The sequence below is a fragment of the Denticeps clupeoides genome, chromosome 4, assembly GCF_900700375.1.
Source record: "Denticeps clupeoides chromosome 4, fDenClu1.1, whole genome shotgun sequence".
Lineage (NCBI taxonomy): Eukaryota > Metazoa > Chordata > Actinopteri > Clupeiformes > Denticipitidae > Denticeps > Denticeps clupeoides.
In genome coordinates this window covers 21,621,501-21,765,679 of record NC_041710.1, presented here as the reverse complement: position 1 = coordinate 21,765,679, position 144,179 = coordinate 21,621,501, and the positions used below count along the sequence as shown (strand labels likewise).

The following is a 144,179-nucleotide window of genomic DNA, read 5'->3' as shown; positions in this document are numbered from 1 at the left end:
CCACCTGCACCCCGGAAGATGCTGTGTGTTTTGGAGAGGTCAGAGGTCAACAGGGCCTCACCAGTCAAGGGCACACGCTCATAAGATTTTTCCAGGCCTGCCACCGCCTCGTCTCCTTCGCCTGGATCTGACTTGTCATCATCAATAACAACTATGTTCTTGGGCATCTCTTTAAACTGGTACACCAGACGCTGGCCCTCCACTTTGGCTAAAATGCCTCTCTGGTAGTAATACCTGCCAGAGAAGAAAGTGGGGGGGGGGGAAACAAAACATTTTTAATAAGCCCATTGAAATTAAAAAATAATAATAACTTAAAAATCCGAACTTAAATTGTATATTAATATAATAGTTTCAAATGTAAAAAAAAATTTCAAAACACACAAAGTAAATACTGAATACAGCATAACTATTTATTCTTAATAGAGACATGTGTAGTTTACCTGAGAGCTCGTCCCATGGTCTCGTAGTTCATGTCAGGTTTGTTTTTGTGCTTGCCCCACAGTTTAGACACAGCCTTAGAATCCACCAGCTTAAAGATGCCCTTTTCTCGCTGTGTCCATTTGATGTACCTGGGGCAAGTGTTCTTATCCTGGAGCAGGTCCAGCAAGAACTCCCACAGGTAGGTGGTGCTTCCTGGAAGGCCATCATGAGAAGAAAACAATCAATAACCACCCAATGGCTTTGAATGGCTTCAAAAAAAGGTCCTTCAGTTGTTCGACAAACACACATTGACTGGGACACACTAGTTACTTTTACTGGTGTAAATATACTGGTGAACAGGTCAATTTCAGGAAGTAAAAATCATTACTTGATTTCCTCATTAAAATTTGCATGAGGCATGTGTACTTTCTACCATTTAGATTTTGACTTAAGTCACTATGCACATTGACTAGTTCTAAAATTGTACAATTTCAAACAAGGAGTATAATTGAACGGTTTGAAGTGCTACCAGTGACTTGTTTACAAGTCAGAACCCACCTTTTCCCTCTCTGGGTTTCTTTTTGATGCCGAAATCTGGCGAACCATTTGAAACTGATGTCTGGTGCATCTTAGGTTTCCGACCAGCTATGGAAGAATAAAACATCAGGTGTCAAGAAACTAAATATGAAACATGAATAAATAGGTGAATTTAACTCAAATAGGGCTATGATTTGACCCAAATCATGAAGGAAAATATCAAAACGCTCAGCCGTTTCAATACCTCAAGCACACAAATGAATAAATCCACACTGCGGTACCCACTTAAAAAAACCTGCGGACATTTGGGTCCCATTGTCCATACTTTTTAAACCCATAGCTGAGAATTCCTTTTCATCCCCTGAGAGAAGAAGAATCTCTCAGGTGAGGGATTTGCTCACCCTTCCTCTTTTTAGCTGGTTCAGTCTCCATCTCCGGCTCCTCTAGCAAAGCCTCCACCTCCATGGGCTCGGATTCCTCAGTGCTCACCTCCACCACAGTCTCAGACAGCACATCTGGACGCATGGCTGCATGCAGGAACTCTGGTGTGCTCACGCAAGGTGGGACAAACACATCTGCGCAGCCAGGAAACGCTGGTCAATCATAAATAATACTACACATATTATTTATTTCATTACTATAGAATTATCATTTAAATAATTGCAAAAAATACAAATTATGAGAATGAGCATCTCTTAGTACTGAATTAATCTTGAATAGACATTAAACAAACTAGATGAAATAAAAACTAAATATTCAGTCTACTGGATGTTTATTTAGCTGTGGCCATAACTGTGCTGCCTGGAGGCCTGCCTGCTCCATTAGCTTTAAAAAAATAGAAAAGATAAAAACAGTTTGTTGGGAGTATGGGTACCATATGGGACCTGGAAGACCAGAAGCAGGCAGCAGGCGGTTTACCTGGGCTGCGGTCTCCTCGTAGGCTGGCAGGAGACTCCATGTGGAGCAGGGCTTCTGCTGCCTCAATGGTCTTATCTGAGCAGTGTACATTAGTGCTGTGGACCGATGCTTCCACTGCAAAGGAGAGAGACAAATGGCACTAATGAGAACTAAGCTGCAAAAAATACATACAAGTAAGTAAACAGTAATCAGGAAACATACCGCCATATTGGTCAGTACCCCAAATGCTACAATGCTCTTTACTTGTGTTGGCCACAAGATGGTGCAATCATGCCAAGATGGTTCTCAAGAAAATATATGAGAATGTTTTTTTATAACATGTACGTTAATGCATTTAATACGTGTAATAATTTTTAATCTAAAATATTGTTGCGTAAAGTGTACATTCAATATTATATATTTTATTTTTTTTTTGCTGACAGGCAGGCCTGTTTTCAAATTTGACGAACTCGTATGCTATGTAAAAAAAAAAAATTCCATACAGTTGCTTCCTTTCCATACAATTGCTTCAAAAGCACTTCCACAGAGCTCCAAAGTAAGACAATTCTCAACTTTTGTACACTTACATTTTTGTCTAACAAACCTCATGAGTGTATATGTGTCAGTTTGCTTTTAATGAAGTGAAACCTAAATATAAACAGATAAAGTGATTCTATTAAATAAAATGTATTCTAGTACGTTCTACTAATATGGAATATACATATAAATTGTCCACATTGGAATTATAAACCTATAGGCCCATAACGTAGGGCATAACTTGGTCCTTATTGTGGACACAGTTGTGGTCAGTGTAGAGATGCAGCACCTGCTCCCATCAATCCCAGCATCCATGGTTCATATTTCCCCTCTACTGGCTTGCCCATGTTAGGCCATGTGAAGCAGTTGTCTGCTATCTTTAGTCACTCCACCTCTTTTCTCACACACAGTCAAAGTGCTATGGGCTCATAACAGACCCAGAATACTACAGCTCAATTTACAACATAGGCCATTGGGTCTATTTATATCATTTGAAACACTAAAAAGAAAAATCATAATGGCCACTAGAAGAAATAAAAATAAGGTATAAGCATTTATGGGAATCAAGGCTAGTATATTTCACTAAATATCAACAAGCAACGCAATAAAAGCTGGAATTCTAATGCATTCTAATAGTGAACAAGGCTTTCGGAATAATAAAAAAAAAAAAAAAAAAAAAAAAAAAAAAAAAGACATATACCAATAAATAATAAGATGGAAGCTGAAGATTTAAAGAAGCGCTCGTGGAACTATTTTATCGAGAGCATCCAACAGAAAGTAGCGCTGTCCCTCTTGACTTCCGTGTTTACACTTACGAGTCTTTCCCTCCAGTTCTTTCCGAAGACACTCTCGGAGCTTCAACGTCAATCAAGCCCAGCGAGGAAGCGCATTGGCCATCGCGTTAGTCCCCGCCTGCAAGAGGCCGCCCCTTATTGGCCCAAATACAATTTTCGAACGCAAGCACCGTACAATTGGTCAGGCGGTACCCTCACTAAAAACTACACCCGCCCACTTGAATAACAATGCTTCCGCCATCAAAATGCCAAGTAGCGCGCGACTCCGCTTTTACAAATGCGGCTGAAGATGTATTGTAGAGCTCGTGTCCGCGCTAATTTGCGCACAGCTAGCAGCTAACGCTCAGAAAGGCCTTTAATTCGACTGTAACGCGTCACAGCCGAGCGTGGGCCTGAGAAGTGTGGTCCTGCTCGCACAGCCGTGGGTCGGAATCCTTCCCACGCTTAGATAACGGGACCACTCCAGTCCTCACAATTTCACCATCGCACAAAAATACAACGCACTGCACACGTAAGGACACGAAACGTGGCCGACGTCAAGAACACGACCATTGGGAACACGCTAGCAACGTGGATAAAATAGTCCGCGACACCACGTTTAATTTAGGGGAAAGGAAACTACAGATTACGGACATTCGAGAAGTCCGATCGCATTCGCAACAGATTGCCGGCATTTTACATATAAAACACGTGCAAGAAGTCACTGCTTTTCGGGCAAAAATAAAATAATAAAAGTGTGTCCTTCCGAGTGAGACAGCGTGGCAAAGACGTAGGAAAGACAACACATCGCACACTTCCTGGTTTTCCAAGCGGCGAACTACTTCGGAGCCAAACCCGTTATTTAAAATTCGCTCGGGAAATAAGGGCGCTAAAAGACTATGCAATCGAAACAGTCTGCAAATCGTATTAAAATGTTGCAACATGCACCCACACATGAGACTTTTTGGCTCTTTAAGATGCAGGAAAAAAAATAAGCAGCAGCGCCATGCAGGTTGCCAACCAAGGTGATCACTTCCTGATTTGCCCTCCATTACTTCACTGAACAACTTCACCGATCTCAGCGCCGCAGCCGGCACACAGCATAAACACTATCAAAACAAGCACCCACAACGCCGCGGGGAAACGATCCGAATACATTACCTGCCCTAATGAGCAGATCGAGCTGGTTAGCGGGTCCCTCATGCAGCGACGTCGCCATGTTCGTCCAGAGGTGCAGATTCACATTGACTTACATTGAAACGCAGCGAGAGCCACAGTTTAGAGATCACTCCGCGGCGACAGGAAATCTCTTCAAATTCAGCCAAGCGCGCAACACGCCCCCGGGCCGAGCGTGATCCTTCCGCGCTAAATACAGGAAATCCTCCGCACTCAGACTATTACGTCGGCGCGACGTCAGCAAAACGGAAGCGTTTCATGACACCAAGTCGTGAGATATACTAAGCGCGGGGGTAATCATTCATACACATTTATTTTTAAGTAAATATTACACGTGCACATTAAAAGTGTTTGCATCGTTCACCGCAGCATTGTCGTTTAAAGTTTAATACCACTCGGAGAGGTATAGAGGCCTAACCACGTTCTAGAAATAAGCTGCCCAAATAAATACATGTGATGTTGCAATGGTAAAATATTAATTTCATAAAAATTTAGCATTTAATAAAAATTGAGTCAAGCCTGAATCATGAGTGACTCAGTGTCTCGAGTAATACTTGGATCCGTAAGCCAAAAAAAATTTGTAACATTCCATTCAACAATGGAAAAAATTAAAACCACAACGTTTTGAATGGCTTTGACCTAACGTGCTATAATTAATTAAAAAAAGTTTAATTAATCGCGCTGGTAACAAATCCACACAGAATGGAAGCAGTTCTGCGTGGACGCTACTAGATGTCTCCCTTGAGCTGTGCCTCTCACCCCAAAGCTACTTTCAGTCAGATTCTACTAAAAACTACAGAACAACAGATCCGTTGAAAAATTTGCCCCACAGAACAAAAGGAAATGATTATTTAATTATTATTAAATAAGCCTAACTGTCAAATAATTAGTAAATAAATATATGCTAGATTTACCCCCTCCATATACAGCAAAGAGCCACAAGAGGGCATTGGTTTTGGATGATACACTTTGGAGTGGTTTGCACTGACGCATGTGCTTTTGTTGCATTTTATGCATGCCTAGTTATGCTTAGGGTGTAAACTCATGAGTGAGGTGTAATCAAAGAGTGTCCTATGTTTTAAATATTTAAAGGGCCATAAACACAAAGCATTTATTATGATGGGTAACTGTTCCAGAATTTTCTTTTGCTACCCTTTTGTCAGCTACAACAGCTGAGACAACTAAATGTTTCTTGAAAACCATGCATCTAAATAAATACAATATTAATACAAATTAATAAATTAGTAAAGCAAGCGTGTAGTCTTAGGGACAAACAGATTTAACCAAATTCTATAAACTGTGAAACATTACATTATATTAAGTATTAAGTCACAATATGAAAATCATCACCAATCAAAAGGTGTTAAATAATAATCCAGCAAGTTCTCATACGATGACAACAGCTTCACACAAAATTAATAGTGCTGAGTTGGATTTGTTTCTGAACGCTGATTCTTGTTTGCTTATGTGCCACTAAATCCTACTATCCTACTTTTTTGGTTACATGAACAGCAGTCAGACCTGAAAGAGGTAGATCAGTGTCAGTGTGTGTGCTGAGAATGACCGTCCTCACCTGACTCAACCACTTCAGTCTCCACTTCCTGTTCCTGTGCCACACCTTGCATCAGGTAGGTCTGATCATCATAGACAAGCACTTGTGCAGCGAAGCACTGCTCCAGATGCCCTGCACTGGGCACTGGCTCCACGACCACTGCTGGGTACTCCACTTCAACCTCCCCCTCCACTTCTGCCTCCACTTCCCCCTCAACCTCGCCCTCCAGCTCCGCCTCCAGCTCTGCTTCACACTGGGCCTCCTCCTGCAGAATTAAACAGATCAAACAAACAAAAGCACACAGATATTGCAATTATTCACAGCAACATCTGCAGCGGGTCAAAGATATTCAGCAAAAAGTTGTTTTAAGATGCAATTTTAAAAATACAATCATCACATTGTGCCGACCAAAACACACTAAGTGTGCACTTACCTCTATGTTTTTACCAAATCACAAGTAAAATGAATGACAGAATCATAATGGCATCTTGACAGAAAATACACTGCTCAAAAAAAATAAATAAAAGGAACACAAACAACACAATGTAACTCCAAGTCAATCACACTTCTGTGAAATCAAATTGTCCATCTAGGAAGCAACACTTATTGACATTCAATTTCACATGCTGTTGTGCAAATGGAATAGACAACAGGTGGAAATTATAGTCAATTAGCAAGACATCCCCAATAAAGGCGTGGTCCTGCAGGTGGAGACCACAGACCACTTCTCAGTTCCTATGCTTTCAGGCTGATGTTTTGGTCATTTTTGAATGCTGGTGGGGCTTTTACTCGAGTTGTAGACTGAGACGGAGTCTACAACCCACACAAGTAGCCTAGGGGTAACACACTCGAATATGAACCAGAAGACCCGGGTTCAAGTTCAAGTGTGCCTGAGTAAGACACTTAACCCTAAGTTGTTCCAGGGGGGGACTGTCCCTGAAGCTACTGATTGGAAGTTGCTCTGGATAAGGGCGTCTGATAAATGCTCTAAATGTAAATACAAGCTGTGGCAAGGAGGTTCGCTGTGTCTGTTAGCGTAGAGTCCAGAATATGGAGGCACTACCAGGAGATGTGGCGGAGGCCGTAGGAGGGCAACAGCAGGACCGCTACCTCCACCTTTGTACAAGAAGGAACAGGAGGAGCTCTGCTGAACCCTGCAAAATGACCTCCAGCAGGCTATAAATGTGCGCGTGTCTGCTCAAATGGTCAGAAACAGGCTCCATGAGGGTGGTGTGAGGGCCCGACATCCACAGGTGCAGCAGGTTTGGCATTTGCCAGAGAACCCCAAGATTGCCAAATTTGCCAATGACAGCAGGTTCACACTAAACATATGTGACAAACATGACAGAGTCTGGAGAATGTTCTGCTGCCTCACTCCATCCACCAACATTGCACCAGACTGTCCAGGAGTTGGCCAAAACCATCCGCCACCTCATCAGGAGCTTGTCCAGGCGTTTTAGGGAGGACATACAGGCACGGAGGCCACACACACTACTGAGTCTCATTTAGACTTGTTTTAAGGACATTACAGCAAAGTTGGATCAGCCTGTAGTTTTTCCACTTTCATTTTAAGGGTGACTCTTAATCCAGACCTCCATGAGTTCATAAATTTGATTTGATTCATTCAGATCTATGATGTCTTATTTTTGTGTTTCCTTTTTTTTTTCAGTGTATATTTGGTAAACACAGGTAAACATAACCTTTTCTGAAATCTAAATTGTAATTTTTCCCCAATCACATCATACATCTTCAGGATTTATTTAAATAAACAGATAAAAATGAATGACTGATCTTAGAGACAAGCCTTTTTTTGTCAATATGTAATTCTATAAACAGTTGGGAGCACGGGAAAGATGGGACAGCTTTCACACACCCTACTTCCTTGTTCTGAATAATTTTAACTGTCCCTGTCAAACCGGCACACGTGCAGTACATGGTAGCATTTTCGTCAGGAAAATATATGATAAAATAATGCAGAAACAATGCCAGAATTGTAGCATTATAATGAATTGACATCATCTGTGCAACTGAAGTGACAATCACTTCACTATCTTTATGAATGGGAGATAGAGGAAACAGAAACCACTAAATTATAAAGCAATTAAATGAGAGTAAATAATGTCTTAGTCAATGAAAATGAAGAGTATATTTTAGTATAGTTTTTTATCTTGTAAACTATATTCAGTCCCATTTTTATTAGCTAATAATTAGTGGTGGGCCGTTATCGGCGTTAACGTGCTGCGTTAACATGAGACACTTATAGCGCGATTAAAACGTGCTGCGTTAACATGAGACTCTTATCGGGCGATAAAAAAAAAATATCACCGTTAATCTATTCACAAAGTTGGGTTGGGAGCTGGGTCTATACTACACAAGCTATTGTGCCGGAGTTAAATGGTTACACTAGATTTATAAGTATATTTCTTCTTTCTCGTGTCTTATGTTCTTATTTCCTAAAGACTTTTTTTTTTTTTTTTTTTTTAAGACCCGGTTCAGGTCTCTTGGACACATGGCGTGAGCTGTGAGAGGTGCGTGGGGTTTGTGTGCAAAAAGTTATTTCTTTCATTTTAATTTATGTACATATTAGGAATATTTTGCTAATTTTTTTATGTTCTTTTAATACTGTATATTGTAGAGAGAGGTGCAGAAAGACGCGATATGTGACGCGATGTTCTGACACGACGTTGCTTTTTGTACAGAATACACTTTGCACAGAAAATCTTTTGGGTGTCAGCTCATCATTTGTGGTTCAAGAAACGAAATCAAAAGTTACACAACGCAGAAGAAGAACCGCTACACTATGATGACTTTCACCTTGATATTTTAGCGCGGATGTATACCTAGCCGAATTGCACTGTAGGGGGCGAAAACGAGTCTTCGAACTGTGAAATTACCACATCAAACGTGACGTGGTAACATGGATGCAGCTATTTAACTGAATAAACAGTTGGTAAACACAAGTACATCTTATTGAACATAATTTATTTTCATCACCAATTATTATAGTAGAACAGCTTTCTCAAGCAGTTTGTGATGCATTTTGGAAACAGGAGATGAGCCCCTGGTCTAATGCGCCACCTGGCTTGAGAAACCCGTTCTCAAAGATTTACTTTTAGTCATTATTTGGGTAGCACAGATATTCTGAATGCCTTCGGCAGAATTCAAATGAGCCATTTTAATCTAGATTAATGTAGATTAATCTAGAATCAAGATTAATTTTGTTTACTCTAGATTAATTCCAAGATTACAGTGAGATTAATCTAGATTAAGAAAATTAATCTACGCCTACCTCTACTAAAAATATTATATATTTACTGGTCACATTTAAGTTGTGTCTCAATCTTAATATTTCGACATACATTTTTCGATATTTCGACATAAATTTTGTTGATAAAAACACTAGTGCATGGTTCTTTATAGTCCCTTCTTCCTCGATTTCACTCTTTCTATCTTTGCTCATGGTATACCTTCAAGCCTTTTTATGATGAAATGATGAGTCTGGCATTCGCAAAACACTCCCAAATGTAGAATGCAGACACCTCCCATGATCTTAAATTCAAGTTTACTCAATAATATCATTCAAAGGCAAAACAATGAGAATTGTTAATCCTACACATTCTTCAGAAATCAAGCATTTCACACAGCAGCGTTTCCAGTCCAGCCTGCAGGAGTGTTTCTCTAGCCTGCGGGTATTGCATTGAGGAAGCTCAAAGCGGTGATCCAGTTGAACTAAAAATGTTTCAATTCAGGAGATTAAAATGCTTTCCTGACTTGAATGAATGATTTTGAACTGTGATAACCCAGGGCCGGTTAAACGTGCACATGCTGCACATTGACATTGACTGCGTATGAAGTAGGGCTGTTGAATTCAATGCATCGCGATGCAGATTTGGTTAATTATGAAGCTAAATATCTTTAATTGGAAGACACCAATTCCTTAAGCTCACATGGTACAAAATAGAATCATAAAGGTCAAATGATTAAAAAAAATTAAAAAACATTATTTACACATATACATTGACTGGTCTGAAAACATTATTTGTTGGCATTTGCTGGTGAACTTCAGTTACAAGATTTATTTCTGCTTCCACTTTCAGTCAAGACATGAAACTGAAAGTGAAGTGATCGTTATTGTGAAAGTGCACACAACAAAATGTTTCCCCTATATTTAACCAAATCACCCTCAGTGACCTCTTTTGACATTAAGCCCACTGGAGCAAAAATGATACCAACGCATTTCCAAGTAATGTCCCATTCTGGGATGCTTTTAACATGGCCAGGGTTCCCCAAAGACTTTCATTAAGATAACCATCTGCTGCCTCACTGCAACAGACCGGGGAGACTTTACTGTCCATTAAAAACACATAAGGACTGTCTTCCACAGCTAATAAAAAAAAAATAACGTCTATGGCTTAGGGCTGGGTGATATGGCAAAACAATATATGTCCCATATCAAATGATGGGATATTTCGATTGATCTGATATTGCCAGACTATAAAGTTTATAAACGTATAAACAAAAATAAATACCCCCCTCGGCTGATTTCAGCTATTTTGCTCTTTGCTAGCTTTACACAATTCACCATGTAATGTGGTAACGTGTGCTTTTCTTCCGTATTCCAGTACCTCAGCAGCCCAGACATCCCAGCCTGCAAAAACCTGCTAAACCTGTAGTCTCAGGTGAAATTAGTTTTATATCTTTGTTTTTTGGGCACTCTGTCTCTGTTCTGATGCTGATAACAGTTGTCAAAGTTTTTATAACTTTGATCCTTGAGAAGTTAAATAAAATTTGGTTTACTTAACAAAATAGGCCAATCAGGATGCTCTTTGTCCAGCACAGGCTACATGAACAGGCAACAGACACAGACTCTCTCATTCAGTCTTGTCTCAAGGGCGCGATGCACATGCTACTGGCTCACGTGCATGCTCTTGTTTGCTTGCTCTAGTTTCTGAGGTATTTCACTTTATTTGCTGGCATCAGGGAGACGATATAAACATGCTGAAATTTCTGCTGTTTTTCAAAATCATGATCATTGAAAAAATCTGAGCACCGAAATAAATGAATTCTATCGCAATTTCCACACTTTTGTGGAGCTTGACAGTTTGTAAAAAAAAAAAAAAAAAAAAAGAAAAAAAAAAAAAAAAAAAAAAAAGCAGGCTTGTCCTACAGTATCCTCAATTTCTGGATAATAACCCCAACGTGTACTGTTATTAGGCTTACAATGAGTTAACTATAGTTTAAAGCTAACCTGCAATTAAATATGAGAGGTTGAACATGGTTATTAGACTCACAGACAGACAATTTGTGGCCAAGCCTCACCTGTGGGGGGTCTTCCACCACTGTGACATATTCCACCACTGATCCTCCACTGTCGACCAACACTACTGAAGTCATGGCTCATACCCCGGAGCAGCACGCTGCTCTCACGCTGGTATCTTGGTCTGAGACCCTCTGGTAATGCAGCTGGTAGACCACTCAGTGCTGGAAAGAGAATCAAATATTTGGGTCCGGCAACAGAAAACAGGCACATGCATATCAACCTAAAATATAAATGCATGCTATTGTTCTGAAGTGCTCTAAAGTGCCACGTATATCTATCCATTTTCAGGTAATACTTTTCAGGTGAGGCTGGGGTTCTGGTCATGGTCCTTTCCACAATCCTCCACTTTCTACAAAATCATGGCTGCAGGAAACTGTCTCCACCATGCCAAAGAGGAACTCGATGCCAAAACAGGAAGAGCTTCAATTACCCCCTCCCACCCTGTCTCCCCATCTACAGGACATAGAACCTAGACGCCATGGCAACAGTGTCCAGGGTCACAGTGTTTGGGCTTCCGATACCACCTACCATCTTTCGGGATGTGCCAGACTTGGCCTAGAGGCATAAGGGAGACTAAACTCACCTTTTCCACACACTGTTCCAGCACCAAAGGCAGACTGCTGCGCCACTGACACCATCCTACAGACCTACATCATTTCACTAACGTATTTATGAGGCCAGACGTCACCACTGGCAGAGTCTGTGCACTTTTAATGGGTTTTGTTTGCAGAGTGGCGCTTCAGTAACAGGCTGGGGTAGGAAAAGAATGTATATTTACAGCGCTGAATCATGTCTGGTGATGTTCACCTATAATATAAATGTTATTTTGTAGATAATTCAAGCCACCTCATTTTAACTAAACCTCGGCTAACGTGCAGGACGTCAGTAGACATTTCTCACGGGAAACACCGTATCAGTGTTTACAGCAGTGAAAGATTTTATTTATTTATTTATTTTTACAGCCAGTAGCAAACAGTATGTCTTTGTGCTGAACGGACAGATGTACTCCCCCGTCCAGCACTCATTACAGTAGCAAAAGAGCAGAAAGATAGGTCTACATTAGGACGGAGGGGTGTGGCTCGTTCGTGTGACTCAGCAGAAGTCCTGTGTGCTGTGAGTCCACACAAACGCAAGCGAGTTTCTCTCAGATCCCACAGTCAAAGTCAACCATCACGGCTTTGTTCACGAAACGGCTTAAAGGTTTGGCATTCATGACGTATTCATGAGAGTTATTGTTGCTGCCCTGTTTGTAGGATGAAGAAATTTAGTGGAAAAAAAAAAACTTGATAGTGTTCAATCACAGATCACCACAGAAATATCAGAAAGTACATGCATAATTCACCACCAAACAAAAGGTTTGGGGAAAAAAAAATGATGGAAGTTTCAGAAAAGTTCCATCGACACAGAGCATGAAACAACTTACTGACAAATTCGGCAGACTTTATTCTGAGGATGAAGCAGTTTGCCAAGCCGGCCATTCCCAAAAACATCCATATGCCGTGTCCAGGTAACTCATTCCCAGACAACAGCGCCAGGCGGGCCACAAAGTTCCACCAGAGATCCACCCATCTGAATCGGGAGAGATCCCAACATCCAAAAGAGCTTTCGTCCCCCTGGCAGGCAGCTTTAGAGACTGAGAGAGCGCCTGCAGCTTCGTATGGCCCGCTCTCATTTTTTTTTGTCTCTTCCTCTTTATTTCCTCCCTCGGTTCCTTTCTTCTCCCTTCCCCTCTCCTTCTCTCCTCCCATCATGCGTTTCCTTTCCTGGTTTTACTCTCTCGCTCGCTCTCCCTCATATTGTCTCCCTCTTCTCGTCTTCTTCTGGTCTCTGGGCAGAGGTGTGGGTGAGGTGGCGCGTCAGGAAGCGAATCAGCACCTTTGGTCACATGGACAGGGAGGAGAATGTTTCGAGGCGGCGTCACATGCTCCCACACAACTGGGCTTTTGTGTCTGACTGACTCCAGTGATGCAACAACGGGCCATTTCACACAGTCACACCCCTAACGTACAGGCTTCCATCCTGAATTTGTGCGTGTGTGAGAGACACACAAGCGTTCCACACACACAACGCCAAGATGCTGCAATTTAAATTCTACGCTTGCCCTCAAACATGTCGTCCACAAAACACACGTCTACTTAAACAAATTTGCACCTCATCAGATTTTACGATGTGGGTGGCTGCATCCAGATCCATTCCTGGAGTTAAAATAAAATTCCATACAACCACCCAAATTTACATTGCTAAAAGAACACCTGGAAACGGAAACATTTTCATGGAGGGGATCACGGCAAAAGCAACCTTTAATCTCAGTGCAGTATATGTTATCGACATGCACTTTGCTCAACTCTTACGGATCTTAACAGCATCTTTGTGTAAAGACTCCATGTTGGATTAGATTCCTGGTACTCCCCAGCCAACAGGGTTGAAATACCTAACAGATAATTTCATGAGAAATTCACGAGCACAAACTCATACTACAGAGACATTTCCATTCACCCAGTGTGTCCATAAATGCAGGTGTGGCTCTGTCTGTCTCAAGTGACAAAGAACAAGCCCCAAAGAAGCTGAATCGCTTGTCTCTCCTTCGTAACCACGACAACCAGCCCAAACAGAGATCATGGGACAAGTTCACCAGGCACTGCCCCAAAGGCCAGATACGCACGCCAGTGGACAGATCCATTTACTCTGCAACAGCAATCGTTCTGCCCTGCGACCATCTCCCGAGGGCCATTCTTCTGCTCTTCCCACATCGACGCGCGGAAACAAATTCTTCATCTACAAGAGCAACACAAAGGGAGAAACAATGGCTGCGCCAGTCTGACGCTCCTGTTAGGAATGGAGAGAGGGGGGCAGGCAGGAGCAAAGTCCTGTGGCGTTCAGGAGTTCACGTTTACCTGCCACAGTCTGCAGGTGCATTCATGGCTCGATAAAGACAAATGGACTCGTAACTGGTCCAGGGTGCAAGGCACACCAACGTCATCGAAATGAGGAAAACAAGTTATAATAAGCGAAACGAGTTATAATAAAATAGTAGATGACCAAATCCGCCTGGAATATTTATGGTAGCGACGTAACTCTACCCGGGTATGGTTAAGGAGTAGGTCGCGTACACACACACACACACAGACGCACATATATGATCGAAGTATAACTCTGCTCCCCACCGACACGCAGGTTCCCTTCCCGCGCCACGACGCAAGCCCAAGGCACCGACGCGCACATGAAAGTTTATCCCCGCACGGCGCAACCAGTGCGGTTTACCGGTCCGCTGCCTACCGGTGCTCGGTGGCGCACAGTCGGCCGAGTTTCTCACGAAGCGAGATGCCCATAAAAAAAAGTCTCACACACACACACACACACGCTTGGATAAAGATTTAAATAAATAAATAAAAAGTATGCTGTTCATGAAAGGGACACAAACAGGGCTGGCTATCCGAAACTGGAACATTAAACACGGCTAGCTATTGCGTTAGCCTAGCATCTAATTGCACCGCGCAGAGTTAAGACGCGTGGAGGCGGCCAGAAACACGCGGTGGTAAACAAGCCCTTCGCGGCGGAGGGCCGCGCACTTTCCCGTCGGACGGTGAGGTGCGTGCGCGTTGAAAGCGCCGAGTAGCGCTGGCCGTCTCCGTTAGCCGCTTAGCGCTAGCGAGCTAACGACTAGCCAGCGGGCTAGCTACGCTGTCTGCCCGAGTTCAGTTCGGCCCGTCAGAGCCCCTAAAATGCAAAGATGGGACACAGACGAGACAAAAGTGTGCCACAACCACGAGAGGAGTGGCGGACCTACCTCGCAGCGGCGTGCAGGGGACGTCCGCTCGTTTGCCTGCAGGAGAAGGGGCCTGGCTGCAGCGGCTCTGCTGCGGCGGGGCGCCTGTGACAACCCGTAACCTCTCCTCCGCCCGGGCGGCCGGGGCTAGCTGCGCTACTTGATATTTATCTGCTGCCTAGCTGGGTGTTCAGTGGTGGGTTCAACAGACAGGTCCTCTGGACTCGGCGCGTACGGCGAGCGTCCGGATGCCCGCACGGCCCGGGATGTGCTCAAGTTTTCTGCCGTGTTTTGGAAAGGGTTTGTTTCAGAGCTCCGTGCAGAATCGGGTCAAAAGCTCACAGCCAGCCGGAGAGTGACACACAAGCTGCGACGTCACACAGAATAGAAACACCCCCCCACCGACGACAACACACACACACACACTCACTTCCCAGAAATTACACTGCCGAAATGACTCTTTGTGCGCGGGTCCTGCTCATTAATCCGGTTATTTACTACCGATTTGCTCTATTTTGCGGAATTTCGCTCCTGCTCTGTTTGACCGAGACATCGCGTTATTTACGCAGAGCGCGCTGTTCCATATGAAGAAAGCAGCTGGTGTGATCATCCAAGCCTACTTTCGTTTGTAAGGAGTGCGTAATGTGCGTACTGAGCGTAGTGAGAGTGCGTACTGGGCGCACTGGGATTGCGTAATGTGCGTACTGAGCGCATTGTGGGTGCGTAATGTGCGTACTGTGCGTAATGTGAGCGCGTTGAAGATCTTAAGTACGCTTGAGCGCCATCTGTTGATGCGCGGTCAGCAAATGAGGTGTCCTTGCGTTCACAGAACAATAAACTTCACAACCAATTCCACGCCTTTATTTAAACAAAATATGAACCATCAGAGGAACTACACATTTAAGCCAACTCAAAACACATTAAAGTAATTAATGAGTGTGTATATGTATATATATTAAGGTTAAGAGCATTTTAAGGAGCTTTAAACACACAAGCAAACACTTCATGACTAAGAAATTGCAGAAAGGATTATTTCACACCTAACATATATAATATAGTTTAATACCTCTATGAAATAAATTACTGTTGAATAGATAAATAGATACATGCACTATATATAGTTATTTGCATATGTGCATTTTTCCCTTTAACATCCTTCTGTGTATGCTGGGTTAGACATAAGCAACTAGCAGCATATTACACATGACTATATGAAAATTATGAGAATATGCTCGGAAGGGCATCCATGAGCCTAATTTTACAGTAAAACAGATGTGATGTTTTGATTTATATTGTAATGAAGACTGAAGAGAGAGTTGGAAAAATCCTTTAAATCCATGGGAAATCCTTTATGACTGCAGTGAAGGTATTTTCTGAAAGGCACATCCTCCTCACAGCTGTACTGTTGCCATCACTGAGACGCCACCTCTTAATGCTGCAGCCAAAAAGGTCAGAGGGAGAAAAATCTTTAAATTATTGAACAATCATTAAAGCAGCACAGGGGAATTTCTAAGGGTGAACCCTAACCTTAATTTATAGGGCCAATGAGAAACATTTGCTCCTATTACCTGGACTATTTACATCAGACTGCAGCCAGTTTTTATGCCCCTGGCTGTCTCCTTTGTTTCTGTGGAGCAAAAATGAGAAAATGACCAATAAGCTTTCATTGGCCATTCGAGAAACCTCTCATGATTCATTGGCTCTCTGATGTTCCTAATTTTCACCCAATGATGAAAAGATCTTATGCTTAAAGTTTTTGCATTTCAAGAACAAGGATAATGTTCAAGGGGGTTTATAAAAGTAATTGAGTTTGTTCCAGAATTTGCATTACTTGCAATTACCTTCTGCTGGAGTGTCAACCATGGCCTCCATGTGCTTGATCTTAGCCACAGTCAGGTTCTTGTGATCTGCCTCTAATGTATCTGTTCTGGCTGTAATTTCTTCAACCATCGACACCTCTAAGTGTGTGGGTTCTTGTTCGGAATCTTCAGTGGCAGGGTCTGCCCCATGGCAGGAGTGGCAGTGCATCTTGTGATCTTCTGCTGTTGCCTCAGAAGTGTTATCTGTGGAAGAGGCAAAATGCTCCACACTTTCTGTCTGTTCTGCCTCAAAGGCAGCTCCTGTATGTGCAGTTTCCACAAGCTTCACTTCTTCAACATCCATCCCTGACTCGTCTTCTGAGCTTGCTTCCCTGACTGCAAGATATGCTTCCTCTGTGTTATAGTACTGTGCTGCCATTTCCACAGTGGCTGGGAACTCTTGTTCCTTGGGCTCATCCTGTTTGTCTGAAGGGACTGCTTCATCCTGCATTTTGTGTACGTCATCAACATCAGGGAGCTCCACTGCAAGTGAAGGCTTCTCCTCCAGCATCCGAACAGCTGAAACCATCCGCCTGTCTCCAACAGATGCGGCAGCTATCTCCACTGTGGAGCCGACCATGATCTTCATGGTGCTCAGCAGATCAGACACTGGCAGCACTGTAAAAAAATTGATTATGGTCACTGTCAATAAAGTCTCAGGAGGAATTGAGGTTTACGACCAATGGAGCAGCCACTTCTGCCATGTAATTCCTCATGTGTGTTAAACTGAGACCCATGGGAAAGCACTGCTTATTTTAACAATACTTTTTTTTAATCTGAAATTACAATGCACTGGACACAGCCTACTGGATATAAAAAAATATATGTATTTAATGAATTTGTCAGTTCCAGTCATTGTTTACATAAATATTCGGAAATTTATCTGATGGCCTCCACTATTAGTTGTGCAGGTGGATTGTGGGGTGAAATGCAATGCATGTCCTTAGCTTTGGTCTCTTTACAGATCCAGCTTTTTCTGAAAATATAGCTGAAGAAATATTGTTCTGCGGTAGCTGAACACTGGCTGGTCTTTTCAAACACGGGCAAGTCTGTATGCAGCTTTGTCACTTCTGGGGTTGAAAAAGGTCATTCCAATAACCTGAATACACGCAATAAACCTTTGCACAAGATCAGACACCTCACCTATTTCATGAAAAGATGTGTTTCATGTAAAATACCCGTAACTGTATTAGTCAACATTATTATAAATCTGAATGCAAATTACAGCTGAAACTGGGCCTCAGCCTTGCTGTAAATGCAGCTTCCAGTGGGTGATGCACTAATACGCTGGTTAATCATTAGTTTAGCTTGGTCAGTGCACAGCAAGCATAAAGTGTGTGTGTGTGTGTGTGTGTGTGCGTCTCTCTGCTAATCCTGCTGAAAAAAGGGTGATGTTGTTGACTCCATTGAATACGATAATGACTCAGTTGTTATTTGTAATAAAGCTAAATAAGAAAAGGCAACATAATTAAAATTTTGATCCATGTAAAATTATACCGATGTACCATATGTCACCCATCTTTAAAAGCATATACAGCATACCAAATCAACAAGAGGGAAGAAATAATGTGTGCTAAACTATCGGAGCTATCACAGGATACATCACTGGATAGACACTACAGTGAGCAACAAGGGATCCAGAGATAATAAAAAAAATCGCTAAATAACTCTAAACTCCTGGGCAGTGTTGGCTTAGTGGGTAAGGAATGGCTGCCCACTGTTCACTAAGGGTGATGGGTTAAATGCAGAGGACATATATCATTGTGTGCACCATGTGCTGTGCTTCAGCTGTGATTCACCATGACAATCACTTCACTTTCACTTAACACACTTGCAGACTGCATACAGGGTGCTGTTTACACATGCACTCTGTACAGAAGAAGAAAACAATTGAATTTTCTTGGTTGTTCCAGAAAAAAAAGTAAATAAATACTCTGTTACTTCTGAGTGACACAGGGTCTTTGTTGAATGATTTATTATCCCATCCGTTTTCACATTGCTATCAAAAATGACAAGTTAGGAAGAAAAAAATAAAACATGTACTAACAGTAACAGGAACAACATTGTCTACTTAAATGTAAAAAAAAATGTGAGGCTTATAAAAGACATGCCAAAACTGTACTTTAGGCACATAGAGCTGCCACTTGTTCAACAGTGGACAGTTTTTCATCTCAGGCATGTACTAAGGCATGTACAAAAATGTATGAACAATTTAACTATAAGTTGCACATGTTTCTAGCATAGGTACCAGGAAAGAGTGCTCTACAAGGAAAGGGTGGAGAAAGGAGGGTGGGGAGGAGACCAAGGCACACTGTATTTACAATAAGGCTGAGCAGAGATGAGCCATAATGCTCCCCACCGTTATTACAACCTTTCACCACTAGCAGCAGAACACACGTGATCTTCAAAAGTGACTTGGTGTCACGAAGAATCGTAATTAAGGATAGACAGTAGAATCGATGGTCAGAAGATGTTGAAGTCAGTACATTCCATATTAAGCCTTCAGAAGCACTCGTCTTGTGCTAACTCCACAGACGTGAGGACCTGCACTCCTCAAACACTTCAAAATAACTTTTCAGATCATTTATTTTGTTATAACTTAGAGCACTATTACTTGAAAGATTGCAAAAAGGCATTTTGCACATTACACTGCACATATACCTACCTATTACTCTATATAATCTTGACCTTTTTCAACCATCGTTAACCTTTCCTCATATGCTGCTGATGTTTTAGTTTTTCTGGTAGGATAAAGCTATGAGAAAGGCGTTTTGTGGCATTCCCTGAATTGTAACAGATGTCCACCTCTGCAGCTTATTGTAAAATGCTGGTACTGGGCTGGGGGTGAAGGGGAAAGGACAGTCCAGTTCTGGCCACCTTCCCATCAGGCAGTGGGGTCCTCAGCTCTAGGAGCCTCACCAGAGCTCTCGGTTGCGTTGGAGGTTTCAGCCTCTGCTGTAGGCTCCTCAGAAACAGCAACCATTTCGGCAGCAATCTCTACAACCTCCGCTTCACAAGGGGCCTCCTCGGTGCCAGGCAGTGGCTCGGCCATCGCCTCCACAGCAACGACAGGCTCAGCAGCGGGCTCTTCTGTTGCTGTTTTGCCAGCAGACTCTTTAGGAACTGCACTCTCCAGAGGTGCAGATGAAGTCAGAGCTGTCTCTGTGTCTGCGGCAGCTGCACCTACTTCTACTAAAAACACACAAACATGGGGGAAGGGAGTAGAAGACGTTTCTGAACTAGCTCATCCAAATTGCACCTTTTTTTCTGTAGAAGAGATTGAATGAAAATAAACACTAAGAGTGATAAATTCAGCACAAAGAGTAGTCATGTTCACATTACAGGTCTCTTGTATATAGAAGCGACCTCATATGCAACTATACAGCACCATGTCATTTAGAATTGTTTTCAGTTGAATTTTGCAAATTATGCATTAGTCAAGTGAACTGAAATGCAATAAAAAGTTTAAATCTTTTTCAATAAATATGGGAGTTGATTTCCAGCCTATTTTCCGCTGGCAAAATCAATGCGTGTGATCTGAAGGTTAATGGAAACACGACTAGCAAGCTGTAGCATAAGATAGATTGGAAGAGCATCTGACCACCAGGAACCTTCATCACAGCACAATTCTACACATACTGAGAGCAGAGAATGAGAGAATGAGGCAGCGGATGGTCTAGCGGTCAAGAAAACAGACCCGTAATCGGAAGGTGCCACTGACCAAAGTACACACTGCTGTGCTTGACAATGACAATCTCTGGTATCTAGCCTTTCTTATGCATGTAAAGCTGGCTTGGAGTAAGGGAGGGGTGGGTGGGGTGGGTGCTATAGGGTTTATATGGGGGTTATAAAATTTACAGTATATTGAAACATTACATGTTTACCCTGTTATAGCCCTGTTTAAAATCAATAAAAATATTGTTGAATCAAAAAATATAACCCCTGCTATGCCATACCTGAAAGGCCAGACAGATTTGCCAAAACAAGTTACGTTCAACAGAGTGCACTCCTGAATGTAATGAGCATGGGGTTCTGGCTTCAACAGAACACACTCCAAATGGTGAGAAATCACAGCATCTGAAAAGAATACTGCTGTGCACGTGTCATTGTCCCAGTCACATGCTTACAGCTAAAAGTATCTTTAAATGAAAAGGAGCAGCAGGCAGTGAAACTCAATTGACACCTAGTGTGGTTTGGCATCTGGTTTGGCTGGTTAAGTCAACAGGATGAACTTTACAGAGGCAAGGGAGGACAGAGAAATGAAGAATAGGAGTTAAAGTAAAATGAGCCACATATGTTAGTCTTGTGCTGGGATTATGCTGAGACCATGAAACCATCTCTGATACTCACCCGATTCCTCACCTGGAATAAGAACAAGAAAAATGCACTGTTAAAAAAATGAGATTCAACTGAGAACTGGTGCAAAACCAGACTTCATCCACTGGAATGTACCAGATAATCAGAGCAGTCACCCAAATCCTCGGCACACAGCCATCGGTTTAGAAAGTCTCCCGTCAGTTCAGTTAATCAGAGACAGAAATGAACCCTGACAGGGTGGATAAATCGCATTCAGGCTGATCATTCCACACTGCTGGCTCCCCAGTCACTACACCAAACGGCTGTGACCCCCAGCATAATGTCAACAGCGCAGATTGAAAGAGAAGCACGCCCTACATGCTTCTGCCTTGGAATGTGTTTTCAGAGCATATTCCCATCACCTCCTGATACAGTGCAATAATTACCTTGGTGATTTAAAGAAAAAAATAATTTTTTTTTTCTGTGCACGTTGGAGATCCCATTCAGAAAAGCAAATTCAATCAGACCCTATTTGTATGGAGCATAATCATAAGCATGCTGATAAATAGAGGCCATTACATTTACATTTACAGCATTTAGCAGACGCCCTTATCCAGAGCGACTTACAATCAGCAGTTACAGGGACAGTCCCCCCTGGAGCAACGTAGGGTTAAGCATCTTGCTCAGGGACACAATGGGATTTGAACCTGGGTCTTCTGGTTCATAAGCGAGTGTGTTACCCACTAGGCTACTACCACCCTTTACTTAATTAGTCTGAGGAGCCAATATTGCAACTCATTTTTCATTTTATTAAAAGGCCAACAACTTTTGAAACAGACAATTTTTTGGTCCCAGATGTTTTATCAGAAACTGATAAAACATGTATCTGGCTTTGAAATGTCCTGATTGCAGTTTGGACCTCATGAGCATTCAACACGTTCTGCACCAACACTTTTCGTGTAATTGTTCTCTCTTCGTTCCTTAGTAAAAGACATTGTTGCGTTTATCATAGGGGTCAGAACTTACTCTTTGATCTGGCTTCAATTGCAGCAATTCTATCAGTGTACCTCACACTGTCAGAGTTGACTGTCTTGTATGCCTGTAGGGGGGAAATTCAAAGAGAGAGAAAACAAGAGCAAAGCAGCTTTAGATAATTAGAACCAACCCTGACTGGCAAGACACTTCCAAAAGCCGCCATTTTGTTCCTGGCAACAGCTTCAAAACTAACCACCATAACTGTGAATACGGGGCGTGTCTTTAACAGGATGCATAATACTAAACCAATCACATGCATGGACAGTGAACAAAGAAAACAAATGAGCACAACGTCACTTACGTAAACCAGAGCGGCTACAAGTGAGCCTCCACCAATGGCAACGTACGTCACGTTCATGGCTGAGCCTCCAGGAAGCCCCGCCATGTGCCGCAAGGGGACTACTGTGAAACAGGAAGGACAAAGAGTCATTAGGACAGGCAATTAAAACACAGAGAACATAAACAGGAGCAAAGAGGACCGATGCGCCTCAGATACTAACACCGTTAATCGTGATTTTATGTACAATTACCCGCTATTACTTTTTCAGTCCTCCACATGCAAAATCTTCTGAACACCTAAAAGAGCAGGTACTGACTGGTCACCTTGTCTCAAGCTGTAACTTTTAAAAGAAGTCACGGCCAGTGCACGTTCCAGTCTGCAATCCACCCCTAATTCTGGTGTTTGATGAAGGAGCACTGCATTCTGATAAAAACTTGACATGATTACTATGTTGTTCAGATCTTTCCAAGTCATGTACCACATTGTTAAGGTTTTGGTGTCAGCCTAATTAAGCTGTTTTTTTCAGGAGGCACAAAAGGTCTTAGCTGCCCTACACCATTTTGCACCACCACAGATCGTCTGTAAGTTGAAATGCGGCTAAATGACAAAAAAAACATGATACAACTCTGTCACCTGAAGTAAACTCCACCAAGTGTGCACCAAGTATGTTGTGTGACGAGTTCGGTCGATAAGCTTGTGGCACTTTATAGGATTTGGAAGTGGTCCATTTAAGCAGCCAAAAATAAGTGTGTCTTCATCTTTTAATTGCCTTCCAGACACCTCCTCCTGGGCGCTTTGCACTGACAATTGCTTCAGACATAGATGTACTTTAGAAGAAGAAAAAAAAAAAAACAGCTAAATGCCTGTTAGAACATATATGGTCACACTGCAGGGGAAATATTAAAGAATTAGGATCTCATTTCAATCATGTCTCTCACAATGAGATCCCAACAAGCTTGAGAAGTTCTTAGGAAGAACCCACGGAGAAGACCTGCATGCGTCTGCTGTTACTCAGCAGAGGGCCCTTGTCTCACAGTAACGTGGTTATGGACAAACTGGCTTGTCAGTATTTATACACCTAATCTGTTTAAGAGTGGCATCAGGGGTCAGCGGATGGACATGTGTGTGCCTCCTCCGAGACATGTCCACTCCCAGTCTCGCAGGGATCCCCATCTTCATACTTGTTCTATTTGTCTAAGCACACATACTGTTAACATTTCAGCAGAATGCGACGGATTTGAAGTACCGAGCAGTCGGGGAGTCTTCACAGGACACGGGAGGAGGAATCTCGGCTCTTCGGCCGCTGCCCAGCTACCCAAACACAGGAAATTGGTTCCAAAACAAGGCTGAAGTCAAATATGCTCTGCTTAAGGGGATAAACTGTGACAGCATTTGGGTCGGCTGCTTGTCATGGAAATTGGGTTTCCAAAAACAAACAGAAAATCCAGATTAAAACACAGAGGTTGCATAAGAGTTCAAAGTGCCGTGGCTTTATTGAACATCAGCTCAAACTTCCTTATCGTTACACTTGGCCGATCCTTTACATGCAAAATGTCTTCTTGATCATTTCAATTTTCAGGTTGGGAGAACATTACAGGATTATTGTACAGGTGTGCGCGCAGATAATATCAGATGTTTACTGCACTAGACATTTACAGCATGGGACCCAGACTTGAAAGATTTTTGACTTCCTGAAATCCAGCTGGTGCTGCTAGACCTTTTCCATGCAATCAGTCACGGTCTGGGAATATTCCACAAAGCAGGAAACACAACGTTCAATACTTCTTTCTGTGCTCGGGACCTCCCTGTAATTATTACTGATCATAACCCAGCTAAACCATTGTTTTGTGGCATAATTGCTGAATAGGTCTAAAAAAACAGGAGAAGGACTGTACTGTACACGAAAGAAGAACGCGAAACATATAATGTCCTCGTTTGTCTATCCACAGACGTCAGCGAGTAACTTCGGAACATAAACTATCAGAAAACATAGGAACTAGACGTTAATTTCCATTAAGTGTTTATTTATGCATGGTAGACTAAAATAAAAAAGCCTGCTTCTTTAACTTACCAGTTCTGGACAGCGGAGCCGCTGCCCTGCGCGCCATGGAGCCGAGTCTGTGCCAGGCGGCTCTGAACGCCATCCCTGCTCAGTCCGACGCGACGGGAGAGGAGAGGACAGGACAGGAGAGGAGAGGACAGGAGAAGACAGGACAGGAGAGGAGATGAGAGGAGGTAGCAGCAGGTCGCGCCTCTCTGCGCTGTGCGGGCTGACGCGCGCCGCCGTCTTTTAAAGCGTCGGTCCTGCGCGTGGCCGGGAGATCAAATCCAGACACGAGAGAGAGAGAGAGAGAGAGAGAGAGAGAGAGAGAGAGAGAGAGAGAGAGAGAGAGAGAGAGAGAAACCAGTTTATTACAAACCAGTCGTGTTACAATTTTTTATTATTATTAAATTAAATAACATCGATTAAAAAAAAAAGAAAAAGCCACAAAAGGGAAAGCAGGTAATACAACCATACAACTCACAATCCAGGAAAGCGGCCAGTTTCAAAAGCACAAAGTGAGCTCATCGTTATCGTTAGCAAAACACCGTCCCCGCACGCTGTTCCCCAAGGGTGATGGTTAAAAGCAGAGGACACGTTTAACTGTGCGCACCGTGTGCTGTGCTGCAGTGCTTCACAGTGACAATCACTTTACTTTTGGTTCTCTCGGTTGTGCCCTGGCTAAGCGAGATATAGATATATCTATAAATAGAGGGAGATATATAGATAGAGATGGCCATCTATGGGTCATTTTGACTAAAATGATTAAAATTGCACTTGCAATTATAATTGCAGTTCACATTTTAAAAGGTCCAAGGGTCAGTAGAACCTAGATTAATTACTCAAAAAGAATGCTGAATGCTTGCAAACCAATCTAGTTTAATAATAGAGCAAATATCAAAAACAGTATGTCAAGAGTGGAACAGACAAGTCGAGGAATCAGTGGTTTGATATTATGTTGTGATTAGGTCTTTCTTTAAGATGAATTTAAACCTACGCTGCGTCTTTAAATTTCCAGTGTGAGTCAGTTCAGCTGTATGTGAAAATGAAGTAAAATCTCTTCTTCTAAATGTCTCTCCTGCACTACTACAGATTTATATGCAAATTGTCGTCCAAGCTACCAGCATCGAGGAAAACCGGTTTCAAATCTGCACAATCCTACTACGTGAAAACTAGAGGGCAGCAGATGTTCTGATGTTTCACTATGGAACAGGGTTGGGTCCTTGGCCTGGGCTCTTTGTGTTTATGTAGGTTTCTGATCTCTACATGCAGTCTATGTGTCACAATACTGTGTGTGTGTGGGGGTGTGTGTGTGGGTAGGGGAGAGAGCGTGTGTGTTTGCATCATCTAATTGGACTGGCTGTTCCTCAGCTTCCCCATGACCTTCACTTGAATAAACAGATTAAGTGGATTGGCAGTTTTATGAAAAGTGTATCACAAATGTGTTTTCTTTATTTTCATGACCGTTTACGTTGGTAGATTCTCACTGAAGGCATCAAAACTATGAATGAACACATGTGGAGTTATGTACTTAACAAAAAGTGGAGACCTGAACTCCACAGTCACCGGACCTGAACCCAGTCCAGATGGTTTGGGGTGAGCTGGACCAACAAGTGCTAAACACCTCTGGGAAGTCCTTCAAGACTGTTGGAAAACCATTTCAGGTGACGACCTCTTGAATCTCATGGAGAGAATGCCAAGAGTGTGCAAAGCAGTAATCAGAGCAAAGAAACTAGAATATAAAACATGTTTGCAGTTATTTCACCTTTTTTGTTAAGTACGTAACTCCACATGTGTTCATTCATAGTTTTGATGCCTTCAGTGAGAATCTACCAACGTAAATGGTCATGAAAATAAAGAAAACACATTAAATGAGGTGTGTCCAAACTTTTGGCCTGTACTGCTTCCTGCCCATTTGCATTAGTAACAAGGAGCTGTAACATTCAGCACCTCAGTGATACGGGTTCAAGGGGCCAGGGCTGGACTCAGACATCAAATATCTAAATATATATATTTGATCTCTGAGTCCAGCCCTGGCCCCTGTGGTGCACTACAGACTTAGGGGGTCATCAGATTTAGGGGGTAATTTCCGAAGATGCTTCTTGGTTGTGGAGAAGGAGAGGTTAACTGGACTCCCGCTCCTTTTTCAGATCTTGTGTTGCATTATGGGATTGGCTAAACTGTCTTTTTGGACAGTCTATTTTAACATCTTTCCCATCGTAGCCCGTGTACGGGTTAAAAAAAACCCCACAATGGTATGAGCCTCCTCATCGTCAACATTAGAACCTCACCGAATGATGTGAGCATTTTTATGAAAGACTTCAAACGCAAGACAGGAATTCTGCGGCATAATTTAAACCCTGAAGATTTTAATGACACATAAGCACACAACCAGAGATGGGAGTGACATTATGAACCCAGCAGTGTGTTCACAGTGACAATGTTCCACTATTCCCACATGGAACCAGGTGAAATTGTAATGAATGCACAATAAACACGCACATTTCTGCAAATAAAGCTCACCACTGCACCCGACTTATTAAACTGGGCAGGGAAGCCACGTAGAACGGAATAGAAATACTGAATTGGGAGGTTCTGTTAAAACCCAATTCCCTCAGCATAAAAGCCTGGTCCTGGACGGAGAAATGGACCTCTTCTGAGAGAGGGGTACATCTTGAGTTTGTCGTTTAACGCCTGTGTTCCTGCCTGGAGGTCTGACGTCTCCTTCTTCAACAGTGGTCCTTCAGCTTCCCAGGGTGCTAGCAGTTACAGGTCCATTTCTCCTTCTCCGCTCGGCTCTTCGCCTTCAGCTTAAAACTCCCGAAGGACGCGCAACAAGGCGCATTATTGTTCAGCAGTGGCTGCTGTTTCTTCAGCCTGTGGGCCAGCATGCACATAATGGCCTCCACGGTGTCACTGTGGGCTCCGAGACCCTTGGCTGAGGTCTGGTAGAAGGGCATGCCGTGGGCCTCGGCGAACTTCTGCGCCTGCTCGCTGCTCACCTTGCCGGCGGCCACCAGATCGGACTTGTTCCCCACCAGGACGCGTGGCACGTCTTGGCCCGGCACGTTCCGCCGGCACTCCTCCAGCCAGAGGGGCAGGCTGCGGAAGCTGGAGGGGTTGGAGACGTCGTAGACCAGGACGACGGCGTGGACGCTCCGGTAGTACTGCTGGACCATGCTCTTCCGGAAACGTTCTTGGCCCGCCGTGTCCCACAGCTGCACCTGAAAAGTACCCATTTGTGAGAGAGAGGGAGAGAGAGGGAGAGAGAGAGCAGTGTTTGGTAACTGTGCTCACACATGCATTCTTGCCTCCTGGAGAACACACACTCTCGTTCTCTATGGGGTACTTCCCACTGCAGCACTGACTCATCGTGTAGACATGTCATGGGTTGATAACGGATGGCGGTCACGAAGGGAAAAAATCGATCGAGTTCATTTCACCGACGTTCCGCATGCTGACCCTGCCTACACAGCTTCGGGGTTCAGGGGTGGCGGGGTCGGTCTCATGTTAGTTCCTCGTTGACATTTCACGCTGAGCTCCATGACCATGCACAGGTCTCTGTGCACTCTTCCTCTTTTTTTCAAAAGAAAGAATGTTATGAAGGATATTTCACATTCTCGTGATTCGTTCACTGATCACAAGCTCAGTTCTGCTCCAGGCGAGTTCGGGAGAAGAAGATCCTCTGGAATAAAGAGCCATTGTTCCGGATTGCAGGATTGGGAGTAGTGGAAACACATCTGATTTTGTATCTTAGAATTATACATTATTTTACAAAGAAGCTGTAGAAACAAGGACATATACTTGAACCACAACTAGTATGACCTCTAGAAGTGTTTTTTTTTAATAGTTAAAACTAGCACCACCTGAATAAAACAGAATAAAGTAACAGCAAGCGTACGTATTTTAAGAAAACTCCCACCTTAATTCTTTCACCTTCGACCTCCAGGATCCTCTCCCGAAAGTCCACCCCAATGGTGGCTTCGGGTTTGTCGTGGAAGCAGCCGGTGCAGAAGCGGTACGTCAGGCACGTCTTCCCCACGCCGGAGTCCCCGATCACCACCACCTTGAAGGTGCGGGAGCCGAGCTGCTCCGGCGCTCCCTGCACCGACGTGGAAACTTCCAGCGAGGACTCCATCGTCGGGGCTGTGGGACGCTGATCCGCTGGAGCTGAGGCTGGAAGGAGAAGAAAGCTGAGCCGCCGCTCACGCTCCTCAACTAAAACACCCGGCTCTGAGCGCACATGTGACACTGGGCAACATTCACACTTCCTGATGCGCCTACTCCACCCAGAAATATACTAGGTGTGAGTACGCGCACACAGCCGCGACGTCGACGTGTGTTCTGACCTACTCTTGTCCGCACTGCGCGGCGTAAACTGTACTGTGTACTCCATTCCACCAGGGGTCAGTGTCGAGGACGCTGTCCAAATAAATGAATACCAAACAACTCCACCTACAAACGCCTCCACCCTACAACTCCCACACTCCACCTACAGACACCTCCACCCTACAACTCCCACACTCCACCTACAGACGCCTCCAGCCTACAACTCCCACACTCCACCTACAGACACCTCCACCCTACAACTCCCACACTCCACCTACAGACACCTCCACCCTACAACTCCCACACTCCACCTACAGACGCCTCCAGCCTACAACTCCCACACTCCACCTACAGACACCTCCACCCTACAACTCCCACACTCCACCTACAGACGCCTCCAGCCTACAACTCCCACACTCCACCTACAGACACCTCCACCCTACAACTCCCACACTCCACCTCCACCCTACAACTCCCACACTCCACCTACACCCTACACTCCACATACAGACACCTCCACCCTACAACTCCCACACTCCACCTACACCCTACAACTCCCACACCCCACCTACAGACACCTCCACCCTACAACTCCCACATTCCACCTACAGACGCCTCCACCCTACAACTCCCACACTCCACCTACAGACAGCTACACCCTACAACTCCCACACTCCACGTCCACCCTAAAACTCCCACACTCCACCTACAGACGCCTCCAGCCTACAACTCCCACACTCCACCTACAGACACCTACACCCTACAACTCCCACACCCCACCTACAGACACCTCCACCCTACAACTCCCACATTCCACCTACAGACGCCTCCACCCTACAACTCCCACACCCCACCTACAGACGCCTCCACCCTACAACTCCCACACTCCACCTCCACCCTACACTCCACCTACAGACGCCTCCACCCTACAACTCCCACACCCCACCTACAGACGCCTCCACCCTACAACTCCCACACCCCACCTACAGACGCCTCCACCCTACAACTCCCACACTCCACCTCCACCCTACAACTCCACCTACAGACACCTACACCCTACAACTCCCACACTCCACCTACAGACGCCTCCACCCTACAACTCCCACACCCCACCTACAGACGGCTACACCCTACAACTCCCACACTCCACGTCCACCCTAAAACTCCCACACTCCACCTACAGACGCCTCCACCCTACAACTCCCACACCCCACCTACAGACGGCTACACCCTACAACTCCCACACTCCACGTCCACCCTAAAACTCCCACACTCCACCTACAGACGCCTCCACCCTACAACTCCCACACCCCACCTACAGACGGCTACACCCTACAACTCCCACACTCCACCTCCACCCTTCAACTCCCACACTCCACCTACAGACGCCTCCACCCTACAACTCCCACACCCCACCTACAGACGGCTACACCCTACAACTCCCACACTCCACGTCCACCCTAAAACTCCCACACTCCACCTACAGACGGCTACACCCTACAACTCCCACACTCCACGTCCACCCTAAAACTCCCACACTCCACCTACAGACGCCTCCACCCTACAACTCCCACACTCCACCTACAGACGCCGCCACCCTACAACTCCCACACTCCACCTACAGACACCTCCACCCTACAACTCCCACACTCCACCTACAGACGCCGCCACCCTACAACTCCCACACTCCACCTACAGACACCTACACCCTACAACTCCCACACCCCACCTACAGACGTCTCCACCCTACGACTCCCACACTCCCCCTACACACGGCTACACCCTACAACTACCACACTCCACCTACAGACGCCTCCACCCTACGACTCCCACACTCCACCTACAGACGCCTTCACCCTACAACTCCCACACTCCACCTACAGACGGCTCTACCCTACAACTCCCACACTCCCCCCTACAGATGCCTCCACCCTACACTCCACCTACAGACACCTCCACCCTACAACTCCCACACTCCACCTACACCCTACAACTCCCAAACTCCACCTACAGACGCCTCCACCCTACAACTCCCACACCCCACCTACAGACGCCTCCACCATACAACTCCCACACCCCACCTACAGACGCCTCCACCCTACAACTCCCACACTCCACCTCCACCCTACACTCCACCTACAGACGCCTCCACCCTACAACTCCCACACCCCACCTACAGACGCCTCCACCCTACAACTCCCACACCCCACCTACAGACGCCTCCACCCTACAACTCCCACACTCCACCTCCACTCCACCTACAGACACCTACACCCTACAACTCCCCACACTCCACCTACAGACGCCTCCACCCTACAACTCCCACACCCCACCTACAGATGGCTACACCCTACAACTCCCACACTCCTCCTACAGACGCCTCCACCCTACAACTCCCACACCCCACCTACAGACGGCTACACCCTACAACTCACACACTCCACGTCCACCCTAAAACTCCCACACTCCACCTACAGACGCCTCCACCCTACAACTCCCACACCCCACCTACAGACGGCTACACCCTACAACTCCCACACTCCACCTCCACCCTACAACTCCCACACTCCACCTACAGACACCTCCACCCTACAACTCCCACACTCCACCTACAGACGCCTCCACCCTACACTCCACCTACAGACACCTACACCCTACAACTCCCACACCCCACCTACAGACGTCTCCACCCTACGACTCCCACACTCCCCCTACACACGGCTACACCCTACAACTACCACACTCCACCTACAGATGCCTCCACCCTACGACTCCCACACTCCACCTACAGACGCCTTCACCCTACAACTCCCACACTCCACCTATAGACGGCTACACCCTACAACTCCCACACTCCCCCCTACAGACGCCTCCACCCTACACTCCACCTACAGACGCCTTCACCCTACAACTCCCACACTCCACCTATAGACGGCTACACCCTACAACTCCCACACTCCCCCCTACAGACGCCTCCACCCTACACTCCACCTACAGACGCCTTCACCCTACAACTCCCACACTCCACCTACAGACGGCTACACCCTACAACTCCCACACTCCCCCCTACAGACGCCTCCACCCTACAACTACCACACTCCACCTACAGATGCATACACCCTACAACTACCACATTCCACCTACAGACGCCTCCACCCTTTATTCTCTACTTGTTTGCATTTTACTCCACTTTCTGTACCATGGCACTGTACAGAACTAAAGACATTTGCATGACCACTTTCCTCCTACTCGCAGCATGCAGAGTGCCACCGTGTGGCCAAATGGAGCTTGACATCCTCACCAGTCCATGATTTTGTTTTCTGCTCAGAGCAGTGATGGAAACATACTAGAAGAGTTTAAGTAACATCACACCATGTCTTTTTTTAAAATAGTTTATTGCATTGTATATTTGGTACCTCTTTTATGCGATTTTAACTTTTGACATGGGTAGAACTTTACACCTGAAAAGAAAGAGGGCGATACCAGTTTGGGGAGAAGTTAAGGAAAAAAAAAAAAAAAAAAAAAAAAAAGCCCCAACCCACCACCATTCTGTTCAAAATGTACAAAGTCTGGGGCCTTTCAGCTGAAAGAGTTAAGAAATTAAAGAAAACTGTTCTAAAGTAAGCATTTGCCTAGTACAGAAACCGCTTACTGGACGAGTATACAGCATCAGACTTCCTCTGCCATGCCGCCTTCTGTCTGCTCAACGAAGAAAGGAGGACAAACGTGAGCGCTGCTCAACCGCATTAGTGTGTTTGTGAGTGAGGGGTTAATGGACCAGAATTCAGCATGATTGACAAATGCCTGGTTTATTGATTTGAAAACACATCAAATTGAAAGTTTTATAATTCCGTTTTATGGGGTCCATATTTTTACAGGTCCTTGTTCAACAGTGTTAAATAAACTGTGATGCTTTTCAAAAAAAAAAAAAAAAAAAAAACAGTACAAAACCCAAATATCATACAACAAACTCAAACCTTCACACTGTAACCCAAATTTTAACCTCCCCACACCCAAAAAAGGGGCTGCAAGACAAACAATTTATAGCATTTGCCATTCATACTGGACTTCTAGTACCCTTTGACCTCTGTTTTCCACGGGATACAGCCAATCAGAGAGCTTCGAAATGAGGAAGCAATGGCTAAACAAAGTCCACATCCTGTTAGCCCACCCCCTCTCTCTGATTCTCACATGGACCCTTCCCCAGACACAAAAACGGTTGATTTCAACTCTGCTCAGTGCTCTCCGGACTGCGTGTAAAAATACCACACGTTTTAAATCCATAGATCATTTTCCTTATAAATTACTTAAAACACAGGCAGTACGGATCAAAATGATGAAGTGATTTTCTGGAGAAACAATGTTCCTGCTGTTCTGAAGTCCACGGTGTGTTTAGCCACTTTTGACTGTGGCCTGTTTCCCCGCCCCAGTTACAGAGTAGTCATTAGCAAGGGTGTTTTGTTAAAAAAAAAAAAAAAAAAAAAAAAAAAAAAAAAAAGAAAGAAAATAAAGAAATAAGGAAAGAAAGAAAAGAGAGTAAAATGGCCGATATTCGCTTTTCCTCTCCGCTCACTGTTCTCCTCCCAAACTCAAACATCAATCATTATCTCAGTCCTCCTGTAAGTGGTGGCTGTGGAGAGGGACGAAGGAGAGCGAGCAAGTGACACAGAGGTGAAGAAGAGCCGCTCTGTCGTCCACGGCCACCAGTCCATTCTTTTCTCTTCAAATCGCCAACCAAACCCCCCCCTCCATCCTGTCCCTCCTCACATATCATTGGCCAGCTCCTCGGTTTCTGTGGAGACGTCACCATTGACAGCGATTTTGGTGTTCTCTTCGTAGCCAGGTGGCATGAAGGCCAGCGTGTAAGGGTAGAGCTTGTGGCACTCGGCCCGGTAAGCCTCGGAGGCCGTCTCCTTGGTGTCGCCTAGGCTACCGTCTCGCAGGTTCTCCAGAACCTCTGTACAGATCTGTGGATGGATAAACATGACATTGCTATTTGCCACTGGGCAGCCAGCTTTCTCCCTTGTAATAAGGAAAAACCAGTCATCAATTGCTCTTAGGAAATTTGTTTGCAGCACCACTGTTTACACAGAGACCAAAAAATACTACGGAAACCAGGCCATTGCCAATAAGTTACATGCAAGTAAAAAAAAAAAAAAAAAAAAAAAAAAAAAAAGGGATACATTGCTTGAAAAATCACAATAAATGAATTGAATATACCATATTACAACTGCCTTGATTTGTTCTAACCTGAATGGTCCTATTGTTGAGCGACTCATCCAGCGCTGTAGCCAGTTCCACTGCCTTCTTCTCAGTAGACGAGTCCAAGTAAAACATCATTTTGGCAGCTGAAGAAACATACAGACGAGCAGGGTTGGAATAAAATGCCTAACGTGTCCTCCGAACACATATACACACACACACACACACACACACACACACACACACACGCACATAAAATAGGAAGCTTCTTTTATTCATACCTGCTAACCTATGTGGGATGGAGTCTGAGTGCTTTGAGAGGAAGGCCTGGTTGAAATTATTGGCATTACTGTCCCCAGTCAACCGCGAGATTTCCTGTTTCAGTACAGTATGAACCGCGTCCGGAAGGCCTTTGCTTTCAGACACTGACACCAAATAACAAGTGCAAAACAAATGTTATTTCCAGTTTAAACGTTGAATACATATACCATGCGGCCTATTCCCAAAGTCCACCAAAAATTCTTCACAGGACAAAAAGGGAACACACAAAAACCCACCTCCTTTGAATAAACGTACTAAACACTGATGCAACCAAGGGTGGTCTGGGTCGATAGCATAAGCCCTCTTCACTGACTGCAGCATTAACAAGAACTTTTCTGCAAAGCATAGGGGGAAGGGATTAATAGGTGAAACTATGCAATGTGGCACATTTATGTCACATTGTATACACTTATATTCTTGGTGTTCTCTCACCTTTCCTAAAGTAGATCTCGAATGCCAGGAGATGAGTGTCTATCTTATTCTTCACTAGATTTTTTAAAGGGGTCAGAAACTTGACAGCCTCATCCAAGGGGCATTCAACCTGTTCAGAAAAGAAAGGTGAGAATTATAATCTCACATAGTCAACCAAAGAATTACAAAGAAAAACAGAGAGATGGGCACCTTGGCCAGCTTTTCCGGAATGAGCTCCTCTTTTGGCCCTCCAATCTCCTCGTCATCATCCTCCTTTTTCTTCTTCTGGTTCTTCAGCTGCTTCTCCTTCTCTGCATTCTTCTTCTCTTCCTCGAGCTGAGCCTTCTTCTGTGCCCGCCGCTGCTTGTTCCGCAACTTCTTTAGCTCTTTGTCTGACAGGTTTGCTACAAATGAAAACTACAATAACTAATAGCCCAATAACAGAGATTGCATTTAAAACAAACCCTAAAACTTGGAGGATTTCACCAACCCCCCAAAATGTTACCTGTATCTGCCTGCAGCTCCTTGTTGTCATCGGTAAGCGGGTTGTCGTGGAGACTGAGGTAGATTTGTATGGCGGTGCGAGCGGCCTTGTAGTAGAAGGGGTGCATGCGCAGCACGTCCTCCAGCTTCAGCAGGTCCACATACGAGCGCAGAGTCATCTTCCGCATGCAATATGTGTGGAAGTCAAACTGGTCGTCTGTGATCTCCACGAAGTGCTGCCAAATGAATGGATTGCATGTTTCATACAAACATGGTAACAAAGTTGGGAAAACAACAAGGTCCAATATAATTAGACACTTAAATGCTCACCCGCTCAATCTCATGGCACTTCTTCAGGGCTTCCCCATACTTATTCATGTTTTTGTAGGCCAGAGCACATTCAGTCTGGAACCACATGCACTGCATCTCATTCAGGTTCTCAACTGCGGATGCCCCTTCCTGTACAAAGGAGAGAAAAGTTAAACTACACATCCAAACAGCAGACTGGCCACATCAGAGATGTCCTTTTAAACAAAGTCCACTCCACTCACCCGTGTGAACTTGGAGCACATTTCTTCTGCCTCTTTGACCATGCCAGCTCTTAAAAGGTATTTGGCGCATTTGGAGTTGATGAAACGGTCAGCTGTGTCCAGGGCCTGAGCCTCGTCCATCCAGCGTGCCGCCTCACGGATGTTTCCAGCATGCTGCAAAAATGTAATAAGTACAGAAGAGTCAGCTACAATTAACCTGTAGTAGCTGTAGTATCATACAAGCTTTTACTAAATATTTATCAAGATTATTTCATGTAGATATTAGGGAAACATGGAGGCTAAATATAAAAAAGCACAATAAACCATGAAGTTTATTAATGTGCAATAATCTATACTGATTTTGAGTCACTTGTTTTCATGTGTAAAGTAATAAAGGTTAAGAGCTATGCGTGAATCAATGGGTATGACTGCATTTACCTTGTATATCTTGGCTTTAACAAGGAACAATTCGATAAGTGTTGGGGTGCTCTCAATGCCAGCGTTGATGTACTCCAGGGCAAGAGTCTGCTGACAAATCTGGTCATAGTGCTGGGCCAAAAAGTACTGTACCCACAGTAATGTGGTGGGAGGCTCCTCTTTACCATCATCTATATGAGAAATGAAATAGTCTTTCAAATTTCAATTTCAAGGTCTTTCCAAACACCACATTCAAGAGTTCAGCACTTCATGCATAGAATGCATGAAATTATTCCTCAACAATCCACAACTCAGTGTGCAGTACAGGACAGAAGGGGCATTTAAATAAACTTAAGTTGAAATTCAAGTGTGAATGGCTCTAACGTACTACTTACATAATACTTTAGGGGTAATGAATGTGTAAAATTCCCAGGACTTACCATTTGGACTGAACTTTCGGCAGCTGTTTAAAGATGTTTCGAAGCCAACTACTAAATCTTCAATTATTGACACCTATAAGAGAACAAATGTAGTAAGCAGAAATTCACATGCAGTGAAGACACTGATCACTTCAAAAATGAAGTGACTTTATATGTCTGACTGATCCTTTTGTACCTTTTCTTTGTCTTGATAAAGAGATTTAAGAGTGGTAAACACTGGAGGGCAGCCTTTGCTGAAGTTCATTCTTAAATATTTATCCAGACACTCTCGGAACTTCTCACCTGTTTTGAAAATAAAATTGGTAAAAATTTGCCGCATATTTGATTTACTTGTTAATTACTAAATTGGCCCTGAAAAAGCAGAATATTTTAAAAGTGCATTTTAATTAATAAAATCATGAAAAGTCTTCCTTAAAATGCATGTTACCCGATAAAAAGCTCAGGGGAAGTCTTCTAGGCACCAAACCTTTGGGGAATTTCACCCAGGCTTCCTCATAGATTTTCAACTTCTCCTCAGTGGTTGCTGAGAGACAGGAGAGTAGGGGGGGGAATAGCTTTCAAGCAACAATTCAATCAAATTAAAGTGATGCATGATCAGTGCTGAGTGGAGGGTCGAACATACCAGGCTTAAGAGCTTTCTCTAGGCCATAGTAATACGACCAGTTCTCAGGGTTGCGCTCCTGAAGGCGGCAGTACACTTCCGTAGCCTCTTCCATACGGTCCAAACTCAACAGCAGCTCTCCTAAAGAGAGGGGGGTTGTCGTCAGTTTACATGTTGGGCACAAGTCTAAGTAGTATAAAGACACACACACACACACACACACACGCATCCTTTAGTTCCAGACAAACTGCAATGGCAACAGTATGCACCTCTCGTCTCTTCCACTGCCAGCTTGTCACAGATCTGTTTCTCATAGGTGATCAGATGCTCCAGTGCTTCTTTAAACAGCCCTGCTTCCCGCAGAACCTGGTTCTGGTAGAGCAGCAGTTCGCTGTACTCGTAGTCCACTTTGTCTGGAGAAGTCTTTATTTATTTTACAAAACAAAAAAAGAAAGGTGACATTCAGCCAATGTGTACAATACTTTGAAAATGAGAAAGCACACAGAATCAGAATCCTTTACACAAGACCAGTCTAGCACAGTGTACAAATAGCTCGAATGAATAAAAGAAAATGAACCAGTTACCATCACACTGTAAAGAATTCATAAAGCCTGAGGGAAAATAGCACCATCTATTCCTAAAGAAAAACAAACAGGTTCAAGGAAACTGGGTGCCAACCTGATGCTTCCTGTTCTGAGCACATCAGGTAGAACAGCATGATTGGACAAAAGCAGGAAAAAACGCGCTCTTATCTGGGCAGGGCAGAGCAACCGGTCATAGTAACAAAGTACGAGCCCCAAGAGGTGAGTGAAACTATGCCACTGTCATTTACACAAGACCAGTCAGTAACCTCTGGTAACCCATACAGTTCAACATGTATCTGACCGAAAGAGTTAAACCTTTTAAAGGCTGCCTGTGACGCTTGCATGCCACTCCCCTTACAGACGGATGTAATGTATGCATATTTGTTTGAGGAATATAAATTTCCAATAATGGACTTTGGATTCAACATGGTGGTTTTAGCAGAGCATTCAATCAACTAACACACATCTCATTCTGCTCTAAAAGAAGAAGTGTTAAATGATTAATTCAAGAAAATGTTGTTTTTTTTGGCTAAATGTTTTACAAATCTTCTCGTTTCTGAAACGAACATCTCACATCATGCATTTGACTGAATACTACAAGGAAAGCTACGAAAATATTATCAGCATGTCCTTGAAGCATTTAATTTCTTTAAAGCTGATTTGTGCACACATATCTGGACTGAGTAATCAAACCAAACACATTAAAAAGTGTGAAAAAAATAATAAAATAGATGGTGCCATTCTAACAGTATAAAGGTTAAATTTACTTGTTGCGTTTTTCTAAACTCTTCAATGATCTTGGCAGCCATCTCATAGTCTTCAAGGAGATGATATGCGATGGCATAACCAATCCACGAAGCCCTTTGAGCAGGTCGCAACTGCAGGAGCTGATACCTGGTCTCCTGAAAGAGAGAATAAAACAAAGAAATACATAAAAGCTAAATCACCACGGAGCATGCAGAATGGCACAGAGCACTAATACAACCGCTAAGCCCCCCAAAAAACCCAATCCTGGCTGCCCAACAGAATGCACAGACCAGGTTCTTTAGGTGAAGATTAAAGTTAGCTATAAAGTGGTTTGGAAAGCTGATTAAAAGATTTGTCATTGTTCGGAAAAAAAAAAAAAAAAAAAAAAAAAAAGGTGTATATATAGTTTTCTTTTATAATCAACTGGGTAAATGTACCTCTATGAAGCAAGTATTTAAGTAGTTGTATAAACAATGATTGGTGAAGCAATTATGTTAAATGGTAACTGTATCCTAAAGGAAAGAAAAACGTATCTTGCTGCATTTTCTTGTAAACCAGAAATAATAAAGTGAGGGCATGTTCGCGGTGCGGCACAAAGACTTAAGAGAGTGCTGCAGAAACAAGAGAAGTCCAACAGAGGTACAAGCCTCCCTTTACAGTACACCACAGAGGCAGAGAGCACTGCCAAAGGAAGCTGGAGGTGATTACTGCTGATTCATGATACCAGAGCTGGGCCCTGAGCAGCCGCGCACACACGGGCCACAGTGATTACACACACATGCAGAGGCCTGCTCCAAAATGGGAAACTGCCATAGAACACACTCACATGGCACAACTTTACACAAAACAAAATACAGATGTACAAAATAATGTTGTCAAAAAAACAGGATTCTCAGATACTACTAAAAGTACAGGAGTAAAGTTGTTCAAATGTCATTTGAAGTGTTGAAGTTAACTACACAAAAGGCTGTCTTCGCTTCTCTCTGCGTTCTACAGTTTTACAGCAACGAGAGCTGTTTTGGCTCAAAAAACATTAAATAAATTTATTTTTTGTTCTTTATCTCTTAATTTATTTATTAACTTCTGTATGTAGTATTTATGGCAAACTAACCTTATAATCGTAATTTACTAAAAAAACTACTTAAAGTTCCTGTTATCTCCCCCTGCAGTTTTTAGTATCGGTATGGAGTTTGAAATTTCAGTATCGTGACCAGCCTGGTACAGAATACAGAGTGGTTCTGGTCACAGGCAGACATCACGTGTATAACGAACATGACGCCGCTATATATTTGCTCAACACAGACTTACCCTGTAACCCTCAAGGTCCCTCATCTGGATCTGCAAGAGGGAGAGGTCTCGGAGGATCTGCAGGTTGTCCTTGTCCCATTTCAGTGCATTTCTGTAACATTTGATCGCTTCGTCGTATTTCTTGTCCGAGCGCTGAAGGAGGCCGTACACGTGCCAGCCTGGAGCGACTCTGTTAAGAATTATAACAAAGACTAAACACTCTATAAATGAAGAAAAAAATAGGATGAAAAAGGGTGGCCGCGCCCAAATCAACTATGCTTTTTTTATGCGACAGACGGGCACCGGCGCACACAAATGTAATGCACATAAATGAATAAAATCATTACAGTTTCATAGCGAGGGAGTTGACGCAGGGACAGAAAATAAAATAAAAGTTTGAAAGAAAGAACACGATGATAGACTGACAGGTTGAATATTTAGAAGGTTTTGCGAGCAAATTCAAACGGGCCATAACTAGAAGCGGTACAGTATACACGAATCTATTTGGGTTGTGAAACATCCAAAGCTAATGTTTCATTCATTTTGTGGCCAGGCAGTTTGGTGGGACACACTATGAAGTGAAAAGACCTGTAAACTATGGTGTGTCTCCAGCCCTAAATCACAGCAGTTTTATTTTTGTGCATGCATGGGTGTCGTTTTAAACCAAGTGGAAGGACGTAATGGGGAATGTTTATCCCTGTAAATAGCTAAAGCCTGGCTCTCAGTGGCAGCTCCAGCAGAGACAGGGCAGGAGGCAGGCGGGGTCTGCCGGGGGCCAGCACTTATCGGCTTCAAACGTCAGTGCACATTATTCTCAGGCGGAGAGCGGGGCCAGGCAGACCTGGCCCAGTTCCATCAGCACCATTCAGGACTGGGATATGCACACCGCCTCAGAGCACAGGCAGGTGTGAACACGGACACACCGAAACCACGCATGATGAGCATATAAGGATACAGACATGACTCTTCAGGTCATTGCGAAGACCTCGTCGGACCAGATCGTAGGCCTCCTCTTTTTTCCCCAAGCAGTTGAGGGTCAGTCCCTTCATCGCCAATGTTTCTGCAAAACAACAAAATGAACAGTTAGCCAGGACATTTACAAATCTATTATTATTTATTTCCTGAAATGTAGGCTCTTAATACAACTCGTATTGCTGAATAACAACACATCCAGACAATAAAAGTGCCAGCTTGGGACATAACCATGCCCTTTTGAGTCTGCTCACCTCCATGCTCAGCGAATTTGGGGTTGGACAGAATCTGCTTGCAGAACTTCAGCCCATTTCTGTACTGCTTGTGCTCGTAGCATCTCTACAGAAGGACAGATATGGAGAAGAATTTAAAATCCAGCCTCATGTCAGCACTCACCTTGTACCATGCATGACGCACCTACATGTGTCCACCTCAAGTCCTGGAAGTCCTTTGTCTGCTCCACAAATCCTGACTAAACTCAATGAGTTTCAATAAAAATAAAAAAAAAAAATAGCAGGCCTCCTGTACCAGATATGGGGACCAGCGCACTGGTCAAGTTTTCAGTAAAAAGCGGACTTGGCCAGCCTGTAGTCTATGCTTGATGTCCGTCACTACAGAGTAAGCTAATTAATTACTAGTTGTGTTAAAATATCGATGAAGCAATATAGTGATATTTCATGTGGTGCTATTTTATCGATACAGGGACATCAAATAATTATATTTTGAATACAATTTTATTTTAAAAAATTCATTCTGAGATGTTTTGGCTGAATTATTTATGTAATGTCCCCCCACAGATTGTACTGTGATGCGTATTGTATCGTGAAATCCTTGCCAATCCACACACCTATAAATTACCCCCCCTCGTGCGGTTATCTTTGGTGAAATGTTGCACAACAGCACCGCTTCGCACCGTAAGCCGATCAGCCTCAGGGTCAAAGCTGATTTTCTTTTATCAAGTAATAACGTTAAATGGCATAAAACGGTGAATGTGTGTCATCTGGAATAATATTCCAACCATCAGTTTTCCAAGTACACCCTGCTAACAGAATTCATTCTGAAGGCCATTCATCGTTAGTTTAGATGATCGTGGCCATAACTTATACCAACATCACTGTCTCTCTCTCTCTCTCTCTATATATATATATATATAAATATATATAAGTTTGAATGTCCAAAAGTTAAGCAAAATCACACAGAAGATGCTTGAAAGACGAATCCATTGACCGGTTCCCGGTTTACCGCTTCCCAGGGAACAGCAGCAGCTCTGGTGGGCTGCAGGCCTTAAATAACTTTCCACACAGCGCGCTCATAGACGTAGCATACTTAAGTGACACCGCCTTCTGCCAAAAGCAGAAGAGGCGCACTTGACAGGCTTGATTCGGGACCCTGCCACTGATGGGCAGGGGAGTTAAATTTACTCTTCATGATATCGGTCCACTGTCCGCTCTGGAAGCGTGACGCAAAGTCAAATGACCACGCGCATCGAAAGAAACGCAGCACAAAACCACCGGATTAACTGGCTTCTCGGCCGGTGACCTGAAGATCGACTGCCAGTTTTACTACAGTTTTACTAGCACAGGGGGTCTAATTAGCTGTTCAGCACACTTCGACAACTACGTTTAATGAATATTTAAAAACCTCCTGTGCACATGACCATTTCCACACCCCCCTTCATACTACTGCAAACCTTAAGCTAAAAAAAAAATAAAATAAAAATAATAATAATTTAATTGCAGAGGCTCAAGGCACACAAGTAAAACCTGTCTCCATAAAAACGAAGCTCAATCAATAAAGCACACAATGTCACGGATTAACAGGTTTCAGAACTAAAACCCTTCCAAAGTTACCTAGGGGCAGCAAACTGAGCCGCAACGTGTTCCTGTCACAATTATGTCGTCTAAAAACTTTTAACATGCCACCATCACGCTTCATTAATGGACCCGTCACGGCGCTGAAGTTCACGCAGGACTTTACATAACTCGCAAACGGAATTCGAGTGTTCGAGTGTTGCAAAGATCTGCTCTCGGACCGCAGCAGAACTCCGGAGCGGGTACCAGTCGCCGGCGTGAGCGGCCAGGCCCGGAGCAGGAGGCTGAGCGCGACTCGACCCCGGGCCGCGACTCGTTTCGCCGCGTTCGCTCCCCCTGCCCCGCCTGACAGCGGGCCGGCTAGCGAGCTTAGCGGCCGTGCTAAACCACGGCTAACGGCTAGCGGCTAACGCCACCTGACAACACCCGGACAAACTCCCCCAAAACAGCCAGTTAGCTCGACCGGCCGCGACCCAACAGGCGCAAGAAACCAGGCCAGGCGAATACACGCCATTTACTGCGAGGAAGAGGCAGACGGGGCCGCACGAAGCGCCGCCGCCAGGCGCAGCAGCGGCTCGGCTGCTCCCCAGTCGGACGCGGCGCTAGCGCCGAGTTAGCCCGGCTAGCTCCGCGCACTTGAGCGGCGAGAAATGTCGCCGCGGGCCTCTGAACGAGGGCGCCATTCCCTCGGCCCGGTTGAGCTGCCTGACCGGGGTCGACGTCGAACCGGGGAAATAAGCAGGAGCCACGCACCGGGACGAGCGACCCGCCGGCCCGCCAGCGTTCGCCTGACAGCGCCTTGGACCGCGGAGGCCATAACGTCCCCGCGACGGGGCTGCAGGGAGCGAGCGAGGCGAGGCCGTGAGCTCCGCCGGCTCCGACCGATTGTGCCCCTGCCGCCGGGAGTCAGTCCCTGAAAATAAAGCGCACTTACCAGGATCCTCTTGAAGAGAGCGTTCTCTTTCGGCGGCAGGGTGACTGTCGGCATCGTGCAGGGTCTCCGGTCGAATTTCCCTCGGACTCAGCACATGTGAATGAGTGTGGAAGTATATAAAAAAAAACCGCGTCTCCTGATTCCGGCCCCCCTTGTTCTCCGAGTTCTCCGCTCTCTCTCTCGCTCGATCGATTGCTCCCTTTTCGGGCTCTCCACCCTCACGTGGTGACAAAAAAAAACCCAAAATGGCCGATTGGCTTCTCCTCCGGGTCAAGTCGCGCTTCGCGTCTGCGTCCGTCGTCGCGCTGGCGGGTTTGTGCGTACGCACGCCGCCGCCGCCGAGGCCGTACTTCCGGGGCACGCACACGGCGCTCCGGCGGCCGGGCGCCGACCGCACGGGGGGGAACCCGGCGGGCCGAGGAGCGTGTTTGACGGCGTAGCGGTAGCGTTCCACTCGAATCGATGGGTCGTGTAATTAATACGTGTTAAGCACGTTGGTGTTGAAACGAGCTTTACAGCAGGGGTGTCAAGTTCTAAGTACAGCAGAATATACCATTAATACACAGTTCAAATGAATGTGCGGGAAAAAAACACCATAATTGAAATAGAGTAAAACAATGTTGTCTCTTACTTTTCTTGTAATTTATATGATCTATAATCTTAATTGAGCATTTGTTTATCTAAAATACAAATACCTCTTTATTTATGCCAGTGAAATATAAAGTGAAGTGATTGTCATTGTGACACACACAGTGAAATGTGCCCTCTGCATTTAACCCATCGCCCTTGGTGTGATCACAGCAGCGTGCTTTGCTCAGTGGTACCTTGGCGGTTGTGGATTCGAACCGGCAACCTTCTGATTACAGGGCCACTTTCCCTATGTACTATACATAAATATATGTGAAAGACTCAGGGACCTATGCCAAAGGCATAGGATATTCAGGGTGATTTCAAATTGTAGAAATAGGCTGAAGCCCATTTTAGAACAAGTCTAATTTGTAGCAGGTTCCATTTGCCCACAACGACCATAAAAAATGTAGTGCCAGTGACTGGTTTTACATTTACATTATTTACCAGATGCCCCTATCCAGAGCGACTTACAATCAGTAGTTACAGGAACAGCCCCCCCTGGAGACACTCAGGGTTAAGTGTCTTGCTCAGGGACACAATGGTAGTAAGTGGGATTTGAACCTGGGTCTTCTGGTTCATAGGCGAGTGTGTTACCCACTAGGCTACTGCCACTGGTTTTAAATGCGACTAGTTCACAATTTCACCAGGAGAGGGCGCCATAGAAACACGAAAAGGGACGTATATACGATTCATCTTGAAGTTGATGAGTGAGAATAAACGGAAGTGGGAATTAACCTGTGGTTGTTGAATAGCACATTTCTATGTTTTCATAAAATTGTGCATTTTGAAAGTGATTGGATAAAATCTGTGTAAAGTTCATTTATTTTTGCTGGAATACGTGTGTGATGTACGCACATTGTGCTTTAGGTCTTAATTAATGTGCGCATGTCAACACTGCCACAGTTCCCTAACAATGTGACTATTACCTGCCTTCCACCTACAGCACTCGGTAACTCAACTTGGCCTCACATAAACACACTATACCACACTCACTGAGCAGTGTATCAGGGAACCCCACACATGCTCATGGAATAATTATGTGGCAAAAGTGCAATGTATAAAATCAATGTGTTAAAAAAAAGTGATCTTGGTGCAGTGCAGCGAGGGTCTATCTAGAAGACATGTCAGCACAACTTCAAAGATGACCTAACAGACCCCTGCAACTGGCATCTGCACAATTAAGCAGAAGTCACATAGAACTGTGGTGTGATTTTGGTCAGTTTTAGGTTGCTTTCAGTAACTCAACACATTAAAAAGATGCAGTGAGTGTCAATTTCACAACTTTTATGTGTGTGTTAACGTACATCTCTCTATCTTGCAGGAATACTGTAGCCTATGGGCACAGTTAGGACTTTACTGTGGATTTTGGGTGGTGGTGGTTTTATAGATTTGTTAGTGCTTTCAACCAACACCTTCTTTCCACAAATTTGAGTGATCACTTCTTTGAAGTTATTATGCTCACACCGATTTTCTGTGGTGTTCGGCTTAAACAGCTAAATCACCCACAATTCTCCCCTTGAAGAGAAGCTAAAGAGAAAATACATAATTAAAAGGAGCAACAGTCAAATGTGGAATGGACAGAATTTTAATGATATGCAATAATTATCATGACCAGACTATTATGTTGCTGAACAAATGCTACAAACCTGGTTTGTCCTCTGTCAGGTCACAGAATACACATTCCCAGTTCTACATAGAACATATTCTCCAGGTTATATAGTAAGGTTAGACACCTTTCCTGCAGATTTGTTCTCATATTAGTGGAGATGCTGGCTATAGCCTCAGTTGCTTGATTTTGGTCCGCTTGAACCAACATTACTCTACGCTCTTTACTCAGTTTTTCCCCCTCTGGCCAATGAGAATACAGTGGAGTCAACAACAGTTTGCACCCTCTCTGATTCAACCCAAACCTACTTGTGAATGAGTGATTACCCCCCCCCTAAACCTAATAACTGGTTGGGTCACCCTTATTAGCAACAAATGCAATCAAACATTTGCAATAAATTAGTATTTTACAGCGCTGGGGAGGAATTTTGTTACACCCATCTTCACAGAATTGTTGTAGTTCAGCCATACTGGAGGTTTTTTCCGAGCATCCGCCATCTTTTTAAGGTCAAGCCACGGAATCTCAGTTAGATTCAGGTCAGGACTTTGACTAGGCCACGCCAAAGTCTTCTAGCAGCAAAACAGCCCCAGACATCACACTACCACCATATATTTTACTGTTGGTAGGACTATTTTTCTTTTACGTCAGATGTAATGGGAATGTCTTGTCAGTCCACATAGCAATTCCCCAGAAGTCTTGGGGATCAAGACGTTTTCTGGCAAAATTGAAAAGAGCCTTAATGTTTTTGCTCAGCAGTGGTTTTTCATCTTTTCCCTTTTCTGCTCTTTCTTATGGTGGCAACTAAAGCACATTCAGACGGAAGTTCTTTGGATGTTGTTGGGGGGTCTTTTGTGACCTCTTTGATGAGTTGTCACCTCACTCTTGGGGGTAACCTGGGGTAATTTTGGTTGGCCGGCCACTCCTGGGAAGGCTCCCCACTTTTCCATGTTTTCACCATTTGTTCAGATTGGCTCTCAGTGTGGGTTTGCTGGAGTCCTAGAGCTTTAGAAATGGCTTTACAACCTTTTCCAGACTGATAGATTTCAACTACTTCCTTTCTCATTTGTTCCTGAACTTCTTTGCATCTCTGCATGCCGTCTAGCTTTTGAGGATCTTGATGTATTACAGGGGTGTGTGGCGGCAACAGGTCATGTAGGTTTGGACCCCCCCCCCCCCTCCTTAATAATACATAACTTCACATTTGGTGTTTACTGGTGTTGTCTTTGACAAAGATTTAAGAACCGTTTAAAGTGGTGGCAGTGGTGGCCTAGCGGTTAAGGAAGCGGCCCCGTAGTCAGAAGGTTGCCGGTTCGAATCCCGATCTGCCAAGGTGCCACTGAGGTGCCACTGAGCAAAGCACCGTCCCCACACACTCCCCGGGCGCTCCACTGCTCACTCAGGGTGATGGGTTAAATGCAGGGGACAAATTTCACTGTGTGCACCGTGTGCTGTGCTGCTGTGTATCACATGTGACAATCACTTCACTTTAAAAATGTGACTAACATGGAAAAATAAGAATAAGAAATCAGAGAGGGGGCAAACATTTTTTCACACTACTATGTGAACCATATCTACATATGCTGGTGAGAAAGGGTTGCTTTGTTTCTCAAGCCTTTCCTTCAAACTGTTGTCCCAGTAGCACTCCTAGTGTGGTGTCCTCCCCAACCCCCACATTAGATGCATCATATCTGTAGATGAGTAATGGTGCCACCCTTGTCCTACCTTTCCATTCATCAACGTCAGGACAGACTAGGACAGGACAGGGCAGCTGCCACAGAGGACAGACAGAGTGATTAATTGCAGAGAGAAATAAAATACCACTCTTTAGCATGCACTCTTAATTATGATCCTCTGCATCCACACCTCTCCCCTTTTCCTCCCCTTTCAAGTTCATCTCTTATTCTCCCTGGGTTTCATTTGTAAAGTCAAGAGTCCTGGGTGAAATCACAATTACATATTACGCAAAATGGAATTCAGTTGCCCAAGAATTTAAAAAAAAATCCAACTGACTAAACTAATGGCTTTAATAAGAACATTGTTCATACAAGTTCATGAACAGAAAGTAAATAATTTTATGTTTTCAGTTTTACTAAAATACTTTAAAAGGGTTTTCTAATAATGAATGACGTTTTTAAAGTGACAGACTTGGGTTAACAAACACCATATTTAATAGTTTGTATTCAGATATTCAATCATTAACACTCATCTCCAGCTACCACAATCATATACTACGAACAATGCCTGGATTGGAGTTTTGACCAATTTGACAGACCAAATTAATGTTTCCAATCATGGAAGTCTAAACAAAAGGTCAAATGCTGAAAACTTTTGAGGTCTCAAAATTGGGGATCTGTGGGATGTGCTGGAGGAAAATCCAATCCAAGGAGGGACCACCTAGCAGGACTTAAAACAGCATACTTTCAGAGTCCATGCCTTGACTGATCAAGGCTGTTATGGCAGCAAAAAGGGAACCTATTCAATATAAAACTGTGGTTATAATATTAAGGCCTATAAGTGTATTTCCTCAAATTACAAAAATACATGACCCATACAGATTCATTTAATATCAGCGAGAACATTCTCTCTTTATTGTAATCTTTTCTGAAAAACCCAAAAAAACAAAAAAAAAGTGTTTCTCTTGCTTTATCATCATATAATTCTGTACAGGATAAAAAGAAAAGCACTGCTTTAGGTACAGAGTAAAATTCTTCAACTAGAAAAAGAAAAAAAAATAGAGGAGGTTTACATTACAAATTAGTAGTAAGACATTGTCTGAAGTGCAATGGCATAGCTTGGATGAGTGGGGGGGGAGGTCAAGAAATTAAAATACTTCTCTATTTTTTTTTAAACAAACAGTAATTTCTTTACAGAGAGTAGAGCCTGTTGTATTTAAACTTGTAAAAATGTATTTACAAATAGCAATTTTCTTTTATATATATTTTATCACATATATGTCAGCACCAGTACAAAAAAATACAAATAAAATTTTTTTTAAACAAGGTGGTGGTGGTGGGGGGAATCTACATTTGACTTGGTCCCAGATCCATGATATTTGGAGGAAGCTTTGAAGGGCCGGGCCCATCTTTCTTTAAAAAATAAAATGAGAACACTGTCAGTTGGCTTCCTGAAACACTGTATAAACACGAATGTGCCTTTCCCTTTTAAAGGTCAAGCATTAAGCACACAACATGGACAGCCACATATATATATTTTTTTTACATTCCCTCAGAATAAGAACAGCTGTGGGGTGGGTGCACACACACACACACACACTCGCACACTCTTAATAAAGAACAGCCATACCTGTGTGCACAGAACACCACCATTCACAAGAAGCAAAGCAGAGTGGCTAAAGCTGGTGGTGGGGTGGTCACAAAAGGGCTGGAAAAAAGTACCAATGACAAAATGGAGGAAAGGAAGACGCAGTTATATTATGTCCACCCTTCAACAGTCCGACCCCGCCTGGACATGCCATGTTCAGCAGACTATCAGTAACATTTGTTTTACAATAACTCCACTTTTACAGTAAAATCGACATTTCCTTTGTTTAATTAATGAGATAAATGAACTGAATTGTGTGGAATATTATCTAAACCATACTAGTCATTAAGACATAAGATTTTCTCAAATTTGCTTGTCTGCAAATAATGGTTCATATAAATAACTAAACAAATGAAATGGTATCTAGATTAACATATAGGCGAATTAATAAACTGGCTCATGTTAAACAGTCTTCTTCTTCAGGTATGTCAATCCCAGGCTCCAATCCCATTGGACAGGGCTTTAATTTGGACAGGGCTCATAGGGTATAAAAGACTGGAAAAGTAATGTATTAAAGCAATATGTGTATACATTTTTTTAAGAAGCCAGGTTTATAAAAAAGATGAAGCAATGATCTACAGGGTTGTACTATTATTATTAAAGCATTAAAACAAACAAGAAAAAAAGACAACGTCATTCTACTTTCAAATAATAAATTTTTGGACTGTCAAATTAAAGGGCTGAAGTGGCTGACCAATCATATCACAGTGCAGGTCTTTGTCCTGCAGTGAGGACAGTCGAATGCTAATTATGAGTTATAAATGTCTCAGAAAGTAGCCTGTAATGTTCCACACACATACACAATATATCCTAGTCATGATCCAATGTTTTTGCTGGGAATTTCAATCAGATTTCTTCATTTTAGTTCAATATTTTTACTGAATTTAAACCAAAGCCACTTGAGGTGTCAGATACATTCAGTGCCTTTAATCTCTGTTAGTTGCTCATTGCACTAATCACACATGCGCTGTACTGCTTTTAGCAGAGATTAGGATCAGAATGCGATGCCACTCCTGTCATAGCTGCCATTTTGACGTTTTGATATTCATCTCCCCCCTGCCCTCTGCCGCTGTAGCTTCTCTCATCTCGTCTCCCCCTCCTTTCTGTGGAGAGTGAGGGGTCTGGAGCTGCCAGGTCTCTCTCAGAGCAGGGCGCACCTCCAACTCGCTCACGCTCCACACTCAGTCTCACGGAGCTGTTGCCTAGCGACAGCAGGAGCCTTCAGCACACATGCGATCAAAAGCAAACAAAGAGAAATGCTATTTGTTTTTTCTTGTGATGTTGTCTCACACAGCGCCTGAAATGAGTTGAGAAGGGATGCAGTTGAAATGGAGACGGGACATGGTTCCGCATGATTGTATGTGCATGTCTGTCTGAAACAGTATGTATTGAGATTTATGGAAGCAATGCAAAAAAAATATTTAAATTCAGTTGTTTTGGTTGCCCCGCCCACACTTAAGACACCCAGTCAAAACTGTGGAGTGTTTTGAAAAACCACAACACACAAATTCCAGAGTTCCAAAAAATAAAATAAGACCCCATTCACATAATTGGTGCTTCAGAATATTGTGACAATACAACTACATTACACACATGTAATTTCAAATTCAATGAAACAAAATAAAAATGCCTTCTTGTTAAAACTGGGACTCATACTCATACCTGTTTCCCAAAGCCCACCAGAGTATAAAAAAAAAAAAAAAAAAAAAAAGATTTTATTTTCCACCTTTGCTATTGGCTAGGGAAAAGCTCCTCCATCCAACCGTCTGTTGTGTCCAAGTCTGTTCCGTCCGATAGGACAAACTGACCTCCACCCCCACCTGCTGTCTGGCCAGCATAGCCATATGTTAAGTCCTGATTTGATGTCCTCTGGTAGCCTTGTGACTGTGCCCCTCCCCCATAAGCCCCTCCCCCTGCTGTCCCTGTGGCACCGCCCATTCCTCCAGCCTGTCCGAATGCTGTCGCCATATTGGCAGGCACGCCTTGATTCATGCCAGGCATCATCATGCCACGTGGCTGATTAGTCCTTCCCTGCCCTGCCATATGTGGGGGCATCATTTGTCCCCCACCTGGTCCCATGCCTGCAGGATTCATGGCACGGGGGTCCACCATACCACCTTGCCCATAATGCTGCTTGGGCATGCGTGGAGGTCCCTGTCCTGGCGGCATGCCGTAGCTACCGGGTGCAGCGGTGAAGCCCACCATATCGTTTGTAGTCCTTCCACCCATGGGCTGCATCCCCTGCTGCTGCTGCTGTTGCCAGCCTGCGCCTCCACCTCCCATCATGCTTTGCAATCGCTGTGCCTGGGCCTTGGCCATCGGTTGGGCACCGGCTTTCAGTGCAGGGTTTAGAAGCATGTTTTGTCCGTACCCTCCTCCTGCAGCCACTGGACCACCTCCTCCAGCACTGGCCATCATGCCGCCAGGTCCCACGCCTGGTTGTCTGTGCCCGGGCATGGGCATGCCACCTTGGTTTGGATGCTGCTGCTGTTGCTGGAGCATTTGGTTCATTCCTGCTGGGTACATACCCCCTTGGCCAGCAGTAGCCCCCGGTTGGGCACCGTAAGGCATTCCCATGTCAGGCTGCGTGGCAACAGGGCCCTGCATGGCTCCAGCATTCTGCATCTGCTGCATCTGCTGCTGCTGCTGGAGAAGACGTGCGTTCCGCAGGTTCCGTGCCGCCATTTCCTGAGGTGTCCCTGCACAGACACACACAAAGAAGTCAGAATCTCTCTCTTCCACAACCAAAAACAATCAGCAAGTCTCATCACCAATCTACCTCTCAGATTAGGCTCGGACTGGATAATTGAAGGCGCAATTTGGCTGAAAAAACTAATTGCACAGAAAAAAAATTAATCAGAAGGTTAAAAAAACGTATACAGAGAGAACAGTAGACACGGTCACAATGATGGAATGATTTAACAGGTTAAAGCCTTGTATATATAATAATTTTAGCTCTACCACTTTTCTCTTAAATCCTGTGCTTTCCCTGCCCCTGCCAAACTTAACTACCAGCAGACTGGGTCCTCAGAAATAAAGCTCTAGTCTTGTAAAGCCACTACTATGTGGGAAGATAGTGATTGAATGTGTGTGTGTGTGTGTGTGTATGTGTGTGTACATTTTAATCCACTGTAAACCTCTTATGGTCCAACGCAGTATTAATCCCTCCAGAGGGGGCTGTTTTAAGGGGCACTGATGGACTGGAGAGTGTTTGCTCTTGAGTCACACAGGCCAACAGCCAAACTCCCAGCCCCTGTCGCTCCTGCTACGCAAGCGTGGCGGTCTAATCTACAAGCGCAACTGCAGGAACCAGCCAGACAGAATCAGGAGAGTGCTCTCAGGCTGCCCAGTATGCTGCAGCCACGACAATGATGATTATACAGGTCCATCAGCACCTAATGGCATCATACAGTCCATACTTATGTACTGTGTGTGTGTGGATATCTAACTATATCTATACACACACACACACACAGTGCAGGAGTGCAGTTTTATGTGATAAAGCACTCAGAGCAGCACACACACTGACAGACACAGCTATTATTTACCAGTGGTGAGTGAATCAGAGCTTCCTGTATAATGGCAGTAAATGGTAGCTGTCCATTAGAAAGGGGAAGCTCTGGGTGATCAGAGTCGACTCCAAGTACTCGAAACATCAAGCCCAGCGGTTTCCACAACAGGCAGAGACGCTCACCAAAATTAAGGGGGAAAAAAAGTGGTAACTATTTATTTGTCTCAAACCGAAGAGGGAGGGGATGAGGGGGCAGTAGCCACCACTGCATGACAGACTCTTGCATCATATAGGAAATGGTGCTGGTGGCCTGTGCATGCAAGGAGCGTGCAGCATGTGTGTTTTGATACAGCTTCTGCTGTGAGACTGTGTGCTGTACATGTCTTGGAGGTCCAGGGTGATTTAGGTGTCAGTGGCTCAATTCCCCTCAGGAATTAAATCTAATATGGTCTCTATGGCAACCTGACATCATAATCAATAAACACTGGACACTGCTCCCTGCTTTGCTCTAGCTGTGTGGGTGTCTGTGTGCAGGGTGGGGGTCATTAGTTAAGAGTGCTGGCAGATGTCCCGGGTGGCTAACCCATAATTTGGGGTGTCAAAGAGCCGATGATTTGCAGTGAAAAGAAAAAGATGGACGACGAGGCTTTATTTGCTCGGAGGAAGTGGGAAATTGCTCCACTGCAGCAGCCTGTTTACCAAAGCGACATAACGACATCAATAAACACCAGCAGAGAGCTTCAAGGGAGCTGCAGGACCGCGGGCACGACGCTTCAGAGGCGAGACGCGATGTGTTCGCTTCAATGGGCTGCAGAGTGTGCAGAGTCACACTGCAACACTTAATTTAATTAATCAATGAAGGCAGCCAATTGGCTTAAGAGGTGTCCGACCTAGATGGTCCGTAGTTGATTAAAGGTTAGGTGAAAACTAACGATGGTCATCCATGATGGTCATTAATGGCCACTACCTAGCAATTTCTTTTAGAAACACCTGCCATATAGATTCGAGCTTTAGATACTGGCAAGATCATGATATAGGAATCACAGTTACTGTATGCAATGCAAAAAAAAAAAAAAATCTAAATTAAGAAAACTATGAAGGATGGACACCATCGTGTACACATCGTGTACTTTAGGTGAAGTGATTGTCATTTTGAAGCACAGCACACAGCCATGAAAGGTGCCCGGGGAGAAGTGTGGGGATGAACTTTGCTTAGTAGCAACTTGACGGTTCAGGATTCGATACGTCTAATGACGTATAACCCTGGTCAGTTTACCACTGCTGATCAAAGATCAACACAGCAGTCATAGTCAGCAAATAAACACAATATCTTCTGTCACTGCTGGGCAGAGAGCTGCTCACCTTAAAAATATCCAGCCAGTGGCACTATTAACAGAAGATGACTTAAATGTTGTCCTGGGCTACATCATAAGGTCTGTCTGAGACAGATTATGTATACTATTATAATATTTGGAACAGTGTCTTACCCTCAAACTGGTTAACCTGCTGGACTGGGTATGGGTTCCTCTGTTGCTGCCCCATCTGTCTTGGGAGATGTTGCTGAAGCTGTGCATAGGATGAAAGAAATGTATGTAGTTACTTTTAATCCACACTATATTGCCACTAATGGGCCATTAAAAGACTTTGTTGAAGTTTGGTAGGAACCTCACAAGATGCCTGAAACTCCTTGAACAATCTTTCAAAGTCAATCTGACTTAAATAGCTGTGACATAGTACAGGAACATATCAGGAAAATGTTCAGACAATGACAGCCACACACAGACACACACACTCAAAGCTAGCCCACTCTGAATTTGACAGCGGTTGGTTCCTTAGTTAAATCACTGTGTACTTTAGATAGCCGTGGATTCATTAGTTCAATCACAGTTTAGCGTTGCCCTCCAGACTTCAGGAAGTGCAACATGAGAGAGACGAGAGGTAGGGAGATGGAGAGGTGAGCATGTTGTTCTTAATTTGAGCGCAGATTCTCTTTAGCACCTTATTCCCAGCGGTGAGGAATGAAAGGGAAACTACTAAATTATCTCAGCAGGTGGTGTACACAAACACACGCTCTCAGGTTTCTCAAGTACAAAGAGGATTTTTGGGGGGAGGGGGAGAAGTTAATTATGGACATAAGACAAGGTTTGTGTTATAATGACTACCACACCAATTTTTGAGAGGGGAGACGAGGCGAGGAGACGATCTGGTGAATTATTTCGTATGCACTGCTTTATTAACACCTGCCTTACGTGTGTGTGTGTGTGTGTATACAGTCTCTGACAACGGTCTTGTCGCTTGTCTATTTTGTAGAAACACCTGTTATTAACCTGACTTAATTTATCAATTGGTGTTAGAAATAGCTCATATGAAAAGCTAAAACTCTACCAAATGATGTTTAATGCATTGGAATGAATTAGTTTCACTGAAAAGATTGTAGGACTGCATCCATGCAGTTTGGCAAGGATTCATACAATTTATTGATAAAATCATCAGGAATAGAAAGAAAAGCAGTAGTCTTGCATGCCTCCCAGAGTTCATCAAAATTCTTTGGTTTCGTCTTCCATGCTTCCTCTTTCATCCTACCCTACACATGCTCAGTGATGTTCATGTCTGGTGACTGGGCTGGCCAATCCTGGAGCATCTTGATCATCTCCGCCTTGAGGAACTTCGATGTGTATATGGAAGTATGTGATTGGAGCACCATCCTGCAGTAGAATTTGGCCTCTTTTATAGTTGGGAATATTAAAAAGGTAGCTAAGATGTCTTGGTATTCCAGACTATTGATGTTGCCTTCCACCCTGCAGATCTCTTGCACACCCCCATACTGGATGTAACCCTAGACCATGATTTATCCACCAAACTTCACTGTTTTCTGGGTGAATCTCAGATCCATGCAGGCTCCAGTAGGTCTCCTGCAATATTTGCGGCGACTGTAGAGTGATTCATCTGAAAAATCCACCTTCTGCCACTTTTCCAGCATCCATCTATTTAACAGGCTGTGGGCCTTGGCAAATGCCAGACGGTTTTTCATTGTCTATTGTTTAGTGCTGGATTCTGGGCACTGATTTGACCATGGAGGCCATTTCCACACAGAATCCGATAAACCGTTCTGGTTGACACAGGGACTTCAGGTGACCAGGTCTCGTGGAGCTCTGCTGCAGTGGAAAATGGGCTGGCCTTGGATTTCCGAGCCAACAAACGGTCCTCTCGAGCAGTTGTCTTGCGGGGTCTGTCTGACCTGGGCTTGTCAAAAACATCTCCAGTTTCTTCAAATCTTTTTTTTATCCTCAGTACTTGATGCTGAGACACATTGATGGTGTCTCTGCCACATCAGCAGTGGATCTGGTCTTGAGCCTCTTGATAATCAACACTTTAGTCTCAGGGTGAGATGTCTAGTTGCAGTTGATGTGAAGGTATTGGGGGTCTTTTTATACACACCTGAGACCTAATTGATCCATTATTAGTCACAGGTGAAGCTCATATGACAAGCCGACAACACTTATGTCTTTGCAAAAATTGACTCAATGGGCTTTACCAAGCTTTAAATATTAGAATACTTTTTGACAGTCTTGTTTTGCACTGAAACATTATTACAAAAGCTGTTGGGAATAAAGTCTTGAGCCTGTTTTTCACTGAATTGATTAAACTAAAAATCAGCATAGGTTTCCAAAATTATGGGGTTATGATTAAGTAATTTGGTGAAACTTGTGAATTTTGTTCAAACTCATTAAACTTTTATCATTTCAGTTGACCTTGAGCTCATGTCAATTATGATTGTATTATTTCCAAATTTAAATCAGAATGGAATAATTATCTCCATGCAACTAGAGCTACTTGAAAGACCCACAACTTTATGATGGAAGGCAAAAGTCAGTGGTGGTCCCTGTTCAAGCTGTGTCGTGTTTTTGTCTTTTAAAAATTGCCACTAAACTGATGTGCCTCCTACCTGTTCCGCCAAAAGATGCTGCTGTTGCTGCTGCCTCTGCTCCCTGAGCAGCTGCTGCTTCTGCTGCTCCATGAGGAACTGTGCCCTCTTCTCCTGCTCCATCGCCATCATCTGCTTCATCATGGCTGCCTGCTGATGCTGCTGCTGCTGCTGGGCACCCATGTAACCTCCTGGCACTGCTCCTACTACACTAGGTCCGCCTGGGGCGACTCCCGCCTGGCCACCGTGAGGAGGCTGCACCCCAGTAGGCTGCCGCGGCATTCCGACCATGGCCTGATCCTGAGGAACAGAGAGAAAACCATCATGGTCAGACCATAACACAACACAGCACAAGACTGAACTGAGAATCCACCCAGGAGAACACACACCATGCACACACGCACACACACGCACACACACACACACACACAAACTCTTTCCTGGATATTAACGGTGTTGCTTTACCTTCCTGCCTATATACAGTGGCACACCGGTGATGGCAGATGAACATTAGTCACAACGTGATCCAGGTTTTATATTCAGTTGTAGTGGTCAACCAAGTAATCTGTCTGATTAATGGCATTTGAGATTAAAGGCCCTTTATAGATTTATTCTACTTGCAATGTTAAAGTATGTTTTTGTATGTGCACTTGAGTTGCTATGAGCACAAATTCTTGTTATCCTTACTACAGATGTAGAAGCTTAATTTTAGCCAGTTTGCCTCCGCTTGTTACCTGATTTCTAGGTAAAAAGAGGCCAGACGGAGGTCTGAATAAACAAGCCCATAAGACATAAAGAGAGGAAGCAGCCCATCAATAAGAAATGTGCTACTCTTTCTGCATCAGACATTGCATGGAGATCAGACCCAACAGGTCGATATGCAGCCAGGCTAAAGAAGCGAGGCCAGAGAGCAAAGGTGGTTCAGCTCGGGCCTTCTGACTGTAGGGGGCACCATTGTTCTGTTTTTCTTTTTTCAGTTTTTTTTTGCTCTCCTCCCGCTTTCATCCCGGCGTCTGTCTCACTGGGTTTATGTTTCGAGATCTTCCTCCTGGCTCTTGGTCTCTCACACCTTAGCCCTCTTCCCTCCCTCCATCTTCTAACCCTGTCCCTATGTTTGCCATGTCTATTCCTATGCCTTGCTCGCCTCCTTTCCTCACTCTGTACATTGGCTTTGCTATTCAGTAGTACCGACTGCGCCCGATTCCATCCATCCCCCCTCACCCTCTCTCTCTCTCTCTCTCTCTCTCTCTCTCTCTCCCCGTGTTCCCCCCACCCCCGGCCTGTTTCCACCAGATGGCTTAATCATGACTGGTGTAATATACGGCTCCCTTTTCCTGCCGGATAATGTGTCTGAGTTCCCAACTCTCCGCACCAGAGTGTGACGAGAGAGAGGGGGAGAGTGGTGCAGCAGGGAGGGGGAGAGGGGCATAAAAGCAAAGAGAGAGAGAGAGAGAGAGAAATTGTGTGTGTAAAAGAAGATGGGAGAGGAGAGCAAAAGGGAGAGGAAAGACGACAGAACAGAGAGGATTCAGTGAGAACGGGAGGCTCTGCAAAACATAAAAAAAGAAAGAGAGCGACTTGACAGAGGGCGCAAAAGAAAGTGATAAAAGGGGAAGATTTACTGAGCAAGAGAGGAGGGGAAAGAGAGTGAGAGGGGGGAGGAAAAAAAAAAAAAAAAAAGACGAAAAGCAGAGGAGAGCAGGTAGCCAGGCAACTGTGGCTGCGGCGCCGAGCAGATGGTACTCAGTGGAAGTGTGATGGACTGCGCCGCGCCGCTGCCCGAGATTACCCAGCATGCCCATGGGGAGCAGAAAGAGCCCTCTCTCTTCTCTTCTCTCCTCTCTCTCTCTTGCTCTCTCCATTCTGCTAGAGATGAGTTTCTATCATCCGTCTCTCTCTTTCTCCCTCTTTTTCTCCCTCTTTTTCTTTCTCTGGCTGCAGTTCTCTTGCCTGATTCATTCTTTTCCTTTTCCTCCAAAAACCTCTGGCTTAAGACCTTCGCTCATCAGAAGTTGTAGCCTCATAATGCAGCCCCCTCATTTCCTCCCCGTTGCATTCCTTTCTTTCCGGCCTTAAACGTGGCGGTAACCCCAAATCCTCCTAAAGCCATGCCTACAAAGCATGTCATTCTGCAAATGACTGTTTACCCTCCGTCCCCACGGCCAAGCTGAGCTGTGTACCTCAGAAATCCCGGTCAGTCCGACAAGTGAGTAGTGAGGTACAGAGAAACCCCAGACCTGCTGTACGAAACCTATAAACTGTCCAAGCGGTGCTTTATATTCACAAGAGGGACAAAAACTAGCAACCCAACTGCAAAACACACACAGATAAATAAGTGAGCAGCTGAGGCGAAAGCACACACACAAACAGGAAATGCTAAAGTGATATCGCTTATCTGCCATTCCTGCCAGAATTTCACAAGAAGGGGGTCGGTAAACGCAGCTGGTTTCCGCGTTATTCCCACAAACACGGAGGTGATCGAATTAAAAAGGAGATGGAGGTGTTAGAGGCACTCTGCATGTGCGCTCAGCATCTGCCCAAGGAAGGGATGAAATTATTATGGACATAATAGGTCCCCTTTCGCTTTGTGAGATTATTTAACATTAATACGAGTTCCCCTACTCTGTCTATGGTCCTGCAGTGGCTAGAAATCGCAATAGTATGCTTTGGTCATTCTGCTTCCCCGTTCAGACACAGACGGTCGTATCTGGAATTTGTCCCCTTATGTAGTCATAAGGGGAAAGGGTACCTCCCCTCCCTCTTTCGCTTTGTTTGCCCAGAAAATTTCCCACCCCTGCCATGAAAAAGTAGCCCCACCAACTGTCATGGCTTCCAAATGTGCAAATCATTGCAGTTGTTCAGTGATTAAATGTAGTCCCGTCACACTCTGAAGAAACTCTGAAGAACCAGCGGGTTAATTTAATTTTTTCTGGGGAAAAAAAAAAAAAAGCACAAACCAGTGTTGGTGAAAGGTATTGAAGTCGTTTCCACGAATGCCGCTAATCTCCTCGTCCCGCCTCCCTCCTCCTCATTTGCATTTAAAGCGACACACACAGAAACGGCGCGTCATGGGGAAATCTCATTGTGTGACTGGCTCAAAGTGGCTGTAATTCTGCACCACGGCTGAATTTCGGAAAGAGACTTCAAATACAGTATATGGGGATCAATAACACCTAAATAAAATAATAATAATAAAAGCAAAAAAACATTTGTGTCACAAAACCTCTTAGGTCCATGTTCAATACCAGAAAATAAGGCCTGCAATAATTTTAGATGACTACCTTGCAGACACATCCATTGTTCTAGGTGCCGGATCTGTAGAAAGACTTTCATTCTGTTTATGAGTACAATTACTATGGGGACAAGAGAACATAAATATGAAATGGGGTTGTATTGGTTTTGGAAACGCTGGACTTGAAGTTCCTTCTCAAGTAGAGTACAAGTTGGTCCAAAAGACTCCCTGTATGTTTGCACACTGTTCCTTTAAGTCCAGTGCTGCTCTTGTGCTGCGTGGACCTTTACTGCTCTGTGAAGGGATCTGTGGCCACCGCCGCAGCATTTCACAGCTTTAGGTGTGAACACCACCTTCCAACACACAGTAACGCTATGTCACAGCTGCATAATGCATTTCCAGTGTTTACAATATTTTTACATAAACTTGGCTGGATAACACGCACACAAAGACCAAGCACGTTCCCAGCATCTGTCGAAGAGCCACTACAGCGGCACAGCGGCATGAAGAAAGAAGCGGGGCGCGGGACAGAGTGACTGTTGCACCATAATGGCAAGAAATCAAGATAGACGGACGGAGGAAAGAGAGAGATGGGAAAGTGCTGCATGCACAATAATGAAGCTCGCCGCATGATGCTGATAGCGCAGCCAATCGCTCCCATTGATCAACCACACCTACACAACACAGACATTAACTGTACGCCTGCTAAACCTCGCGCGCGCTCGCGTTCACTCACCTAACAGAGATTGATTAGCAGAATCTTGGCTCTGCCCCGATCGCTACGCTAATCTAGTGGGCTTTGCGCTCAACATCCCCACGTGCCGACACACACGCGCGGTCTTAAGGGTTTCTGGAGCAGACGCTGTAAATTGTACCGTAGAACCGTCGCAAGAACACACAAGTGCATTTACCTGAACACGTGACCCATCAAGAGTCAATATTCATAACGTGATCGATTTATACGGCAGTAAAGCAGTTTTACTGGAGTGTTAGGGCACGGCCTGTACCCTGGGAGTGGGTTCAAATAAAATGCTTGCAGTACAACACACACACACACACACACACACACATATATGATCTTGCCATTAAACTCAGGCCGTGCCTCTCAGTAAATGAGAAAGGCGTGCGTTTGCCTCGTGTGATGGACAGACGATTCCAAACACACCGACTGTTACGATCTGCGACTTGTCCACATCTGTGCTTTCTTACAGTGCAGTCACCAGATTATTAAATGAAACATCAGTGCCCGTGTAAACGTGTACGGTATCTACATGCCTGGGATCCAGTGTTTCCACCAAGCCGCAGTCAGCATTTAGCATCAGATGTCAACACACACACACACACAGAGCTATAGGCGCTAATGTGTGTGCAGTAGTGCCTCTTTGGTATGAAGCTGTTGTGTGTGTGTGTGAGTGTGTGTGTGTGGTGTGAGTGTGTGTGTGTGCGTGTGGTAGCAGCAAGGGGGAGGAGAGGAAGGAATTTACTGATTTATTGCAGCTATTAGATTTCCTTCATGTCAAATGCTTGATTAGTCTCCTCCTCCTGTGATTATTCCTGCCTTTTCTCCCGCAATCCGGACCGTCTCTCCCCCTCCCGCCCGCTCGATATCTCCTCCCTCATCTCTCCCCTGTAATCTCCTCCACCCGCTTTTTCTTCCGCCCTGTCTCCGTCTCGCTCTCTCAATAATTCAGTCGAGAGATCATTTCTATTTCACGTCCGTTACAGTATGGGAGTGGCGGCGAATCTGCCCTCCCCTCCCTCTGCTTCTCTCTCTTTTCTTCATCTCCCCTCCCCACGTTCCTCCCGTGTCCACAGCTACGGTGATTTTCTTCTTTCCCCCCCCCCCCGACTTCCATCACAGTCTCCTCTGCCACCCCTCCCCTTTTATATCCCTCTCTTCCTGCTCCGTCTCTTCCTCTCCCTCTCTCAGAGAAGCCATTAAAGCCCGACGCCGAGCCATATTTCTGTCTACAGCTCAATTAGGCCACGTCTCTGCCTCATACACGAAGTTCAGCCGCGGTTCATAGAGCGGAAGATGGCAAATTGTACCGACATCACACTCGTCGCATTCACACAGGCAACTTCGCGCAGCCCAAAGACTGCCCCATGCGCCGCCCACCCGGCAACATTCACGCTTCCATGTACGGTAGGTGCCGGCGTTCCCATGTAGAGACCCACTGGCCCTGACGTTTCGACAAAAGCTAGATGAGCACGCTAATTCAACTGGCGTGCCTGCCTACACCAAACAATGCTTAGAGGGCAGAGAGAAGCTCCATCAAGATTTTCCACGTTCGCTGCACGCTGCTCAGGAAGAGCCGGATCGGTGTTTAATTCATAGAAATCTCAGGTTTCTCTTCACGTGTTCCTGATGTCTTTAAAGCTGAAGACTATTACACTTTAAACTCGGGTTTATTTGCAATAATAATACTCTTGTGGTTGTGCTATATTTCGAGATATTGACACGGACATGCTCATCAATGGCAAAGGCCACCTAGCCATAATTACAGCACATCGGCGCCAGTATCTGATAGCATGGCAATTAATGCTTAATTAAGTCAACTGAAGCTGACCATTCTGGTGACGTTTTTCACTTTGCAGTAGATGGAGGAACAAAGATCTCAGGTGGTGAAAGTCAGGGTTTGGATTTGAAATGTCAAACAGAACCAGCTACGGCTGCAGTGTTAATAATGGAAGTGACCAGCGAGCGATCAAGCGCCACAAAGACGCAGCAGGAGAATAAGGAACTCCATGGCGTGATGTTATGAAATATTTAAGCCATGAAAATCACACTGCACCACCACCTCTGCCGGCCTAAAGTGAACAATGTCACTGTTATTACTGCTCTACGAGATTTAAAATGATACGCAGGACTATAGACGCCAGATTTTTCGCTATTTTTTAAACAATGGAAATACAAAACACCATCAGTTGCTGCCAGACATACACCTGCCTGGCCACATGGCATGCGTGTGTGTGTGTGTGTGTGTGTGTGTGTGTGTTTGTCTGGCTGAAGAGCTCTTCAGAGAGATTGGGAGCGAGAGCAGGAGACCCCTCCCCATCCTTCTACCCCTCTTCCCTCCATCCTTTGTTTCACTTACAGCTGTGTCTTGTTGAGGGTGATCATGATCGTGATCTAAAAGCTCTGGAGAGCCTCTGCTTCGCCATGCACTCGGCATAGAGAGTGAAAAAACGCAGTCGCAGCCACCACCGCCCTCCAAATTTTATTGTAGTACAATAGAAAATGTGAATGGGTTTAATTGTGCCATTCAAGCTGCTCTAAATGGGGTTCTAAATATTTTTTTAATATAAAAATACAAACAAAAAGAGCAGTAAGACCTTTAAAACAAACATGCTGCACATGTCTCTGCGTTCCTGGTAAGTAGATGATCTACAAATTCCAGCAGGATGGAACATCTCCAACCGCACCGCCAGGTGTCCACTCAAACCTCCATTCTCCTATATCTCAAGGACAGTAGTGACATTTGCAAGGCAGTTTAGTGACCTATGACCCCAGTGGTCCATGTGTATGGCCTGTGTGTTGATGTGTGCGGATTGCTCATCTACAAACTTCAATCACCCTGCAGCATCCATTTCAGCCAATGGGAGCTGAGGGATTTGGTTTAAACACCACTCCAACCTGCTCATAGCTTGCTTATCATTCACTTCCTCCCCTGACCATGGCCAGCCAATCACGAGAGTGCCAGAGGACAGGAGACATAACGACCAATCATCTCTTCAGCTTCTGTACGCCTCACACAGGACAAGCGCACATAAGCTGGATATGGAGCTCTTTGTCAGTTTTATGACCTGTGCTGGTGTGTGGAATTTTGTCCTTGCTTCTGTATCTCTGTTAATGTGTCGTTGTGTGTGTGTGTGTGTGTGTGTGTGTGTGCGCGTGTTGCGTGGTGCCTCAGCTTCACTCTCAGCAGCTCCTTTTCTCCTGAGCAGCAATTACAGAGCACTTGATTTATGTGTCCAGTCAATAGAAGCCTCTCCCTCTCTCCCCTCTTCCCTTTTCTCTCCCTCTTCGATTTCTTCAGCGGAAGGTGCGGCCCTGTTTATCAGCCAGCGACTACCGCCACCCCAGAGACGCACCCATCAGATAATACAACCCACACACCGACACACACAGACCCAGCCTTGATGGCCAGACAGACAAACGAGAGGCAGAGAGAGAGAGAGAGAGAGAGAGGCAGAGAGAGAGAGAGAGAGAGAGGCAGAGAGAGAGAGGGGAGGTAGGTAGGGAGGTAGGCTCATGAGGGTCTCGCATTGGCTAAGCAGCGAACAAACAAGAAGCTTAGATCTCCACCCCTCTCTGCCAAAACAAGGGGAGTGTACACAGACGTAGAAAACACACACACACACACACACACACACACACATTAATTAATTTTAAGAAAAGGCCTCACCCGTCCCAAGAGAGGATTCAATCAATTCAGTAGGATCGGTTGAGAAAAGCCTCGGTTTTTGTGTGTGTGTGTGTGTGTGTGTGTGTTCTACAAGTCTCCTGCTATGCTAATATATAGCGCACTCAACAGCATTCAAAGTGATTAGCATTACGGAACCTGTACTCACTTTTTCTTTGCCTTTTTCTTTAAGCAGCACATGTTCGGATGGGGGGGGGTGGGGATGAACGATTTCTGATCCCGCAGAGAGAGGGAGGAGAAGAGGAGAAAGAGAAAAAGAGAGGAGACGAGGAGAGAGGAGGGGTAAAATCGGCCCAATGAATCCAGCACAGGCAAGAAGCAGAAGAACAAACATGTGTTTAAGTGTGTAGCCACACTCCCCTTCCCCACCCTCCACACACACACACACACACACACACACACAGGGAGAGAGGGAGAAAAGAGCAGCGCGTGGGTGAGACAACAGACACCAAAAAAAAAAAAAAAAAAAAAAAAACATACCGACACGGAAAAGCTGGAGGAGGACAGCAGGAAGGCGCGCGCACACACACACACACACACACACACAACCTTTTTGCAACATGACAGTGTTGATTGTTGATGGCTGTGAAGCCACGGTTGCTACGAGGGGGGAATTACATGACAAGAAGAAAAACTAATTACTCTGTGATTCCCTAATTACCTGTGACTCTCTGACAGACTGCGAGAGATAACGCAGCCACTCACTCAGAGCCGCACACCGAGACACACCGAGACACACCGAGACACACCGAGACACACCGAGACACACCGAGACAGCGGAGCGAGAGACCACGGGGAGGGGAAGAAAGGGAACGCACCATGAAGTAGAAAATTAATGAGAAGCAGTCATGAAACCCTCCCTATAGAAACCATATGTACGGAAAATACACATTCCAGCCACTGGCTTAAGGGGTTAGGAACCATCTACTCAGGATAACTTCTCCAACATCTCTCCTTACATTTACAGCATTCATCAGACGCCCTTATCTAGAGCAACTTACAATCAGTAGTTACAGGGACAGTCCCCCCCTGGAGACACTCAGGGTTAAGTGTCTTGCTTAGGGACACAATGGTAGTAAGTGGTGTTTGAACCCGGGTCTTCTGGTTCATAGGTGAGTGTGAACACCCTCCTTGCAAAGACATTCCCATTAACGTTCATTATGTCATTCAAAAGCCTTTCAAATGATGTTTTTTGTTGTTTGAAGTACAAATAAATGTAGTTTTGAGAGCCTCAGATGTCTTTTCCATCAAATCCTGTATAATGGCACTGAACTACACTGCCGCAACAACATGCAAAATGATACATCAATATTTTTCTTAGTTAAGAGTTACAGCTGGCGGACTGATGAACTTTAATTACAGCTGAAACGATACGAAGAAGGAACAAGAGTTCATGCTTCTAATGTCATGGTTCCAGAAGACACAACAAGCCTGCTCTCCCTACCTTACAAAAATCTCAAGTTAACACTCGAACAACAAATCATGATGATATTATGCTGTTTAGTTACTAGTTTTAAGGTAATTAACAGACGCATTGTATTCGGGGACATTTTTGGCAAAAATTCTTAATTCTGAAGAGAATAGTTGAGCTATTGATTACATTTTTATAGAGCAAAAAAAAAAAAAAAAAAAATGAAGCATCATTACAACCCTAGTTCTTCACAGCTCTCCCGTATAAAATGCTATTGGGAATACTTTTAGATACTGATACGGCTGATTTACAGGCCTGAAGTCAATCTGGATCGACTGGGGAAAAAAAATTTAAAACCCCCACAATTCAAGACTAATATACTTCAAAAGGTTGCAATGCTTCTGGTCACCACATCCAACTAACTAATTACCGGGAGCAGCGGAGAGCACGGAGGTGAACTCCAGTCTGCCGCATCACAGGTTCCCGCGGGTTCAACGTTCTCTCTCACGCCACAGCTCCCGCCGTTGTCAGAGTGACGAGTGGTTTAGCCTCACCGGCCACACAGGGTCCTGGTCCGGGGCATGTTGTCACGGTAACCACAACACCCACAGGTTAGACACAGGGACCAGATCGGAGCATGTAGCCATCGATTTTCTTTGCTGACAGCCAGCAAGAAAGAGGGGAGATGCTGACACATTAGATCAGAAAGACAAGAGAGAAAGAAAAGGAAACTGACGGAAGAAAGGAGAGTGGGGGGGGGGCTAATTTGCAGTCTCAGGCGGTGGCTGCTTCGGTCGTGAGGCTCAACACGCGCTCAGAGCGTGCCCACACCGCGCATAGATTTGCTGGCGCTAGGCTAACAGCAGATCCCTGACACGAGGGATGGCGGAGGGGGGAGGGAGAAAATGAAAGGGAGAGGTTAAGTCCCTAAATATCTGTGGGATTTAGGCCTTAAACAGTGCGAGGGGGAAGGGAGGGGGGGCGGGGAGGCCTTGGTGCTAAAATCTGCAGGGCAGAAGCAAGCCACAGCCTTCTGGGTGATGAGTGTGTATTCGTGGGACTGAGTAAACGTCCCTATTTGCGTGTGTGCGCGCGCACACACCACTAAAGAGCCTCAAACACAACCTGCACTCAGCATGTTTAGATATAGGCCATCTCTATATGAATTATAGGCACACGCAAAGATGCTCTATTAAGCAAAACCCCATCTGTCCCTGCGCCGGTTTTCCTCGGCTGCACCCTCGGAGCCGCAGACACAAGGCCCAATTGTGCCTTGCACCCACAACCGGACGGGGTGGCAGAAGAGCGAAGGTCGCGCGTGTCACTCCCGCGTGACGAAAGGGGGCGGGGGAGGGCTGGGTGGTGACGTTCGCGCTGCACAGAGCCTGATTGATCCGCGGCCCTGTAGCATACGCCGCGATGATTACACATCTTAGTGTAGCATATGGAGATCGATACCCAGTGAGAGCGCAGAGCCGGCTCCTTCATATAAATAATGCAAATGATTGGAGCCATCAGAGCGTCTTATAAATCAAATCAAACGCAGGGGGAGGAGCGGCGGCGGCGGCGCGCGTAGCTGGGGAAAAGGAGTTTCTGGTGGGAGTGCAGTCATTTCGAGGACTGATTGGATAATTAAAGGGTCCGCACCGGGTTCTGTTTATTCAGGGTTCATTCAGATAATGGCTGAGCAGAGTCTGGTTAAGATGCGCTATTATGACAGGATGACAGAACTGACTTATCCTAAACTCCATTTGAGTGGATATTAGACTAGTAGGTAACATACTTAACCAATCGACCAGATGATCTCCACGTCGCAGATGCTTCAGCAAGATTAACAACCCTGAGTTGCTCCAGAGGGTCCATCCCTGTAACTGCTAATTGTAATAACTAGTTAAGGCAACAAAGTAGAATCCTTATTGCGAACGGCGATCAAAATTCCTGATTGGAGGCAAATTGGCGGATGATCAGCAGTCGCCAATGGGTTACAGCCAATGGGACTGCAGGATATGGGATGAAACAAAGAGACAGGCGTACTGTCAAGTATGTGCTAATCCATTTCTTGAGAAGTATTCGTTTCTTTTCCATTTCCACGATTATTGTGCATACAACTCAATGTACTGGTTTTTTGTCTATGGCCCATTTTTCATTATAGGTATGTGTCATTTCTTATCATGCATACAAGTTTGTGACAAAATTGTTGTTTTGGAGACATAGCGGACCAGTCTGGGATGAAAGATTGTACTGTTCACTGTATGAAACTTCCCACACACCCTGCACAGCGTAGTCTAAACTTGGCATAAGTTGATATTGATAAGAGAGACAGCTAAATGTAGCATAGCATTGAAAATCAAGCTCTCCACCCTGACATCAGAGCCACACAGAGCCAATAAAACTCTGCCCATGACTGCTAATGAATTAACAGCAATGTTTACTACAGAATTTGTGCTGTCTGCAAGCAAAGTACTGAAGAAACGCCAAGACGTTTAATGCCCAAACTCCCAGGTGAGTTTGGCGACACAACCACAACTATTTCAGTCTCATCTGCCAAATAAAGGGGCAAAAAGAAACAGAAAAAGAGAGAAAGGAAAAGGAGGAACGGAAACAACGGTCTATATTTAGCACAATGCAGCATTCCAGAAAATAATAAAAAAAAATTCTAGCAGTGGAGGGAGAGCTGGAAAGGCCAGCGTCACATCAGCACTTCTACAATAACCATCACTTTTATGTCATTTCTTTGTTCTCTTTTGCCTGCTGTTGCAAAAAAGTGACATGATGAACTTTACATTTTAGGGGAAAAAAATAAAAAAGTTCCTCAGTTTTAATAGCAAAATACAAGTTGTACAAGAAAAACAAGTCGGTCCTTACTCATAGCTCAAAAACAAATACTACTACTCCATCTTCCAGAGAGGGACATTCTTCCTCCCACAGATAAGGGAGGGAAGTAGAGGGAATTTCTGGGAACTTGCCGGAGGAGTCATGTGACTTCATGTGGTCTCAGAGTGTACACACTGACCTTCAGTGTGCGCAGGAGCAGAAGTGGAGGAGGAGGCAGGGGTAATGGGGGGGACGACAGAGAGAGAGAGAGAGAGAGAGAGACAGAGAGAGAGAGAGAGAGTGTGTATGTGTGTGTAAAACCCGAGCAGAGAGAAAGCGGCACAAAACAAGACCTGCACTCCATGCAAACATATCAAAAAGGGCCAAAACCAGACAAAATAAATGCCTCATAATGTGCGAACACTTATCACAACGCAAAAGGAAAACCGGTGCAAACAACGCAAGGTATTTTCATGCAAAGTTCACTTTTATTGGTGAAATAAAACAAGAGGAAAAACAGAATTGCACATGCATCTTGGCAACCTGAGCTGAAAGGCATGTGGACTCCCACACAGCCCTTCCAGCCACTTTTCTACATGCTGTTCTACACAGAACACTGCGAGCGCTAACATTGCACAGCGCTATTAACACAAGTTACAGTGTGCCTCGACAAGTAATCACTGTGTACTTATAGCCAGCAAAGTGTTAGGAGTGTGACCTTTTCTCTAAGAAAGAAAGAGGGGGGGAGAGAGAGACTGAATCTGCCTCTTCAGCAAGAACTGTTTGTGCTGTTCCAACTGGGTGGGGGGTTGGGGGTGGTTGACAGAGTACTGCAAGGAAGGGGAGGTGGCAAGCATAATCAAACCATCACCAAAGCACACAGGAGATGGATTTGTGCCATTTGTCCACGTTGCAGAACTGGCCGGTGACTAGAACAGTCCAACCAAGTCCTTTTGTTAAGGACTGCAAGAAAATTGTTTACTACAAAAAGGTGTGCACAACACCATGCCCATTTGTGTAATGCATGCTGAGTGTATGTATACACACGTACACAAGTCCAGGTCAGCACGATCTCAAAAGAGAGGTGCAACTCAGCAGTTTTATTGAGCCCCCACGCTCTTCATTAGTGACCATGCTAACAATGCAGGAGGGTGGAGGAGAGAAGAAAAAAAAAAAATAAAAAAAAACTAAATCTCAGCTCTTTTTCCTCTCACGTTCTCTTGAACCCTGAACAGGTCTAATCAGAGAGAAAACTTCACAGGTAATACACACTGGTCTGCCTTCAGAAATTAGTCTGGAAAGGTCCAATCAATATATTACAGTCACAGTTAATACATTTCAGGGTATTGAAGTTTTAAGTGTATGGGCTACTTTTGGCTCTTCGTTCTGTTCAACTTGACAAGATTGTGTTTCTGGAGATATATATGTGGTCTCACACAACTGACTGAATTCATAAAAACAAACATGCTGCTTTCTAAGTGTTTTGTTACAATAAATGATAAGAAAAACAAAATGTTAATAAATTAATTTAGAAACAAAGGTTACTCTATTGGTTACTCAAGACAACACATCGGGTGAGTCTTTAGTGTACCTCTATTAACTTGAAAGGATGCTGGGAGGGTTTGAACAAGTTATTTTAGAATGGTGTGAGTCTTACTTAAATAAGAGTTTTAGTGTTCAAATTGCTACTGTCCTCTCCAGCCCCTTTCACGTGTGGAGTACCACAGGGTTCCATTTTTGCCCCCTTTCAATATATTTACTCCCACTGGGGTCGATTCTCCACAAACACATTTCTTTTAATTTCTACATTAATGATAGTCATATTTACTTCCCGTTGAAACAAGAACATTGAGCAAAAAGGTTACTGGACTGCATTGCAGAAATTAATTTGAAAAAAAAAAAAGAAAAAAAAAAGTTAGTGCTGTTCAGACCAAAATTATAATTATAAGGTCACTGCTGACCTTGGTTTCCTGACACAACTAAGAAAGCTCTGCATAGAATTTGGGAGTTTAATTTTGAAGCACAGATCAGCTCAGTACTAAAAACTAGTTTCTTTCAACTGAGACAGCTACCAAAAGTTAAACAACTCTGCCCCCGTTTTCACTTTGAAATTTTAATCCATGCTTTAATTACATCTCCTTTAGACTACTGCAATGTGCTATATGCTGGGGTAAATCAGAGATCACTAGATTGACTACAACTGCTCCAAAATCCAGCGGCATGACTTAAGAAATGCGAGCACAGTCTTAACCCAGTCTTAGCTTCCCTGAACTGGCTCCCAATCAGTTACAGGATTGATCTTAAAATTCTTTTATTTAGCTTTAAATGTCTGAATCATTCACTCCCAGTTGTTCCTAAAACAAGGTGAAACCTCAGGTGTGATCACGCTTTCACCTACGCAGGCCTGAGATTATGGAATGCATTGCCATTGCGCATTAGGCAACCATAATCACTTCCTGCATTTAAGACTTCTCTTAAAACTCATCTTTTTTTCTTGGCTTTCAACTAGATTTGAGATGTTTGGTTTACTGTTATTATTTATTATTATTATTAACTATTATTATTAGAATTTGTCCTGTTTAACTGTAATCGTATCCTGTGGTTTTAACTCTGTTTTGAATTGAATTCTGTACAGCACACAACTATGTTGTTTTTAAAGTGCTTTAGAAATAAAATTGATTGATACCTCCACAATTTTAAATAAACAATGCTGTGAATCTGACCTGGTGCCATAAAAGGCGGTTCCTTTGATGAAACTCATACTTCACAGCGATTCACTACAGATTTGTTTTTTAATATTTGTTTTCTTGTAACCAAGATTATGTATTTATTATGTACTTATTCTGTCCTATAGTGTATAGTGTATTTTTCAGACGCCCTTATCCAGAGCGCCTTACAATCAGTAGTTACAGTGACAGTCCCCCTGTCTTGCACAATGGTAGTAAGCTGGGTTTGAACCTGTGACTTTGTGATCTTCTGGTTCATAGGTGAGTGTCTAACCCACTAGGCCATTACCACCCTTAGTTGCGTGTAATGGTCCAAAAATGAACGCGAATGTGCAGAAATAATCCAGAACAGATGGTGCATGTTTACAACAGCACAGTTTCAACATGCAACGGGGTTCTGACCATTCAGGAAAAGATCGTTCCCAATCACTGTCCCTCAGAACTTACTGCTGATGGTAATGTCCTATGTGACAGGACTATAACTCAGCAGCTGGCTTTCATGCGTGGGAGTGTCCCTCCATTTTCCATTTCATGAGGAATCTGTGACTTCTGCAAGATCAAGACAGTGACCTTGAGTGTCTCACGGCGACTAGATACTAGTTACTCAACATCTCACATGGACAGACATGTCACATGGATCGACAGGACAAAATACTTTTATCTTGACTCAATTTTCATATGATTGCCATTTTATCTCAGTACCCATAATGCCCCACAGGTGAAATGCAGTACAACAGGCTTAACATGCAGGACAAGTCCTATGATTTACAGCTACAAGAACCTCTGAAATCAGGATAAAGGGGAAACGTGGAAGCAACCATCTTCAGATAAACCCTGTTGAGATGTTAGACAGGGAAATACAAGGAAACAGAATGAAGAAATGTGGGGGAGGAGAGCTGGGAGGAGGAGAGGGAGCAGACGATGGCAAGGAAAGCAGTGCAGAGAGCGAGAGAGAGAGAGAGAGAGAGAGAGAGATAAACCCACGACTACCCAGGGTGAATGCAGCAGCCTCTCCTGCCAGATTAGCGTCTGACGTAGCATTATCACCCTGCTGATAGGAGTAGGATCTGGAAAGAGCAACCATTAGAAAGGGAGGGAGGCTGGGCGCTGTGGCTGGAACAAGACGCTCCTGCAGCAGACAGGGAAGAGAGAAAGAAGGGGAGGGCACAAGAAGAAAAAAAAAAAAAAGAGAGAGAAAAGAAAGAAAGAGGCAGAGCACAGAGAGAGAGAGAGAGAGAGAGAGAGAGAGAGAGAGAGGATGGCGACAGAATAGGGAGAGCGAGCAACAGCAGGAGATTGAGAGCAAAGGAGACAGCAGGAGAGAGGGAGAGAGCAAGAGATCAGGAGAGTGATAGAAAGGAAGGAAGGAAGAGAAAAGGGAGAGGGGGATGGGCAGGAGGGGGTGAGAGAGGCAGTGGAGCAGCCGGAGGCGAGCAGCAGGTCGCACACCCTGTGTGTGTGTGTGTGTGTGTGTGTTTGTGTGTGTGTGTGTGTGTGTGTGTGTGTGTGTGTGCGCGCTTGCATGTGTATGTGCCGCGGCAAATTCCCGTTTACAAAGAGGCATCTGTTCCATTAAGCTCCATCCATTGTGCCTAATTACGCCCCGGCCTGTCAGTGAAATGACAACCACTCACTCTCCAGCGAAGCACAAAATCCCTCCTCCTCGCACCCAACCACCACCGACACACTAAACGACACAGCGATGAAAAAGGGGGGTGTGCGAGCGGCGGCTGCCGCCGAATGAACACAGAATACTCACTCGACACCCCGGCCATTGTGCCGATAAAGTGCCGCGCCCGTCCACGGTGAGTGGAAAAAGATCTGAACGCTTTAAAGAAACTGAGGGAAAACAATGGGTCACGTCCGTGGAGAAAAAAAAAAAAGACTGCGAGGAAAAAGAATGGCAGCGTTCTGGAGGGGGGTGGGGGTGGAGAATGTTGCTCTCTAACCCTCCTCGCTGTAATGAGCTCGTAACGTCAGAGCAACGCCAAACACGCAAGTATGTCATCCAACGTGACGCACAACGCGAGCGTTCGCCGCCATCGCTTAGCGTGTTGTTAGCGGAAGGCTGATCTGTGTGTGCTAAATTCCACAGTTCGGGGGTCAAATATACGCCGACAGCTCGTCAAACAGGCGCTCGAGTCAGACGCCGCCCGCCTGCAAAGATGTGTTCGACTTCTCAACGTTCGTCGCCAATCGTTCCTAAAGCCTCGCATCACCGAGTTAACGGGTAAGGAAAGGCCCATTTCGCTCGCCATTAGCGACGTGGCAAAATTGAACCAGGAAGAGGAACAGGAGGTTTGCCGTGCACGCTCCTAACCAGGTTCCAGCCTTCCACATCGCCGCAGTTATGGCCCGGCCCCGGACGCCACTCAGTCTGGTGCTCGAGATGAGCAGCACAAGGTCACTGGGTGAGGAGCCGCTGCTCTGACGCCGGGTGGGTTGCTGTTCTCGTGAACGACCTTGCATCATGCACCAAAAGCCACTGGATACATGAGAACGTATCCGTCCATTACAGCCTGAGTGGTGTTCTTATTAGGGAGACATTTCAACACCAAGATTCAGGCATGTTTCAAGAGTCAATCAGAAGAGTGACCCTCACAAAAGCTTTAAAAGGCTTAACACTTCTTCATGCCATGGCACACAGTGTGGTTGAAATAATGGTAAGGATATTAAGACGAACAAAGCAGACTGTTTAATAAAGCCAAAAGAAAGGAAAAACCCGGCTTTATGTGCTACCTGAGGCTGCAGATCATTTAGCCTTCAACTGACATCATAATAATATGTATTCATACAGCACTTTTCATGTAGTGAAAGCCATTCATATTGTAATAACAATAATAAAATGGAAAAGAATAGATAAAATGAATTGAAGTGATTTTGATACACAGCACAGCACACGGTGACTCAACGAAATGTGTCCTCTGCTTTTAACCCATCACCCATGGTTAGCGGTGGGCAGCCATGACAGGCACCCGGGGTGCAGTGTGTGGGGACGGTGGGGACGGCTAGGCCACCACTGCCCCAAACAGAATAGAATATTGACAGAACAGAATATTGACAGAATAGACATATTGAAGACAAAATAACACAGCGTAACAGAAAATATCTATAAGGCCGTGGTACAAAGACTGATCTTTTTCTGCATTTAAAAGTGATCTGGAGCGTAACAAAAACGCAATGCTGTCCGCCACACTACATTACATATTAACTTTGGGTACACAGACATCCATTTCTAATGGTCACCATCTTAAATTCCAGTATGAATGACCACAGGCCACAAAAAGAAAGAAAGGCAGGACAGACATCGCTTTTACCTTCGCATTCATGCCATCTGATTTACAACCTTGGAAATTTGCTCTCACACCCCCATACACAGGCGCGTACAGCCACACCAGCAACCCCCACCCACCAAACTCATACACAAAGAGCTCCTTGTGAAGGTGAACGCAGACACAAAAACAAATAAATAAGCACATCACGCCCCATATGTCTGCTCAACATCGTCTGCAAAACGACTGCAGGCCGGAGTGGCTGCTAATGAGGCTGTCGTGGTGAATGCCTTTTCTCCAGGAACAAATGAAGAGGTCTCTGCGTGGGGGCCTATATCATGCTGAGCGGACACAGCCAAAGGCAGATACCCCCCTCCCCGCCTCCCCTGGTGGAACCCGATCCGCTTGGCATAGGTGATAAATGGCCGTGTTCATGGGAGTGAGGTGGGGAGGAGTTCTCATGGGAAGCGAGGGGATTTTGTCTTTGCCATTTCACGGCTACTCTGGGCCTTACATTTATTCCACTCCAACAAGATTCTGTTGGGCAAAAAAAAAAAAAAAAAAGAAAAGAAAAAGTGTACTGCAGCCCTCAGCAGTCCTATTTTTGAACTATGACCCCCTCACATTGTGAACGGTGTGACAACAGTTTGGCTGCAAGTGAGCAATCCCAATCGGCTGTGTTTTAAAAATGGAAGACAAATGCTGGCGGTGCTGACGTGTGATGCTAAAGTGAGGGGCGTTGAGGGAGATGGTATATAAACGTCACACCGCCACCTCGCAACATCTGCCACTCAATGTTACTCAATATATTCCAGTCCCCTCAACATAAAATTGTCATTTTTTTCCCCCCCCCATACTGAGCTGCTACAGCTGCCAACCCAACGCATCTGCACCTCTATACTTGCCACAGGAAACAACTAAATTGAAGAAGTAAAGTAAAGATCTTGGGGTACGAAAGGCACACAGGAATATGAAAAAAAAATGGAAGCATGAGTTAGAGAGGTTGATTGAGTGATATGAGAACTGGCCTCTCAGGGACCCCTGACCATGTCTCCAGGGCATGGGACTGACTGAGGAGGAACAGAGGGGAGTAGAGCCTCAGGACAAAATCCATCAAAAAAAAAAAAAAAAAAAAAAGCCCTAGGAGCCCTCAACCGACTGGCCCAAGGCAGTGTGTTCCGATGCAGACCTACATGTCAGAAGTGCTACAAATCTATTAGGAGTGATTGAACCAATAACACCGGACACCGATTCTTCATGTGCTTACAAAAACACAACTTGCTCCTTTAAAAAAATTAGAAGGTCTGCATGGTTGACCTTCATATTGAGCAATAGTGACTGGCTCACTTCTTCATGTCTTCATGTACATCCATTGTGCTTCTAAACGTTAAAGTCGTGCTGTGCCCCAGGGACGTATCATGTCATAGCAATCTTTCTTGGCCAAGTGCTTTTCCACACTCGGCGTATGTCCTGACAGTACCAGCCCAGAAGCCTGCTGAACTAACTGCAGCATGAGTTCCTGAGCAGACCGAGCAGCAGCCGTAATTTGTGGGTGGCGGCAACATCCCTCTAACCTGAGTGTTCTGGATCTGAAATCTGGGATCAGCAAAAGAGGTAGCTGATCAGCTCCTTTCCTTCTTTGGCATGAGGGGGAAAGCAAACTCAAGGTCCTTCAAGGTCAGGGCTGGCAAAAGACAGACATGGTTCAGATTATGGACATGACTGTCAAAAAAAGGATGCGTGTTAAAAGGCCTCTGCAAAAGGTGAGTAAATGTAGAGGAACTGGCTTTCTGTTGGTGCAAAGGGGGGTGGGGCAGGAGGACCAGGGAGGTGATTGTGTATTTTCAAGGCTCGCCGCGCCGCAATGAACCCTTACCAGCAGCTACCAAAGGAGCACTCGCACACACAGAGCACATCTGTAGGGACGTATCTTCAACCCCCATCCTTTGCTCAGTCTCCCTCCCTCCCTCCCTCTCTCTTCATTTCCGTTTTTCTTCTCTCTGCCCTTTTCTTCACTTTTTCTCAGTAGGGGACAGCAGCAGCTGTCACAGATTAAACGTTGTTCCACAGCTGGCTGCAAAAGCATCCCGTCCCCCGACCCAAACTCAAGAGCTCCCCGTTCAAACCGCATGTCTACGCTGCTCACTACGCAATACACTAATGTCCAGTGAGCAACGATTGCACCAAAAAGGGCACCATGCGCTCAAAATGAACCCAACAAGTCTGAGAGTGGGACCACTGGCCACGTCGCACGACAACTCCTTACTGCCCAGCAGGCCAGCCAGTGCTTCCCTTTATTCACAACTTATCACTGCTCCTTTGCAGGGCGATCTCCGTACCCCCCCAGCCCCCTTTACACTCTTATCAGCCAGCTCCAGCCCACTGCACCAAGAGACCCACAAAGGGGCTCATCAACCAAGGCACTAGCTGCCAAAAGGGTGGAGGGCCTGGACGGCAGGACAGGGATGATGAGGGGAGGGGGGGTCTGGTTGAGAGTGTGGCTTTATTAAAGTGTAGGGGGGTGAATCTGGCCATGACAGTCGTCTAAGTGCTGCCTAAGGGAACGAAAGGGAAGATGGCGAAGGGGAAAACCTTATCCCCTACAGAGTGATGCTACGGTCTAGGAATAGTGAAACAGCAGCCAGAGACACGGTGAGAATATGTTACGAAAGTGACAGTTTTAAAAGGAAGGAGAAAACTTCAGATTTCTTCCAGGTGTCAACATGCCTAGGCTTGCGCTCACCTCAAGAAGCGTGAGCGATAGATCTGATGTGAGCAGCAAATGTCACAAACATGAAAATGAGCGGGTACTTTATATGCAGATGTATGTTTAGCACAAACCAGCCAGAGATGATGGCAAAAAAAAAAGTTCAGTGATAGACCACCTGGTTGCCACCTGCAATATGCAGAATCTCTTTATCTGCTGAGTGCCAAAGGAAGGAAGAAGTCGTCTGCGGCGCAGAGGAGAAAACACTGTCATCCGTGTCAGGTGGGTTTCCTGTTTTAGTCTGTCTCTTTTCACAGACACATGTGCACACAAACAGAGTGGGAGACGAGCCGATGCAAATAAATGCATGTAGAATTCACCAAATACTGGTGGGCCTACCCACAGTGTAAATACACAGTATACACACACCCACATATGCCATGGGCTTGAGGACCAGACAAATGTGACATTTCACGCACTGTAATAACCGTATAAAGTTAGATAAGATGTTTGATTGCTGATAAAGCAAATAAAAATTTGATTTCAGTTCAGTTACATCCCTCTGGCTATACATATTCGCATGCATTGTTGGGTTTTATTGGAAAGAATCAAAGAGATTTATTAGCAGCAAACAGATGAGCTGATATAATTGTGTTTATGCAAGAAATCATTAAAAGGGGGACTGAGGGAAAAAAAATCAGAAAATCTCTCCCAACTCTAAACTACAAGCAAAAGCCTAAGATGGAAAACAATATCATATTGCTGCTTGGAGAACAATACGATAACTACAGGAGTCTCTTTCACTATATTCACAATGTCATTGTTAAATGAAAATAAGGAGATTGTGCAATAAACTGTTACATTAAATGTGCTTGCAGCTTAGATAAAGTGCCTCTGTTTCAACTGGTTTGCCTTTGTGCTTAAGACTTTTGCACAGTACTGTAGTTTCCAAATTCTACATTCACACAAACAAACACACACACCCACACACACACCTCAGACAGATAGAGAAAGCAAAAGCGAGAAGGGCAGAGAGAGGTCGGATTGTTCTTTTCCTGTGGTATCTAGGCCAGCCCACGAAGTCTGGCCTTAACACAGCACGATGGCAACCAGTGTGTGCTGTGCATGCACACATCCTCGCACACGTGGACACACGCTCGCACACACGCAGAGCAAGCAATTCGATCCTCTCTGCGAGCACCCCGAGCTCACAATCATTGATAGAGTGTGCCTTTGAGGGGGACGGGGGCAGGGGGGCAAGACACACACCAAATTGAAAGCGAGTGTGCAAAGTGAATTATCTTTGGCTCAGTAGAGTTCCAGTGTACGTGCGTGTGTGTGCGTTAAAGAAGGGAAAAGCCAGGAAGCTTGGGAAATAATGACATAAAAAGTCGAAGAGTGCCAGAGACAAGAGGGAGAGAGAGACAGCCAAGAGAAACACATCAAGCCAGTGTGAAACTCGATGAAAAGACTCCGCTCCAACGAGACTCAGAAGACTTTATTTCTCGCCTTCCAAGCCAATCTGAGATCATATCCATCTACATCAAAAAATGTTTTCCTAGAGACCTTAACCAACATCTTCTGGAAAGATTTGACTACTACCGAATTTTTGAAGTGGAAAATATATATACTATCTCAGGAGGACAAGAGTCCATCTTAGTAGGGTTGCCTTCATGCAATGTTCTCACATTAGCAGGAAACGGTCCTTTGCCTCTGGGGCATAGTTGTGGTTGAGGCGTTTCTTCTTTGCACACACCCAAATTCACCAAAGACCCACCTATCAGCAGCCAATGGAGGTCCCTACTACCTCCTGCTCAGAAGTGTCCATTTGGACCTCCAGGGTGGTGTTTCACTAGTTTTACACAAACATGGTGACCTTTGCAGATAAACAGCAGCCTGGTGTTCACTATGAAGAGGCTTCCTTATCGGCGCCTGTAGGACAATAGGTCGTCTGATAGGTGCCTGCTGTTGTGCCTGATAGGCGAGCTGGTTTCAATCAAGCTGTCCCCTCAGCATGATAAACAGGCTAAGAATAGTGACACACGCACCATCGGTTTTTGAAAGAGGAAGCCAATGAGCCCTGGCTGGCTTACCCCTGAAAAACAAACACGCTGCTCGGGTTCAACCGTCAATATCACCGATTACGTCAAGAATCTACAGGCAAATGCTCAACAAGCAATTTCGCACAGCTACACTTCGATCTGCTCAGGAGAATGCATTCCCATTGGCTGCATTGGAAAGCGTTTTAAGGTGATTGAGTATTTACGAAACCCTTCCTCCTGAAAGATGACAGCTGAGCTGAGTATAGGTAAACCAGCAGGGCAAACAAGGAATTAGGCAAAGTAAAAAAAGGTAAGTCTAAATCTAAACACCCCCTTCTATGTGAAATCTGCATGACCGGTGGCTTCCAATGTCAGGAACTTACCCAATTGCCTTAAAGCTGGCAAAAAAAATAAAATACTTAGCTAACTGTCCCCACTAGGTTCATGCATTTGTTCAGTTCATCTCGACATTCACTCCTTACACTCTCTCAGGTAAGCTGGTATGACCGACTTGCCCAGAGGAAATTCAATGAAACTGTACACAAAAAAAAAAAAAGAAAAGAATTTAATGAGTCCTTTGAATGAATATGGTACAGCAAATAAGAAGAGACAATGACAAAGACAACGGCATGAGCTCAACATGAAAAAATAAAAACAACAACAACAATCTGTGAAAAGCGTGTCACCCTGCCCAGTGGGAGAGAACGAAGGGCAGAGATGTCGCTTACACGTTTGTTTTGCTGCGTTTTTTCCCCTCAAAATAAAAAGAAAATCCAGCATATCCAGCAGGAGTCACTGAAAGAGAGACGACGACGGGCGGAGGAGGGAAATTGGAGGGGGGGGGTGAAAGGGTGAAAGAGGGAGAGAGAGAGAGAGAGAGAGAGAGAGAGAGAGAGAGACACAGACTCTTTGCAGAACCATCAATCATACCTCCCCGGGTTCAAGTTTATTTGGCTTGGTTTTTCGTTGAGAGTCCACAAAAGGCGGGAGGGACTGCGCCTGGGGGAGAAAAAGAAAGAGGGAAGAGAGAGGGAGGGATGGAGAGACTAAGAGCGCTCTAATGAGAGAGGAGAGGACCGAGAAGCCACACCTCCTCAATCACCCCACACACGTCGGCCTCTCACACTGGCAGCGCTCTCTTTTATCTATACCTGAGCTCGCTGCTGAGAGCGCCGCCGTTAAGTGGGTGTATCGGGAGAGGTCCGGAGAGACTGCGCAAAAAAAGCGAGACGGAATGATAACAACTGTTTAACTCGTTCTGAGACGTTCCTGCCTACAGCAAGACAAGACAAGCACATCAGAGACCCAGCGATGAGTGTCTTTCTTCCAGGACTCAATGTTTTTTTTCCCGTCAGCAATCATCCCCTGTATACAACTGCTCAGCCGCAACATTAAAACCACACCCATCATCTCATTACAATGGCCTGTCAAGTGATGGGCTACATCACAAGTTCAATGGGCAGCGGCCCAACTTAATAATTAAATGTCCCTCGCAAACTCCGGAAAAAGGTGTGTGACAAGCCACTTGTCTGTTGACTGATCAAAATTCCAGGTACAAGCTGGTTGCTACAAAGGTTTCTCCAAACTGGACTAGCACAGGAGTATTCTGAACCATCTTTCATGAGTTCTGATGTTGTACCATGTTCCTAACACTAAATACATACACATACGTTGCAGCGGTCTCTGAGGTGAGCTTCCTAACCCCCATATATTTACTATTACGGTCCAATGAGGCTTACTGCTTACAGAGCTTGTGTGAGACCATCTTTAGGTCTATTATGGCTGTAATGGGTAGGATAAGTCAGAAACCGAATCTAGTTGTGATCTGCATTACAGTTGTGTGCCTCCTCAGCCCCATTGATGGTAATGGAATGGACACATGCTCCAATTGATGCACTTCCTGTGCAAGTCAGGGACTCACAAATAGTTTAAATCCTCAGAAAAATCAAACCGAGCTGCCTGATGGGAGGAGGAACAAGTTTAGTCCATGATGAGTGGTGACGTTTTTGGCCCTTATCACACAGTGTGAGTCACTACATCTGATTCTCCATAGTGGGTAAGTATGTGGACTTGTAACTCACCTTGTACCAGAAGACCCAGGTTCAACCCCACTTACTACCATCGTGTCTCTGAGCGATGCTCATAAACAGGAAAAAGTGAGGAATATGTGCGTGTGTGTGAAGCCTTATACAGGTGGAGTATAGATGACAAGGCCTCCTTGGTGCCAGGCCTGGATCAGGTAGCAGGGTGGAGGATTATGTTCTTTTAAGAGCGGATTAGCCATGTTAGCGCGTTCAAGGCAAATTGCTCCAAGAAGAAGATTCTAAGGTACAAAAAAGTAAAATTCTTCACTTAATCCAGCTCAAAGCTTCTTAGCTCCTTACTCTCTTTCTTTCTCTCTCTCCCTCCCTCACCCAGCCTCGCTCAGTCACTCCTGACTCCCAGCATCCTTCTCCGCTTGTCAGTGTGTGTTTGGAACATCAGCGTCACTTGAAGAGAAATTTGTCTGGGGCCCCCGTTCCTGTTGCTTAATTCCTCCACCGCTCCCCCAGACGAGCCACCAAATCTGTGAACAAGACTCTGACGTGCTGGTTCTTCACGGCTTTGGTGCTCTTCAAATGGAGATGCCTGCCAAACCCCCCACAACTAAAAACACTACACTGCGGAATGTAGAGTAATGACAATGGTGATGACAGAAGCACAATGGGACAATGATGGTTGGTACATGAAAGATTTAAAGTGAGCATCGGTAATCGTAATCTTGGATTACGATGTGTGCAACACTGAGGAGCTTGTTCAGCTAGCGTGTTCTGAGCTGACAAACAATATGGCACATATGGTACATGGAGTGGTCCAGTCGGCAACAGAACCGCATGTGTGTCTAATCAAGGTCATATCATCTTGTACTCCATATGGAGATGTGCAGCTGGTTCTGAGACAGGGGCCCAGGTGTAGAAAGGGTGGGGTCCACTCTGTCCCTATCAGAGGCCAGGCAACAATCACGGGGAACAGTGAGCAGAAGGGGCAGACAGAGACGCTGATATGAGTGAGGAGGAGAGAAGTGGGGGATGGAAGACAAGATGAGTCACGCTTTGGTGCCTCTTGAGCATCCTCCATCAATGACACATAGAAAGCATGTGTACGCATATGAAAGGGGGAAGGGAACAAGAGCACCACGTCTGATGTTCTCTTTGTGGACCTGTGTGCTATAGAAAAAGGCAGGAAGTTCAGCAACAATAGGACTTTTCACTCAGATCAATCCAGTTCAGCTCTAAGGCATCAGGGAAAAACAGCTTTCCATACTTCCTAGATCAAATGACGTCTTAACAACTCGCCAAAAGGACTTCAAGGAAATCAAAGTCAAGACAAAAAAGTTCGCTATTCATTTTAAGGATGAGGCAAATTACCACTGATGATGCGCTGATGTGCGGAGGTGTATGCTCATAGAGATGAACAGACCACCGTGTGGTTGCCAATAGCACACTGCCTGCTGCTAAGAACCAGGAAAGCCTCCTCAGTTGCAGGGTGCAGTACACCGGCCCGCCGCATGTGGCCAGAGTGCATGGACAGTTCCTACATGATGACTACAGTGGCTCTTGATAGCGGTCCTTGATCCAACTGAAAACCTTTGGCATATTATGTACTGGGATATCATTCGGCATCAAATAACGTCCAGGAGATCAACAGTGACTTGATCTAAGTGTGGAGGACATCCACCAGTTCATCGTAACATTCCCAGATATTGTTGGTATACAGGCACATGAACTGCTATGAAGTCACCGAAGTTGGGACAGTCTGATTTTCAGACTTATTACCATACTTTTAACATTCATTGCAACCTCATTTGTGATACTGCTCTATTAAGCTTTGATGATAAAAATATTTTATAAATAATGGGAGGTTGTAGGGAGGTTGGAGAGACACTGATTCTTTCCTGTCCATGAGCCATAAGAAGGAATTCCTGATCCCCCCTCTAACTGATTTCTTCTTCCAACTCCATTGCAATCATGTGCAGAGCAAAAAGGTTTAGTTGACAACGATCAGGAAATTGTTGGTTCAAAGCCCATGAGGAAATCTGAGCACTTAACTAAATAGGGGGCTCTTAACCTCAATTTCTTCCACAGATAACCAGCACAAGAAGGTGTCGTGAGCAAGAGGCTCAGGATGAATCTGTCTGCTAAATGGCTTAATGCAAAACTGAAGGAGACAATTAGCAATATCAGACAGTCACACAACAACGCATTACTGTTAACTGAAAACAATGGCCTCTTCACAAAACCTGACTGCGCTGGAGAACAGCGGAAAAAAAAAAGAGAGAGATAATTGTTTCACGGTTCCTTGACATACAACGGAAAGATAATTAGGCAAGGCAGGGCAAAAAAAAAAAGAAAGAAAAGTGTGTCACTCTGACTGGAAACTAATACAAAGGCTTTGCTGTTTATCCGTTACATTTCTTAATAATCTTTCACCTTCTCGCTCTCTCTTTTTTCCTCCTTGGGCTTTTCCTGTTTCAAGGAATTCGTGTAACATTACGCACATTGTCGACATGTTGGTAAGTACTTCCCAATCGCTTCCACATACACAGATAAACACACAAAGACACTCCCCCCCCCCTCTTCTCCTCCTTTCTTTCTTTCCCTCCCTCCCTCCCACCTTCCTTGTCTTGCAGCTGCCATTGATTCAGGCGGCAAGGTGCTATGGGCCATTGTATCTATGGCAACGCGAAGTGGCTGTGGCGGCCAAAGTTTCTCTCTAGCCCCCTCCTTCCCACCCTCCCTCTGAAGAGGAGAGGAGGATAGGAGGAGGAAAAAGGGAGGGAGAGAGAGAGAGAGAGAGAGAGAGAGAAACTGTGCGGCTAGATCATTCTTATTCTGTAGTCCGGCCGGCAGCACGGCACACTGTGAGCAACAGCCTGATCTCAGCATACTAAACAGAGCACTGTCATCCAAGACACACAAACACACACGCGCGCACACACACACACACACACGCTCAGACTTACACCAACCTGACCGTATATCTTTGTATGTCAGGGCTTCGGTGTTTCAGGGCTATGCACATGCACATTTCGGAATCAAGCCAAGACACCTCCTGAAACCCACCCGCTTTCAGTATGCCCCCACAAACGCATGCATGCGCACACACACACACACACACACACACACACACCCTTTCCTCCTCACCCTCCTCTCCCCAGACATGTCCTCTGCGTCCCTCCCTCTCTAAACCTTCCTCAGTCCCCGCTGCCCTGATCCATACAGACCTTCCATCTGTCACTAGAGCTCGGTGGGGAGAGCACACAGGCACCGGAGCAGCACGCAACGCACTGATGAGCCACCGAGTGCCGCAACCTACACACAAACAACCTTCCAGTTACGTATATAATTAATCATATCTACACACATACACACACAAAAAAAAAAAAAAAAAAATCACAGTACATACACCATCCACATTGTGTATCTACACATAAACACATGTCTAGAAGGTTGACCTGCAGTCTGCACCCACACAAACTCAAACCACCATGACTACACAGTTCAACCTATACTCTGCGTCTTAATGCTTCAAACTAAGTCTTTCAACACATACTAGCTACAGGTCATACTGTACAAACAAATACAACCAAAACAATGAATGTTAAAAAAAAATAATTAAATAAATAAGCTGTTATATAGGTAAAATAATTATTCATATGAATAAATAAATTTAGATACACACATTATATATTTATCCGAAACAGACAAGGTGCCACTGAGCAAAGCACCGTCCCCATACACTGCTCCCCAGGCATGCAGAGGACAGAGTGGGCACTTCATGTTCACTTTTTCACTAAAAGTTACACATGCCTAAAACATAAAACATGGATGAAACACAAAAATGACAAAATGTCTTCTTAAGTAAATAAATAAATAGATTACTTTTCCTTACTTTGCGTTTGAATGCAACATTCCTCGATGCTTAGTATTTTAATGAGTTGTGATACTTAAGTGCTTTTCATAATTTACAGCATTTATCAGACGCCCTTATATAGGGACAGTCTCCCTGGAGCAACTTAAGGTTAAGTGTCTGGCTCAGGGACACTATGGTAGTAAGTGCCAAATGTGACCACATCAAGATTGGCTCAGTAGGGAGAATTTAAATGGAGTTCATATTTAAGTAATTTAACCATAATACTTAAGTAACATTGCTGATCGAATGGAATCAACAGGAAATGCTCTTGAGGTAGCATCTTTCCTAGACACTGGCTGTGTGTGTATTAAAGGGAAGCAATCCTCCAGCAAAACTCCAACAGTGCTACCATCAGGTGCATGCTGCCAAATTACATGTCACATTGCATTAGCACATTTCTAACATACTGTGCATTCATATGTATACTTGTAGCTGACAGTCTGGCAGTACTTACCTATTTACTTACCCTTAGCTATTTGCTCAATTTGCACCATTTATCACCTGCAATTTAACACTGAACTGGGAAGTTTGATTCAATGTGATTGTGCTCTGGTATGATTCATTTATATCATGTAAAGTATATCTCAATGCATTTCTAGGACTCTGTGATCTTTTTGTTGGCAATATTTTTAATAACTACAAAACCTCACTTGTGAAACCAAGATTGTGCAGTGTGCAGATTTGGGCAAATGTTCTGCTGGGAAACCTGGGATCTTGCATCCACAGAGATTTTACCAATTGTGCATCTGTGGAATGTGCTGGAAAACCCGGTCTATGATCTATGGAAGCACCTCACATCTTAGAATACTTACACCAGTCTCCAATACATGACGTGATCACAGATACCACAGTCCATGCCTCAAGGGCTCCAACTAACTTCATTAAATACTGAGAGGCCGTAAAGTTGTGGCTGATCAGGGTAAAACATACACATTGTGGGACTAGTGTAATTTAATTAAAATTAGCAAGCTCTAAGAATGAAGACTATGGAGTCTATAGTTTAACTTTTTATAATTGAATATTAAGTTACATAAATCCCATTTCTGCATATTGGTACAATATTTTACTAATTAAGCCCATTTTGCATTTATATGTCCTATATTTATAAGAAATATGCAACTAACAATCCTCAACCATTTATTGAAGCATAGCACATTCCTGTACTAGATTAGCTTTTTTGTGATTATGGTTGAAGTAAATTGAAATGGTATGCAGGAGGAGAACAGTCAAATGAAATAAATTGGCCAAATGATCTGACCAGATCAGTTCTCAGTGTGACCCAAAGTGCTCTAATGACTACTAACTGGACATGCCCAGGATCTGTGTAACATTGAGAGGTTTCACAGGTCCGACTTGCCATGGCCGGGGTATTTCATTTTTCAGATAAACTTATTAATGGGCGCTACCCCATCAAATAGCCTATTTGCCGCATGCAACACGAAAACACAACATGGTGTTGGATCTGGAAGATCTGTGTGTAGTTTGCACACATGAGGACATCCTCCCCAGTGGTAAATCACATTTGTCTGCGCTTCCCTCCCCCAAATTTCATTTAGCGGCTTCTTTTGTTTGGTGTGGCGACTGAACAGGCTGTCCTCGCATGGTGTCAATGTTCAGAGGGAAGGATGGAACAGCACAGAGCAGTCCTCCTTCCCTACCCCCAACCTCCCTCCCTGCCTGCCTGCCTGCCTGCCTCATGCTCAACCCCTCCCTTTCCTCCTCCTCCCTTGTTCCTAGGAGCCTCTCCACAGGATCTGAGAACAGCTCAGCTCAAGTCCTGACATGTGTGCCAGAGAAAGGGGGTGGGGAGAGAGAGAGGGAGAGGAAAAAAAAAAAAAAAGAGAGAGAGAGAGGGATTGCTGGGGGGTGGGGCTAATATCTCCTATTCCTCAGGATGGAGAGGCTGGGGGGATGGAATGGGTGCGTCAGGGTGGTCTTTCTCGCTCTTTATCTTCTCAGAGTAGCGCGAGTGCCTGTTAAAGTCCGGCTCTTGCACGGAGATGACGCCTTGCTGGAGGCAGCCGCACACATGCACAACACTATACCGACTGTCTGAGGTCTCAGTTGAGATTTACCCTTCAGAAAAGACAAACAAGGTCAGAGCTGGGCCAGAGCATCTGTGTTGTCTGTGATTCTGCTGTATGCGCGTACAGAAATGTCTACATCTTAAAAGGTTGTGTAGATGTGTGTGAAACGCATGACCGTAAACTCAGCCGAAATCAGTGATGCTGCAACGTCTCACCGCACCTGATGACAAATCTTGATATGCTTTATGAAACCTTTCCTCTTCAGAAGGCCCAAATCTCAAACCATCAAGAATCAGGATCCCTCCAGTACCCTCCTCCCAGTCACCAGAGAATAAATTACCATCACCGAGACAATATGCTAAATGGAAGAGCGGGACAATTAAACCTTGACTAACAAGCTTTTAAGAAGAGCCATCAAGTTTCATAATTGTGCACTAATAAGATTATGCCATAATAATAACAAGATTTGTGGCACCTGTAAAGCAAGCCTGTGTCAGTCTGTGTGTGTGTGATGGTGGGCATAAATAATGCTAATGATGCTGGCTCCCCACAACTCAGCTGTGCCCCCATGCCTCATCTGTCCGATAATCGATAAGCTTGATGGCCTGTTTGCTGTCTGGCAAACTTACCGGCACCCTGTCAAGACACACAGGCAGAAGGTGCTCAGCTCTACAAGAGCGGTCAAAAAAAAAATTACTTCTTAAACCGTTCTGCACAAAAACCACCAAGGAGCATTACAGGACAGCTAGAAGTATGATTTTAAAGAAAGAAAGAAGAAAATTAACTTAAAATAATATTAACAACCATCAACTGGATGACTAAACAACATTCTGGTAGCACAGTTAATTCCCTACACCACTAGCCGTGCAGATGAAAGTCTATTGTTGTTCCCTCCACTTTACATTTTCATCTCTCCCCAACCTTTCCCTCTCTCGCACAGCCGCTATTTGCTGCATTTCCTTGTGGAAAGAAACAATCCTCATAAATCTGCCTGGTTATTGGTGCTGAGTGTCTCTGGGTGGCTATGGCGAGAAACGTGGGGATTAGAAAGGAGAAAAAGAAAAAAAAAAGAAAAAATCACATAAATGACAAATTGTCAGCAGAAAGAATGAAAGAAGAAATGCAAAGATGTCAAGATAGAACATACAAAAAGAGCTGATAGGATGAAACTGGGTCTTTGTCATTGACAAGCTTATTCACCGATGACTTTAACAGTGTAGATGAGACACACTGAGGATTAATTGATAACGAATTATGAGATTAACATTAAAGTGGTAATAAAAAGACGAGTACACCAGAATTATCAAGGTGAAAATAGCTAGAAATACAATCACAGGAAATTGGTATGTCTTAGAGCACAAAAATGGATGAGATTTGAGACAACAGGAGGTGCTTTTGGACTTCCACGGGGACACCAGGGGCTGGTGCATAGACTTTAATATATTTGAGTGTTGATTTCCTGTTCAATGTGCTAGCTGTTGCTGAGGCAACAGACACCATTTTACCATAGTTGGGAGTGTTCAGGACACCGACAAACAATAAAAAAATTCTGGAATGCGTAGAGACAATCTATCAAGGAAGACTACCATCTTGCACTGATCTAATATCTAATTTGAAAATAAAAGGAAGGGCTTGACTGCCACCAAGAAAATCTCTGTAGAACAGCTAAGTAAATCAAGGCATCAATGGGGTCACAAACCTCTATAGCCCTGATTCTTAAATAAGTCCTTCTAAATTTCTAGCTGTAACGGCGTACAGACGTAACAGTACAAACATAACAGTACAAACATACTGCAAGAATTGAAAACAAAAAGTGTACTTCAACTTGATGAAGATCTAAAACTTGTGATATACAAATTATAATGCAGCTCTCACAAACATCAACTTTACCCAGTTGCCACATTTGCTCTGCTAATGAATCAACCAAATACCATTAACAGTTATAGATCTGCTGAAGACCACAATTTCAGAACAAAAAGTGGCACCAAACAATAAAAAACAAAAACTGCATCCATTTCCTGACATACACATGCGACTTGGAGGCTAGTTAGAAAACCTTGCTTCTTACCTGGGAGTGTGTTTGCATGGCATTGTAGGGTAAGCCCTGCTTCATCAATAGCATCCTCTTCTGCTCTTCACTGAGGTGGGCTGTCTGGCCAGGCATGGGGCCCTGAGCTGGCTGTGGACCCCCACCTTGACTCTGCATGTAGGGCATCATGGAGCCTTTTCCTTGGTTGGCCATTGGTGGAGTCATCCTTTGGCCCATGTGGTCAACGGCACTGAAATGGCTCAGAGGCTTGGTGTTGCTGTACGACAGAGGCTTGCTCAGGGCGCTCTGGTTGCCTAGGTTGTTTGGTGGTTGCTGTGGATGCTGCTGCTGTTGACTTATCATATTCATGTGGCTCTGAGGGAGGTAGTTGTTCATACCGGATTTTTGTGGGTTCCCTGCCATGGCCGGTACCATGGAGTTGGGTGTGTTAAAGGCTTGTGGGTACATCATAGGGCTATTTGGTTTATCTGGGTTAAAAGGGCCCCCATAGGGACTGGTTGGAGGACCAGCAGGGGACCAGTTAGCCTGTTGGGACTGCTGCTGCTTCTGCTGAATGAGTTTGGCTCGTTGCTGTTGCTGGGCTGCCATTTGCTTTAACTGTTCTGCAGGGGACAGATCAGAGGTTTGTGGCTGTGGCACAGTGACTGGTACCGGGCCTCCACCACCACCTCCCTGGACAGGACCCCCAGAGGACACAGGTGCTGAACCGTTTGGCCCGACCCCCGGACCGGCATTCATCAAATATCCATTCCCAGGTCTGGCTGTCTGCGTTTGGGTCTGCGGTGGAGTCTGCGGTGAGCGGGCCACACAGTTGGCTGGTGATCCGGTCGCCATTGCAACAGCCGGAGACTGCTGCAGGGGCTGCTGGGGTGGCGTACCATTAGCAGTTGTGGCGAACTGTGGACCCGAGGAAGAGGGTCGCACCTGAGGGGAGCCCATGGGCATCTGGTTGGTTTGAGGAGGTGGGGCAGCAGGCGCTGGCACGGCTGCAGGGGGCTCCTGCGGGAGTGGCGTTTGAGCAGCTGGCCGAGTGAATTCTGCCTCTTTCTTCTCCTCAAAGTCCTCATTAAACAGGTCCTGCATGTCATCCTCAGGCACAGTGTTGGCCAACTCATCGATAAGCTCCTGCAGCTCCTGATCGTTCAGGTTGAAGTCAGAAAACAGCTTGTTCTGGCTGGAAAGAGATGCATCAGAGGACTCCATTCCAACCCCATCATCCAAAGGTTCCTGTTTCATGTCTTTAAGGATGCCAAAGCCATCATCTAAGTCCAAAGTCCCATTCAGGCCATTCTTGCCCAAGTCTTCAGGCCGGCCCGTGATGTGGTTGCTGATTGCATTTCCGTTCCCAGTGACACTAGCATTGCTAATGCTGTTGCTGCCCACGCCCAGTGGTGGCTTGATGTCCATTTGGTGAATAGGTGAAATGGGCGGAACATTGTTGGCTAAGCCACTCAATGAGTCCAAACCACCCTCCTTTCGCAATCTCTTGGTATTGGGAGAGTAACTGCCATCACAGATGCCATTCTGCTCACCATTCAGGGGCGAGCGAGCACTGTCCAGTTTCCTTTTAACAGTCTCCTGGAGCTGGAAAAAAAAAAAGATACAAAAACACATGAATAAATACACAGTATTCTAAAAGGACATGCATTCAAATGAACTGGCATGTGCATCTTTGTAATATATCAAAATCAAAAATGGTATTACAGCCTTGACAAAACTTCACAATATTTGCGCAAGTCAAAGTACAATTGCATGCATCTGGTCAAATGCAATCTCATCAAAGACTATATTAAAAAAATAATAATAATAATAAAATACAATGGAGAAACCTGTTTAACAGAATTCCTGTATTCCTGTGGACTGTGGTTCACTTTGAAGCTCTAGCTGTGAAATTTCACAGCCCTTCTGAGATCTAAAGTAGGTTATGTACTAATTCGTAAAAAAAATGTAAACAGAAATTAGGAAAAATCATACGACTTTAATCCACCGAAGAGAGGCATGAAATTTGGATCATGGAGGAGTAAGACTGAGGGGGAGTAATTCATACTTATCTCAGAGAGTAATATCAAGGAACACCAAAAAACACGCACTCCCTTTAGCAAAAACTACTCCTCATTAGACTTATCATTTCACTTCCAGTTCTTTAAATGGATACTTAAAAATCCTTTAATGCACACAGCCAAATCACAATCAGGCCCACTTAAGGGTTTACACAACCCTACAATAGAACATCTCACACCAAAAAAAAAACTGTGTGTGTGACAGATTCTCTACAGGTTTAAGAATATAAGACAACACAGATGTCAAAAGGAAATTTGGGCAGGCACTTCATAGTGGTGTGGCACATGACAAACCCATTTCCAACAATTATATAGCCGTTCAAAAAAGGGTGTGTGTGTGTGTGTGTGTTTGCACGCGTGTGCCACTCTTGTAATCGGCACCGGTGCTTGGATTTAAACATTACCCTCCTGAGAGGCAATTAGAGCGCTAATTCAAAGCAGAATAGCACACCAAGCTGGAGGTCTACTAGGCAGTAGGCATGCTGTTTCTTTTGCCACAATACAAACTGTTTAAACAGCACTCTGTGGCCTTCGGTGGGAAGAACGCTCCCGTGCACCTTTCTCTGCACCCGTTGGGAAATACACCCCAGAACCCCATAATAAAGTGATCAATAGAGACGGCGGGCTTAAAGCCACATAAGCGTGTAGCACCGGGGGAAAAGGAACATTGACAGATGACAAAGTTTTATTGTTCACACTCAGGCGAGCGCTTATTACAGCAAATGTCTCCCGCCTAATTTGCCCCAGTCACTGAGTGCAGTCTAAGTTGCCTGTCACCATCATCCAACCATACACCGGTGCCGACGTGAGACACAATATTAAAAATTTAGCTGTGGCGCCGCACCACACCACACAACAGTGCTGTTTGCCGGACACAATGCTACACATGTCTGGTGCACCAACAAACCATGAATGCGCAACACACACTTGGGACCGAACATACAGGGCTCATGGCTCTTTACTGGGCATGCACCAGAACCAAATTCACTGAATCCCCAACCACCCTCACAGTCAGTGAAGGCCACATGCATATTTGGTTCTAGTCAATTGTCTGTGCCCATCCTTCCTTTCCTCTACCCAAACACACACATGGTCACATTAATATAGGTTTCAATGGCACTGTCACCAAGGTCTGGAGAGCGATTTTACGGACATGCTGTGGTGTGCATTTAGTGACTGCCACAGACTCTCTCGCTCTCTCAATCTCTTCACTTTGAAGTCTATAAAACATCTGCAGATTAATATACACCAACTGGACTTCAGAAGGACAGAAATGAGAGGAAATTATTTCATATTACAATAATAAATATAAGCCTTTTTATCAATTAAGTATTAAGAAAAAAAAGTTCAGGAGAAAAATGATTAAAAGGTTGCACATGATTCCTTGTCCAAGAAGAGACCTCTATGTGACTTTTTTTCTTGAACTGTGATACACCACTGGCTTCATGAATCTACTCATTTACATTTAAGGAATTTATCAGACGCCCTTATCCAGAGCGACTTACAATCAGTAGTTACAGGGACAGTCCCCCTGGAGCAACTTAGGGTTAAGTGACTTGCTCAGGGACACAATGGTAGTTAGCGGGATTCGAACCTGGGTCTTCTGGTTCACAAGAAAGTGTTCTACCCACTAGGTTACTACCACCCTACTCAAATGCAAAACTCAAATGCAAAAATGATCAAACTGTAGGTAAACAGAAATCTTATTCCACAACTGAGTGTGCATGGTAAATTCTCCAAGATCAATTTAGAATGTTTAATACATTTTAGATCAAATGTTCAATTTGAATCAAGCACTTTAACAGGCTCTAAGTATCAGGGACAGACGACTGTTGCGTCTGTTGTTCTTTGGTCAACTGATCCAGCAGAGTTCAATAAAGTGAGTGTGAATAATAAAGTGTGTGTGCGAGCTCCCCTGTTAATTACAGTTTAAGGGAATAAACCATGAAAGCTTGTAACACGGAACTGAGTGTGTTTGTGTGTGTGTGTGTGTGTGTGTGTGTGTGTACACACATACATGCTAATTACAGACCCAGAATGAACCATCCCAGCATCAGTGGCAAATTTGCCTCATCCAACTGGAAGATCTTATTCCCCTTTCATATCTAACCCCCGCCGAGAGCAGTGCATGTGTGTGTGTAGCACTAAGCCCCACACAAGACACCCCACTCTAACATGCCAAATGAAATTCAGAAATAACAAGATTCATGGATATTTCTCTGCCCTTGTGGGGTGGGGGTGTCTCCCCCCCTCTTTTCTGCATCTTTTTATCCCATTCGCCCTCCCTCCATCCATCCATCCGCACATGCCCATGGCGACCACAGTAGTCAGAGCAAACCGGAAAACAAAGAACATCAGTGTTTACTTAAAAGGATTGCTTCCCCAAAAAAAAAAAAAAAGGGGGGGGGGGGGGCACAAAAGATAATCAAGATGTGAAGTAGGACATGCGGCGTCGCAATCTTTCGTCTCTGCGTCTACGCTTTAGCGCCTGCTCTTCGCAGAACTGTCATTTGGGCTGCAGCGGCGGCATGTCTGTGGCAATCGTCTTCACCCTTCTTCCCCGGGTTGGTAGGATGCCGGAGAGCCGGGCGACACGACGCCTGTCAATATTAATAGCATTCATCATTCCATAAAGACGATTAGGCTGCCTGTCACTCATCTCCCCCATACGATAAGGAAAAAGCGTCTGACAGCTTCCTCCATCTAGACACAAGAGGGAGGGAGGGAGGGATGGAGACATAAAAATGTGTGTGTGGGGGTGACGGGGGGGAAAAAAAATAAAAAAAATAATAAAAACTGCTTCTCACTCACAGCCATGACTCTCTACTGACAGTTTTGCGACACAAATTTGTTTGTTTGTTCCCTTGTCCCTCGGCTGTGTGGGGCTCTCTGCGTCTGAGAGGCAGGTGATTGATGTCAATAATAAGAGTCTTGCTTGGCGGACGCTGTGTGCAAAAAAAAATAAATAAATAAAATAATTGAGGGTGTTTAGCGCCCCCCCCCCTTGTAAAAGGGAACCTTAAGAGGCAGATCAGTGCCACGCCTTGGTGCTCAACTGTATAATTACCAACTGGGCAAAACCCCACAGCTTGCCCCAGCAACAAGCCCTGACTCGACGACCAAGGCGGCTCCATTACCACGCCGATTCCGAATGGCTGCAACGGGGGTAAATGGGACAATAAGAGGACCTTCATTGCCACAAAGTGGATGATCCTGAAAATGAGAGTAAAATGCACCATCAAACTCACACACACACACACACACACACACACACACACACACACACACACACACACACACACAAACAGGAAGATTGGTGTCTGGGAGCAGAGTTGGAGTAGGGGGTGGGTTGTTGTTTTTTTTCCTTAACCGCCTGTTAAAGCTTTCAGGGGTCCATGTGTGCACACACATACACACACATTTCCATGCCTGTTACCAAGTGGAAGAACACACAGATCGAGGAAGAACCGTGTGGAGAACAGAGAGAGGGCGGGAGGGAGGAGTAGGAAAGGAGGAGTGAAGCTCTTGACAGAAGGTAGTGCTTTCGTATGTCTGAAGCAACATCAGTGAGCCTCACCAACAGTGAGAGAGAGAGAGAGAGAGAGAGAGAGAGAGAGAGAGAGAGAGAGAGAGAGAGAGAAGCACACCAAGGTGCTGTTGTTATAGCAACCTCCTGCTCCAGTGGCTCCTCCTCTGGTCCCTATGCTGATTGCACTGGACAGCTTTGCCAATAACGTACAGGAAGCAACCAGCCTCGGCTCCAACAGATCTCTTTCTTCCTCTCCCTCCACCTCCATTTCTCCATCTTTTTATCTATCGCTCTTCCCTTTCTCCGCCCGCCAGGAAAGAAAAAAGCGACAGGGTGTATTGGAGCGGCCTCTCCATTACAGAGCAGACTGACCTGGGCTGATTGTACACAATCGCCATTTTAGTGTCCTGCTGTGGGAGGAACGCAAGCTCTTTAAGCGTTAATGGGGCACACAGGGTCTGCAATCAGTTCTCGTACGAGCCAAGTAGCTGTGGAGAACGATATTATCAAGCAATTATTTCCATCAACAAAGATTGTGTTCCACTACCGATAGTGTCTGTGATGCAGCGTCTGTAGTACATTCGTTACACCCTCTGCTGTCCGTAGTTCAGTTAAAAGGCCCTAAATGATCTTTTAGTTTTAGGTTCTCTCTCCCCCCACATGGTGTTTATTTAGTTAAATGGATGAACATAATGTCTAATGTTCCCTTCTTCATGTTCATATTGTGAGTATAAATGCTGCAAAATATCTGATTCAGTTTGAATAGAACAAACCAATGCACTAAGATAACATAAAATAAGATATTAAGTCCTACAATAAGAATTAGTCCTACAAGTGCGGAATTTGCAGGGATGGCCAGTATTCCTGTAAAAATGTATGTAGATCATAATTGTCATTGTAAATAAATACATCAAATATTGGTGTCCATTTGCTTCATCAGTGGTGTTTCTTTTCCACTGGGTCAAACCCCACCCCCACTTATGCCAGCATTCTATCCTCTTTATTCTACATCAATAAAACACCACTAGGTCACCCAAAGGGCGTCTCCCCATCTGATGATCCTGCCTCTAATTCTTACAGTCCCTGCCCAATTCTCTACACCGCCCCACTCATGGTCTAACTGGCTCCACCCTCCATTCTAAGCCCCAACTAACCAGGTGCTCCATGAGACTAATGGGTTCTTGACCTTCAATCAGCTTTTCCTCAGTTAGAGCAAATGTCTTCTCAGGGTTTTAGCCGATGGGTTCAGAGGATCTTCAAAACGATGTCTTCTTCTCTACGGACCTTCTGCACATTATGCAAATCATACATCAACTTCATTAGAACAACAACTGTCAATGTGTTCAGTACTATTAGTAATAAAATCAGCAGGGATGTCAGCTTCTGCAGACATTTGAACATTTCTATAAAAGGTCCCTGCTTAACCTATTCTACATTTCCTCCATTTACACCTTGACCAGCATTCCTGACATCATTGTCCATTTTCATCAACAATCCAGGAAGTGAAACATTCTACACATTTAAAAATCCCCCAAAGCTTTGTTCAATCTCTGAACCATTGAGACAAATAAAGAAACACATACCAGGCAGTTTCATAATAAAAGTCAGTGTCAGAGCTCTGGTACAAATAACCTTTTTTGTTTGATTCAGGCATTTAGCTCTTGTGCAAATGCACATATGGGCAGAATAAACCATTTAGGGATGTCTGTTCCCCCAGAGAGATCTGCAGGTGTCCGATCATTGTGGTGTACAGTAGCTATAGGTGTTCAGGCGTGTGTGTGTGTGTGTGTGTGTGTGTGTGTGTGTGTGCCTGCCTGCCTGCACTGCCTAACGTATGTGTGTGGGTGTGTGCAAGAAAAGTGTAGGGCATACATTCATCAGACTGTGAAATGAACTCATTATGACAAACTGGCTTTTAATTAACTGGGTGAAAACACACACACACACACACACACATACACACCACAAATCAAATCAGGGCTACCTCTGATACACTGCATGCAATGACAAAATTCTGATTAAGATAAAGAAACAAGTATCTAAGACAATGATTTACATTGAGCTTACTTGCCCAAAGGACAGTTCCCACTGACAAATCTGTTTTACCACGGTACCTTCCATTATTCCACGACGTAACTGAATTGGTTGGTGGGAGGGCATTGAAACCGGATGAAGAAAAAGTAAAATAAAAAAATAAACTACTAAATTAAATTTTCTTATGATCAATTAATACTATTTCATTCTTATTAAGTGCAATATTACTGACAATTCAAGACTATTCAGAGACCATTTCGTGTGGTCTGCCATCTAGTGGTGCTGCCCTTACTGTAATAGAGTTGCAATTTTGCAAACAGATGCTTCTTTTGCCAGTGTGGGCAAGCTGCTTCTGAGAGTCGTGTACATTGCGACGTTTAGAGTTTCAGTTTGATTCTGAATAGAGGAGCGGTGTCAGAGTAAATATAGATGTTTCCAAAGAGCTTCCAAACATTTTCATGAATTCCAGACACTGAACTTAGTTGCACGACTAATGTATTAAGATGGACAAACACACACACACACACACACACACACACACACACAATATTCCGGCATTTACTGGTCCAACAACCAGTTTCTGGTTGTAATATTGTGTAATATTGAAGGAAGAGAAGAATGGACCCTTCAAGGTAAAAATGTGACAAGGACAGTAAATAGTCACACAAAAGGAGCCAAACTAAACATTCAAATGAGCTATTAAAATCACACTAAAACAGGATTCTATACGAAACATATCGGCAGCCCAGTTTGGAGTCTCTTCCCAAATGAAACCAGTCCTTGAGTTGCAAGAAACTTTCCTTGAGATCAGAGAATTAATGCATCGTTCATGCTCACGAGGCCATGTTCATCCTAAACTCTACCACTGTCCAGACAAACTAAACCACAAGTACACAGACAGGGATGTAAGCAAATTCTCCACTTGATCTCCTATCGATTGTGCTTTCCTCTCTCTTTCTCCTTTTAAAAACTCAAGTAATCTCCTCGACCCACTCTCTCTGTTCTGCCAGCACTTGGTTGCCGTCTGTGGGATACAGTGATTTAAAAATAAACTTTCAGCCCTGCACAGTGTTCCAGCCTCCCCTCCGCAGTCCATCCGTGTGTGTGTGTGTGTGTGTGTGTGTGTGTGTGTGTGTATGTGTCAGGAAGCGCCAGTGCTACACTTGCTTGCTTGACTTCCACAGCGGTTAGTGGTGGGCAGCCGGGTGACTCCTGCGCCACCATAATGGTTCTCTGATTAGAGAACACGAGGTTACCCCTCCACCAGGAACACTTAACTATTGATCACAAAGAACTAGGCAGAGGGGATAGAAAAGAAAGGGTGGGTGGGAGGGAGGGAGAGGGGGCAGGGGGTGTCAGCGCATGCAGCTTCCGCTCATTGAGTACCGCCGCCGCCTCCTAAACGACACTAAAAAGGTTCCCTCCCTCCCTCCCTCCTCTCATCTCCCTCTCTCTCCCTGCTGTAAATGGGCGGCTGTTTAAACACCGGCCGTGTTTGCGCTGCAGCGGCTGCCTGCGTGTTAAACACAGCCCCTGAAATCCTACGCCAATCCAATAAAGGCATCAGCCGCCCAGGGAGCACAAGCAATTACTACACCCCTCCCGGAGAGGGAGAGGGGCAGATGAGACTACGGGGACTCGGGCTCGGGCTAACAAAGGCGTCGAGGTAGGGACGGAAGGCAGGAAGGAAATGCGTTAACGTCAAACGACAAGAGAGCTACGTGAAATGTGTAGTCGGAGAGGGTCCAAGACTCCATCATAGCTTCACAGCTTGATGTCATGAACCTTGTTCTTTCAACTGGTGTATAGATGACCGTTTTCAGATGCAACACCCTATTTTCTTAAAGGTCACCCAAAAATATCTAGCGCATAAAAAACATGGCAGAAGAAAAGAAAACAAACAAAAAAAATTGAACAATAAAATGCCAGTGTGCTGAATCTCCAACACCGGACACGCACCTCTGTTTCCGCAGGGGTGGGCCCTCTGCTCCACCAGGAAGCAGGCTGGTTGGACACACACACACACACACACACACACACACACACACACCCCTGAGGATCCAGCACCTCCTTTTTGGACACGATAGGGACGCACAATTCACGAATCTTGGGAATAATCACAAAAAAAAAAAAAAAAAACTATGTATTGTAGAGATGCGTGAACTGGCAGCCGTGAGGATTCAGCACCCCCCCCCCCCCCCCCCCCCCCGTTCCCTCTGATCAGTCTCTGACACACCACCAACCCACCTATTCCAATCTTAAAGTTCCCTAATCCCTCCTACAACAAACTGCTATAGTCAGCGCAGAAATGAAAAAAATAAAATAAAATTACAGCGGTGGGCGTTAGCTCAGCATTACACCTCCCGATAATTCCTCCATAAGGCTGCTGCTGAGGCCTTGTTAGCATGCTAATAGCGCTAATAGGCTCTTTGTTACTGTACATGGCGATGGGGGATAAAAAATGAGCGCCTGCCATTCCTGACTGATGCTAATTGAGTGTATCTCCTTCCTTCCAAATGAGGCATTACAGGGGGCTGATATATACGCAGGCCGGAGCCTTCTGAGCATGGAGAAAGTGGATGGGGGGAGGTGGAACAAGGCTGTTCATTACATTCGGGGTAATCTAAAGGCTACGTGACCATTTAGTTCATATAACCAAAGAAAAATCCCAATTGTCCTGTTTATTTCACACTATGTGTGTGTATCCTCTTCTCAAATACATCAGCACTTTCAAAAATGCTGACCAAGCAGGGAGAGAAGTGGCCTATCCTGGCACAATGACCGGTGGTTGAGAAGGAGGGGGGAAATGACTGGGAAGGAATAAAAAAAGGAAAGGGAGGAAGAATGGACGAGAAATGGCAGTTCTCTGGAACTCCACATGTACGGTCACTGAATGTGGCACGTTAGGAGATAACCACACCATCATAAATGCAATAAGAATGGATGCTACGCAGCGGCTCTGGCCCCGGTGTAATGCAGAGGAAGACTGTAATTACTGACCAAGGACCTGGTCTAAACAGTCAAATAGGCTGGTTTAAATAACATCTTGGCCTGGATTTCTACACCATTTATCAGACGCCCTTATCCAGAGCGCCTTAAAATCAGTAGTGACAGGGAGAGTCCCCCTGGAGATGCTCAGTGTTAAGTACCTTGCTCAGGGACACAATGGTGGTAAGTGGGGTTTCAACCTTGGACTCTGGTTCATAGGTGAGTGTCTGACACACTAGGCTACTACCACCCTTCAGGTCCGTTTGTCAGGTCCAAATTGCGCCTATCTGGTCACATTCAGTGTGGTTGGCTTGATGCAGACTTATGAATGGCATTTGTCTGTAAAACCACACAGACATCAATCGGTAAAATAAAAGCTCGTTTTATCTCCTTGCTCATTTTTTTTTTTTAAATATATTTTCTCTTCCTGTTCCTGGAGCCATTGTAGAACGACAAAAAGACAGGAGAGAAAGGGACACAGAGAGAGAAGAGGAGGCGAACAAAATAGCACTAAAGGAAGTGAGGGGAGGCTGTGGGCTGGGGGAAGAGAGGATTCGTGCACTGCAGTCTTCAGCAAATCATCCCGGCTGCATGCGTTCACGCTCTCTTTGCCCGTCCCTCCACCTCTCCCCGTCCGCCGCGAGGCCAGGCCAGGCCTGCAGCAGGCAGAGAGCCGTAAAAACAGGAGGAAAAGCAGAGGCAAGGAGGGAGAGAGCAGAATGACCGAAAGCATGCATTAGTTAGCTCCGGCCCACATGTGTGCAGGCCTCGGGGCAGCAGGAGACCGCGGTGCTAAGCAGGGTTACTGAGCCCATATTTACTCAAGCAAAATGTCAGATGCTCGCAGGGCGGTCCGTTGCGCCACAGTCGTTTGTTATGTTACTAAAACAGCTACTGCAAAATACGCAGTAAAGGTAAAAACCAAAAAAAATACTATATCAAAAATTACCCCAAAACACAAACATTTCAAAGAATGATTGAAACTGCTTATTAAAATCACTCCAAACACTTGACAGAAGTACATGCGAGTTTACATAACTATGCACATATACATGAAAACAAACGTAACCAGAGAGTTTTTAATATACTATAAAAGCACATTAGATATCGGGTATGCCTTCAGTGTACTGATATTGATTTTGAAAAAGCCTTCACTTTATTAAATTGCAGTGTTTTCTAAAAGAGAATAATAATGTTTATTGTTTGTTAAATCCAAGAGTGGGGCCAAACCTCTGGCCTATAGCTTATATACAGTATACGGTATATACAGTACAGGCCAAAAGTTTGGACACACCTTCTCATTCAATGTGTTTTCTATATTTTCCATGACCATTTACGTTGGTAGATTCTCACTGAAGGCATCAAAACTATGAATGAACACATGTGGAGTTATGTACTTAACAAAAAAAGGTGGAAAAAAACGAAAACAAGTTTTATATTCTAGTTTCTTCAGAATAGCCACTCTTTGCTCTGATTCTCATTCTCTCGATGAGCTTCAAGAGGTCGTCACCTGAAATGGTTCTCCAACAGTCTTGAAGGACTTCCCAGAGGTGTTTAGCACTTGTTGGCCCCTTTGCCTTCACTCTGCGGTCCAGCTCACCCCAAACCATCTCGACTGGGTTCAGGTCCGGTGACTGTGGAGGCCAGGGCTCCACTTTTTGTTAAGTACATAACTCCACATGTGTTCATTCATAGGTCATGAAAATAAAGAAAACACATTGAATGAGGTGTGTCCAAACATTTTGGCCCTGTACTGTACGGTATAAACAATAAACAGAAAAGGTGTGCAAAAGGCGTGGTGTCTTGTTGATTCATTTCCGAAGCTTCAACAATCTCATGAGGTTAGAAGAACCCCATTACAGCTACAGATACCATTCCGGAGAGGCTACAGCGCTCTCTTTTTTTAAATATACTAATCCCCAAATATCCCCAGAAATTCAACAGCAACCTCGGCTACATGCTGCACTACCGTGTAAGTGGGAGGACATTTTTGTTGCTGCTGTCAGCATGTGTTGAACAATGCACCAACACTGATGCCACTGCCTCTCATGCTGTAGGTAGATCACAGAGAAGCAAACTGGACTCCTCGTTCCGTCAGGCACCGTGAGTGTGGTTTGGAGGTTTGGACGGGAGCGAGGGCTGCAGCTCTGACACGCTGCCAGTAAGGTGTCACAAGTGAGCGCTGAGTGGAAAGAGGGAGAGTCGGAGAGGGAACGCGCTATAAAAAGGAGGAGTGACTGAATCGGGCAATACAGCACGGATGTGAGAAGGAGAGGCGTGCGGAAGGCGGGAGGAGTAAAGCAAGGAGAGCAGAGGAAGAAAGCGGGAAGGAAAGAGGCCGGAGTTGTAAGCTGAGGGAGCGTCGCTGGGATTCGCTGGCCAGATGGTCCGGCCGGCTATGCTCCACTGTCCCCGCCAGGAGGCCCTTTGATAATGTCTCGAGTGTGTCTGTGTGTGTGTGTGTGTCCTTTAAACCCTTTCATCAGTGTTGTGGCACAACGACTACTATATGAGCCCAGCACCTGTTACTGAGCATCCAGACAGACAGACACACACACACGAAAACAAATAGAAAAAATGGAACAAGTTATATGTTCTTAGGTGACCTCATTGTGTCATTGCATGCATGTTTAATTATAAATGGCCTGTATAATGAGAAACACAAGGCAACAGGTAGTTAGGGAGTTAGGAAGTTAATCAATGAGTGGTTTACCGATCATAATTCTGGTGGATTCTTTAAAATATCAACAAAAGAAAGAAAATCACAAAAAAAGGTTTGTTATGAAATAATTGGGGTCTAAACGTACACAACCATATATGCTTATTTCTTCTGAACTTATTCATATTGTTAAAGGTGCAAACCATGACAAACTGAAGATGACAAAACAATATACAATAATAAAATAAATCCCAGCAATAAGATCTAGTGCCAGTGTTCAGTGGAACAATGCAGACAATGCTGCCTTAATTTTAATAAATATGTTGTTCTGTGAATAGAAAATACAATCATATAAAGCATCTTCTGACTAGTGGTAAGGGTGAAAGAAATTTTATGGAGGGTGAGCTTGCCTGAGCAAAGTCAAATACACAAGCAAGTAAGCATGTGTGGATGTTAAGGTGTGTGTGTGTGTGTGTGTGTGTGTGTGTGTTTGTTTGGGAGGGGGTGTCTCTGCAACAGGCTCCAGAGGAGGAAGCAGCTGGCTGAGTTTAGTTCAGCCAATCAGACGTCTAGAAGAGAGGAAGAGCGCGAGAGAGGGAAGAGGGAGAGAGGGAACCATAAAGAGACAGAGAGACAGTGAGCAAAGGAGCAAGAGGGCAGGAGAGAGAGAGAGAGAGAGAAAGAAAGAATGTAAGCAAGGGGAGAAAATGCCTTGATGTTTTAGGCACAAACACTGACATACTTATTACTTCACTTTTTATTCTGTCCTCTTCTACACATACCATTGAGAAGGGAGATGCACTGAGGGTGAGCAAGAAAGAGAGAGAGGAGAGAGGGGCTGCCATGGCAACAAAGCAAATCTCTGACATGAGCATCCCCAGTGGCAGGGCATTAGCAATGTCCCACTGGCCTCATGCGCACGCGTGTGTGTGTGTGTGTGTGTGTGTGTGTGTGTGTGTGTGTGTGTGTGTGTGTGTGTGTGTGTGTGTGTGTGTGTGCGCGCACACAAGGTGTTAGAACAAAAAGGCGGTGGTGAGGCTGCCATGTCGTGGACGTGTCTGTGTGAGGCAGACCTCCCGCGTGTTTGTGTGTGTTCCTGTGTCTGGTTCCTGTTTGTACACAGGCTTCAATGGGTGTGTGTTTTCAGTGGGGTTTGGTGAGGCAGGCACTACATGACCAGAGCTGGAGAACAGAAAGCACAGCTGGCGGAAACACAAACACACCTCTACTAGGTAGAAGAAAAAGCATTCAGTTTTTCCTAATAAAATATTCTATACGCCAGTCATTGCTTTCATTGTCTTTGCTCAGACAGGAGGTGGGGAAAGGAGCTGGACCCTTCAGTAGTGATACCTTGGTCAGCACTCAAATCAATATGGCAACAGCACAATCCTGAAGTCACGGACACAGAGGCAAAATAAAAAAAATAAATCACCGGAAGAGAAAGCTGACTGTGAGAGAAAGAAAGGGGCATTCTGAGCTTTTTGGGGTAGTCTGCTCTCTTCTAATTGGTCTCAGCCCAAACCCCCCAGCCAGGATCTAATTTGAATATTACTGAGTGGATGAGTCTGCTTTAATGAGCCGCTGCCACAGAGACGGGGTGATGGAGGGCTGTATCAGGCCAATGGCAGACCGAGCGGGTCTGGTGCCCTCGTTCATCACCTCCCTTCATTGCATGTCAATGGTGACAGAACCTGACCTCACTGATGCCGGGCAGACAGAGCCTTCACCATGCAGCTACATCACAGTGCTGTATAATATGTATTTTGTTCCCAGAGAGACTGCACCACTGTACCCCTGCTGTCGGCTTTCACCTATCCATACGTTTTATTCCCCATTTCTTTTCCTACGCCTCACTCGCACCCCGCAACACCCGCTCTCCTTCCCTCGCGTGAGCATCGCTAAGCGTGTGCACGTGCACACATGGTATGGTGGTGATTTTCCTGTTCACCGGTGCGAATAAACATTCTCTCGCTGTCTCACACACACACACACACACACACACACACACACACACACACACACACACACACAGTTCTCATGTACACACACTGCAATAGGCTACCCCACACAAAGCAAAAATGTAGCAACCAGTGAAACAAACACAATAAGAAGTGAGAGCAAGTGACAGGGAAAGATGTAACCAGTAAAGAGCATCATGCACACACACACACACACGACTCAACTCAATCATTTACCATTGATTATATAAGCAGAACAAGCAGTTTTACTGCATTCAGGTGCAGCACTGACACAAAACCTTAACCAGCCTGCAGAGTCTCTCCATCCATACACCTGCCACCTGATCGGTGCAGGCTGAGCGTGATTGGCTGAATAAAAATGGTGGGATCCTTTCAGTGGTTAGTATGGGAGTTCACGGTTTGACATTGACGGGTAAATAACTTTTACAAAAAAAAAAAAAAAAAAAAAACCTTCCACATATAACGGTATATAACAAAGTTCACTGAATGCTTCCGTTCACTATTTACATTTACCAGATGCCCTTATCGAGACTTACAGTCAGTAGTTACAGGGACAGTCCCCCTGGAGACACTCTGGGTTAAGTGTCTTGCTCCGGGACACGGTGGGGTTGGAACCTGTGACTTTGTGGTTCATGCGTTTCCCCACTAGGCTACTACCACCCTATGCTTTTCCTGATCACCACATGGCAGCAAATATAGAGTTTGACAAAGTAGTAAAAATGTGTAATGCACAGTGTTTATGTGTATGTGTGTGGGCAGGAGGTTAACAGCACCCAGTCACATAACAAATAAAAAAAAAAAAAAAAAAATGAATGAACAATTTTAACACATTCTCTCTCTCTCTCTTCAGAAGAATAGAAGGAAAAAATTTAGGAGCAAGACATAAATAATTAACATGCGAAATCAAGCAAAAGGTCTCCCTGCAGTGCCTTCTAAGCCTATGGCGGCTTCAAGTTGAACGGAGCACTGAATAATGAAAAGAGGGTGAAAGGGATATGCTTTTAAAAGGGACGTGCCGGGGCAACCGCTGCGGCCGAAATTCACCTCCGAGTCGGAGCGTTAACGCCGACGCACATCTGAGCGAGAGGGAGAGAGTGGAGCTTCCCTCGTGACTCCGCCCCCACGTCTAACTCCAGCGCTGTGCCTCCCTCTGATTGACTCCAGTAATGACACACCATGCTGACGGCTGGTTACTGAGTAATGGCAGGATGAATAGACGGGACAAGGAGCCGACCGCCGCGCTCAATGAGTAATGATTGTGTATGAGCGTGCACGGTGCATGTGTGTGTGTGTTTGGTAGAGAAAGAGCAAGAAAACAAATAAATAAATACACTAGGGTGTGCCCGCTGTTAACATCTGCTTGTGTGTGTGGTGTGTATAGTATACGGGCGTGGCAAAAGAGAACCCAGCTGCAACGGGCCAACGAAGGCTAACAGGTTCAGAGATTTGGTCACTTCCTCCATTTCAACATTTCCCTCTGTTGATCACTCACACCTCTGGTACAGTCCACATTTTATTTTATTAAGATTTATCAACATTTGAAGTTTAATTTATAGCCATCGTTCCCTTTTGAATTTACACACACCCAATAAATGTTGTCTACAGTTTGCAAGGATCTGTTTTTTTTTTTTTTATTACCGAAATGAAAACAAGAAAAATAAAAGCAGATGGCCGCAGCAACCACAGTAGCATATTTCTAATAGGAGATGATGCAGGTGTGTTATGCAAGCTATTATGGAGATGCAAGCACCTTTTGTATCAATGAGGCCAAGTGTGAAAGATTTGTGGCAGATGGCAGTCCAACTGTGGATTTGGGAATTTAGGATGACCCACTCTACTTTAGACTAGTTATGCGACTCAGTAACACCTCTTGTTGCTCCTACGGCGTCACGGCCTCCACAGATGCTCTTGCCGCATGTATTGAGACTCATGTTTCCATTGCAGTTATGAAAGATGCCTCTTTTGACCTGCCTGACTCAAGACCTCACTTGAGCATTTCTTTTTGCCCTCAGACTCACACACGCCTTTCCTTAACATCCCTGTTTCGACTGAACCTAGCAGTTTCGTCTACACATGTAAACGTGTGTGTGTGTGTGTGTGTGTGTGTGTGTGTGTGTGTGTGTGTGTGTGTGTGTGTGTGTGTGTGTAAAAAAACAGAGACAGACCTACTTGAGCCTCTAGGATAGAGTCATTGTTGCATCAACAAACCACAGAAATAGAACACAGTAATTAAAAAGAAAGACCGCTGAAATATAAAGAGCCAAAAGACCAAGCGGTGTGTGGGTTATGACCAAGAGAGAGATGCACATTGCCAGAAAAGGAGAGAAGCCCTCCATGCATCCATTCATCCATCTCCCCCTCTTGCCTAGGAGTCGGTGCAGGAGGGGTTGCTGCAGTAATGAAGTGAACTGACGGTGCAGCCCCGGGCTGATGGTTTTAGGAGAGGAGGAGAGAACTGCAGACTGTATACTCACACACGCCAAACCCTGTTATTACGCCTGCATGCTTATATTGATCCACTGCCTCAGTGTGTGTGTGTAAGTGTGTGTGTTGCTTCTACAAAACCGGCCTGTAATCTCTGTGAATCATAGTTATCACCATGCTGACCTGTTTATTCCAGGTCTGGAGAGACAGACACAGGAAAGTGGCAGTACACACACCCTAGTCATGAAGAGGTTACACTTCATTCAACCAGGGCGTGTACACACACACATTCTTCCAAACTCCCTACAGATTAATCAGAGTAAAATCTGTGGCTTTAGTATGGTCTCTGTCGTGCTGTAAGACAAATCTTCCCAAATCCCAGACCCCCCTCACACTCAAACATCTGTCAGTCCGATATTCACCACTACCTTATTTCATCCAATGTGCCTTAAGACTAAAAGCCTGATTTATGGCTGTTCGTAGCATGCTGAAGCCTCACATGCACCACCACTGGGTACAATCGCATTCAGTTTTGGATTGGAATTACAGAGAGGCCAACAACTGCACAGGCCACAGCCCTCCAGACTTCAGCTCTAAAGGGCAGAGTCAAAAACCACTGGTTGCACAGTTTCCCTTTTCTTGCAAGCTGTGAAGCCTCTGGCCAAACATGCGTTCATAAGTACTAGTGGAGATGGGGGGGTGTCACTCAGTCACACACATCAGCATTCTGGGTATCAGCACATCTGCTTTAGGCTGGCAATCCATTGGCCAGTGGCCAAATCCCAACTTATTTCAGTCACACAGTAACCCAATTCCGCCACGAAAAACCATCCAGACAGCACCCCTCCGCCTGAAAAGCAGCCCAACTTGCTCCCAGTTCCCAACCAAGATCAGGTAAGGACTGCAGTCAGCCATGATTCCAAGTGAGACGTCCAAGTTGTGTGTGTCTGTGTGTGTGAAAAAGAGGGAACGTGAGCACAAACGTATTCCTTCCAGTAAACGATAGCATTAACATATAAATGACTTCCACACTAAACGCATCAGCTAATGGTGGCAGTGGCATGCTCTTGCGCACACACACACACACACACACACACACCTCTGTCTTTGTGAGCACTGATGGAAATAAACACATAAATATGCACATTTATTTAGAATTTTATATTCGTAAACCTTTACCTTACTAGCCCAACCATTTCTTGTGCAAATATGTTTTGCCTCTCAGTTTTTTATTTTTATTTTTTGTGAATGGCTGGTGACGTACAGTCATAACGTCCATAAATATTCGGACATCCACAAATTTTTATATTTTTGGCTGTATACACCACCACAATGAATTTGAAATGAAACAAACATTTGTCCCTATTATTAATAGGTCCCCTATTATATGTGACATTAACATTAATACGAATTTCCCTAGCCTATCTATGGTCCTGCAGTGGCTAGAAATTGCGATATGTATAAAGCATGCTTTGGTCATTCTGCTTCCCCATTCAGAGAACGGCAGCTCAGACAGTCGGATCTGGAAAGTCTCCCCTTATTTCCCTTAAGGGGAAAAGGTTCTCATGCTTTGTGGCCCCAATGAATCTAGCACCCCAGCCCTAAAAAAGTAACTCCACCGACCTTCGCGGCTGCCAAACATGAAAAGCATTCCAATTGCTCAGTGATTGGATGTGTAAATGAGCACAAATGTGTTTTTTAGTTCAGTCACATGAGTCTCTTTAACTGAAGACTTTCAGCTTTAATTTGAGGGCAAAGGCTGTAAAAATTACAACAGTTTGTAAGGGACTTTTTAAGGGACCAAAAGTAACGGGTCAATTGACTGCCCAGCTCTTCCAGAGCCAGGTGTGTGTTATTCCCTCATCATCTTATTTACAAGGAGCAGGTAAAAATGTCTACAGTTTATTTCAAGTGGGTTATTTGCATTCGGAATCTGTTGCGGTCAACTCTCTAACTGAGATTCAAAGAACTGTCACTTCTAGAGAAGCAAGCAATCATTAGAAAAATTTAAACAAAAATCCCATCAAAAACTTTAGGTGTGGCCAAATCAACTGTTTGGAACATTCCGGTGAGAAACAGGAAGGCCAGATTAGCGATTGCCAACAAACATAAAAAAAAAAAAAATTACAAAAAAAGCCTTTGCGCTTCTGAAACGACATCCCATGGATATATGAGACAAAGTTCAACTTGTACCAGAGTAATGGGGAGAAAAAGAGTATGGAGATGGAAAGGAACCGCTCATGAGCCAAAACATACCACCTCATCAGTGTCAGTGTATGGCTGCCAATGGAACTGGTTCCCTTGTATTTGTTGATGTGACTGCAGGACGAATTCTGAAATATTCCGGGCAACTTATATTCAGCCAAATGCTTCAGAACTCATTGGACAGTGCTTCACAGTGCAGATGGACAATGATCGGAAGCACACTGCAAAGTAAGTCTTTCAACTTGCTGAAGACAAAACTCGAAGGGAAAGAGCCACAAGAAGGAGGAACTGAAGACCTTTGCAATAGAGGCCAGGCAGGGATGTAAACAACTGGCTGGTGTTGTATCTGTTCTAGACTACAGGCTGTAATTGAATGCAAAGGTTTTGCAAGTATTAAAATGTAAAATGTTAAAAAGGTTAATGCAAGTATTAAAATGTGAAAGTTTGATTTATGATTGTTTTCGTCCCATTAAAAGCGGGAGTCACATATATGAACTGTTGTACATGTTCACCTGAGTTGGATGTAAATACGGCCAAATTAAAGCGAAAAGTCTGCAGTTAAAGAACATCTTAGATTTTTTGGGACATCAAATTGTGTCGATGTCCCAATAATTATGGACCTGACTGTAAATACACTGGCAAACACGTTAGGCAGTAAGTGAACAGCCAGTTCTTGCAGCGGCCACATTAGAAGCGGCTAAAAAAAGGTTCCGTGCGAGAAAGGATCATGGCCACCCAAAGCTCATTGATGCGTGTGTGGACTGAAGGCTAACCCATCCGGTCTGATCCAACCGAAGAGCTACTGTTGTGCAACACTTTAAATGATAAAAAGGTGTCAGAAGCACACAGCTCATCACAGCTTGCTGCCTGAGCCAGTGTTTAGCTGCAGACCAGCTAGTGTGTCCAAGCTGACCCCCTGTCCACCATGAAGATGCATGTGATGTGTACTCTCTTCACATTAAAGATATTGACTGAGATCTTGTTTTAGATAACGAATGTAATGTAAAAAATAAATGGTATTGAGAGACGTGACAAAAAAGCAGGACCAATTTCTGCCCACATGCCACAGCCCTTCATGAACTGTTGACCTTTAATGTCATTGCCATTCTGGTCTCCATGAGGCCCTTTTGACATTGCGTGACAAATGGCAAAAAGCAAAGATGTCTGGGCTGCTGACAAACGTTGTGAAAAAGTTTGTGCTTTTGCAGTGCAAACATTGTGACATGGGCGCCAGCACCAGCCTCAGTGTGGTGGAAAAGGGATGTGACTGTGGTCTAAACTCCCACTTTCCTCACACAATGTACTGTACATTGTGGTTGTTGCTGTATGAGTACATAGTTTGGATTATAATCTGAATAATCTTATATTGAACTATATGTTTTTACAATTTATATGGCACTGGGTTGCCCAGAGTGTGTGTGTTATTAACCTACTTGGCCAAAGATGACTAGCCCATTGCAGGCATGTACTGAAAGAACAAGTCTCATCCAGTCTTGCAATTTAAAGAAGCTGTGACATTTCTTGGCAGCAAATGCCACAGGACTGATCTCTGGTGGCTCCGTGCATGTGCCAGTAAGTGTCCACTTTTAACGCATAAAGACATCACGGCAAAAACAAAACCAAAAAAATATTAAGCTTAAGTGTGCCATTGGATGTGACTGGAAAATGTCCGACAGCCTGAGACCCACTGGATGAAACAGGAAGCAGAAGCAGGCCGGATGTTAAGAGAGCGTGGCAGCGGTACAGCAAGGCCGCTGTCCCCTGCAGGCGGGTAGTGGGAAGGCTTTTGTGCCGGAGCCACATCCAGGACACTAAGTGCTTGGCCCTGTTATAGTCACAACAATAGGCATGTTTTCTACTGAGGAGTCCACTGGAAAAACCCTGCGCTGATAAAAGACCAGGAAGCTGTGGCCTGAAGCCAGTCGTGACGGCCTCTCACTTCTCTTTACCACAGCGCTTTCCCCGAACACCCTCCCACAAACTGCTTACATCTCTCAAAAGGTCACTGCGGAACTCCGCTGCTGGCTGTAAAGTACACACATAACTAAAACACAGTTATAAATACAACATACGAGTAGAACAATAAATATAGAATGGTTCGGATTGAATGACAATTAGGCTCCGCCCCCACAATGACAAACACTCTCCTGTCTGTAACATATGCCTATTACTTATTCACGAGCCTTTCTCTCTCCTATCCTGTGCATTGACACGTTACTTTCACCCTGTAAACACACTTTTATACACACACACACACCCACACCTTTCCTTTAATTTCCCTCTCACACTCATTGCACACTGAAACCAAGTGCAGCGTGATCCCCTCACGTGACCGCAGGTTGTAGTAGTGGTAACCATGGTGACACGGGCTGATTGACGTGCGGTAATTGGCACGTGGCAGAGCGTAAGCTCCCAGAAAAGTAGACGGGCTGCTGAAAGGGGAAGGCCTTAAAGGGACAGGCATGTTAACAATGTTAATAGTCTTCAGACACAGGGGAGACCTGAAATCTCCAGTAGCAGAGCAACATCCATTTTCACAAAATAAAAGGTCTGAGATTCTCATGTCCACAAAAAAAAAAAAAAAAAAAAAAAAAAAAAAAAAAAAAAAAAGGACCCCAAATGCTGGGCCATTACCATCAATTATGCATTAGCAAAGGTCGTAGCCTCCCCGCTCATTGATTACCATGCATAATGAAAGATCATTCGCTAATTTGCTATTGCTAATTGCTAGATGTCATCCAATAACTGGCAACTGTGATTAATTTAACACCAGCAATATATATATATATATATATTTTTTTTTTTTTTTTTTTTTTTAACCGGCCCCCTCTGCACAGGGAGTGAGTGATCGTGGAAGTGGCAGAGTGAAGTGTCAAGCAGGAGGAGAAGAAAGCCTGAAAAGGAGCATTTCGAGGAGAGCAGCTCCTCTGTGCAGAGGGGCTAATGCAATATTTACCAGGACAACGACACCCGCTACACTCATCACCACAAAGAGCTGAGACACACACACACACACACACACACACACACACACACAGCCTGCTGTCACACGAACACAGGGGCATGAAATGCATCAAGACACACTGTAATAATAAATGTGCACACACACTCACACAGAAAATCCCTCCTGACAAGACTAGTCATTATTTTAAGACTTATTAAAGGGGAGTTGCACTTGTTTTTTCTTCCCCCTCCATCCCTCTCCTTCCCACATTCTCCTCTCTGCTGCTCTTTTCTTTGTACAGATTGTGTACTTCTGCTTTCTGCCTTCTGTGTTATGCTACTGTTTTTTTTTTTCTTCATTGAATATATGCTCGGGTATATGTGCATACGTCTAAGCAAGCTTGATCGAGAGATGGTGGATTTGGGGGCTGGTAAGTGTGAAGATCTGTTGGGGGTAGGGGGGCTTTCAGAGACTAATCATCTCTCAGATACACAGACGTGTGTGTACGTACACACACACACACACACACACACATTCTAGATCATTACCAGTGGGGATCAGACATAATTCTGATGCATTATGCATTAAGAGTCCAGGGGTAATCGCATAGTGTCAGCTACGCGAGAGCGTGTATGTGCGTGCGAGAGAGAGAGAGAGAGATATGTGCCTCTGTGTTGATCGAGACAAAGCACAGTTCCGTTGCTGACAGTGCGTGTCGCTGTTGGCGTGTGTGTGGCGTGTATCATAGCTCGCGTGAGAGACTTGAGAATCGCACATGAATGGAAGGAGGAAGGAGAGAAAGAAACAGATTCCTTTAATTTGTGCTTAAGAAGCCTGCACCGCTACCGACAGACAGGCAGACGTCACTCTAATCACACCTGATCCTACAGATGTGTCACACACACACACAAACACACACACACACACACACACAGCAGGTCCTCCCAATGCTCACTGAGACAACGAGGTGCCACTTCAGCCTCCAGCGCAACGCTCAAGTGCTCTTAAAGAGACAGCGCACCGCAGCAGACACCGCCACCAAACGCCAGCTCCTCCTCCTAATCTACTTTCAAGGCAAGAGTCAAACACACAGCCAACAATCAAATCATATGATTTAACAATTTCACCTACACACACACACACACACAGACACACAAGGCCAAAGAAAATAAGAACAAATGTCACTGTCTCACTATATTACTCGCATACCATGTGGGGCTGCTTTAAATGTTCGGGGTTGCCAGTAAATAATCCAAATTTATGAGTTTTAATTTTGTGGTTCAATGTGTCAAACTTGAGTTTACCAAATCACAGAAATGTAATGCAAGGGGCAATAACCACTGCCTGCCCACACACACACACACACACACACACACACACACACACACACACACACTGGAATAATCCCCAGCATGCGACTATCCATTGCACCTGCAATGCATGCGCATCACTTATTCAAGAGCAGCCGGAGTGCCATCCTTTCTCTCCTGTTCTGTGCATCCACGCATTACTGTCACCTGGGCAAACACACCTCTGCCATTTCTGTCTCGCCCGCACACAATGTCACACAAAATGCAGCTCCACTTTGTACCCAGACAAAGCCGCACACGCCATAGCCCGTTTCTGATCCGGGTGCCACACGGCTCTGCCTGGCAGTTGACAAGCAGTCCAGGGGCGCACGGCAACCATGGCACCAGACTCTAGGGGGAGCGTGTCCCCCAATCACTGTAACAAGACAGCTCCAGCCAATCAAATGAGCACAGGGCATGACAGATAGGCTGTTCATCCAATCCAAGATGGTAGGCACAAAAAATTAAAAATAAAAACATAGCGTCAAAAGCAATGTGGGGGATCTACCATAAGGGGGTGACACTTTGGACAAGTGGATCTCCTTCACCTCACAGAAGCCCCTCCCCTGCCACCCCCAACACAACAGAGAGAATGGGATGGGGGCGTCCTTAAATTCAATTTCCACCTTCTCATACAAAAGCAGGGAAAGTGTGTAACACACACACACACACACACACACACACACACACACCATGTAATTCTCTTGCGCGCGTACACACACGTCACAAAGAGAGAGAGAGCGCGCATGGCCACTCCCTGAGGGGGTCCTTGCTCTGCGCATTCAAATGATGGCCTTTGTCTGGACCCATCTGACGGGGGACACAGGGTTAAAATCTACCGGCCCACTAAACAATGGAGGAAGAGAGTGAGACCTTCTCCCGTCTCACATTAAAGTTACTATACATTTCTGTGACTTTTATCCTAATTTATGCATACGGTGGTGCATATGTTTGTCTCTAATGTAATCCGAGACACTCAAAAAAAAAAAAAAAAAAAAAGGATATGTGAGTGAAGAATCGACGACAGTCAGGACAGCAGACCCAAAACCCGAGCACATGCCTTCCGCACCAAGAGGGATGGGCACAGGGGAGGGAGAGAGGAAAACAAGCAACCCGCCACAACACACACACACACAGAGACACAGCTGAAGCACTGGATGGAACGGGTTCAGGGCAGTTCCCTAGGCCAGGCGTTCCTCCAGACACATTCCTGTGGTTGCATGGGCTTCTGCAAGGGGATCAAGCAAGGAGTGTGTGTGTGTACTATAAGAACACGTCTAAAGGCTATGATGAGGGGAGGGGATTGGAGAGGAGAGACTTTCTTGGTTTTTTTGTTGTTATTGTGAGTACGCCGATAAACGCCAATAGAGAGATCACTCTCCTTCAAACTCTAGCAAAGATAAAGCCCTGTGGTGCTAACATGGTCAAGACTTCATTTAGCAGTAAATTCCAGAAGAAAGCCAAAAAGCCCATAAGGATATAGATTTCCAAAGGAAAATGATCAAAGGAAAGTTAATTTCTTCACGTATATCTATGTTTTATATGTATATATATATATAAGTCAGAATTTTTGTATACATTTAGAATTTGGCACCCTAGGAGGAAGAAATTGATTAAAATAAATAGGAATAAAACTGAAGAATATGGTCTGTGTATGAATCTGTGTGAACATGTTTGTAGTAGGGGTAGGGAGTTTGTGTTCATGTGACTGAAAGGGTTAAAAAAAAAATTACTCAGTTCTGGCAAGTTTGGTAGATATATCAGCTGGGGACGCATGTGACAGTGTGACAGAAAGGGCATCCAGTGTAAAATTGTCAAATCAATTGTGCAAACAACCAAATGTGTTGATCCACAACGACCAGAAGATAAAGATGAAATACTGCTTAAAAATGCCTCAAATACCTATATCCCCAACCATACAGTAGGAACAACGTTGACGATTGAGAGCAGTCATGGCTATATTAAAAACACGCTGCCGAGGTGATGCATGTAGTACCACGTGTCGTGGCTCACTACATAAAGCCAGCAAACATGCTACAGCCTGGACCTACGTTACGTTGTAGTTGTAAATGTAGAAAAACGTTTCTTGCATCCTACAGGAACAATGCACTTTGTTATACATTCATTAGTCAGCTTTCAATCACTTAAAGAACTTTATATGTTTATTTTGTATTCCAAAACTTTTCAATAGCTGGAAGATTCTTGTCAAATTCCATTATATTTCCAGGTTTTTAAAAAGTAAACGTAAGGCAGTACAGCAGGGAGACTAGGCCATTCTCCATGACCTTGGTTAATGTAGTTTTGCTGTATGAACGGTGTGGCATGTATAAATACTGCGGCATAATGAATCAGTGTCTCTCAGAAGCTGCTAAAAACTTAAAACACCGTTCCCCTGTCTCTCCAGCAGGGTGCCTTTTAAGTCCGCATGCAATACTACTCTACAGAAGAGTGAGAGAAAGGCGGTGTCTAAAATGAAGAAAAGGTGCCTGAGCTGGAGATTATGGGAAAAAACAAATTGACAGAAGAAAGGTTTTAGTACAGTATCATCATCTAAATCCGCAGGGGCAAAGGTCATAGAATCCTAAACGATCCAATCATCCGCTCTGACACTGACAGCTGACCAGACGTGATGCACCAGTCGGGGCGAGTCTGATTCCAGCGCCCGTGCATGAAACACTGCAGTACACCCACATGACTGCCTCGCCGCGAGTCACACAAATGAATTCATATCCTGGACACGGATGCGCAGTCATACAAAACGCATGTATGGTGCTTTCCGACAGGAAGGGTCATGAATGATGTATGTGCTGGATATAAAAATGATCAGATAAATACCACAGCACATTGTCAGCTCAACAGGAAATAAGTACCGCAACTGCACACCGGGTTCACACTCGGGGCATTCTTTTCCACTAATCATCAATGCAATTAATATAAACCGTGCAGTGTTTTGACTCAGTTTCAATTGCTAATGGGTTTTTAAATTAGTTTTCTCCAATTGTGAGCAAAGGTTTAAACATTTACATAAAAGAGTAAAATATTTGTATGACTAATTATTACTAATTTAGGTGCAATAAGAATTATTAGTAATGACTCCACCCAGTCTCCAAATGCAATGTTTAGAGTTTTATGGAATTTACAGTGAAACCTCCAACTGGAATATATAATGAGCTGTTACAATGCATGTGCTTATATGACAAAATTTGATTCATTAAAAGTGTTAAGACAACACTTTAATATAGCATATACGTTTGATATTAGACAGGCCCTATGTAGCACCCGGAACAAGCAACCAGCCCATCTGGAGGACGGATCTATCCACAGGTTGTTTGTCTCCTGTTTATGAATTTATATATTTGCTCTATTCTCTGCTGTGTATAATGTGATTACAGGAATGCAAAAAACACAGAAGGCTTCATCTGTAGCACAGCAGATGAAAGCCAGTCCCTCTGAAGAGCAGAAACCCCACAGCGTTAACACGGAGCTTAAACCTCCCACACGAGGAGCGATAATCCCCACTCCGATTTCAGAGTCCATCTCACCTGAACGGTGACCTTAGCGAAAGCCGGCTGACTCCACAATAACAAAAGAGAAACGCTACTCACCTGCAACCAGAAATGGAGCAGAAAACGAGGCGCAGAGGACGACGGGAACATGAAAGAAAACGGAGAGGGGGGGAAAGTATGTTCAATTGAGTGCTGAACAGCTCTCCAGTGACCAGAGGGAAGTAATGGTTATGATTTTCCTTTATGAGGTGAAGTCAGATATTTAACTAGCAGTAAAAGACGTCCAACATTTCACAGTGCTGAGAAAAAGTTTCAGTGAGTAAATAAAAGCTAATAGGTAAATTACAAAAAAAAGGTGATAAAATCGTACCAAAATGTGCTGGTGTATAAATGTACGCGTGTTATTTTAACATGTTGGTAGTAGGGGTGAGCATGTGCTTCCTGTTGTCCTTGGCTCTGCTCCACGACAGCATGGCACGCTACTACTCCTCTGGTTTCTTTCAGCGTGTGTGTGTGTGTGTGTGTGTGTGTGTGTGTGTGTGTGTGTATGAGATGAGATTAGGGGCCGGAGGCCTCAGGGGGAGTGTGCTCTGAGGCTGGGTGAAAGTTAAACTCGGGGCCAGGCTTGGCTAATTGGGCTCATAGTAGCGCTAAAGATAGCAGCTGCTCTGCCGAGGCCAGTGTGGTGGCCAGAAACACACACACGTGTCAGGAAACCACAAAGCCGCATATCCCTCCCTCCACACCGGTTTCCTTTGGTGGTCGTTTGAACCTCAACCTCGATAGAAATTGGATTCTGTATGAACAAAGTCAACGCCTCGTTTGCAATATTTAGAAAGTAGTTCTGGGCTTCTCTGTTACATGGGTGGTGAAATGGTGGTCATCATTATAATCAATCATCGCACCGGAAAAAGGTCCACATGCCTCACGTGGCCCTGGAGGACACAAACACTTTGATTCACGCCACCTCAGCGGGGCTCCGCCCTTCCACCTTCTGTGAACTGCTCATCACGGTGTGTCTGGGGTCACATGGCCCAATGTCTGAGGTCATCCACCAGGTCACAGCCAGGGGAAGGTGGCAGGAGGTTCATGCAGGAGATAAACAGAGTCACTGCCACTCTTGACTCATACTGAAATGGGATGACTTGACATAAAAAGTACAGACTTTTCTATATATATGGGTTTCACACTGTCTTAAGAAGCCAAACCCTAAGATGTCCCAAACATGCCAGGATCAGCAGTCATTTTACTGGGGCCGCATGTACCAGAGAGAAAGTGACAACTGCAGACTGGGTACGATACTAAAGATTGAAAAACTGAAGGAAGTGTAGTAAAAGGGACCCCGGCTGTGACTGATCTCCATTACACGTTAATCTTTACTACCTCTATCAGAAAAGGGGAGTGCATGTCTGCAAAAGAGAACAGAAAAAAAAGTGAGGAAGAGATAGATGAGGACAGAGGGAGAGTCTTTGTGCTTGGGATGAAGGAGAGAATAAAAGGAAAGAAAAATATGATATTAAGGGAAGCAACCGTGCAAATATGATGCATTTGAAGTGATATAAGCCTTCGAGTGCTGAAAAGAATAGTGGGAAGACCGTGATTGGGGGAACAAAAAAAAGAGAGACGGATGCAGGGACATATACAGATCACACCACTTCTCCTCAGATGAACTCGTCGACAAAAAGAGAAAGCGCGAGTGACAGAAGTGTGGGGCAGGATGAGTGGGTGGAGGGTGAGGTGGATGCAGTGGTCGTGTGGTGACGTGGTGCGGTACAGTGTTCGCAGCGTGTGGTGCAACCACATCTCACAGTGCTTTATGTTCACGGAGCAAAGTTAGACTCTGGAGTTCACAGCGCTGCCTGTTACATGCCGCAATTACAGGCCTCTTTTACGTGTTTAATATCTCCCTGTTAAGGGACACAATCTCTCACAGGGTTCAAAGTAATTATGGCACATGGAACTGATTCCGCTGATTTAACCCAAATGGTCACTGTAATTTAAATGCTTTAGCAAAACGTGAATGGGGCAGTGATCAGTGGGAAGGCAGATAAAGACTGGAGGAAAACAGGAAGAAGACCGAAAGACAAAGGAGAACCACCAGACATGAATACAGATGCAGAAAATGTGTCAAAACTTCTGGTCCAAACATTGTTCCATTTTTTAAATGGCTGGTAATTATAAAGAAGTAATTTTGCATAGTAAACAAATGGTCAATTTTAAATGTCTGTTGTACATCTATAACTCATATGCAAAAATTTAGCAAGATTGCATTTACGGTAACATTTACGTCAGACTTATGCATTCAAATTGCACTGCAAAGATACAGCAGAGATTTACGGGTTTTCATTTTACGAGTGTGTTTTAGACAGTTGGTATAGCCTGTGGAAACTGATAAGTATACATAGAACATGCTTATCATTTTTCTCACGCCATTGACACTTAACACCAAGAGTAAGTTGTCATTTTATCATATTAAAAGTTGTGATTCACTCTTTTCTTGCAATTGTGATAGTCTTACACTGAAAAACACTTCCTTCTTCAGTTGCTGCCTGCCAACGGATAGGGCGCTGGAGCACATGGGTTATCATTATATCTTAGGTCCTGGCATCTAATTCTTCTGCATACACTTTTTCCCTCTAACAATTTCAGAAAGCTTGTATCATATATGCCTATATGCACAAATTATACGTAGTAACATTTATAAAGTAATGAAGACTCTTAAGTTTTAAATTAACGTAATTTCCATTTCTCTCCCCAGCCTGCACATCTCAGGAGATATCAAATAGGTGTACGTTTATCTTAACTTGACAAATGCTGAAAAATGGTGTGAAAAAAAACATTGGCCAGAGGTAACTTTCTCCGCATTACCTATGATTTGTAAACGCAGAACTGGAATTGTAAGCAGTACAACAATATGGAAACTGAAGTTGTAAGTAAAATTTGTGTTTCTAAAACAAAGATCGCACATCTGAACATAGAGTTTAGCTTCATAAAATTATGACATTGTGGGATTTCAGTATGATTACTTTTGACAAATGTATCTCCATAGTTTATAATGGAATACCCGCATGCACGTAGAGAGACCCATTATCAGTCCCAATGGAATGTTAATCCAAGTGTGTGACTTTAAAAGCTACATCGATGATCCAAAAGATAATTTCAGCACAGCAGAAAGTAGTCCTTCACATTTGTGCTGTACATGGTGGGCCATTTAAATGTATACACCTTAATAAAATGGGAATGGTTGCTGATATTAACGTCTTGTTTGTGGCACATCAGTTTATGTGAGGGAGCAAACTTATCAAGATGGGTGGTGACCATAGTGGCCATTTTGAAGTGGTGTATCCATATAAATGGCCCACCCTGTACAACAACAGATGTGGGTCAGACTAGTTCATTATTTCAGTCAATGCCTTTATTATTGTAATGTTTCTATTCAAACCATTTGCATGTTTTCAAATGAGTCTAAACGTTTGGTACTATGAGTATTAAAACCTTTACAGATCAAAGTGTTTAAGTCGATTTTGCTTATGTATAATCAAATAAGGCTATTTGTATCTATTCAAATCCATATCTACATGTTCCATTAGATTAAACTTCAGGTTAATGTCAAGATGCCCACTAAGGAACAAGGGAGCATGCGCGCACACACACAAAACATATGGCTCTTATACCACAGTAACCCAGGCATTAAATACTGGTGTAGGTGCCCAAATCCCTCACCTTAGGGTCTGTTTGGATGGGGGTGGGGTGTCTCCTGACATCAAAGGAGGTCCAAGGTTGTGAGCACAGACCACCACCCCCCAACCATACACACACACACACTGCTGGGAAGACAGATTGTATGGTTGAGGAAATATCTTGCACAACTGATGGCATGTCTCTCTACACACCTCCCAACCATATTCATGTATATCTGCCCTTCTCCCAGACCTTCCCTCCCGTTTTCTATCGTTAACCCCCTCCCTCATCTTCTTCCACTGTTCTGTCGCCCCCTCTCCTCCCAGCCTCCTCCCCCTCCTGTTCTATCTTTCCTTAACCCAATATTTTCTATCTCGCGGCCGTCTCTGACAGCGATGATGGATGTGCATTGATTGTGCTGCTGTGTTGGTGTGTGAGAGATTCTGACCAAACAAAGGGAGCATGGTCTAGATGGTCTAATTGAGAAGATGAAGGTGTGTGTGCCTGCGTGTATGCTGGGGAGGAAGATGGGTTAATTACTGCAGAAAGTGCACAGCAAATGGTATCATGGGTGTGCGTACGACAGCAGGCACAAAATGCAAAACAGAAAGACAAAAGCGGGGAAACCAGAAATGTACACAAACAAGCAAGTGAGAGAGAGTGAGTGAGAGCTCATGCACACAGACATACACATATGGAAGAGTTTGCTTTTCAGATGTCACCAGTAACACAGGTCCTGTTTGATGTCCGCTCTTTGAAGCGTAATTGATGCTTCCCATTTAAACCCCAGAAGAACACAGTGCTGCCACCGGCGGACAATGCAGCTCGCTTGACATGCACACTGGGCAGGAACGAACACTGACGAACGCTAAAGAAATACACTCCTTTCACATCTTAATTTTAAAGTTTAAAGTGCAACTCACTCAAAATGTAGTGAACAACCAAAATAACTGAATAAACCATGACGTGTGTGATGGTGTGTGTGTGTGTGTGTGTGTGTATGACCCTAACATATGGAATAATCGGAGTTTAAGGTCATGAAAGGGCACATCCTTCACATTTCTCCTTCCCAAACCAAACAGCACAGCACAAAATTACAATATATTACCAGTGACTATCACTATGACACAAAGAGAATATAACATACAAAAAAAAACATTATATAAAATGTAATATAGTGCTGAAAACTGTAGATGTGTACCCAACAGCAGACTGAATGTCTGTAAACACATGCAGTCCATTTCAGCGAAATGGACACAGACAGAGAAAGCAGATTAAAGAGGAAAAAAGAGAGGAAAATCGAGAGGGTGAAGATGAGAACACTGAAGCTGTGGAGAGATTGAGGGGATAAAAAGGGAGAGGGGAGAGAGCAGAAAGATTGAAGGGGTGAGAGGAGTGAGAGAGGAGAGGCGGAGTGGATAAAGAGCTGCTAAACCAGTAAAGATGGAGGTGAAAAGACAGAGACAACAGTTTATTCTTCAGTGTACGTGTGCTTGTGTGTTATATAACTCTTCATAGGGCTGTGTGTGTGTGTGTGTTTAACACATGAGGAAAAATCCTCTTACAGTCTGCCATGGGGAATTATGTAACAGTGTTAATCCCGTGCAACGCAGCAACCACTAGAGCCAGACACTGACCCCTGCCTTACACCAACATTTTTTGCACCTTTGTGAGGACATAAAAACCCATTTGTCACATTAGGTACACATTTCACCTGCATGAACCGCTACCGGTCGTTCCTTTAATAAATAAATAAATAAATAAATAAATAAATAAATAAATAAAAATCACACAAATAAGCATCTTCACCCTATTTCCTAAATAAAATTTCATTTTGTAAAAAATTTACAGCCTTGGACACCACAAATCATATATCCAGCTGCATGTCAAGGCTTCCCTCCCAGCCTACTCTCTGTGTAGCTCCTCAGCAACGTCAACTGCCAAATCCCACACCACGACATCCATCATAAATATTACACCGGCTATTTCCTGTTCTCGCCGCTTTCTGTTGCTAGGGCAACCGCCACCATCTTACCTTGGCCACTGCACATTATTGGCATGGATGTGAAATGTGTGGAGTGCAAAGCTTCAGTGTCCCTGTCTGAGACGTCAGTCAAAAACCATGGCTGAAATGTCAGCCATCTTGCCTGGTTAGCAGGGCTGTGGATTTGACACAAATGGTTGTTAAATTTGCACTATTATGGATGTTATACTTAAAAACATATTACCATTGCATTTGTGTGTTTAGAGAATTTATTGCAGGATTTAGTCCAAAAGCCGCTGTTTGGATGACAACCTCCTCCCACCCTAATAGATCTTTTGCTTGAGGATGCTCCAAAGGTTCTCAATAGGATTGAGGTCAGGGGGGATGGGGGTCACAGCATGAGTCTATCTCCTTTTATGCCCATAGCAGCCAATGATGCAGAGATATTCCTTGCAGCATGAGATGGCGTATTGTCATGCATGATGATTTTTTTTTTTTTAGGGAGAGCACGGTTCTTTTTATACCATGGAAGAAAGTGGTTGATCATAAACTCCACATGCTTTTCAGAGGACATTCTCACACCTTGGGAATGGGAACATCCTTTTTCAGTGGTTCAAAGTAGTTCAGTAGACCCAATGCCATTCATAGTTTAATAGTGAAGTTGACACTTAAATACACCTTGCAGAATCATTTGGAATGTAGGGCATATGTATGCCACTGCTCTTTTTTTGAATGGGAATCAATTGTTTGGCACTGATAACACACAAACTACAGATCCCATAAGGCAGTGCACACTTTGCTGACAAACTAAGTGCCCTATACACTGAGTTTGTACAGTTTGGTGACTTTGAAGCACAATTTTCGTCGGTTCATAACCCATTTGCCGTTGACAAGGAAACTGCTATTCTCCAGATTCAGCTGCAGTGTAAAGATAGTGTTTGACAAGGCAAGTAAAGCACTGCATCATGGGATCTGTAGTTTGTTATCAACACGTCCTATTTCCGAGCCATAATAATAGATCTATACAAAGTGATGTCACAGGACGTGGCCCGTGGGCCACAAGTTTGATACCCCTCTGTTCTAAGATGTGCCGGACTGGTGTCCACCAGGACCTGGATTGGTGAACCCCTGCTCTAGTATTAGAAATGCACCTGATTAATGAAATAAATGTAAAATATGTTCATTTTTAGAAAATCTATTTTCACTTCATTTTAAAATAGCTCATCAGTTGCACTGATCAAAGAGGCAATAAAACAGCCCTTCTTCATACTAGTGAATCAGCAAATTGACTAAATCAGTATTTTAAAACTTGTCAATGTCAAGGACCCTTATAAATGACCCAAAACATTTGCATATATAGCTGGATCCAGTGAGGAAGACTGAGTAAGTTTTGCTGCTGCCATGTTTCTCTGGGTTTCAAAACACTGTGATCGTTAAGCGGTGCCCCAGAATTGACACGTACCTGACCAGCAGTGTCACCAACACAGGGGTCCAACCAGCCTGAAATCTACTCGTATACACAGCGCCAGGGGACACAAACACAGCCTAGTGACTGGTCTAAGCAAACACTGGCATGTAACCAGTATGGGCATGCACAGCTCTCACACCCCCAAAACCCTGCGAGTTCCAGTAGAAGAGGAAGACGTACACAAAAACAAATCTCTTTCCCCCTCTCTGCTGTCAGTGTGTGTGTGTGTGTGTGTGTGTGTGTGTGAGAGAGAGAGTGTGAGTGAGTGAGAGAGTTGTCATGAGGACTACATCTTAGGCTCTGAGGCAGGAGGTCAGAGCCCATCTCCAATAGAGAAACGGAGCAGCCACTTGTTTCTACACCATCATCAGGGACAGTCATTACAGCAGAGTGTGAGAATGTGTGTGTGTGTGTGTGTGGGTTTTTTTTTTATGTGCAACAGAACCAACATGCTGGGTTGTATCAAGGTCTACGATGCCACAGATTTGCTGCCAGGCATGGGCTTACACATGCACGTGTGAACCAACACAGAGTATAGTCTACCTTCACTGTCTCTGAGGGTGTGCTCTCAAAAAAGCAAAGCACGCAAACCACATGCAGGGAAGCATCCACACACACAGTCAACAAAATGTGGGATTTGGGAGATTATGCACATGGGAACAGGAGTCAGGTAAACAGCTGCCAAACGCAGAGAACAAACGCCACAGCAGACACATGAACATTGTGCATGGGTGTATGTGTGTGTTTACTGGTACAAGATCAGACACTAGCCGGATTCAGTGCAACACTGGATGCCCACTGGGAGCATTCAACAATGAAAGGAGTTTAAAAACAAATAAATAATTTAGAAAGAAAAAAAAAACCTATATAAAAAGACACTTTCACGGCCAGTGGCAGCAATGTGTTGCCCATTGCCCACATTAACAGAAACAAAGCGCAATAAAACTGAAAATAATCTGACTTCCGGTGAAGAAAAGTTCAACATCACTGGTATTCTGATATTTATAACCATTTACCACTCAACAATTTTGGCTTACACAAACATAATTATTATCCCACAAAATATTTTTCTTGTAACTAAAGTTTTTTTTTAAACTTCAAAAACTTTAGTTAAATATATATATATTATATATATATATATCAGGTCAAACTGACATGGCTAATATCTTTACAGAGAGACCCACCCACTCCCACCAAGACGACGAACGTTAAATGTTTTATAGCCAGTCATCTGTAAATGTCCAACTGTACATAACTGAACACTAGAACTTAGGGCTCCAATGTTACTCTGGGATCTTTTCAATTAGTTAGAATCAGGATTAAAGAACACGGGGGCAGTGGTGGCCTAGTGGTCAAGGAAGCAGCCACGCAATCAGAAGGTTGCCGATTCAAATCCCGGACCACCAAGGTGCTCCCCGCACGCCTGTCACGGCTGCCCAGTGCTCACCAGGGGTGATGGTTAAAAGCAGAGGACACATTTCGTTGTGAGCACCGTGCGCTGTGCTGCAGTGTTTCACAACGACAATCATTTCGCTTTCATCAGTGTCTGGAGTGTGCATGTTAATTGTTAGTATTAACAATCATTTGCATTATTTATTAAAATATAAAATCACAAAAGAAAAAGTAGCAGTTACCTACGAACCTAGAACCAGTCATAGACATAGTTAATATACACCCTTACCGTCTGTATACTGTACTGTACCACGGCACCGTTCATACAGAAAGTGACGTCACAGAAATTTCTCCTATTACATCACTCCCATCCTGATCAAACAAACTATTTCCACTGGAAGTGATGTATTATTATCTTATGAAGAGCACTGGGCCCGATGCAAAACGACCACCGGTCCGGTTCACAAACCAGAGTTGATTTGGTGATTAAAGGTGCCGTATTAACTCCTGGTTCAGTTCATGCTTTTAATGCATTTTGCACGTCAAGTCGCCAGAGACTCTCCCCCCCAATCAGAGCACCCTGCCATTCCCCTACACGGGTGCTCATGGGAGGAGAAAATGTAGGAGAGATTTCAGTTTGCTGGGTCACTTAAGAAACTGCTTTGTGAAAATAAATAAATCGAAGGAAGAATTTGTTCCTTTGACTGTTAAAAATCTGGACTCTCATTCTGTCTCCCTCGCTTGTCCGGCACACGTCACACGAGAGCAAATGTGAGTGTTGGCCGACGAGGACGTGGGGAGTATTTTTAGCTTCCTGTTTGCAGATTACATGGGTATTTTTAGCCAGTGTTACCCAATCACAGACCCTCCCCTCCTCCAGGATCTCAACGTCAGACTTACACTCACGCCCACTTCCAGCAGCTGGGACCCCATGCGCCCCCAAAACACACACACACACACACACACACACACACACAGAAAGACGGAGTACAGATATGTCCCACTAGAGCATGTCCGTTACGTGGAAAACGTGAGATGAGAACGCGGAGGCAGAAAAGACGAGGAGGATAAAAGTGGGGGAAGGAAGCACGGATTTCAGAAGCAGAGTGTGAGAGACTGTGGCCAGACTGTGGCCCATACGAGTTCGTCTCACCACAGAATGTCTCTTCTCTCCTAACACCGGCAAAGAACGAACACAAATGCTCACTCGTTCGTTCCCTCAACAGAAGGGGAAAGACGTTGTGCTCCGCCTTTCTTCTTCCAACCAGTCTTTTATATCCTGCGCTTATTTATTTATTTACAGTGGACATTACATAACTCTCAGAACAGTTCACCTCTGCAATGAGAGCTCTCTCTCCCTCCCCCCCCCTCTCTCCCTCTCAACCCCTCTCTCTCTCAACCCCTCTCTCTCTCAACCCCTCTCTCTCTCAACCCCTCTCTCTCTCTCCCCTCTCTCTCTCACACACTCAGCCTGACTTCATCCGAGCAGACAGCCAGGCTGCATCACCATGACGACGCGGGGAGATTATCCGCAGGAAAGTCGGTCCCCAGTCAGACGGCCGGAGACGGAGCAGGAATTAGGGGACGACGGAGAGGAGGCGCCAGCTGTACGTTTAAAAAACGCGCACGAACACGAGGCGGCACCGGCCTCTGCTGACCCCCTTCACCCCTGTGATGGCGTCGTGGTGGAAAAAAAACACACACACATCAACCGCGGCCTCGTGGCTCCTGCGAGTTTTTACGTGGACGCGCAGCACCGGGACACCATGTCCCGCCGGAGACGCCAGAGCTCCGTACAAACGCCAAACGTTCACAGAGAGAAGCCTTAAAGCGCGAGTGTCTGTGAATATATAATATGTATATTAAATATAATATTGTGTGTGTGTGTGTATTTTCAGCTACAGAGTAGGAAATTCTCAAATTATTCATCGGACTGGAAAAAAAAAAAGAAAAAACGTGCACATCTACGCCGACGCACGGCGCGTTGGTTAGACAGGAAACACAGCTTCCGGGGAAAAACACACACACACACACACACACACACACACACACACACACACACACACACACACACACACACACACACACACACACACACACACACACACACGCGGCATGGGCCCGCGTTACTTCGCGAGTGGGGTCGGTGTGCGGCTGAACTGGTTATGGCGGGTCACAGTGGCCGCTGCTGCGGCGGCATTAACGCGCCATGAGCCGCGGAGCCGGCGGCTCGTCTCGCCTCCTTCTCCCCCGTTCGAGCTCCTCTTGAGGGGGCGTCTGCTCTGAAATATGCATGAACCGGAGCGGTTCGGCTTCCCCCGCTCTGTCTTTGTCCCTGGAAAGCGCCCATGGCGCCCGGTCCGGAGCTGGTCCTGGATTTACAACACCGTGCAAACACACACCATACGCGGCTAGTAAACGAGTTGGGAGGAACGGAGCTTACACCAGCGGGGACAGCGGTGGCCGATTCGGTAATAGGAAGGGTGGCGGTTCGAATCCTGAGCCGCCAAGTTTACATTTACACCATTTATCAGACGCCCTTATCCAGGGCGGTAGTTACAGGGACAGTCCCCCTGGAGACACTCAGGGTTAAGTGTCTTGCTCAGGGACACAATGGTAGTAAGCGGGATTTGAACCCGGGCCTTCTGGTTCATAGGCCTTCTGGTGGCTACTCCCACCCTGATGAAGTTGACGAAACGTGTCCTCTGCTTTTAACCATCACCCCTGGTGAGCAGTGGGCAGCCATGACAGGAGCCCGGGGACCAGCGTGTGGGGACGGTGCTTTGCTCAGTGGCACCTTGGCGGCTCGGGACTCTGATTACGGGGCCGCTTCCTTGACCCGCTAGGCCACCACTGCACCCCAAGGATGATGGGTTATAAAAGCAGGGAGGTGGCACCGTGTGCTGTGCTGCACTGTGTCTCACAATGACAAATCACTTCACTTCCACACCTCCACCTTCAAGGTGTATCCGTGTAGTGTAACTTATCTAGGCAGTGACATCACCGCACACACACACGCACGCAACCAGAATTTAAACCCCGACCCAGTCCAACACAGCCTAACTCTCCACAGAGTAGACGGCCCGAGCCAGAGAGCTGTTTTTAGCAATGGCAGGTTCTTCCTTGTTTGTGATTCTTATCGGACTATTTTTGGAACGGTCTGTTCCAACCAGGAAGTTGTAAAAACCGAGACCTGTCTGTCCCCTGAGGAAAGAAATATATTTAGCGAAGAAATAGCGACAAGAGAAAGAAATTGAGGCAGATCGAGTGTGAAAATGATTTATGTAAATGTATGGGTTCTTTTTTTTTTTTTTGCTTAAGCTGCACATTTGATGTTATAACATTAAAACAAAACAAAAAAAGGTTTGTGCGACTTTCCTCCCAGCATAAATCCACAGAGCTTCAGCGGACAGTGTGAATAGGAAGTGAACCGGCAGTTTGGTGGCAGGATTGCAACTCCAGAGAAAGTGAAAGTACGTACACGTAGTGCAGAGAAGTATGCAAAACACACACAAAGACGAACAAAGAAAAAAAGGAAAGTACAGACGTGAACAAGTGTGCGTGTGTGTGTGTGTGTGTGTGTGTGTGTATACGGGTGTAAATGTGTTGGAACAGTCAGTTCTCACCCCACCTTTCCATCTCCCCACCCGCCATCTTAATTTCTTATTACCTGCAGTATTATCAAATAATGAAGCACCCCGCCCGTCCTGGGCGAAGCGTCCGCGCCGGGCACTTTGCTGGAACACAATTACTCAGGCCGGCGAGCTAATGGCTATCGATGTGGCCGGGCGGCGCGATGCAGGGGAACATTCATAAAAATTTCATGGCATGAGCTCGATGAGAAGGTGTGGACGCAAAGAGAGAGAGAGAGAGAGAGAGAAGCCACAGCAAAACACAGGAACAATGGGGGCCACCTTGGCTTTTAAAAGATGCCCTGCGTGGAAAAACATCCTTATATTTATCATCAGGCCCCCGCTCAATGCTAAATTCACACGAAACAAAGGACCGTTGCTATGATTTACAACAGATGACCGTGGAAATGTCTGTCGGCCCTGCGTGGATTACATTTGATTCATAGATTTATGTTCTACTTCATTCTCTGGTGATTTTACTGGGGGAAAAACTAGCACGTTGCACCCAGAGTGCCGCCTACCTCTACAGAAATAAGAGAGGGAGTTAGGGAACACCTTTTTAACATTTTCTTCAATCACCAACTAAAAAAAAAAAAAAAGTAAATCCTGCAGCTATTCATGTACGTTCTACACACGAAACGCCAAGCAGAGGGAAGGACATTGTTGCATCAGTGGCTGTTCAGCACCGGAGGACTGTACTTTCAACCCCGATTCTAAAGCCGTTGCCAAACAGTAACTCTATATCGCCCCTAGAGGTCTCCAGTGGTACTACAAGATGGAGCAGGCCGATGCTACCTGGTTACCAACTTCACTTAATTCACGGGTGCAAAATTAACTATTTCCTCTTCACATTTTTATCTGTGGATAACTATAAACAAAAGAATTATTACGTGTAATATATGTAGTGTGGCGTGTACAGTACAGGCCAAAAGTTTGGACGCCTTCTCATTCAATGTGTTTTCTTTATTTTCATGACCATTTACGTTGGTAGATTCTCACTGAAGGCATCAAAACTCCACGTGTTCATTCGTAGTTATGTAAACATTGAATGAGAAGGTGTGTTCAACCATTTGGCCTGTAATGTATGTATATAATTATTAGTATGTATTATTCCTTTATTGTATTTTAATTGGATTGATCTTATATGCAATTTATACAGCTAGAGACACATTACTAGTGTACCAAATTACTAGTGTGAGTGCGTGTCGTGCTTGTGGAATAAATCTGATTGTGAATAGACGATTCCACCCTTGACAAAAAGTGTAAGCCCTTAATGAGCAAGAAACTCAGTTAACTCAGAGTGACTAATTTGACAAAACCTGCCTCTACTACAGAGTCCCTGATCAACACACTCATCTAGATCAGAGACAAATGGTGGGAATTCACTAGAAGTAATTTTGTGCACATTTGTGTTGATGCGTTGCAGGTCTGCCATGTGGCAGAATGGGGAAGAGTGTTGCAAACTAATGAGGAAGGAAGTGAACCAGTGAGAGGGGAAAAATGTACTGGGGGAAAAAACACACAGATGCCCAAAACAAATAGGTACCGTCTCTCTCCCTCCTTTACTGCTTCCGTCTGAACGTCTTGCATGCATGGACATTTACCCAGAAGCCTTTGTGACTGGGCACGTGTAGCCGAACTGAGTAATTCCCACTTAGTGCAAGAGCTGCAGGGCAACTGAGACCGGTTTAGGGTCCTAAACCCAGCAGGATGAAGCCTCAAGAATCCTGCGCTGAGCTCCATCCACACAGGGATTGCACATGAGCGTACACACACACACACACACAGTAACTAGGATGAAGTGTGTGTCTTAGAGGGTTAAGAGTAAAACAGAACGGGAGGGATGATTTGCAGACAATGTTGTGCAATCACACAGTGAGGTACGCATGCTCAAAAACAGCGTATATGCACGCGCGCGCGCGCACACACAACTGCATGTGTTGTTGGGCAATCACAGTGTTGCGCACACACACACACACACACAAAGAAAAAAAAAACACTATTAGGCAATCAAGATTACAAACACACACAGAGAAAGCAGAAGTGCACTCTCAAAAGTGCAAAAAGTCTGTGTGTGTGTTCAGTGTGTGTTCTTTGGACTACCCACAATTTCACGCAATAAACAAATCTTCATAACATACACCACTGAATCCAAAACCGAGAGCAAAATTTCTGTTCTTTGCGGCAGCTCATTTAACAATGATTGGCCTTACAGGTGAAGTAAGGCTGGATTTGAAGCACTCTTGGCTACGTGATACTCTGCTGAAATGTCACTGCCAGACATTTTTGAGTTGCACCGTGTGGGTGTGGCCGCGTATGACGCGCTGCGAGCCGCAATTACAGCGTTTGTGTCAGAGCGTGAAGCAACGTCACGGCATTAGAGGTCACACAAGCAAAAAACACACACACACACACACACACACACATGTGTGTGTGTGCAACGCACAGCGGATGCTCACACTGACGGTAACGTAATGCATGTGAAGCGGAGAGTGACGCCTCCAGCAGTTTAATTATCATGCGTCAATGGCACGGGCCGGTCTTTAAGTCATTAGACAGGCCACGGATCTGAGGTTCTTAATTATACATTGCATGGCTCCAACAGTATGGGCTAAAATCAATGAAAGCAGGGTCACATTTGATCCTTACTGGCATGTGCGTGTTTACATGAGTGCCGGAGCTGGAGCGGATGTGAATGGCGAGGAGGGTTTTCCAGTTCGTCTCGTTCGACGATGGAGAATGACCACAAACTTTCCTCCCACAGTTCTCTGGTTTGAAGCGGAGGTATCAGTAACGCTGTGTGGTCTGCTCAGGTGTGTGACCCTTCACGAAGTCCACCACCTTGCTCTCCAACACAGTATCAGCGCTACACAAATGCAGTCACTCATAGTTTGTTATTGTATGCATCATATTTAGTTCAAAAGTGATCAAAAGTTTATAGGCCTTTCAAAAGGTCATCAGAGTGAATGTGTCACACGGAGAATCAAAATTCCATCAAATTGCTGGCAGAAGACAGATCCTCCCATTCTGCAGACTCCTATGTATTGAAGGTTTTGCATGAGTGTGAAGGGGGAGAGAGTGTCGTGTTCCTGTCTGTCTGCAGAGCTGGTGGTCCAATCCATTACAGACACAAAAAGGAAATCAATGTATTGAGCAAACAGCAGAGATCGGGTACTGACGTCATTTTACCGTTTACAGCCTTGAACACGACTGACGATGTGATCGTAAAATTTATATTTAAAAAATAATCTGCGCCTTTAAATGAAAATCATATTTCCAGTCCTCTAATATCATTATAATTAATTTTCTTTTTTGAAAAGCACGGCAGGTTTTATACCCCCCCTCCCTCACGATACTTCTTTTTCGCAGTTCAACTATATTTCTACGGGTCGGTCAGTCCCGGCACGATTTCTGCTCCCTCTGCGGAATCTCACCGGGGCCATCGCTCCATCCCAGGGAGCCGCCTGCGCGCCGGACAATTACAGGCAGCAAATGGATCTTAAAATCCGCGCCGGGGGTTCAGAGCCGGACGCCATTGCTGCGCCGCCCGCTGAGCCACTCCACCCCTCCGGCCCCTGAATAGGAAGTGACATCGTCCTCTGACAAAGAGGCCATTATCTGATGCTCCTCCTGACTTCTGCACATTAGTGCAAGAAGACCATTACGTCCCGTCCCGGTGTCTGTGAGAGAGAGAGAGAGAGCGTGTGTGTGTGTGTGTGTGTGTGTGTGTGTGTGTGTGTACGCATGTGTTTTGGAAAAGAGCGAGACCAGCCTCACGGTGGGCCCATTCGTCTGAGCTCTGGCGGGGGTTCCTCGGGCCCTTTGTTTGGCGCGAGAGCTTTTGATCATATTAACACACAGCCCTGCTGAGGCCATCGGTGCAGCCGCAGCTCAGATGATGTCGTCATCGTGAGACGCGCAGATCGCCCGACTGCTGCTGGTTCTGTCCCCATCGCGCCCGCAGCCTCCGCAGTGGCAGTTTAACCTCCGCCTGAAGGTTAATGACGGCCATTCGGCGCAGAAGTCGTCACGGTGACCGACACTCGCTCTCGGTGTCTCGCTCGGCGCACAATAAAAACACGCACGTTCAGGAACCAAACCCCTCCTCCCGCTGCCAGCACTTGTCCCCGCCCAGTTTGAAACAGGATCCAGGAACTCTACACTTTAACAGATGTCCTGCGCCCTCGCCATGGTTACAGGGGAAGGAGAAGTTGGACACAGACAGGTTGTTCGGAGGACTGCGACGCCGCGGAACGAAAGCACATTTAACTGGAACAGTCAGTTCGGTAAACAAATCCCATTTACGCGTCGGTGGAGGTTCTCTTGCCCAAAACACGGCCCTGAACGACTCCGCAGGAAGACGGGGCTTCGTCAGTTACTGCTCCCCCCGCCTTCGTACGAATCTAACCGCAAAAGGCGCGTCTACAGGAAATACGTTCTCAGTGTCACCGTTTACGATGACTTGGGACCCGCTACAACCAGCCATTAATACATCACGGCCACAATGCCGTATGCCGCTTAGGCAAAATATTAGAAGACAAGTATCATACAATCATAATATACGGGTTAAAAAAAAAAGCCTTTCAAACTTTTGGATTTCCAAGATCAAGACCCCACATCCATTCTAAAAACGTTCCTCAGAAGCAAATAATGCATTTTAAACATTTAAAACAACTTTTCAAACCAATTCTTCTCAATGTGACTGCAGCAATCGCCTTTAAAATCGTGAAAACCTTTTCACACAATGAAGACGACACACGCAATCATGCAAACAGTGAATATAACTCATGTAGCATGACTCAGGGCAAATGCAACCCAATGGAGCCATACATTGCAATCTCATTCACACACTCACACACACACCTCAGTGGAATAATAAAAAGCACCATTCAGGCAACTGAATGACACGGATCTAATCCGCTGGCATCCGTAAACATTCCCAAGTAGCTGACAGGCCACGTCAGCCAACTAAACATGCAGTGCAGATATTTAATAGAAGCAGTATTTAATACTGATTCAAGGGGTTCTCGTGCCATTTAGCCAAAGTGGTTACCTGCACTCAGTCAGAAGCCGCATGAGCCCCTCTTCAAAGCTGCACAAGAAAACGGCTGCTGGAACCTCAAAAAGTGACGGCTGCGCGTCACGTTCCCAAACGCCAGGAAGAGTGTTCTTTTAAAAAGGTCTGTTCCTCACAATACTGATATTTACAGTGTCACACAGTGACTGGTGTCTTTGACTGCATCAAACCCGGTACAGGCGGCTCACGGAGTGACCCCGCCGAAGCCAGACAAGAGGAAAACTGTTCTTGATGGCAGTATGATGTCAAAATGATGCGAACACCAGTTTAATTATAACAATTAATACCATTCTAAAACATTAGTAAAACGTTACATCCCCGAGGGGGATGCGGTGACCAACTATGCCATCGTGTGCGTCTGGGTGGAGGGGACACGTGGTCTTGTTGGCGGGCCTAAATTAAAACCATCCACGGGCAGGCGGAGGTTAAAAGACAGAAGCGTCCGACCAGAGATGGCGGCGTTATTGACCTGCCTGCCTCGGTGACGCCCGGACTGTTCACACACTTTGTCCTACATTCCGACACAACATGTGGACATGAGCCACAGCTGAGAGGTGGTTGAACAGAAACACATGGAGCCTACATCCTGTGTGTGTGTGCGCACTGCAGCTGCCTGCTCCGTAGGATCCTCACCCATGACATGGCCCACGAAGTGGGACAAAAACCAAAAAGGGTTTTCGCTGCTGAGCCCACCTCCCACGCCTGGACCGTTTTTTAACCCGTAGGATTAACCTGCGAGGGCATTTCAGGCCGCAGAACTCTGGATCTGTGCAGCAGCACTGCAGAAAATTACGCACGAGCGGCGTGAAGGTGATCCAGACTTTTATTCCGTGACTGCCGTGTTGGCGATGTGTGTTCTGAATCTCGACAGGCTTTCAGCGTATTCATTTATTTATTTACAATGAACCGGCGAATGAAAATGTGAGATAAATAATCTAATATATCTATCGGCAAGTTATGCAGACCAGCAGTCAGACATTCCACGCCAGGACTGCTTCGCGTGTTTGCTTTCAAGAAACATTCAGGCATCCAGTTCAAATTCCCCCGCATTTTTGTGGGTAAAAGTGTGTGCGTGTGGCTTAAATGGGACTTTAGACTTTTAAAAACTATTCAAGTGCACCCCTTCATATTAGCCTTGGTGACGTGTGACCGTGCCTACTCCTGAGCCCCAACTTCCTCATTCCCGGTTTTCCTTTCTAATAAACAGGCGGGGCAATAAAAATGGAAAAATAACCAGTCAAATAAACGAGTGAATAAAAGGGCCTCTCGGGGAGTACTCTCGAGCAACGCTCTCTTCGTGTCTCTGACGTCACCCACGGCCTGCATGCTCCGATGCCAACTCGAAAGTTAAATTTAGCAACCGGGCACGTCTCCCAGACAACATGGAACAATGCGATACCACGAGTCCTGTTTTACTGCCGCTCCTGAACCCATGCTAAACTGTGGGCGTGCACGAGTGTGCACATGCGTGCGTGCGTGTGTGTGTGTGTGTGTGTGTGCGCGCAGCTGACGTTTCGGGGAGGAGCTTGTGGAGCCACGGGCCAGACCTCAACACAGAGATAACACAGGAATGGAAATGTACACAGAGAAGAGAAGACTAGCACAGGTCCGAATCCAGCTCGGAATTATGCTGTGTCATGCGAGTACACATTTTACCCTGAAGTGAGGGAGGATTTAAAAAAAATTTTAAAAAAAGACAGGAAAACTAACCGAATGACATTTTAGGGACCTTTTAATAGAAAGCTGACATTCAATTGCATGCTTCGTTGTGGAAATGTCTTTTTTTTTGAAGGCATAAAGCCTTCAGTTTACACTCAGTTTAGAGTTCTTTATATCAAGCCCTAAAAACTCCCAAACTACGTACATTTACAAACATTGTATTTATCGATCCTTTTATTAATAAAATATCACGTCACTACACAGATGTTCTGTATGAATTGGTTACTATGCAAGACAGGAGAGACTTTGTGGCTCACAGAGGCTAGAAGAATTAAAAACATGCGACGACAATGTGCACTGAATAAATATTTAGAAGGGTAAAAAAAAAAAGGAGTGAGCAATGAAAGACGGCTGTAGATGATATATTGGGACAAGGTGAACCTCCGAATTGAACATGACTTCATACAGCCACCTAGCTGAGCACTATGGATATAGTTTAGTTTCATAAATAAAAATCACACCACTCACAAATACAAAATGTAAAAAGATTCACAAATACAATGAAGGACATACAAATAAACGTAACAAATGCATTTCTGCGACTCGACACAACCGTCAGTGCAGCTACATTATTCACCAACCAGTAAAGCTGCATTGACAAAACCACCGAGTGTGTTTGTGAATACACTTATTCATTTATTTGTGGATTTTTTTTACACTTCCCTGACGGCGCTCGATTCACAAAATGCCGGTCAAATGTCTCCGGCGTTTACAGCCAATCACAGCTAGTGGTGTTCGAGAGTTTGATTTCATGTTGACGACATGTTGTGGTCTCTTTGAAGGAATTGGGACAAGCCATGAGTATCTCGCAAATCCTGCAGTGTTATTTGTGGTCGTAATGGAGTTTCTGCTCAATTTAAGTGAAAGTGAAGTGATTGTCATTGTGATACACTGCAACACAGCACGCGGTGACACAACGAAACGTGTCCTCTGCATTTAACCATCACCCTTGGTGAGCAGTGGGCAGCATTGACAGGCGCCCGGGGAGCAGCGTGTGGGGACGGTGCTTTTGCTCAGTGGCACCTTGGCGGATCGGGATCCGGGGCCGCTTCCTTAACCACTAGGCCCCCGTAATCAAAGCTTCCCCTCTTGCTCATGACACGTGACCGACGGACACAGACAATCCTGGTGTGTGGACAAACCGTGGACACAAGAATACGATCTGAAATTCTCGTAACAGGTTAACAGCAAAATCCTGACTAACCCAATGAAGAGGGAAGATGTTAAAGTTCAAATGTCGGGGAAATAATATAAACACATAAACATGGTCTGGGGTGACGCGCCAAGCGAATCGGTGTGATGTGGCCGATTCCTGCTGGTTATGGTCTGTCGGGACACGCCCGTGTCCACTTGTGTCTGGTCACAGATGCGAACATGTGCGATATAAAATGGTCCGGTGACGGACAGCTGCACATGAGCTTCCCTTCTTGTTGGGTTGGAAGGACGTCGCCGTGAACCTGCTCGGAGAACTTCGGGCCGTGGTCCTGCATCCAGGGTCGGTCCAGACACCAGGACGTCCGTGTTGACACGCGTGACCGACGGAAACTCGGTAACGACCACGACACAGCGCTGCAGGATCGTGAAATTGGTCCCGATACGTTTTATGAAACTTGTTTTCATAATTCCCTCCAAGAGACCATGACAATGTGCAACGTTGTCAGCCTGAAATCAGACTCGAGAACACTTGTGGCTACACTTGCGATTAAAAAAAAAATAAAAAAAATACCCACAAATAAATAAATGAATAAGTGTGGTCTGTAAGTGCAGCTTTGTGGTACGTCCCTCCGTTCACGTGGGACTCCGGTTTGTTGGCGAGGTTCGACTCCTGCGCCTTTAAGCCGCGATCCCCCCTCGGCTCGGAGCGCTCGCCGCCTCCCGGTTAATGGGCGGCTCGGTGTAGCGTCCACGGCGGCCGGTGGGAGGTTCGAACCCGGGGAGCCGGGCGCCAATACACATGTAGAAATGCAATCTAGGGACACACGCGAGCGCACATCAAAAAAATATATTTTTTTTTTGCCTCATTAAAATAAAGATTCGCTTTAAAAATGACACGACGAAGGCGTGAAAACCGCAGCACGGCGCACGGATCCGCTTGAAGTGGGGGGCTAATCATTCCTCCTAATAATTTCCCCACCTTCCGCACCTCCCTCCCTCTTCCCCTCGGCCCTCCCTCCTCTTTTTAAAGTTCACACACACACACACACACACACACACACACGCCTCGGCGGGAGCCGCTGTCGTCTCTCCTCCATACCGATCATAGCACCAGACGGAGCGGTGACGCGCGGAGGAATCCGCGTCGTTCTTACATCCGAGCTGCGGCGCGAATGCACGTCTGTACTAAAAAAAAAAAAAAAAGAAAAAGAACGAAAAAAAAAAAAGGTCTGAAACTAAACACTGAGCGACACACTTAACCCGGCGTCGCTGTAGCGGGGGTCTGAACCGGAAACGGGCGATGCTGGTTGTAGTGTGTGTGTGTGTGTGTGTGTGTGTGTGTGTGTGTGTGTGTGTATGGGGGGTGGATCAGCTGTGACATCACACAACTTTCTGACACACACACACACACACACACACGCCGGGCAGAAGTACGGAACTTTTTTGAGACTCGGTGCCTGCTGTTGGTTTAAAAAAAAAAAAAAAAAGTTGTCAGACCGCAAAAGTTTTGCTTCGAGGAAAAAGAAAAAGAAAAAAAAAAGTTGCAAACGCACCACCGCCGCCGCCGCCATCCCGCCTCCCGCCCCACCGGCCACTCACCGCGATCAGCGTGCTGTTCCTCTGCTCCGCGGTGGGGGTCGAGTCGGCGTCCGGCTGCTTGCTCGGCTGCTTGGCGCCCGCCGACTTCTTGGCCCGCTGCTCCAGGCTGCGCTGGTACAGGCTGACCGTCTCCCGCCGCTCGATCTCCAGCTGCTCGGCGTGCGCCTGCTGGTAGCGGCTCTCGCAGCTGACGTGGTGCCGCCGGCAGCCCTCGATCCGCTGGCGGAGCCGCTCCACCACGGTGCTGTGTTTGGGGATGGCGGCGGGTCCGGGTCCGCCGCCGCCGCCGCCCGGGTTCAGCGCGCCGGTGTTGATGCAAATGCTGCTGCCGTTGGCGGCAGCGGGGGTCGCGAAGTCCCCCATCATCCGTGCGGGCGAGCACAGTGTTTCTGGGAGAACTTTTGTCCCCGTCTGTGTCTCTGTCGCCGCTGGTCTCTCCTGGGAAGGCGGCCGACGGGAACGGAGGGGACCGGGTTCAGATGACCGTGAGCGGGCGGAGGCTCGCCTCCTCCGGGAGACGCTCCGTCTCCACCATTCAACACCCGTCCAGGAACGGCGTGCCCCGGCGCGCCAGGAAGGACCGAGCCAGCCCGTGCGGCCGCTCTACTGCGCCACCGCGGCGCCGCGCACCATCCGCACGTCGGGAAACGCCGCGCTCGCCGCCTTATTGTTGTCCGCTAAGAAAAAGTTTTGCCGTGCGCAGGGAACGGGCTCCGGAGGAGTTGCGTGAACTTGCATTTCACTGAGCTGGACGGGGAAGGAGGGGGAAAAGAGTTCAAATCGAGCCCGGCGCGGCGAGGGTCTGCGCGCCGCGCTCGGGGAGCCCGGGCCGTGCCGAGACGCGCCGGAGGAAATTCGCGGGGACGCCGGTCTGCTCGTCGCTCGCAGCTGCTGCCACCATCACAATAATCAAGTACTCTCCCCCTCCATGGTAGCGGAGTGATATTAGGACGAGAGCCGAGTAAAACCAGCCACGGAGCGGCGAGCGGCCCGGCGGCGCGGCGCAAGACGCGGCGCGGACGCGGATCCGGAGCGCTTGTAAATACACGCGAGCTGGCAGCGCCAGGTATTGCAGCGCGCACGAACGAACAGGCACTAAATCGTGCCGTTTTTACGATGCTGCTGAAGCCCACGAGAAATATAATAACAATAGTAATTGTTATATTTGTCTTTTTCACTGTTTGGTCGCGCCAAACACGCCCGACGCTGTGAAACCCAGAAATTATTTCATGTTTGTAGCATCAAGCTGAAACACTGCAGCGTGTTTCATCACGAACTGCACCAAAATAAAATTAAGTTACATTCAGTAACAATCGCAAAGTGTGAACTATATGCAAAATGCAGAGCAGTGATCAGAATTTAGCTCAGCAGTAATGCAAGAAGGGCTGAGAATAAGTGCCTTCTCCTAAAATAAATGCAGCGACACATGGACACTATCATACCAACGCGTAACACAGAAGCTGTGTACATCATACAAGCTTTAAATGAACAAGATTTGTACTTTTAAAAAGTCTCCCTGTGTACCTTAATTAACCAGGGAAGAACCGATAATACATGTTTCGCTTCTCTGTTCCATTCAGGCATAATTGTTATTCAGTGGCAATAAGCTTAAATGTATGGGAACATGCTTAATGAGTTTCACAGGATAATGATAGTTTGTGAAATTGGTCGGTTTCATTATGTAGTTTATGTAATAAGTGCACAAACCATTTATACCTGCCAATGGAAGGGAACTCCCAATTCTTTCTTCATGTAAATACAGTTCACCCTATTAAAACTAGGTCATAAATATATAGGTATATAAGTGTTTTTGGACTTGTAAAAAGTAAACCAACAAGGCCAGTAAACAAGCTTTCCTAGGGAGGTAAGTTTATTGCCCAATGAAAATAGCATTGCTTTGCACCCAAGAAATGTTTCTGTCAATTTCATCACGCCCTTTTTGTTAGTCTGTAAGAATGACAGAAAATGACAGAATCTGTAATCTGTCTCCCTCCAAAAATGCTTAATAGGTAGTCCCTTCAACAAACTCGGGCAAATTGAAGTAATGTCTAGCTGTTGCATGACTCACTGGCAACATAAGACCTTAGCCTACCTGAGCATGTTTTTGGCATAGGCTGTACATACAGAGCCATGCCTACTGTATGCAGGGCTGGACTAGGCAGCAGCAAAAGCCACCACTAGGGGACCGCGTTCATGCCAAAGCTTTCAATGAAGGCCTGGTAAAATCACTAAAATTAAGGTCAAATTTTGTTTGGAAAAATATTGGGAGAAGAAAGTGGGATTTTGCATCTTTTCTGCCTTTATGAGCTTCTACCTAATAAAAAAAAGATGCCATGCAGACAAGACAAAGTTTTTTATTTATATATATTTATATACATACAGTACAGGCCAAAAGTTTGGACACACCTTCTCATTAAAAGTGTTTTCTTTATTTTCATGACCATTTACGTTGGTAGATTCTTACTGAAGGCATCAAAACTATGAATGAACACATGTGGAGTTATGTACTTAACAAAAAAAGGTGAAATAACTGAAAACACGTTTTAAATTCTAGTTTCTTCAAAATAGCCGCCATTTGCTCTGATTCTCATTCTTTCGATGAGCTTCAAGAGGTCGTCACCTGAAATGTTTTCCAACAGTCTTGAAGGAGTTCCCAGAGGTGTTTAGCACTTGTTGGTCCCTTTGCCTTCACTCTGCGGTCCAGCTCACCCCAAACCATCTCGACTGGGTTCAGGTCTGTGGAGGCCAGGTCTCCACTTTTTGTTAACTACATAACTCCACGCATGTTCATTCATAGGTCATGAAAATGAAGAAAACACATCGAATGAGAAGGTATGTCCAAACTTTTGGCCCTGTACACACACACACACACACAGACACATTCACATTCACACATATACATATACATACACACACACACACACACACACACACATATATATACATATATATGTGTGTGTGTGTGTATGTATATGTATATGTGTGAATGTGAATGTGTCTGTGTGTGTGTGTGAGCTTCAAGAGGGAAAATAAAGAAAACACATTGAATGAGAAGGTATGTCCAAACTATATATATATATATATATATGTGTGTGTGTGTGTGTGTGTGTGTGTGTGTGTGTGTGTGTATATATATATATATATATGTACCCAGGAAATTTGCACTAACTCAGGGAGAGCAACTCTGCAGGCACAAAGCAAGAGCCGGGATTCAAACTCACAACCTAATCACCGCGCCAGAGCATAGCCCCTAACACTCTCCAAACCCGTCATATAACCTAACCTAGCTAATGCAACTCTCCAACTAGCTTGCACTTTAGCCTCTTCTGCTGAGCACTAGTCTATTTTATACTAGTCAATTGTAATTTTGCACATCACAACTTTGCACATCTCCTACCTCATAGTGTCATTTTCTGCTCCTTGCACATCTGCACATCATACTGTGATTTCAATGTAATTTCTTCTGTACACATGAAATTAAACCCTTTGAATCTGTGAACTTGGTTTACTTATACACTTTCACTTAAGAAGTGAAAACAAGGTTGGTCTCATTCTACATTGTACAGTAGATATGTTTCTCAATACATTTTTGGGGCAGTGGTGGCCTAGCAGTTAAGGAAGCGGCCCCGTAATCAGAAGGTTGCCTTTTATGCAAAGCACCGTCACCCCACACTGCTCCCAGGGCGTCTGTCATTGCTGCCCACTGCTCACCAAGGGTTCACTTTAAATAATGTAATAAAAATGCAGTCTACTACTATGTATCATTAAATAAGTTTATTAAAATTATGAATGTATGTTTGAATTAATTACACAGAATTATGTTAGTAACCCTGCTGGAAAAAACAAGCTGGTCAACCTCGTAATGAATACCAGGACAACGCTGGTCACTCATCCTAGGTTGTATGGCCAACTAACTAACGTAAAAGTTTAAAGTTAAAGTGAAGTGATTGTCACATGTGATACACAGCAGCACAGCACACAGTGCACACAGTGAAATTTGTCCTCTGCATTTAACCCATCACCCTGTGTGAGCAGTGGGCAGCCATGACAGACGCCCGGGGAGCAGTGTGTGGGGACGGTTTGCTCAGTGGCACGTCAGTGGTCAACTAGATGAACTGCCGAAAACTCTTCTGGGTACTGTCTACTTTAAAGCCAAGAAGCCTTTACAAAGAACTGCTTGAAGAAAATAAAGCTCAGACCTATCAGGACGTTCAGAAAAGAGAATCAAATGGCAACACCAATGAGATTTTGATGGGTCCATCACAGAAAACTTGTGTCTCCATAGAACAACAATTGTATAAGATGAATATTATATGATCACATTTTCCCCTCGTGGCATTTAATGAACAATTGGAATAAGCAATGTGCACATGAAGGCAACATGTTTTGTATTAGAATGTCTCAGGAGCAATGCTGAACTACTTGGAAGATTTACTATGAGCAGCAAGGCATTTGTCTGTGTATGCATGGGTGGGGTCTTAAAATTGATAGGGCTTACAGCCCCAACAAGGCTAGAAACTGCCCTGTGTTTCTCTGTGTGTTGCCTATTGTGCAAAAAAATCTCATGGTATTCTCGAGGATGGTGAATGAGGGTGACATGTAAAGATTTCATTGTGCCTTATGCGTAGGTGTGTAGGAAGGCTTGAACCGCAATGGGATTTTGTGCACAGCGCACATATTTCGGTGAAGTTGGTGCTGCACTTGTATACAAAAGTTTTTTCAAAAGTGTCTTCTCGTGTAAAGGAGTGATCCCACAGGGACGGCGTGTTGTGAATGGAGAAGAACACCTTTATGAAGAGTTGGAGAGAGAGAGAGAGTGAAGAGATGTGAATGCGTAACCAGAACATGTTTGTTGAGCAATGTTAAGTGTGTCTGTTTGCTGCATGTGTAGGTTTCAGTGTGCGTATGCGGCGTGTAACTGTAATTGGTGCTGCTGCCCAGTTCAGTCAGCTTAGTGCGGCAAGAATGACTGGAATGTTGTCCACATACACACCACCCCCACGCACTCCAACGGCACTAACAACACACACCACTCCCAACTACAAGTGCTCTGTCCTCCCTCTCTTTCTCTCTGACCTACTCTTAATTTGACTCCACACGCTCCCCATTCAAATGTATTACACCTCTTTTTTTCTACACAGCCAAACATGGGTTAGTGTACATTATGGAAAAAGGAATGTAATTGTGTATGTGAGTGAATGTGTTTTCAATGTATTTTAAGTTAAAGTGACTCACTAGGTAGATTGGAGTCTCATCTGTGACTGTAAAATCTTTAAAAGTGTCTGTGCTTGTTGGTTTTCTTTCTTTCCCAGTCACCCACGACATTAAAGCCACCTTCCTAATATCATACCCCTCAGAGCCGTCAAGGCTTGGTCCCTATATGACCTCACAACCTGTGGTATCTGGAAAGACATTAGATTTGTTTGAGCAACACAGTGATGCACTGTGTTACTCTTACAGTAGCTGTCCTTAATGAATGGACAGATCTTTATCTCTCTAGACAGCATGAGTGACATAACAACATTCAATTTAAATGATTTTTACAGCATGTAAACATATAAAATTTGAATGAAAGTGTAGTGAT

General features: G+C 44.9%; 5 protein-coding genes across 15 annotated transcripts in view; all 5 read right to left on the bottom strand.

Annotated features, from left to right (window-relative positions):
- Nucleotides 1–15,599, bottom strand: part of elf2b (E74-like factor 2b (ets domain transcription factor)) — a 17,777-nt gene extending 2,178 nt beyond the window's left edge. Inside the window, exons 1-8 of one of the 5 annotated variants that reach the window (XM_028978409.1) lie at nucleotides 15,000–15,599; nucleotides 11,212–11,373; nucleotides 5,914–6,157; nucleotides 1,876–1,989; nucleotides 1,359–1,550; nucleotides 979–1,065; nucleotides 441–633; nucleotides 1–234 (exon numbers count right to left, since the gene is read on the bottom strand). The exon at nucleotides 1–234 is cut by the window's left edge and continues 159 nt beyond it. In XM_028978409.1, coding sequence (XP_028834242.1) covers nucleotides 1–234; nucleotides 441–633; nucleotides 979–1,065; nucleotides 1,359–1,550; nucleotides 1,876–1,989; nucleotides 5,914–6,157; nucleotides 11,212–11,286 — 1,139 coding nt within the window. In that variant the 5' untranslated portion in view covers nucleotides 11,287–11,373; nucleotides 15,000–15,599. Of the gene's footprint in view, nucleotides 235–440; nucleotides 634–978; nucleotides 1,066–1,358; nucleotides 1,551–1,875; nucleotides 1,990–4,325; nucleotides 4,472–5,913; nucleotides 6,158–11,211; nucleotides 11,374–12,635; nucleotides 13,683–14,999 lie in introns of those variants that run through there. The other 4 variants (XM_028978412.1, XM_028978410.1, XM_028978413.1 and 1 more) reach the window with 4 other exon arrangements.
- Nucleotides 15,600–15,817: 218 nt separating this feature from the next.
- Nucleotides 15,818–24,740, bottom strand: mgarpb (mitochondria localized glutamic acid rich protein b). 4 transcript variants are annotated; one of them, XM_028975877.1, is made up of 8 exons: nucleotides 24,520–24,740; nucleotides 22,470–22,570; nucleotides 22,160–22,232; nucleotides 21,188–21,199; nucleotides 19,757–20,026; nucleotides 16,820–17,455; nucleotides 16,547–16,605; nucleotides 15,818–16,413 (listed from the first exon to the last, which is right to left on the bottom strand). In XM_028975877.1, exons 1-7 carry the CDS (start codon nucleotides 24,590–24,592, stop codon nucleotides 16,556–16,558), a joined length of 1,215 nt encoding a protein of 404 aa, XP_028831710.1. In that variant the 5' UTR covers nucleotides 24,593–24,740; the 3' UTR covers nucleotides 15,818–16,413; nucleotides 16,547–16,555. The 4 variants fall into 4 exon arrangements, with proteins under 4 accessions (XP_028831710.1, XP_028831709.1, XP_028831712.1 ...); XM_028975876.1 differs by having other exon boundaries at nucleotides 19,757–20,029; nucleotides 24,520–24,739; XM_028975879.1 differs by lacking the exon at nucleotides 21,188–21,199 and having other exon boundaries at nucleotides 19,757–20,029.
- A 2,098-nt stretch (nucleotides 24,741–26,838) lies between these two features.
- On the bottom strand, nucleotides 26,839–28,846 carry LOC114787927 (ras-related protein Rab-33B-like). Its single transcript, XM_028975881.1, has 2 exons — nucleotides 28,412–28,846; nucleotides 26,839–27,713 (listed from the first exon to the last, which is right to left on the bottom strand). The coding sequence occupies exons 1-2, from the start codon at nucleotides 28,625–28,627 to the stop codon at nucleotides 27,249–27,251; spliced, it is 681 nt and encodes a 226-aa protein (XP_028831714.1). The 5' UTR covers nucleotides 28,628–28,846; the 3' UTR covers nucleotides 26,839–27,248.
- A 4,521-nt stretch (nucleotides 28,847–33,367) lies between these two features.
- naa15b (N-alpha-acetyltransferase 15, NatA auxiliary subunit b) lies at nucleotides 33,368–43,806 on the bottom strand. 2 transcript variants are annotated; one of them, XM_028975874.1, is made up of 20 exons: nucleotides 43,559–43,806; nucleotides 41,068–41,152; nucleotides 40,797–40,901; nucleotides 39,863–40,020; nucleotides 38,575–38,709; nucleotides 37,493–37,646; nucleotides 37,245–37,364; nucleotides 37,050–37,145; nucleotides 36,798–36,904; nucleotides 36,623–36,695; nucleotides 36,204–36,373; nucleotides 35,787–35,939; nucleotides 35,566–35,694; nucleotides 35,258–35,471; nucleotides 34,963–35,156; nucleotides 34,774–34,882; nucleotides 34,578–34,676; nucleotides 34,302–34,445; nucleotides 34,069–34,166; nucleotides 33,368–33,785 (listed from the first exon to the last, which is right to left on the bottom strand). In XM_028975874.1, exons 1-20 carry the CDS (start codon nucleotides 43,610–43,612, stop codon nucleotides 33,582–33,584), a joined length of 2,601 nt encoding a protein of 866 aa, XP_028831707.1. In that variant the 5' UTR covers nucleotides 43,613–43,806; the 3' UTR covers nucleotides 33,368–33,581. The 2 variants fall into 2 exon arrangements, with proteins under 2 accessions (XP_028831707.1, XP_028831708.1); XM_028975875.1 differs by lacking the exon at nucleotides 43,559–43,806 and adding an exon at nucleotides 41,231–41,337.
- A 4,543-nt stretch (nucleotides 43,807–48,349) lies between these two features.
- Nucleotides 48,350–139,580, bottom strand: maml3 (mastermind-like transcriptional coactivator 3). 3 transcript variants are annotated; one of them, XM_028977815.1, is made up of 5 exons: nucleotides 138,596–139,580; nucleotides 89,230–90,795; nucleotides 56,573–56,851; nucleotides 54,114–54,192; nucleotides 48,350–51,814 (listed from the first exon to the last, which is right to left on the bottom strand). In XM_028977815.1, exons 1-5 carry the CDS (start codon nucleotides 138,959–138,961, stop codon nucleotides 50,847–50,849), a joined length of 3,258 nt encoding a protein of 1,085 aa, XP_028833648.1. In that variant the 5' UTR covers nucleotides 138,962–139,580; the 3' UTR covers nucleotides 48,350–50,846. The 3 variants fall into 3 exon arrangements, with proteins under 3 accessions (XP_028833648.1, XP_028833649.1, XP_028833650.1); XM_028977816.1 differs by lacking the exon at nucleotides 138,596–139,580 and adding an exon at nucleotides 126,621–126,747; XM_028977817.1 differs by lacking the exon at nucleotides 138,596–139,580 and adding an exon at nucleotides 126,567–126,645.
- Between the last annotated feature and the right edge of the window lie 4,599 nt (nucleotides 139,581–144,179).

Excerpts from the sequence above, each read along its gene's own strand:
- naa15b (XM_028975874.1), bottom strand. The coding sequence starts at position 43,612 with ATGCCGACAGTCACCCTGCCGCCGAAAGAGAACGCTCTCTTCAAGAGG. Across the intron at positions 38,710-39,862 it reads GGGACCTTGAGGGTTACAGG|GAGACCAGGTATCAGCTCCT; the intron begins GTAAGTCTGTGT and ends TCTCTCTTTCAG. Across the intron at positions 34,446-34,577 it reads AGTACGTTTATTCAAAGGAG|TGTCTGAAAGCAAAGGCCTT; the intron begins GTGGGTTTTTGT and ends ATTTGGTGTCAG.
- maml3 (XM_028977815.1), bottom strand. The coding sequence starts at position 138,961 with ATGATGGGGGACTTCGCGACCCCCGCTGCCGCCAACGGCAGCAGCATT. Across the intron at positions 90,796-138,595 it reads GGAACAGCACGCTGATCGCG|CTCCAGGAGACTGTTAAAAG; the intron begins GTGAGTGGCCGG and ends TTTTTTTTCCAG. Across the intron at positions 54,193-56,572 it reads AGCATCTTTTGGCGGAACAG|CTTCAGCAACATCTCCCAAG; the intron begins GTAGGAGGCACA and ends TCCTATGCACAG.
- mgarpb (XM_028975876.1), bottom strand. The coding sequence starts at position 24,592 with ATGGCGTTCAGAGCCGCCTGGCACAGACTCGGCTCCATGGCGCGCAGG. Across the intron at positions 22,233-22,469 it reads TTGTAGCCGCTCTGGTTTAC|GCATACAAGACAGTCAACTC; the intron begins GTAAGTGACGTT and ends TCCCCCCTACAG. Across the intron at positions 17,456-19,756 it reads CAACGCAACCGAGAGCTCTG|TGCTGCCAGTGTCTGATCTG; the intron begins GTGAGGCTCCTA and ends ATTTTTTTACAG.
- LOC114787927 (XM_028975881.1), bottom strand. The coding sequence starts at position 28,627 with ATGGAGTCCTCGCTGGAAGTTTCCACGTCGGTGCAGGGAGCGCCGGAG. Across the intron at positions 27,714-28,411 it reads TCGAAGGTGAAAGAATTAAG|GTGCAGCTGTGGGACACGGC; the intron begins GTGGGAGTTTTC and ends GGTACTTTTCAG.